The sequence below is a fragment of the Bubalus bubalis genome, chromosome 3 (genome assembly GCF_019923935.1).
Source record: "Bubalus bubalis isolate 160015118507 breed Murrah chromosome 3, NDDB_SH_1, whole genome shotgun sequence".
NCBI lineage: Eukaryota > Metazoa > Chordata > Mammalia > Artiodactyla > Bovidae > Bubalus > Bubalus bubalis.
Window position 1 is genome coordinate 129,027,285 of NC_059159.1, and position 144,179 is coordinate 129,171,463.

Here is a 144,179-nt window from a genome sequence, read left to right on the forward strand (position 1 = left end):
AGGAGCAAGCGTCTTTTAATTTCATAGCTGCAGTCACCATCTGCAGTGATTTTGGAGCCCATAAAAATAAAGTCTGTCACTGTCTCCACTGTTTCCCCATCTATTTCCCATGAAGTGATGGGACCAGATGCCATGATCTTAGTTTTCTGAATGTTAAGTTTTAAGCCAACTTTTTCACTCTCCTCTTTCACTTTCATCAAGAGCCTCTTTAGTTCTTCTTCACTTTCTACCATAAGGGTGGTGTCATCTGCATATCTGAGATTATTGATATTCCTCCCGGAAATCTTGATTGCAGCTTGTGCTTCATCCAGTCCAGCATTTCTCATGATGTACTCTGCACATAAGTTAAATAAGCAGGGTAACAATATACAGCCTTGACGTACTCCTTTCCTGATTTGGAACCAGTCTGTTGTTCCATGTCTAGTACTAACTGTTGCTTCTTGATGTGCATACAGATTTCTCAAGAGCCAGGTCACGTGGTCTGGTATTCCCATCTCTTTAAGGTCTAGTGGTTAAGACTCTGCAATCCCAATGCAGATCTGGGTTCAATCCCTGGTCCGGGAACTAGATCACACATGCAGAAAGTAAAGACCCTACAAGCCCTGAAGATCTAAGGTCCTGTATGCTGCAACTGAGACCTGGGGCAAAGTTAAAAAAAACTACCAAAAAAAAAGTCTTAAAAAAAAAAAAAAAAATACTTTGTGTATCCAGGGGAAGTTACACTGTACTGTGTCTTTTATGTGTCTGTTGAGATACTTTCCATTTTGTTATGGTCAGTACTGAGGCGAGATACTAAATGACTTGCCCGAGGTCACAGAGATGATATGATTCACTTGGCTATGACTCACAGCTTATTCTTCAAAGACTTTTTTTCGGGATATAAAGGTCATATCCAGGCCCTTAAGTCTTGTTATAGAAATGAGACCTCTAGCCATAAAGATGGGTCACGCAGAGACTTGGAAGAGCCCCATAGGGCTCCTGGAAATATTTGTTGTTGTTCAGTTGCTCAGTCATGTCCAGCTCTTTGTGACCCCATGGACTGCAGCATGCCAGGCTTCCCTGTCCTTCACTATCTCCCGGAGCTTACTCAAACTCATGTCTGTTGAGTCAGTGATGCCATCCAGCTATCTTACCCTCTGTCATCCCCTTCTCCTTCTGCCCTCAATTTTTCCCAGCATCAGGGTCTTTTTCACTGAGGCAGCCCTTCGCCTCAGGTAGCCAGTACTGGAGCTTCAGCTTCAGCATCAGTCCTTCCAATGAGTAGTCATGGTTGAGTTCCTTTAGGATTGACTGGTTTGATCTCCTTGCAGTCCAAGGGACTCTCGAGTCTTCTCCAACACCATAGTTCAAAAGCATCAGTTCTTCAGTGCTCAATCTTCTTTATGGTCCAACTCTCACATATCCATAAGCAAATCTGAGAGATGATGGGTTCAGAATTGCCATCTTTTCCAGAAAAGCAAAACAAAATAGCAAACCCTACTGAACCTGTACTGCCTTCTCTCCTTATCCACTATCACTGCTCCCAAATGGATCAGGAGAGAAGCCTCCAGAGGCCTGGTGCGAGGCTGGTCACCCGGCATCTGTGTGATCCCATCCTTCTTGCCCACGGGGAGTATGTCTCATTTCTGCTGTGTGGTATCCACCCAGGAGTGGATCTCAGAGGACAGGGTGGCCGTGATGAGGGAACCCTTGAAGCCTCAGGACAAGACAGGCTCCCGTGCTTCCAAGAAGGCATAACCCTGCATGCTGCGGAGTCTTAGTGGCACATCCCTGTCCTCTCCAAGAGAGGTTCCCTTGCCCAAGGCGAAGCTCAGGAAGACAACCTTGGCATCACCCCAGGCAGCAGCTGAGTGGAGAGAAGTGTCCTGAGACAGGCACATCTGAGAGCTGAAGCGCTCCTGAACTCAGTGCCCCAAAAGAGCAGAGGGCTTGCCTCTCCTCAGCCCAGCCTGACAAGTTTATTGAGATGTAATTGACATACAGGGCTTCCCTGGTGGCTCAGTGGTAAGGAATCCACCTGCCAGTGTAGGAGATGTAGGTTTCATCCCTGCATCAGGAGGATGCCCTGGAGAAGGGAATGGTAACCCACTTCAGTATTCTTGCCTGGAGAATCCCATGGACAAAGGAGCCTGGCTAGCTACAGTTCCACGGGGTGGCAAAAGAGACACCACTTTGCAACTGAGCAACAATTGACATATAACATTGTCCAAGTTTCAGTTCACCTCAGTCACTCAGTCATGTCCGACTCTGCAACCCCATGAATCACAGCCCGCCAGGCCTCCCTGTCCATCACTAACTCCCAGAGTTCACTCAAACTCAAGTCCATCGAGTTGGTGATGCCATCCAGCCATCTCATCCTCTGTCGTCCCCTTCTCCTCCTGCCCTCAATCCCTCCCAGCATCACGGTCTTTTCTAATGAGTCAGCTCTTCTCATGAAGTGGCCAAAGTATTGGAGTTTCAGCTTTAGCATCAGTCCCTCCAATGAACACCCAGGACTGATCTCCTTTAGGATGGACTGGTTTAAGGTATAACAAAGTAAGAATTTATGTATCTATTGTAAAAACATTGCCACAATAAAAGATCCTTCACGTCACAGGGTTATAACTTTTCTTCCTTGTGATGAGAGTTTTGAGAGTTACTCTTTAAGCAACTTTTTTTAAGCAACTTACAAATATGCTGCTGTTGACTACAGTCATTGTGTTGCACGTCAGCATGCCCAGGACTTACCCTGAATGGGAGCTCAGACCCTTGGATCGCCTTCCTCAATTCTCCCTCCCCACCCCTGCTTTTGGCAACCACCTTCTAGTCTCTTGCTTGTAAGAGTTCAGTTGTTTTTTTTTTCAATTCATGTATAAGTGAGATCATGAAGGAGGAAGCAGACAGAACAGGCTTCGTCTTGAAAGCAGGACCCCATCTCAGGCCAACTGTGGACTTAGAGCTATATGCCCAGTATCTATGGAAATAACATACCAACCGGAAAACCAGGCCACCTGGATGGAAGAACCCCAGGGCTCGTACCTAGACTCTCTGTTGCCTAAAAGAATACCCTAATTATCTGTGTAACCGAATAGAATCATAAATTCTATTATGCTTATTGGGGTATGACCACAGGCCTATTGATAATTGTCCACTGGTAACTACCTAGGCTTAAGGCATATAAATCATGGGTTAACTTTGATTGTATCTTTCTTTTCCTTTGTTCAGACTAGTTTCAGGGAATTTGGGGAGGTGGGTTTGGGCATGTACACTTAGGGTATATAATGTTTTCAGAAAAACTGGTCGTGGTCCTTGGCTAAGAGGAGACTCTGCCCTGGGCCCGCCGGTGTAATAAACTGCACTCCACTATCTGCATTGTCCTTCTGAGTGAGTTTGTTTCCCAAAACACGTGGCTACAACAGTCACACAATATTTGTCTCTTATTTCACTTAGCATAATGCCCTTCAACTCCATCTGCATTGTTGCCAAAAGAGCCTGGAATTTAATTCTGAGATAGCTGTCTGACAACATCATAGCATCCCCGAGCATTTTGTTGCCAAAAGAGCCTGGAATTTAATTCTGAGATAGCTGTCTGACAACATCATAGCATCCCCGAGCATGTGCATGCTGAGTTGCTTCAGTTGTGTCTGACTCATTGCGACCCCATGGATGGTAGCCTGCCAGGCCCTTCCATCCATGGAATTCTCCAGGCAAGAATATGGGAATGGGTTGTGATGCCCTCCTCCTGGGCATCTTCCTGACCCAGGGATCAAACTGGCATCTCTTATGTCTCCTGCACTGGCGGGCGGGTTCTTTACCACTAGTGCCACTTGGGAAGCCCATAGCACCGCAGGGAATACCAATTCCTTCACAGGTTTTCTAGAAAGGGTCAGATATATCCTTCTCAAGCTGTTCTCTCTTCTCCTGCTCTCTCCTCCCCTCCTGTCTCCTTTTCCCCAATCTACACACTCATGTCCTCAAACAGTTGAAGTGAGATGTCCGTTCTGACTCCACATTGGAACTGCTTCTTTGACTTGCTTTCCATTGCTTTTGTTACTACGATCATACATGATGGCCTGCCTCAGAGAATCCTGCCCCTCTGCATGACTGTTAAACTGCCTTTGTTCAGAACCCTGTCCACCTGTATGCACATGGCAGGAAGAAAGAAATTAACACATCTCCCGGCCCGAGGCTTGTCACTCTGGGAGGTATTTGCAAGAAGTAAATGGTCTTTTTACTTTCTTTCCTCACCTCCCCCCATCTCTGATCTATAAAACAACTTGGCATCCAGACCTTGACAAGATGGTTATTTTGAGACGTCTGCTCAAAATAGCCTGCAATCTTCTCAATCATCCCGCTTTCTGAATAAGGTCGTATTCCTTGCAGCAACACCTGGTCTCTCAGACTCATTGGTCTGTTGTGTGAGGCGAGCAGAGCAAGCTTGGACTCAGTAACAAAATTAACAGCTGTGACCCACACTGCAGGCTTGGGAGTGCCCGTTCAGCCAGGGTTTCTTACGCTAGTTGGAGGCATGAGGCAAGCAAAGTTCATATCAGGCAGGCAACTGAAACTTCTACTTTAGAAAACTCTCCAGAAAGCACTGACTCTTTTTTTCAAATATATACAGTATTATTATTTCTTAATCTTAGTTTGGCCACATTCCTTGGCATGTGGTATTTTAGTTCCCCAGCCAGGGATTGAACCTGCACGCTCTGCAGTAGAAGCAAGGAGTCTTAACCACTGGGCTGCCACAGAAATCTCAGGAAGCACTGACTTTTCTGAAGCCTGTTCTGGGGCTGGCCTGGCCTGGGATAGTAGGGAGAGGCTCCTCAGCTGCAAACCCATCAAGAAGCAGGACTTGAACTCCTCTGCACTTTGAGGTCCATGTAGGTCACTCAGCGAGTTAGTTGGGAAAACAGATTAGCCATATGCTATTAGAAGAGGTGTCTGTGAAGCGGTAAAGGTCCTCTAAATCCCGTTACAGGAAGAAAAGCAAACTGGAAAAAAAACAAAACCCTAGTGATTCTTGGTGCATTTCCAGTATCCACCACAGGGTGGCAGTGGGCTACAGGAAAATAAGGGGCTCTTAAGGGCTGGTGTGCTTCCCTTGTGGATCAGATGGTAAAGAATCCACCTGCAATGCAGGAGACCTGGGTTTGATCACTGGGTTGGGAAGATCCCCTGGAGAAGGGAAAGGCTACCCACTCCAGTACTCTGGCCTGGAGAATCCATGGACTGTATAGTTCATGGGGTCGCAAAGAGGTGGACACGACTGAGCGACTTTCACTTTCTCTTTAGGGGCAGGAATGCTCTGAGCCTATCAGTCTGGATGTTATTGAAGAGCCCTACTGGGCACTCATATCCTGCTCCCCTCCCCTCATGTCGGAGTCATCCTAGGCACCTCCTTCCCCTACCCTCATTCGACCCCTGGGCATCACCATAGTCCAACAACCCTACACCCCAAGCTCCCTTCTGTGTGTATGTTTTTTGTTTCTCGGTTTTTTATTTTTTGGGGGATTCATCTCCTCCCCTAGGACTGGGTAGCAGTAGCTGAAATTTATATATTTACTCTGTGTCAGGCAGAGATCTAAACATTTACCCAATTCATTTAATGATCACAACAACAGTATGATGCTGGCATGAGTCACCCTGTTAGACAGATGAAGTGGGTGAATGGAGATTAAGAGCGGCTTTCTTGATCACATGGATTAAAAGCCCTGGGTGATTTCCCTGGTCATCCAGTGGCTAAGACTCCATGCTCCCAATGCAGAGGGATCGATCCCTAGTCAGGGAACTAGATCCTACATGTTGCAACGAAAGACTCTGCATACTGCAGCTAAAATTGATGATCCTCATGCCACAACTAAACCCTGGAGCAGTCAAATAAATATATATTTTGTAAAAATGCCCTGAACCCAGGCTTTACCAGAAGCTGTTTCCCCAGAGGTGGAACCCCAGCCACAGAGTAATCCACATCTTCTTCCACAAACTCTAAAGTCTCTCACAGCAAAACTCCCAGGGGACTAACACAACATTGTAACGAACTATATGCATGCATGCATGCTAAGTCATTTCAGTCTTGTCCAGCTCTGTGCCACCCCATGGAGCATAACCTACAAGATTCCTCTGACCATGGGATTCTCCAGCCCAAGATACTGGAGTGGGTTGCCATGCCCTCCTCCAGGGGATCTTCCTGACCCAGGGACCGAACCCACATTTCTTATGTCTCCTGCATTGGCAGGCAGGTTCCTTACCTCCAGTGCCACCTGGGAAGCTGAAAAATAACTATACGCCAATAAAAATGATAAAACAAAACAAAACCCTCCCAGGAATTCTCAGTTACCATGTAACAAAACCGCAACACAGGCTGGCCTTCCATCCCTCCCCAAGTGGCAGACAGTGGACTTGAGGCAGTGAATTTTCTGGAGGCAGCTCCTTCCTACCTCCTAGGCCCTGGGGTCCCAAGCGTGCTTAGATTCCCTGCCTTTTCCCAAGTAGGATGCCTCTAGGCTCAGATCTTTATCTGGTCAAAATCCTATTCTACCCTCAAGTCCTATCATGGGATGAACAATGGCCTCTCAAGAATTCATATATTAAAATCCTAACTTCCAGAGCCTCAGAATGTGACCTTATTTGGGAAATGAGTTCATTGCAGATGTAATCAGTTAGATGAGATCATAGCGGAATGGGATGGGGGTCAGGGAGGCTGGACCTAATCTGATATGACTGGTTCTTACCAAACAAAGTGAAAGTGTTAGTCCCTCAGTCCTGTCCCAGTCTTTGCAACCTAGGCCCCTCTGTCCATAGAATTCTCCAGGCAAGAATACTGGAGTGGGTTGCCATGCCCTTCTCCAGGGGTTCTTCCTGACCCAGGGATCTATCCCAGGTCTCCCGCATTGCAAGCAGATTTTTTTTTTTTTTTTTACCATTTGAGCTACCTGGGAAACCCCTCTTACAAAATGAAGGCCATGTGAAAGCAGTGATGTAAAGAGAATGTCTTGTAATGATCATGATGATGTAGCTACAAGCCAAGGGATAGTGAGATGGCCATCAAGCCCCCAGGATCTGGGAGAGATATACAAAACAGATGCTCCCATACAGCCTTCAGAAAGAACCTACCCTGAAAATACCTTGATTTGGGGCATGACTTTAACATGTTGAATTTCAGACCCTCAGAAATGTGAGGCTGTACATATCTGTTCAGATGCACAGCTTGTGGTACTTTGTTATGGCAGCCTTAGGAAAAGAATACAAGATTCCAATACTTCCTCTTCAGAGCCTGCAGGCATGTCCCCTGCTGTGGATCAGGACTGTCCTCCTGGGGGGCCCGAAGGCAAGGGGCAGTTATCAGCTGTAGGAAGCCTTTAATCTGCAGGCTCCAGAGTCTTGGTGGCCCAGCCCTGTGCCCTCCCAAAAAGGTGCCCTCCAAGGAGTTGCCTTGGTAGCCTTGGTATCACCCCCAGGTCACAGCTGGGCATGCCCTCGAGGGGGAACCCCACATCCTGGCTCTGGCTGAGTTTTCAGACCACAGGCCAGCTCATGGCTTGGTCACCAGTGATGTCAAGTGTCCGAGGGCCTGTCTACCTTCGGGCTGAGCACAGTACAAGGACAGTGTCCTGTTAACCTCAGCCAAGATAGATCCAAACTGGGGACCTGAATGAAGCAGGGGACCTGGGAAGTGACTGGGGCTGAGAAGGGCAAATCAGTGGGATAGAAGGAGGAAGAAGGAAGGGATTCCATATATATGCATGGATATATGATACTTGTTTTTCTCTCTGACTTACTTCTCTCTGTGTAATAAGTTCTAGGTTCATCCACCTCATTAGAACCAACTCAAATATGTTCCTTTTTATGGCTGAATAATATTCCATTGTATATATGTACCACAACTTCTTTATCCATTCATCCTTTGATGGACATCTGGGTTAATTCATGTTGATAGGTCAGAAACCAACACAACCTTGTGAAACAATTATCTTCCAGTTAAAAATAAATAAAAATTTAAAAAGCCATAAAAGTGAAAAAGAAAAAAAAGAAGGAAGGGAACGATCAGATTTTACTTGGTCTCAGCACCAAGGATGGCCCTGAGGCTGCTGGGTCTGCAGTTCCAAGTTCCACACTGGCCTGCCTTCCCCAGGGATAGTGCTTTCTGAGGCCCCTTGGGTCCTAGTGGGGAAAGAACTTGTTTAAAAAAAAAAAACAACACTTAATATTTATTTTAAAAAAAAAGAAAATACTTAATATTTCTATAAAGAAAGCTGAGCGCTGAAGAATTGATGCTTTTGAACTGTGGTGTTAGCGAAGACTCTTGAGAGTCCCTTGGACTGCAAGGAGATCCAACCAGTCAATCCTAAAGGAAATCGACCCTGAATATTCATTGGAAAGACTGATGCTGAAGCTGAAGCTCCAATACTTTGGCCACCTGATGCAAAGAACTGACTAACTGGAAAAGACCGTGATGCTGGGAAAGACTGAAGGCAGGAGAAGGGGATGACCGAGGATGAGATGGTTGGATGGCATCGCCAACTCAATGGACATGAGTTTGAGTAAGCTCTGGGAGTTAGTGATGGACAGGGAAGCCTGGCATACTGCAGTCCATGGGGTCGCAAAGAGTTGGATACGACTGAGCTACTGAACTGAATATTTATTTTAAATTTTTATTTATTTATTTTTGGCTGCTCTGAGTCTTTGTTGCTGAGCATGGACTTTCTCTAGATGCAGAGAATGGGGCCTACTCGTCATGGCAGTGCGTGGGCTTCTTATTGCAGTGGCTTCTCTTGTTTCGGAGTATGGGCTCTAAGGCATACAGGTTCAGTAGTTGCAGTGCTCAGGCTTAGTTGCCCCACAGCATGTGGACTCTTCCCAGACCAGGATCAAAACCGTGTCCCCTGCATTGCGAGGCAGATTCTTTACCATTAGACCACCAAGGAAACTCCCTGTTAAGTGTTATTTATCTGAGATCTACACACACATTCTATGCCCGGCCCTAATGACTGATCCAGGGGGGTATTGTGATTCCCATTTTACAGATGAGAAAACTGAGACTTGCATTCCTTAACTTGACCACAGTCTCACGGAGGCTGGGTTGACAGTAGTCACCCTATCTGTTCTATGATTCCCAAGCCCTGGATTATGGAGCAGAACCCTCTCTCTCCGCATGTTGGCTGTAGGCTGTGGCCTTGGTTTTCTTTTTGTTTTTAGTTGCACTGAGTTTTCATTGCTGTAGTGGGCTTCCTCTAGTTGCAGTGCTCAGGCCTCTCATTACAGTGGCTTCTCTTGATGTGGAGCGCAGGCTCTAGGCACTCGGGCTTCAGCAGTTGCAGCAAGCAGGTTCAGGAGTTGCTACCCCTGAGCTCTAGAGCATCTGGGCTTTAGTTGTTGAGACACTTTGACTCAGTAGCTGTGGGTCCCAGGCTCTGAAGTACAGGCTTAGCAGTTGTGGTGCACGGGCTTAGTCAATCCACAGCACATGAGATCATCCGGGATTGGGGATCAAACTGGTGTCTCCTGCATTGGCAGGCAGATTCTTTACCACTGAGCCACCAGGGAAGCCCTGTGGCCCTGGGATTTGAGGTAGAGTCACACAGTGTCACTGGACAGCCAGGTGGGACCCCCCCTTCTGCCACCCCGGTGCTCTGGACCTCCTTATCACCAAGCTTGCCCAGGGCCGCCTGGAAGTCAGCTGCCTTGAAACAAAGGGCCGCCCCGTGCCCTTCCTCCCCTCCCCCATCACACACACACACACACACACACACACACACACACACACACACACACACACACACACACACACACACACACACACACACACACACACACACACACACACACACACACACACACACACACACACACACACACACACACACACACACACACACACACACACACACACACACACAGCCCCGCGGGGACAGCAGGTATCAAAGCAAATGGGTAATAGGACGGCAGCTGCCTCGGAGCCCAGGCAACACTCAGTTTTCTTAATTCCCTTTCCCGCTAAGTGGTGATTACGAGACAGCCTGGGGCCTGATCCTTCCAGCCACCTGACTTCAGCCAGAGGGGCTGTGGGAGCACTGGAGCAGCTGGCGGGGCGCATTTCCGGCGGCAGGGAGAGTGGCAGCAGCAGATGCCAGGCCCGCATTATCCCCGGAGGGGCCGCATTTGCACTTCAAAGGGGGTCAGGCCCCAGCGCCCCGTTCTAGGGAGCTGGGTCTATTCTGGGGAAAATCCAGTTGCTTTGAGTGAGTTCCCCACCCGGGCCCACCCTCTTTTTAACAGGAGGGCGGGTTTAAACAACCCAGGGAGTTACAGCCCACTCGCTGGGCCCTCTCAGGGACCCTCTGTCTGTCAGCTCTACTTCTGGTGGGGTCTATTCCAGGCTAAAGGGCTCTAGCATTTAGCCCCCACTGTTTGAATGGCCTTTCATCTCAGTCCTCCCAACATCCCTCTTTAGGGGATAAATCACCAGCCCCCTATCCCCCACCCCACCCCACCCCCGCAATGTTGACGTCCTCACCCTCAGTACCTGGGAACATGAATTTATTTGGAAATAAGCTCACAGCAGACATAATTAGTTAAGATGAGACAGACCTCTAATCCAAGATGTCTGGAGTCCTTGCGAGAAGAGGAGCGAGACACAGATGGGAATGGCAGGCAAAGACAGAGGCGCAGGGAGAACACGGCCAGGGGGAGATGCAGGCAGAGATGGGAGTGATGCTGCCGCCAGCCATGGGACACCAGGGAGGCAGAAGCTGGGAGAGGCGGAGAGCAGGTCCCCTAGTGCCTTCAGAGGGAGCATGGTCTTGACAAACCTCAATTTCAGAAACAGACAAGACATGAACTTGCCCAGTTCTATCCCCCACTGCTAAAAAGCCACTGTCCTGGTTAGCCTCTGGGCAATGGGGCTGTAACAGCCATACCAAGCTCAGGCGTGAGGGTCTTTGCCTGCGGTAAATGCTGTTATAAGCAGATAAGGATGCAGGCAGGGGTGGGGGAGGGGGGCGGTCCCTAGAGAAAGAGAATGAGACATGGCTCTCTGGACATAAGAAAGGCCATTTTGGGGCTGAGTCATTTTGTGATCCAAGCCTCCCACAGTGAATGTTGAACCGTTTCAGTCGTGTCTGACTCTTTGTAATCCCATGGACAGTAGCCCATCAGTCACCTCTGTCCATGGGATTTCCCAGGCAAGAAATCTGGAGTGGGTTGCCATTTCCTTCTCCGGGAGATCTTTCCGACCCAGGGATTGAACCTGCATCTCTTACATCTCCTGGGTTCTTTATGACTAGTGCTACCTCGGAAACCCTTAGGTCTCAGTAATGAGTGATTTTAAGGGAAGTAAGGGAATGGCAGAACAAAGGGAAAGTAGTCAAAAAGCAACAGTCCAGTGATAAAGCAGAGTCCTAGTTCCTCCTCAAAGAACATATGTATTTTTGAGTTCTGTAGGGACTAAGACCCACACCCAGGTAGAAGATGGAATGATGATGCTGACCCTCCAGACTCCCATCAGCTATAGCCTGGACTCTGTTCATCTTTGCCCCAGTTCTATGCTGAATTCTCTTCTGCTTAAGCCCCTTAGTGAATATGCATGTATCTTTAGCATAAGTGTTAATCACTCAGTTGTTCCTGATTCTTTGTGACCCCATGGACTGTAGCCCACCAGGCTCCTTTGTTCATGGGATTCTCCAGGCCAGAATACTGGAGTGGGTAGCCATTCCCTTCTCCAGGGGATCTTCCTGACCCAGGGATCAAAACCGGGTCTTCTGCATTGCAGGAGATGTGATTCTTTACCTTCTGAGCCACCAGGGAAGCAAAATCTCCCCAATTTTGCTGTTCAGGGAGGCGCTGCTTTGGGAAACATGCCCAGTGTTCTCCTGACTTGCTGTTAGAAATGGGGCCTTCCTTCTCCTGCTCCTTGCCTCGGTTGCCTTTGGGCTCCACACCCAGCAAGAGGCAAACCCTATTTTCAGGTAACACTGTGTCCTGTGAGACCCCAACCTACTCCCGGGAGTGGGTAACCTAACAGATGGGGTTGTGTCCCTACCCACAACCCAGCCCCCCACCCCCCCACCCACCGGCTATGGCAGAACTGCCCTCCTCCTGGTCGTCCCCCCTCCTGGTCCTCCCCTTCCAGAGATGCTGGCTATCAGCTTTCCAGGGCAGGGCTAGTCCAGCACTCAGACCTGCAGAGGTTGCTAACATATTTAAAATATATATATATTTATTTGTATTTATTTGGCTACATCTGTTACAGCATGTAGGATCTTCATTGCAACACATGGGCTTCTCATTGTGGTTCCCATGCTTGCCTGTGGCATGTGGGATCTTAGTTCTTGGACCAGGGATTGAACCCGCATCCTCTGAATAGGAGGGTGGACTCTTAACCACTGGACCACCAGGAAAGGCCCACTGCTAGCATCTTTGCAGGGTAGGGGGAGAGGCTGTAGAGCTAATATTTCTCAAAGTGTCTCTGCTGGCCTCAGAAGGTGCAGAAGGAGAGATGAGGGGGACCGACAGACAAGCAGGAACCAAAGGGAAGTGTTGTTCCAATAATCACTCACCGTCTGGGTGACTAGACCTCATCCAGGGCACCAATGAAGTGGGGACAGCATTCCTCACAGTGCAGGGTCACTGTGCATCCTGGGAGCTGTGGACCGGCAGCTGTACCACCAGCATACGTGCCCAGCAGAGTCTGCAGTCATCGGCCTCTCCCCACCAACAGAAAGGAGGGCCAGTTATTGTGCTTGCCCTCATGGGGACACAGAGCAGGAGGACCCTGTCCCAGCTTCTTTGCAGGATGCTGCGGCAGCCTTAATGACCTCTGCCTCATTAGGCTGCTGAATGGACATTCTCTGCCCTCCCCAGGCCGGCCTCCCCATTGTCTGGCCATTTGTCCCCTGGCCTTTTCCCTTTCCTCTATGAACAGCACAATAGCCTGGAAATGGCCACTTCCTCTGTCATTTACTGCCTGGGACAGCCTCACCAGGCAGTCTGAGGATGAGAGCTTCGCCAAGTACTCTCCAGATCACCAGGGCCAAGGGGGTGGGGGACCCAGACCCTTGGAGGTTAAGGGGTTTGATCAAGGTCATTGTGAATTGTGGTGCTGGAGAAGACTCTTAAGAGTCCCTTGGACAGAAAGAAGATCAAACTAGTTGATCCTAAAGGAAATCAAACCTGAATATTTATTGGAAGGACTGATGCTGAGGCTGAAGCTCCAATCTTTTGGTCACTTGATGCAAAGAGCCAACTCACTGGAAAAGACCCTGATGCTGGGGAAGATTGAGGGAAGGAGGAGAAGGGGGCAACAGAGGATGAGATGGTTAGATATATCACCTACCCAACAGACATGAATCTGAGCAAACTCTGGGAGATAGTGAAGAAGAGGGGAAACTGGTGTGCTGTAGTCCACAGGGTTGAAAAGAGTCAGACAAGCTTAGTGACTGAACAACAACAAGGTCATTTAGGGAAACAGGCAATTGAGACCTGTGGGAAGTCTGACCCCCATCCAGAGCCTCCCTCTGAGCATTTGCTGTGGCCAGAGAAGTGCCCAGCCAGTTTCAAAGGCCCCTGCTCAGAAGTCACCTACAGCTGAACTGGTGGGCTGGCTCTTGGGCAACCCTCAAAACACAGAACACAGCACTCCCCAAACCCGCTCCCTTGCCAGCCCCAATTCCTCCCCATTCCGAAAGTCCCAACCCTGGAGATTTGATTGGGACATCCCAGGGGTCCTTAAAAGTGCCCACCATCAGGTACATCAGACATATCCAACCAGTTTTCCTTTTCTTTGTAATTGACCCAAATTTGTAAAAAAGTATGGTTCTCGGCAGGCTTCCCAGGTGGCGCTAGTGGTAAAGAACCCATCTGCCAATATAGGAGATAAAAAGAGATGCAGGTTTTATCCCTGGGTTGGGAAGATCCCCTGGAAGAGGGTATCTCAACCCATTCCAGTGTTCTTGGCTAGAGAATCCCATGGACAGAGAAACCTGGTGGTGGGCTACACTACATGGGGTTGCAAAGAGCCAGACACGACTGAAAAGACTTAGCACACATGTATGGTTCTTAGCAGTGAGTGTTGCTAAGCATCTACATAGTTGTATTTTGGATGTGGAAAGAGCAGAGTTGTGGGTGTAACCTGCACTTGAGCTTTGCCAGCTCAGGACTGTTGGCTTGATCTTGGTGGCATCCATGAGGGCTTGGAGGCTGTGGTGGAATAAGCTGGGATGGAGGCCCCCATCCATGAAGCTTTAGTTGGTGGTACTGGTGTTGCAGAAAGGGAGACCCCTTCTAGGACCCAAAAGTGGCCTCTTGCCTGACACTTGGAAATAAATTGTCCAAGGAGACACACGTGCTGACAAAACAAGAGACTTTATTGGGAAGGGGCACCCAGAGGGAGAGCAGGAGGGTAAAAAAACCCAGGAAAACTGCTCTGCCACGTGGCCCACAGTCTCAGGTTTTATGGTGATGAGACTAGTTTTGGGGTTGTCTCTGGCTAATCACTGTGACCCAGGGTCCTTCCTGGCGGTGCACACATTGCTCAGCCAAGGTGGATTCCAGCGAGGAGGATTCTGGGAGAACGTCTATGGGGTCACACAGAGTCGGACACGACTGAAGTGACTTGCAGCAGCAGCAGCAGTAGGAAAGGTGGCCTCTCCTTTTGATCTTTCCTGAACTCTTCTGGTTGGTGGTGGCTAGTTAGTTCTGTGTTCCTTACCAGGACCTCCTGTAGTAAAGTAACACACACATGGTTACCGTGGTGCCCGGCCAGGGCGGGCTTTTTCCATCAGTGCTTTCTCTAACACAGGGTTCTGAGGTGAGGGCGGGCGGTGAAGATGCAGAAGGGGAGGGGGGAGGGGGGAGGGTGTGGTGATCTGGTAGCCCAGACCCCTCCCCCCATCCCCCACCACAGGAGGAGCCTCACCCCCGTCCTGTCCAGGGTGCAGTGGCTGCCACGCTCAGCCGAGTCCTTCCCTGAGTCTTGCCTTGTGTCCACAGCTGCAGTTCAGCCCAGGACTGGGAACAGGAGTAAAGGCCCAGCCCTCCTGCTCCACCACACACTAAGATTAGTGGAGGCTCACAGTGAAGTCTCCCTCCATGCCATCCTGCTGGCTTCCTTCTCTGCCATGCAGCCGGGAGAGATTCCTCCTCCAGGGAGACCTCCAGGGGAAACTCGTCTGTGTCAAAGGCACTTCTTGGAGGTTGATCTGTGCCCAGATGAGAGGTGAGGGTGAGAGAAGAGACCTGCAGGGCCTTTCCCCATTTAGAAGTGGCCTCCGTCTCAGCCTTTCCCCCACACACCTACATACTCACATCTCTCGAGCCTTAATTTTCTTTTCCTTCATTTTATTTTTGGCTGTGTGGCATGGGGGATCTTAGTTCCTCAACCAGGGATCGAACCTATGCTCCCTGCATTGGAAGCCCAGAGTCTTAACCACTGGACCACCAGGGAAGTCCTAGGTCTTAACTCGCTTTTTAAAAATATTTATTTATTTATTGGCTGTAGTGGGTCTTTGTTGCTGTGTTCGGGCTTTCTCCAGTCATGGCGAGCTGGGGCTACTCTTCACGTGGTTTCTCGTTGTGGTGTGTTGGTTTCTCATTGCGTTGGCTTCTTTCGTTGCCTCTAGGCACGCAGGCTTCAGTAGTCGCAGCTCTTGGGCTCTATAGCTTGGACTCTGTAACTGTGGCACATGGGCCACTGTGGGATCTTCCTGGACCAGGGATCAAACCAGTGTCCGTTGCATTGCAGGGTGGATTCTTAACCACTGGACCACCAGGGAAGCCTGTGGGGTCCCAATTGTCAACATCAACTTTAAAAACATCTAAAAACCAGAGAAAAGTAGCACTATTTTTTTGCTGCTTTAACCTTCTGCGTGTGTATTTGTGTGTGTAAGAAACGTAAATTAGCTTAGTAGGCATTTCCTTTTCTTTTTTGGGGGGGGGCAGTTATAATTAAATTTATTTATTTCTAATTGAAGGTAATTGCTCTACAATATTGTGTTGGTTTCTGCCATACGTCAACATGAATCAGCCATAGGAATACCTATGCCTTTTTCTTTTCTCATAGAGGTATGCCCTTTGGGAATCTGTAGAATTCCCTATGAAACAAAGATATTTGAAAGAAGATGGCAGTGTGAAATTGGGCCTGAGAACGTCTACTTTTCTCGGGTTCGGGAAGAAGGAGGAGGGAGGGAGTAACCAGATTGAGAAAGACAGGCTTTGGGCTGGGGTGGGGGTGGGGGTTGGTTTACTTCAGTTTTCCCGGAGCTGTGTCTCTTTGCAGTGCCAGCTCTCGTTTGGAGCTGGCCAGTTGGCATCGCCGTGGCCCCTCCCGCTTTCTAAGTATAGTCTTTGAGGCCCAGCCAGCTGGGAGGCAGAGCCAGAATTTCCCTGGAAAGCATTTGCTTTCACAGGCCTGGGTAGGGGAAGCTGGTACAGGAGGCTGGGGGTCTGGATGGTTGGCACAGGTGCTCAGACTCCTCCTGTTTCTTATTTTCTTGGGTGGGCCTGGTTTCCTTGGGCCCCCTGTCTGTACAAGAAGGGCTTGGAGGGATGGTCCTGGGGCTCCTTCCAGGCTGGACCTCTGGGTGGGCAGCCCTCTCCTTCCATCTGCATGCTTACTAAGTCACTTCAGCGACCATATAGACCTCTCCTCTGTCCATGGGATTCTCCAGGCAAGAGTACTGGAGTGGGTTGCCATGCCCTCCTCCAAGGGATCTTTCTGATCCAGGGATGGAACTCGTGTCTCTTATGTCTTCTGCATTGGCAGGGGGGTTCTTTAGCACTAGCGCCACCTGGGAAGCCCCTTCTCCCATCTGATGGTGACCAAAGCAGAGGCCAGGAATGGCCGTGCTCTGTGCTGCTCAGACAGGCATTTGCAGGGGCTGGGGGTCAGGTGGCCCCCAAGGGAGCCTGAGCCACTCAGATGGGAGTGGGGGAGAAAGACAAGGTAGCCTTGAGCTGCTGACCCCCTTGCTGAACCCCTGTCCCATCTGTCCCCCATCCCAACCCTGAAGCCCAGCAATCTCACATGACCTCACTCATCTCCAGTTTGGGAAATACTTCAGAAACCAGTTCACTTCCTCTGGGGTCCCTATCATAGGATATTGATACTTCTGAAAGCCCAGCCTAAGGACAGGCATTGCTAACAGTGGAATTTCAGGACTCTGTAAGGGACGAGCCTGATTGAGGGGAGGTGGGGAAGAGGAGCTCAGAACACAGCCTTTTATGGCGCTTCCAGATCTGCCTGCCAGTGGAAAGAAGGGTGAAAGGAAGAGACAGGCTCATGCCAGAGCGAGAGACTAGGCAGTAGCCACAGTCAGGCCTGATGCATTGGGGCAGAGGGCAGGGGGCTGGCTTCTCTGAAACGCAGCTTGTGTGTGTGTGTGCTCAGTCATACTCAACTCTTTACAATCCCATGGACTGTAGCCTGCCAGGCTCTTCTGTCCATGGGATTCTCCAGGCAAGAATACTGGAGTGGGTTGTCATTTCCTTCTCCAGGGGACCTTCCCAACCCAGGGATTGAACCCGTGTCTCCTATGACTCCTGCATTGGCAGGCAGATTCTTTACCACTGAGCCCCCTGGGAAGCCCAAACACAGCTTCTTCATGTATAAAATGCAGCCGCCAGTGAGGGGCAAACCTCAGGTGGATTTGTGAAGTCATCCAGCCCCGACCCAGGAACTGATAACTTCCCTTTTGGGAGTGGACTCACCCACTGGTCCCCACCCTACCGTCTGCTTGCTCCATTGTTCTCATCGTTCAGCCTGGAAGAACCAATTAAGCCAAGGGAACCCTGGGCCTTGAACCCTCCGGCTACATACTGCCTTGCACTTGGCCCTACAGCCCAGGAGGGTGCCACTGGGTGACGGATGCTGGCAGGCAAATTGTCCTGTTATTTTTGGTGCAAGGAATTTAATTTGCCTCACCTGTCACTGGTTACAAACGCTGTCGTGAGCCTACTTACCGCTCAATTAGCCATAATTAAGGCAGTGGAGTTGGGGGCATGGGGAGAGTGGAAGGGAGAATACGATGGGGACTGTGTGCGTGTGCATGGGGGCACATGTGCATCAGTGTGTGCAGGGTGGAAAGAGGGGAGGGGCTGTGAGAGCAGAGGGGCTGCACTGGGGGAGGTGGTGAACTGCCTTCTAACTGGCTGCCTCCAGGCGTGGGGTTTGGCCTTTGTCACAGTCTGGCCGGGGCTCAGGCCTGCTCCATCATTACCTCCTCCCCCATCATCACCCCCAACCCCCCGTGCCACCCCAGCAAATCCTTCTTTGTTCCTTTCTTCCCTCAGCTGTGCCCTCTGTCCCAGGAGCTTCTCCCCACAAGTCAGCCTTCTGGAGTTTAGAGCTGGGGAGACAAAGCTGCGGGGTGGTGGGGAGACAGCTGACCAGAGTAAAGTCAGCTGTTCTCCAAGGCAGGGAGCTTCGCTGGGGCTGCAGGAGCCTGGGCCACCACTGCAGTTTATCACAGCTTGAAGCAGTGACGTTATATTAACAAATAATAATAATTATGGTGGGCTTCCCAGATGGCGCCAGTAGTAAAGAACCTGCCTGCCAGTCCAGGAGATGAGTTGGGTTGGGTTGGGTAGATCCCCTGGAGAAGGAAATGACAACCCACTCCAATATTCTTGCTTGGAGAATCCCATGGACAGAGGAGCCTGGTCGGCTACAGTCCATAAGGTTGCACAGAGTCGGATATGACTGAAACGACTTTGCATGCACACACAAGCATGCAATAATTATGGTAACAATGAAGTATGATAGCAGTATAAAAATAATAGCAATGCTCGAGCTAACTTTTATTGGACATCATCTCACTGAATTGTCAAAACCACCCTCCAAAGCACAAGGAGGTTAAGTCACTTATCCAACATCACACAGCTCAGTAGCAGCAGAGTCTGGAGGTGAACTCAGCTAGCTCTGAGTCTGCATTTGACCCTTGCCATGCTGCCTCCCATTGAGGCTCCTTGGCGGGGTCTCAGGGCAGAACACAGGACTGGGCAGCAAAGTGTGTTTTATTTATACACTTATTTATGGCTGTGCTGGGTCTTTGGTTGCTGCATGGACTCTGTCTAGTTGCAGCGAGCAGGGCCTACTGTCTAATCGTGGTGCACAGGCTCCAAGTTGCAGTGGTTTCTCTTGTGGAACTCGGGCTCTAGGGCATGTGGGGTTCAGTAGTTGTGGCATGGGGGCTTAGTTGCCCTGAGGCACATAGGATCTTAGTTCCCTGACCAGGCATCGAACCCATGTCCCCTGCGTTGGCAGGCAGATTTTCAACCACTGGACCACCAGGGAAGTCCGAATGGTTTTTTTACTTTTCATAAAGATTGTGTCTGACAAGAAATGTCTTCACATTTGTTGAGCTTATGTTGATGGTAGTCGTGATGTTTTAGGACTCTGCGCTTTGACCTGTGGTTAGAGACAGGTTTGCTGAGATAGGTGTTGGAACCATAAAAGGCAGAGACTTAAAGCCAGCTAAGGGGGCTCAGCCTTATCCTGAGGTTTGAGGGGAGCCCCTGAAGGTTCTGAGCAAGTGGGGAACCTAGTGGGAGCAGCACTGGGGGTATAATCCCAAGTGTTGTGTGTCCCTGGACTTAATGGACCAGAGTTGGGAGAGAGAAACTGGTGGGGCTCTGAGAGTCATCAAGGTGACTATGCTCTGTCATTCACTAGCTGCGTGACCTTGAGAAAGCCCTCTCCCCTGTCTGGCTGGCCTCTCTTTTGCACATTTGTAAAAGTGAAGTGGTTGGAACTAGAAGACGTCTAAGATGTCTTGGGCATTCTGTGATTCTTTGGATGACCTCTGCTGGTTCAGTAGATGTTGGAAGAAAAGAGGACAGGAGGAAGGCTTTAAAGAGGGGACTCTAGAGGATGTGGGATCTAACTGGATAGACAGGATGACGGAAAAGTGGTGGTGGGGATCAGTGATGGCTCCAACCTGCAAGGATATATTAAGAGAATAGGGACATTGTGGGAAAGCAGTTTGGATTATACAATAGGCTGATAAACTTCTGCTTTCACACCCAGTAAGGCAGACCTCTCCCACCAAAACAAACAGACCAAAAAAATACATAAATACATAGAGAAAGAGATGGCTAAGTTAATTGGCTAAGTTAGTTAAAATTGACCATTTCTCTATCAAGTTACATGAAAAGATGCTCTTTTAGCATTTATGTAAGGATTAAGGATTATGCTATTTCACAAAATTTGGTTTTTAACTTTTACATGTGGAAGAACAGCGTTTAATGCTTCAGACTTCTCAAGGGTCTTCATGGGACGTGCTGGGCGGAGTTGTTTTTGAGTGAAAGGAAAGGGAGGTTCAGGGCTCCTCAGGACTGGGGATGTTTGGGGCCAGTTAACAAGTGGATGCTAAGGTTATGGGAGCATGGTGAGCCACCTACCAGGAAAAGGTCTGCTGAGACCCTGAGAGAAGGTGAAGTTCCCAAGGGAGAGAAATTGGGGTGAAGAGTCCATGTTAGGAAAGGACAATGGTTGGCACAGTCTCCCCAAATGTTGAAATGAGGGGATAATTTGGTTTTCTGATCTTCTTTTCCTGAGCCAATTCCCCCCACCCTTCCAGACACAGTACCACCTGGGTCCCACTGGCTCAATCACCCCGTTTACTTCCTTCATCTCATTTCTCAGAAAAATCACTTGATTTTATTAGTTTAGTTTTTTATTATTAGTTTAGTTCCAGAGTGTGAACTCCATCAGGAGAAAGAACCTTGACTATATTTGTTTGTGGCTGTATAATTCTTGGCCTTTAGAACAGGGCTGGGCATAGAGTTGGAGTTCGGTCAATATGTGTTGAATAGATACATGCATGCAGGCTTTCCAGGTGGTGCTGGTGGTAAAGAACCCACCTGTCAATGTAGGAGACATAAGGACGCGGGTTCGATCCCTGGGTCTGGAAGATCCCCTGGAGGAGGGCATGGCAACCCACTCTAGTATTCTTGCCCGGGGAATCCTGTGGACATAGGAACCTCGCGGGCTACGGTCCATGGGATCACAAAGAGTTGGACACAACTGAAGCAACTGAGCACAGCACAGCACAGCAGATACACGCATGCACACGTGAATAAATGCAATGGTGATATTTCAGGCCTTGAGAAGCCTGGGCTGGGAAGAAATTTAGGGCAGCATGACCTTCCTCATATAACTCAGAAAGCACCTGCTGCGGGGGCTGCTGGGGACCTTCTCTGGTCTGCCTCCCTCCTGATGGGCACAGCACACACAGTCTGTCTATGGCTCTGTGAGAAACTCTGAGAAGCTATATATATAGTTCCCCTTTTGTTCTATTTTTTTCCTAAAATAATAAGGAGGTTTGAGGTGTGTGTGTGGGTGCTCAAGGAAGGCTTACAGCCTTGACAGCACTCCAGAGGAAGTGGGGTGGGGAAAGCCTTTGCCCCCCACCCCTCACTTGGCTGCCCCAGCTGCAGCTGAAGCAGTTTCCCATGGCCCTGTCCCTTTCCAGACACCTGGCTTTTCTGTTAGCCCTTTGGGCTTCCCAGATGACTCAGTGGTAAAGAATCCACCTGCAATATATATAGGAGATGCAGGAGATACAGGTTCAATCCCTGGGTTGGGAAGATCTCCTATAGGAGGGTATGGCAACTCACTCCAGTATTCTTGTCTGGAAAATCCCATGGACAAAGGAGTCTGGCAGGCTACAGTCCAAAGGGTGGCAGAGTCAGACACGACTGAGCATGCACACAAGCCCTATGGATGGAGAGGGGGTTGCCACAAGGTGTTTCTGTGAAGTGAAAGTGTAATTTTCTTAGTCGTGTCCGACTCTTTGGGACCCCATGGACTGTAGACCACCAGGCTCCTCTGTCCATGGGATTTCCCAGGCAAGAATACTGGAGTGGATAGCCATGCCCTCCTCCAGGGGATCTTCCCAACCCAAGGATCGAACCTACATTCTCCTGTATTGCAGGTGAATTCTTTACCATCTGAACCACTAGGGAAGCCCACCCTTTTCTGTGCCACATGGTAAATCACCCCGGGTTTACTAAGAGGCTTAAAAACAGTGCCATTCCATGTGCTCTGGTAAAGATTCTAGAAGGGCTGAATGGGGGAAGTGAACCTCTGCTTCATGAGGGTTAGCTGGGTCCTGGTCACTCGCAGGACAATAGGACCTCTCTTGCTCCAGGGGGTCTCCCAGCAGACTTGAAGTTTTCTCACATGGCAGCTTGGGGGCCCCGAGTATATGTAAAAGTGGAAGCTGCCAAGCTAGGCCAGAACTGGTGGAGCATCACTTCTGCTGACTTGGATTAATTTAAGTGAGTCCCAGGATTTGCCTGGACTAGAGGGGAGAGGGCTACACAGGGTCATCAGTGGGGGCATATTCCCATGGGTGTCTCCAATGCAGCGGCCTGCAAGCCTTGGGCCAGGTCCAGGAGAAGGGGAGGGGTCACCCAGGCCTGACATGAAATGCCCCAATACTGGGGTTCTGGATTTAGATGTGGGCTCCTGTCCAGGCTTGGCCAGCTGCCTGACCTTTGCACTTTGATAGCTCACCCCCTACAACCCGCCCCCCAACCACCACTGACCCCCTGCCCCCTGGTGGGAAGGGACATTACCTTTCTTACTTCAAACGCAGGAGCTCCAGGGAGCTTCCAGGACACAGCCAGGAGAAGGAGGGTAGCTTGCTTGGGAGGGTGTGACTGCCTCCCCCGCGCCGACCCCCTGCACATCCCTATCGGCCTCATTGGCCACCTGTGCTCCTCACTGGCCTGTCACCTGTGCAGACAGGCAGGGAGACCACAGCTATGGGAAGGCCGCCCTAGGGTGCATTTCTTGTCTTCCCTCTCCTCTCCACTTCTCTAATGTTCCACTCATGCCACCAAAGCCCCCTCCGCCCATCACCTTCCCGGAGACCCTGATCTTTCCCACCCAGAGGCACTTACATCTACCCAACACATGCTCCACAGGCTGCCTCGTATTTTTAATTCCCTCTTTACAAGTCCCTTCTGTCTCCTGCCACCTGAGTAGAAAAGCCCTTTGAGTTTCAAATCTGGGCCCAGAGCGGTAGGGATTGTCAGTGAACAAGGCAGGCTGGCACGGAGAAGGCTGGACAGATGGCCATTGTGGTGACTGCACCTTCCTAGCTGGGAGGCCCGGGGATGGTGACAATAGCCACCCTGGTCTCCAGCCAATGAGGCCATATGTAATAGGCCAAGGAGCTGGCTGGCGAGGTGAGCGGCCGGAGAGAAGAGGCAGGGAGGTCTGAAGTTGGGGCTGGGGGAAGGGGGCTCTCTTTTGGAGAACCCTCTGCCTTTGCAGGGGACCACAGCCCTTGGTTTCCTTTCCACCTCCTCAGGTTCTCCCCAAGACCTGGTCACACAGATAAGGTCACAGGGTTGGTGAGGGGCAGGGACCAGCTGAAGGTCTATCTGATGCCAAGGCCCCTGCTTTCCTACCAGCCAATACAGCCACTATCAAAGTTGTCCCTACCCCTCCACGCCCCCCCCAACCCGCCCCCCAACCCGCTGCAAACCACCCCCACCACTGGTGGGAAGGGACATCACCTTCCTTACTCCAAATGCAGGAGCTCCAGGGAGCTGCCATGCCACAGCCAGGGGAAGGAGGGTAGCTTGGGAGGGCATGAGAAATGGCATTCTTTATTCATAAATAAAAACATAAAATTACCAGAAATAGTTTACATGGCCAAAAGGGGGCATCAAAAATAAATCAAAGCTGTCAAAAGCAGAGCAAACCAAACAAGACACAACCAAGAGAAAAATAACTCTGTACATAGTCTTCCAAATGCTTGTCCATCCATAGCCAGCCTGGGCCGGAGTTCCCGCTTAGCCTGCAGAGGAAGCGCAAGGGGGACCACAGATAAATGAGGAAGGCGGAGCATGAAAGCACACAGGTGCATACACAGGTGCGTGCCCTCCTGGCAGGGACAGCTGCGGCTCTGACCACCCAGCCTGCCTGACCCCTAGGATCTCTCTCCTAAGAAGTGGCCCAGGCTAGGCCGGGAGTCGAGCAGGGGCAGAGGCTCGGTGGGTGCTTCTCAGGGGAGAGGTACCCCCCAACGTAGTCCCCATGGAACTCGGTGTTCATGGGGACTGACTGTGCCCCCCAGGGGTTAATCCAAATGCAGAGACCAGAGGATAAATCCAGGGTGGGCGCCACATGAGAGTCTGGTCACTCCAAAGCCCAGAGGCAGAGCCCCCATCAGGGTGGCTGCCTCCTTGCTCACAGCAGAGAGCTTCACCATCCTTTGGCTAGCAGAGCCGCAGCTCTGATCCAGCGAGCATGCGTCCCAGCAGCCGCTCTCGGGGGAAGAGGCAGCGAGCTCCCACTGGCCCTGGGCCAGGCCGCCTGTTCCGAGGCCTGCGTGGCCGACTTCTCCAGTCCTGCTCAGCCTCTGCTGCTCAGAGGCTGCTTCCGGAGAGAGGCTGGGTTTGGCAAGGTCCAGGAATAGCACGGAGGTTTTAGCACAGAGAAGGGAAGAGAAACCACACCGCGGCGAGGTCGCTATGTTATAGGACACTTTCATTCTGGTGCAACTGGGCCACCCTGGAGCCTTGGGCTGGTGGCAACCCAGGGAGGGCTCCATGGGTTGGCCTGGGGCAGAGATGGGGACAGGGGTGCAGGGCACTGTCACACTGAGGTGGAGCTGCTGTGCCCCTGAGCGCCCTTCCCTGGGGCTTAGCACCCACCTCTTTGCAGCGAGGTCTTGAGGGCAGAGCAATGGGCTTTTGGCTGCCCTTTGGGAGGGGAGGTCTCCAGCCCGAGGAGGGGGCAGCAGCCTCTTTCTATCCGTCAGGACAGCCTCTGGGAGGAAAGGACTCAGACAAGGCACAGGCTGGTAGAGATGGAGCAACCAAGAGACAAGGGGGAAGTCTTTAACTTGGGAAGCAGGGGTGATCTGCCTGTGTCCTGTGGAGGGGACTGGCCTCCAAGCAGAGAGGGGGCTCTGGGCCTGTGGATTCCGGGTTTAAGTCTAGCCTATGACTAAGAGTAATGGCTTGAAATTCCAGAGAGGCTCCTCTGTCACGTGAAGGCAGGACAGGCACAGCCTAACTTGGGGAATGGAAGGCAGAGCCAGCATCCGGGAAGGCGGCCCTGCTCTCAGTCCAGGCTCAAGGAGGGACTGTGGGGGGACCCTGGCAGGATGGGAGTCTGGAGGAGAAGCAGCTCCCCACTACCACCTGGGGCCTGGAGGGGTCCACAGTCGGGGACAGAACTGGGGAGCAATGGCCTGGGGCTGCTACATACTCAGACATTCAGTTAACCCCCCTCAGCATGCGGGCGTGAGCCCAGGAATCCAGCCGGGGCTGGCTGTCCCAGGAACAGCAGCTGCAGCTCGAGGCAAAAATAGAACATGGAACAGCCTGGCTGCCTGCGAGATCTGGCTTGTGTCTGAAAAGACAAGAAAGGAAAAAGAAGAAGAAAATTCCCTGAACCAAGCAACTGAGAAACAATCTTTTCTCCGCACATCTTTGAAAGGGAAAGCCAGCCTTCTGCAGGCCAGGAGTCCTTGACTATGGGGCTCAGGTGGGGCTAATGCAAGTAGAGGCGGGTGCAGCCGGGGGCCCCAGGGCCATTCAGAGGCTGTGTTTGAGCCTCTTACTGTCTTTGGACACTGGCACTTTGGGGCCCCTCCCTAACCTGTAAAGGCTCTGTCTGTACTTAGCCCCGGAGGTGACAAGGGACATGACTGGCAGCAGGATGGAGCTGAAGGTGAAGGGGGAAGGCCTAACCCAGATGACCCTGGCCATCTCAGTGGACAAAGGTTATTCTGAGTTTAAGCAAAGACTTGGTTTTAGGAATCAAAACCAATGCAGGGTAACTGCTGAGCAACTTGAATAGGAGGGGAAATCCTATCTCTGGTCTCATGATGAAAAGATCTGGGGGCTCCCCTGGGGACAGCTTGGAGTCACACACTCCCTGCATCATCTTTCCTCCTCAGCACCCATCCCAGGGCCTTGGGGCTATGGCTTTAAGAAGAGATCAAAGGCCACCAGTCATCCCGAGGCTGCTCACGTCCAGTCAGCAGGGCTAGAGAGTCTGGCTGTCACCACCTAGCTTCTCCTTCAGACACCCTCTGGTCTTGCTGAGTCTCGACATCTGCCGGGTGGCCCCAGCTCTCCCCTCCTTTCTGAGACCTACAGTGTTGGGAAGCTCTTATTGCTGTTCAGCCAGGCTCTCCACTCCCACTCCAACCTCTGTCTCTCCATGGCTGGGGGGAATAGATTAGGTATGACCAGGTCAGATTCCAAAGCTTCTGGTCATAAATGCTTGTGTTCTGTTCCCAAGGGGCATCCCAGTGTGTTGGGAGCGGGGGTAGGGGGCAAGAAAAGTTGTAGGAAAAGAGGTGGAAGGGAGCTTCCGACAGTCACCACCCTCTCTGGGAGAGCATTTAGGGAACCCTCTAAATGCTTAGAGGGTTCAAAATCTCTAAGCATTTTGAACAAAGACCAAGTTTTAGGAAGCCCGTAACCAAATCTTGATGATCCCAAGACTCCTCTCTTGGCAAAGCTGGAGGTCTGGCCTGCTGCAGGGTTGCTAAGCGCTGGATCTTGGGAAAGGCCAGGAGAGGCCCTGTAGCAGCAACCGTTCCCCACCCCCACCCCGCAACCAATCTCCTCGCCTTGAAGTCTGTACTTCTCTCTGAGGCCTGAGCAGGGAAGCAGGGCAAGGGAGCCCCCATTGACAGACTCAGCACCCCTGCCTCCCAATGCCATGTCCCCGGCCCTCTCCCAGGAGGCCCCTCAGATCTCGGTGGCGATGATGTCCTCGTAGGGGATGTCAGCCCCCTCAAGGTCGATCTCAAAGGGCTCCCCTGCGCCGTCCCCGCGGGCCAGCTGCTGCAGTGCCTTCTCCAGGCGCTGGTTCCGTTGGTACATGGCCAGGTAGCTCTGCTGCAGCTGCTTCTGGTACTGGATCACTTTCTCCTTCTCCTCCTTCCACACCAGCCGCTCGTGCTGGAAACCAGAGGACATCTGGTCATGCCCCTGCCGCTCCTCCTTGAGCTCTGCGCGCAGCCTCTCCAGCTCGCGCTGAAGGGCGGGCACGTCGTCCGCGGAGGCGGGACCCAGGGCAGCCGCGTCCCTGCTCCGCTGCAGGGCGGCCTGGGCCCGCAGCTCCAGCAGCTCCTGCTCCAGCAGGTTCACCTTCTCCCGCAGGAGCTCCGCCTCGTTCTTCTTGCGCTGCAGCTCGTTTTCGCACACCTCCAGCTCCAGGCCCTTGGTGCGCAGCGCGCTCTCCAAGTCCTGCGTCTTCAGCTCCAAATTCTCCAGCCGGCCGCGCGTGTCCTTCAGCTGAGCCTTCAGGTTAAGGATCTCGCTGGCCTTGGCGTTGATCTCTGTTTGGGACTCCTTCAGCTGCTGCTTCAGGAGGGAGATCTCTCCGGACTTCTGGCACACCTGCCACGGGGCAGGGGAGGGCAGGGACAAGAGAGAGCCAAGGGGTGAGAGTCCGCACGTACGGGACACCTGATTGCTTAAAAGCACTTAATCCTATGTGATCCAGTGACTGGGACTCGTGGTTTTCACTGCCGAGGATGCGGGTTCCATCCCTGATTGGGGAACTAAGCTCCTGAAAGCCACCCAGCGCGGCCAAAAATAAAAAGAACTAAACTAGTCCTCACACGGTGCCTGGAAAGAGCCCCCAGCATGGTGGTCCGGGCGACCCACGAAGGCCAAGCCCCTCTGTGAGGCTCCTTTCATTCTGAATCTGGCTGGGTCTGTCCACAAGCCTGCCTCACCCCCAATTTAGTCTAAATCTCAGTCCATACCCAAACTCGTGTCCCTGTTGTTTGGTCGCTAAGTCCTGGCTTTGAGACCTCATGGACTGTAGCCCACCAGACTCCTCTGTCCATGGGATTCTCCAGGCAAGAATACTGGAGTGCCATTTCCTTTTCCAGGGGATCTTCCTGACCCAGGGATCGAATCTGTGTCTCATGTCTACTACTTTGGCAGGTAGATTTCTTTTTTTTTACCACTGGGGAAGTCCACCCAAACTTATAGCTATGTATAAATTAAGGGCCAGTGGTTTAATCTGCCCACAGCCAGTAGCTCCACTATCTACATTAACATCGATGATGTCAATTTTGGGTCTGTCTAACTTCTATCATCTGTGTATATGCTCACACCCTCTGGCCTCACCCCTGCACATACTCTCTTCTCTTTCCTCTTGGGATAAAGACAATATTCACACAATCATGGCTGCACCCCAGCAACCTATTGGGCTCAGAGACAGTGCCCAGCTGGCATCTGCCAAATGATGAGCCGCTGTTCTCCCCAGTGCCCTCCACCATTTCTGCTTCGGTCTCTGTCAAAAGTTGGCTAAGAGCAGCAAACAAAACTAATGACACTAATGAGACTGACTCAGACCCATGTGTCTATGGAGTCCTGGCCACTGGAGGTCACGTGTCCAAGGCCAGTCTGGCTGGCTGTGTCACAAGAGCATTTTCTGCCAGCCTGCAGGAAAGATGGCCAGAATGAAGGCCAGGGTCTGGGCCCCCACAGAATAGATTCTTTGAGCAAGACTGGAAGTATTAATATTTCCTCTTTTCTTCTTGGGGCAGAACCACCCCTTTTTCTCATGCACCACCTCTGAAGTGTGCACAGCCCCACCACCATGCTTGGCTGGGACTGAAACAGCCTTCCGATGGTGAGCCTGGATTTGCGTCATGCAGGTGGCAGCAGAGCCGTGGCTGAGGATGGGGCCTCGCTTTGAATCCTGGCTCTACCAGAGTGACCCGGCCAATTCTGCATCCATTAGCACAGTAGCATTATGAACATAAAACTCTGAACTCTGGGACCTAATTCAGGATCAGATCCTGCCTCTGATATCTGTTATGTGGTGACTTTGGCAAGTCATCTAACAACCTCTTTGCTATTATAATTGTTCTCTGTGCTTCAGTGTCTTTAACTCTAAATTGAGTTTCACAGGGCTGTTGTAAAGGTTAAATGAAAGGACCTGAGGCCTGGCATTAATAAACACTCTATGAATTATTGTTGTTATAAGTATGTTTGTAATATATTTCTATGTTTTTGTGAAAATTTACTTCATTTATTGTTTTACTAATAGTCTGACTGGACAACCTGGGAATGAGGTCACAGCCAGGTCCAGCTTAGTTCTGGATTAGACAAGCAAGAATGGATGCATAATGCTAGCGTTGGCTTATGTTCTGAGATGGGCCAAAGTGTTCCCAAATCCTGGCTGAGAAACCATGGCTGGGAAAGGGTCTCCTGAACCAACACTGATGAGAAGAAAGGCACTGGTCCCACGGCTGAGGTCCTTTACTCTTTGGGAAACCTGGCAAACAGAAAGTGACACTCCCTGCCCACCTGTCTAGTGCCTCTATCCATCACTTCCTCAGAAAGGATCTTTTTTCTCTACCCTTGGTAACACCTGTCGCTCTGATTTCCAGAATAAGTACAGGAGATCAGTTCAGACAGATGGCTGCATGGCTGATGATATGTCACCCCTACCTAGGGCTGATGCTGGTCTAACCAGACCCAGTGAGCCCTCAGCCCCTTCCCAGGGCAGGAGTCTTTGGGGTGACTGCCGTGCACACACCTCTTCTGATCCCTGCACCATCTTTAGAGGCCCATCAAGTGAGAAAAGTGAGCAGGATGTGGGGGTTAGGCTGTTCTCCAGTGAGACCAGGTGCAGCCACCTTATTTCCAGGTGTGCCTGAGGATGTGCATGTGTACATGAGTCCTCTTTCTTCCTGCTCTATGCTTCCATCTCAGCCCACCAGACAGAAGCTCCACTTGCACTTCTATGAGGACTGGCCAACTCTGTCCCTGAGACCTGCACAGATGTGACCACTCCCACCAGTGGGTCAAGTCCCTTTCCTCAAATGTCACAGATGAGGGACTTCCCTGGTGGTCCACTCGTTGAGACTCCATGCTCCCAACGCAGGAAGCTTGGGTTCGATTCTTGGTCAGGGAACTAAGACCCCACATGCTGTGTTGTAGCCAAAAAGTTAAAAAAAAAAAAAAAAAAATCCCGCAGCTTTGGAACTGTGATGTTTTCAGAGTGCACACAGAGCCTTCCATAAAGAAAACAACAACAAAAAGATGAAGAAAAAACATCGCAAATAGTGCTATGGTCTCTTGTGGCTTTGGGACCATCAGGAACCAGGGATGGTTTGCGGTCCTGCAGAGCCTCTGCGAGCAGATGCACAGAGGTGGCCCTCAGACAGCCTGGCTGGGACTTGGTTCTCTTGTTCTAGTTTCTCAGCCAACGACTCAATTAGTAAATTCAATTCTGGCCATGAGGCATGGGGTTGGGGAGATGAAGAAGCCCAGGCTAAGAAAATCTCCAACATGGTTTACCGGGAAGCCCTTTCTTTGGGTCAGGAAGCCATCACTCCAGCCCAGTTTTCCGGGGCAATTGTGTTCCCACCCCTGTTGCTCTGGTAGCTCAGCTGGTGAAGAATCTGCCTGTAATGCAGGAGACCCCGGTTTGATTCTTGGGTTGGGAAGATTCCCTGGAGAAAGGATAGGCTACCCACTCCAGTATTCTTGGGTTTCCCTGATGGCTCAGATGGTAAAGAATCTGCCTGCAATGCAGGAGACCTGGGTTCAATCCCTGGGTTGGAAGATCCCCTGGAGGAGAGCATGGCAGCCTGCTCCAGTATTCTTGCCTGGAGAAGCCTGGCGGGCTACAGTCCAAGGGATTGCAAAGAGTCAGACATGACTGAGTGACTTCACACTTCTCCCTGTTGCCTAGAGCCTGGAGGAGACCTGGAGAAAGTGGTGGGGAATGCAGGCACTGAACCCCTGCCCGCCCCCCTGCCCACGCCCTCATCCTCACCTCCCACTGCGTCTCCTCCAGTGCAGGGGCAAAGCTGGTCTTCTCTTTCTCATAAGACCTGAGTTTGGTCTCCAGCAGGTCCTGCTCCTTCATGAGGCTCTCGAGTTCCTGCCGGAGCTGCCGTTTCTCCTGCTGAAGCTGGAGCACCTGAAGATGCAGGACCTGCTGAGCGCGCTGGCTCTTCTGTGCGGCCACCTTCATCTTGCTCTTGGCCTCCAGCCCCTCCAGCTCGTCCTTGCAGCGCCGCGGCCGCTCCTCGTAAGGTTGGCTGGCGGCCAGCTCCTTCTCCTCGAAGCTGCGGTGCAGCCTCTGCAGCTCGCCCTCCCTCTCCAGCAGCTGCTTCTCCAGCTCCTGGATGGTGCACTGGTCCGTGGAGATGGGGGAGCGCACAGAGCCCTTGTCCTTGCTTGCGTGGGCCAGCTTGTTGCCCCCATCAGAGAAAGACAGGGCCTTTAGGCTCATCATGTTGCTGTCTTGGAGGACAATGCCCTGTGTGATGTTGTGGGCTGAGCCCCCAAACCGGCTGGCGGGCCCCACCGGAGTGACCAGCGGGTCCAGCTGGTAGCTGCTGCTGGTACTGTGGGTGGGCAGGCTGGACATGGAGTTCCGGCCGGAGTCGGAGAGTGCCCCGGAGCACAGGCTGGGCTTCAGCTCCTGCTCCTTGGGCTTGTCCAGAGGCGCGGGATGCAGCTGGTGGCCGGCGCTCTCAGGGGATGAGTGGAGGATGGCGCCTGACCGTGGCAGCACCGGCTTGAAGGCCGTGGGTCTCACAGCACCCTTCTCAGAACCCTGGGGAGGAAAACAGCCATACTGACCCTGTGTCTCCCTGTGATGAGCCCTGGGTCAAGTATGCAGGCCAGCCACATGGCACCTTCCTGGTCGGGGGCTGCAGGTGATCTCACCTGTTACTCTGAAGGGGCCAAAAGTGGTGAATCTCCCTCAAGGAGGAGGAATTCCTCCATGCCTGTCCTTAAATATCATCAGGCCCTTTCTTCTGCAAACTGCCAACCAGTTTGTCACCAGTTTCTCCGAGATGACAGCCCTTTTAGGTTCACTGGCTGAGACCCCTATGCCAGGGTTCTGGGGCTCCGTGTGCTGCAGGTAAGGATGCTGGACACACTTTCCTCAGGGAAGTTCATCCCTGCTTCTTCCCCATTACTTCCAGTTGGCCAGCAGCTGGAACTCTGGCCGTGACCTCCCCCAATGGTTGGGAGAACCGCTTGAAATAACAGTGTTTTCCCTAAAGCCATCATTTTCATTATTAGATTACTTCAAAGTTTACAAGCTCTTTACTTTGAAAAGCTTGAAACTCTATCCAACATGTGGGCTGTTTCCTAGCATATCAATGCATAGATTCATTCTCCCAGGTGAGGCCAGGGTGCTGAATCGGAACAATACTTCTAGCACCGACTGGCAGGACCCATGAGAACTTAAACTGGGACGTGGGCTGGATTTCTGAGCACCTGGGACTCTGCCCTCATCCTTGCTAGATTGGTGATGATAACAAACCCGAGGGACTTCCCTGGTGGTCCAGTGTTTAAGACTCTGTGCATCCACTTCAGGGGGTGCGAGTTCCATTCCTGGTCAGGGAACTAGGATCCCACAAGCCATGCAGCATGGCAAAAAAACTAACTACCAAACTCACAGCTCTTATCCCACCAAAGATGCTTTAGGGCTGGTTTGAGTGAGAGCTGCTGTCCCACCAGAGAAGCAAAGGAGGAGAAAGCCCACCTCTGTGAGTCCTCTAACAAGAGAGCCTGCCAGATCTCTTCAGGTGGGCTCTCCCCCTGCTTTTCCAGATGGTAAGTGAGCCCCTCCTGCTTCCCATGCACTTGAAAACACGGCTATGGGTCCTGCCTTGGCAATTCTGAGTTACAGCCCAGCAGAGTTCAGAAAGGCTTGCATTCTCCGATTGCTCTGTGCTAAAAAGCTCACCCAGGACTTTTGCATTATGAGACTGACCAATGTGTTCATTCCTTTGTCCAATCTTGCTCTCTGGTGTGGCTGAGTGAGTACTCCTGTCCTCTCTGCATCATTCAGTAATGTAAGCGTTCTCAGTGATGTAAGCATTTAAGACCTTCACCACCACTGCTCTCAGCCCCAGGCCTCTTCCCTGCCTTTCCAATCCAGCCACCCACACCAGAGACCCCTCCACTTACCATCTCTAGCTGATTGGAGAAGGGCATGAGCTTCGGTGGGGTGGATGGGTCAAAGTCCACCCCTGCCTGGCCCCCTAGGTCCCCACTGGACAGTGCTGTGTAATCAGGGCGGTGGGAGCCCCGGGCCTTCTGGCTGACCTTGATGTAGAAGAAGTCTTCGCTCTTGCCCATTTTGGAGCTGGACTTGCCATGCCCCGAGTCTTGGGAGAAGCCGAACCTCAGCAGCCCGTCTGAATAGCGGTTGAGCTTCTTGAGGTGGGAAGACTTGCGCAGCTTGTACTGCGAGGCCCGGCAGTGCTTGCTGTGGAAGCCGTGGCCGGAGATGAGGCTGCTGACACTGCCCATGGCGACACGAGGGCCGAGGACAGGTGGGGCAGAGCGGGGACCTGGCGTGGCAGGGGCGGCGAGGGCGGGCAGTCCTGGCTCCAGGAAGAGACTGCAGTCATAGCAGAAGCCTCACAGAGCCTGGGAGAGCTGAGACCTGGAAGGAGACATAAGCAGAAGTCATCCTGGATGGGGTGGTCATGGCATGTCCCCAGTGGTGACCAACCTCGAGATCTGGGCAGCAGAAAAATGTGTGTTTCCCTTAACAGAGGTTCAGCCCTGTCTCTGTCTCAATGGGCCCCCCTCTCATTCTTCCTTTGTTCTCTAATTCAGCAAACATCTGCTAGAAGCCTACTATGGGATGGCTGGCTTCTTCTTCTTCTTCTTTTTTTTTTAATTTTTATTCTTTTTTTAACACCAAAAACGTATTGTATTGGGGTACAGCTGATTAACAATGTTGTGATAGTTTCAGGTGAATAACAAAGGGACTCAGCCATACATATCCTTGTATCCATTCTCCCCTCAAACCCGCCTCCCATCCAGGCTGGCACATAACATTGAGTAGAGTTCCATGTGGTATACAAAGGTTTTTGTTGGTTATTCACTTTAAATATAGCAGTGTGTACATGACCTTCCAAAAGTCCGTAACTATCCCTTCCCCCCAGCAACTGTGAGTTTGTTTTCTAAGTCTGTTAGCTTTTTTCTGTTTTGTAGGTCAGCTCGTTTGTATCATTTCTTTTTAGATTCCACATAAAAGGGATGTCATGATATTTCTCCTTCTCTGTCTGACTTACTTCACTCAGTATGATACTCTCCAGGTTCATCCATGTTGCTGCAAATGGCCTTATTTCATTCTTTTTAATGGCTGAGTAGCATTCCATTGTATCTATGTACCACATCTTCTTTGAGATGGCTCACTTCTCAGCACTGGGATGCAGGGGTGAACAGTTACAGTCCCTGCACTCATGGGGCTTGTGTGTGGTGTAGTGTGGACTGGCCATAAACAGATCAACGTATGTGGCCTCAAGCGATCTGTGAAATAAAGTGATCAGGGGAAATAAAGCCAAGTGAATGGGATGGAATTCTGTTGTTGTACTTGATGCTCAGTCAGACTTCTTGTGACCCCACGGACTATAGCCCATAAGGCTTCTCTGTCCATAGACTTTTCCAGGCCAGAATACTGGAATGGGTAACCATTCCCTTCTCCAGGGGATCTTCCCAAGCCAGGAATTGAACCCAGGTCTCCCACACTGCAGGCAGACTCTTTACAGTCTGAGCCACCAGAAAGAGGAGGTGGTTGTTTTATGCAGGGAATACAAAGGAAGCCTCTCTGTTTGGTGTCATTTGAAGAGACCCCAAGAAAATGAAGGAGAAAGCTATGTGGAGACCTGTGGGGAGAAAAAGGAAGCTCAGGGGTAGACCCAAGTGCAAAGCCCTGAGTCCCTGAGTGGAATGTGTTGGGCATTTGTGAGACCAGCAAGGAGGCCAGTCTGGCTGGAGGGTAGTTAGCAGTGGGGGTTTGGAGGATGCAGACGTCAGAGAGCTAGTAGGTGCCAGGCAACAGAGAGCCTGACTGGCCATAAAGGTTTTGGCTTTAGTCTGAGATAAGAGGCCCCAAGATGGCTTTAAGCAGCTGACAACTTGATCTGACTTGAGTTGTGGAGGGTCACTCTGGCTGCTGTATGGAAAAGAGCCACTGAAGAGCTTGGGTGGAATTGCTGGGCCTGTTATAGCAGGTGAGTGACTAACATAGCTAGGCTAGGGTGGTAGCTGTGGATTCCATTTTTTTTTTCAATTTTATTTATTTTTATTTATTTATTCTTGACTGTGCTGGGTCTTCACTACTTTTCTCTAGTTGTGGAGAGAGGAGGCTATTCTCTAGTTGTGGTGCACAGGCTTCTCATTGCAGTGGCTTCTCTTGTAGAGCATGGGCTCTGGGTTGCACAGGCTTCAGGAGCTGTAGCACATGGGCTCAGTAGTTGCGGCTCCTGGGCTCTAGAGCACAGGCTCAATATTTGTGGCGCACGGGCTTAGTTGCTCTGCCGCATGTGGGATCTTTCCATACCAGGAATTGAACCCATCCATGTATCCTGCACTGGCAAGCGGATTCTTTACCACTGAGTGAGCAGGGAAGAATTCAATTTTAGATGTAATTTTAAGGTTGAGCTGATGGTACTAGTTAAAAGACTGAATGTAGGGAGGGAAAGAGCGGAATTTAGGATGACTTCAATGTTTTTTATCCAAGTATCCAGAAGAAGTAAGTTGCCATTTATTGAGATGCAAAAGACCACAAAAGGAACCAGTTTAGGATGAAGAGGGGGTGGAAATAGGACTTTGGCTTAAGACATTAAGATTGCAAAGCCCATTAGAGATCCAAGCAGTGATGTGGAGTAGGATGGGTGTGGAGCAGGGCAAGCTGCAGATTTTCCTGTGTGAGCTGTTTGTGCATAGTCTCGGAGCTAGGTCTGAGACTAGATGAAAAAGCAGGGGCAAGAAGGCAAGAGAAATGTGAGGACTCTTTCAAAGAGGCCAGGAAGAGGAGTGGGAATGAGGAAGAGACACTAAGGGGTCTCTGACAGACATGCAGGAGACCCATGAAAGGTAAGGATGAAGATGGTGTCAAGTGATGCTGAACTAAGACGGTGACTAAGAATTGGTCAATGGATTTGGCTATGTGGAGGCACCAGTGACCTTGACAAGAGTGGTTCTGGTGGAATGGTGCGAACAAAGGCCTGACTGGAGAAGGCGCACAGAAAGAAGAGAGAAACAACTGTACCCCTGAACAATAAATAGTAACTTGGCCGACTTGGTTTGGATTCCCAGTTATGCTCCCTGCCAGCTATGATGTGGGAGGTAAACCCTCTTACATCTTTACCTTCTGTGTCACAAACCAATTCTAAGATACACTTAAAGCTTTTTTTTTTTTTTAAATAATAGGACTGCATCTTATAATCAATGCTGAAAACAAGAACAATGGCCTTGCCAGTCACCAGACAGAGGAATGCAATAGAAGGCAATGTGGGCACCCTCGTGGATGTAGGCAAATCGCTCAAGCCTGGGTCACCTGATTGTCAGAGCTTGGAAATGCTGTGTGATTGTCATGCATTGAGAAGGAGTATTTCTCAGTCAGTCAAAAGACAGATGATTCAATTAAGAAGCCGGGGGAGGGGAGGGACAGGGCAAGTTTAATAAAATAGGAAATTCAGAAGGAACCCTGCATTCTTTATTCTGCTCTAAATTACCCTGTCAACTCAAAGGGGCAGAAGACATCCCAAGTGGGTGATAAGGAGGTATTATGACTGAGGGAGCCAGAAGACTCTTCAGACTTTGAAGATGAAGGCTCAGATTCAAACATGCATTGTCATCTTGAAGAATAAAGTAGCTATGACATGAATAAATATATCCTATATTCCAATCATAAGAGCAATCACACAACAAAACAGCATTCCACAAATGTAATATATGCTTTTCTATGAAAAGCTTTTATTAAATTGATGGTCTCTTAGAATCAGGGAAACATGATGATACCTCATGGGGCCATTACGAGCAGTTTATTGGATCTTGCCAGAAGCTAATAGGTCTGATACATTTATTTGAAGCCTAGTATATAGTAGGCACTCAATGAATAGGAGATATTTTCACTGGCATCTATGATTTATATTATCATTATTGTTCTCTCCAGGCATACATCAGCCCTGTGTTACCTTCAATGGCCACATCTCATTTTCCAGAACTAGTTCTCTCCTCTCCAAATGCAAGTTTCCTGCATCCCATTCCCTGACAGCAAAAATGTGTTTCTCATGCCCCAGGTCATCCATCTCTTGCTTAGTTGAGGCCCCAGGGGCCTATGAGGCAATATTTTACTGCTGTCCATATATTAGGAAGCTATTTTTGGCCAAAAGACTCTTGCACACTCTGCATGCTCTACCAGTTGGACAACTGGTGACTTACTTTTTGCTCATCCAGTTACACATTTGTGAACATCTGCATGGACAGTGTTGTAGAGAGAATACTGTAGGTTATGGCATCAGAGAGACTTGGATTTGAAAATTAACCTCTCTGAGGTTTCTTTGCCACAAAATGGAAATAATCAGAATTTCACAGGCTCAGTATGGGGATGAAGCAAACTCACAGAAGTCAAGTGCAATGACTCACCCATGGTGGGTGCTGTCCAGGGAGCCCATGATCAACTGAAAGACAGGATTAGGGTGCCTTCTAGAAGTGTAATAGCTGGAACAGAACTACAATACCAGGAAGACATGTGAAATGAATCTGTTTGCAGCTCATATAATTCAATAATAAAAAATGAACAAACTTAATTGAAGAATGGGCAGAAGATCTAAATAGACATTTTTCCAAAGAAGACATACAGATGGCCAACAGGCACACAAAATGATGCTCATCATTGCTAATAATCAGAGAAATGCAAATCAAAACTATAATGAGGTACCACCTCACACTGCTCAAAAGGACCATTATTAAAAAGTCTACAAATAACAAATGCTGTAGCGGGTATGGAGCAAAGGGAATCTTATACTGCTGATGGGAATGTAAACTGGTGCAGCCTCTATGGAAAACAGCATGGACGTTCCTCAAAAAATGAAAAATAGAGTTGCCATATGATCCAGCAATCCTGTTACAGGATGTCTATCTGAAGAAAACCGTAATTTAAAAAGATACATGCACCCTGGTGTTCACTGTGGCACTATTTACAATAGCCAGGGCGTGGAAGCAATCTGGATGTCCATCAACAGATAGGAATGGTTAAAGAAGAGGTGGTACATATACACAATAGAATATTACTCAGCCATGAAAAGGAATGGAATAACGTCATTTGCAGTAACATGGATGAACCTAGAGATTATCGTCCTAAATGAAGTAAGCCAGACAGAGAAAGACAAATGACATATGAATACCACTTATGTGTGGAATCTAAAACATGACACAAATGAACATATCTACAAACAGAAACAGACTCTCAGACATACAGAACAGACTTGTGCTTGCTAAGGAGGGGGGGTGAGGGAAGGATAGATTGGGAGTTTGGGATTAGCAGATTCAAACTTAGTATGTATAGGATGGATAAACAACAAGTTCCTACTGTATAGCACAGGGAACTATATTCAATATCCTATAAACCATAATGGAAAAGAAAATGAAAAGAAAATAAATACAGATAACTGAATCATTTTGCTCTACAGCAGAAATTAACATTGTAAATCAACTATACTTCAATAAAGTTAAAAAAAAAAAAAAAAGAATCTGTTTGCAGCTCTCCTGCTGCACCGGCATCTCCTTTTACTTGGACCCTGAGACAGCCTCCAAATTTATCTTTTCCCCATCTGCTCACCCTAAGCATCTGAAGTGTCGAAGTTCTCCTGCTCACAGGTGAAAACCTTTCAAGGCTTCCCATTACTCGTAGAGTGAAGCAGGCTCCTCATGAGTTCAGTGGGTTTGACTGATTTGCCCACCACTCCAGACTCCTCACCTCAGTGACAGCCACACTGTTGTTTTTCTGCTGGTGGAACACACCAAACCTCTTCTAATCAAGGAGCTTTCATGCCTGCTGTTGCCTCTGCTGACAACTCTCTTCCCTTAGCTCTTTCTCTTCACACAAATTTCCCTTTCTCATGCTTTTGTTTTGAATTCAAATATCACCTCCATGGCTTTCCTAGTTACTCATAGAAAAATCCATTTCTCCCTTTCCTCTCTGTTAGAACAAATCTGTTTATTTCCTTCACAACACTTGATTTAATCAGTCAATTCTAAAGAAAAATCAACCTTGAGTATTCATTGGAAGGACTGATGCTGAAGCTGAAGCTCCAGTATTTTTGTCACCTGATGCAAAGAACTGAATCATTGGAAAAGAACTTGATGCTTGGAAAGATTGAGGGCAGGAAGAGAAGGAGGTGGCAGAGGATGAGCTGGTTGGATGGCATCACTGAATCAATGGACATGGGTTTGAGTAAACTCTGAGAGATGGTGAAACACAGAGGAGCCTGGCATGCCAAAGTCTGTGGGGTCTCAAATAATTGGACACTGAGCAACAACAAAATCTTTTAAAACAAAACTTTTTATTATATATTGGAGTATAATTGACTAATAATGTTGTGTTAGTTTTCAGGTGTATAGCAAAGTGATTCAGTTATACATATACATGTATTTATTCTTTTTCAAATTCTTTGCCCATTTAGGTCATTATATAATATTGAGTAGAGTTCCCCATGTCATACAGTAAGTCACTGCTGCTAACCTATACTAATCTGCTGCTAACTTACAATAAAAACCACCAGAATTTCAGCTCTATGAGAGCAGAGACTTTGTCTCTAGACTCCTAGGGTGAAAATGAAGCAAAACACAGAGGGGTTAGATGACTTGGCCTTTGTCATTCAACTGGCCAGTGACCACGGTGGGATTTGAACCCAGACCCAAATTCCATGATATCCACACGTGAGCAGATTGCTGAGGACTATAGGTAGAGGCTCAGAGATAGGGTGCCTAGTCACTCAGTCGCTGACTCTTTGTGATCCCATGGACTGCAAACTGCCTGGCTCCTCTGTCCATGGGATTTTCTAGGCAAGAATACTGGAGTGGGTTGCCATTTCCTATTCCAGAGATCTTCCCAACCAAGGGATCGAACCTGCATCTCCAGCAGCTCCTGCATTGCAGGTGGATTCTTTACCGATGTGCCACCTGGGAAGCCCCCAGAGATGTTAGGGATCCTATCCTGGAAGGCAGGTCAGTTTCAAGGGTTGACAGAAAGAAAGTCAGGAGGGGAAATTAAGCTCATGGCCTCCAGCCATAGCTTCATTTCCCAACTGGGCAGGAAACAAGGTTCTAGGTATAGATGAGCTCCTTCACTGACCTGAACGGCAGCCTGGAAGATGTGCAAAGGGCAAGCACTGTGCTGGGCCCCAGGGGACCAAGAGGGAGAAGACAAATGATGCCAGGGAGCAAAGGCATGGAGTGGGTGAAGGATGCTGGCTCTGATCCTGAGAGCATTTCTGTCCCTTAGCCCTGGAGCCTCTGCTCTCCATTCCCCAGGTCTTAACACACAGAAGAGCTTTGAAGTTTGAGATTCTCCCCCAGATATATTTGAAGCTAACCTAATTACCTTTAAATGTCTAGACTTGTTTGGTTTTCAACTTGGAGAGAGCATCACAGAAAACCTGGCTGTGATCCACCCTAGTGCCCAAATCTTGGGTCTTCCCACCCACCCGCTACCAGACTCATTGTCTCTGCCCTCAGGCAGGCAAGGGGAAGGGCACATTTTTCTTCCTGGGAAAGAAATCCTCACTGGCCCAGAGTGTGGGATACGGGATGAAAGTGAGCAACCACACAGATCTTGGAGACTGCAGGAGGGGAAAGGAAGAGGCAAGAAGGACTGGAGAGGAAAAGGTAAAGAAGTCACAGCTCCTCAGGCTGGGCTCAATTACGTGAGCTCCATGATCTCCATGGATGTTACAAAAGAAATCCAACAAACATTAGACTTTATGAGAGTAAAGAGAAGGACAGAAAAGAATAGGTGGTGGTAAAGGAGCCCCTAGGATACACATCTCAGAATCTGGCCCTGGGGAACTGAGAGGACTTGCCTCTAGGAGTGCAAGCGCCTCCCCACCCTGCCACGTGACCTTCCCCACTGGGGATGGCTTCCCCACCAGGAACGCAAGGACCTGGAAGCCCTGGACTTTGAGCTGCTGCTACTCCCATGGCAGCTGCTCCCTCCCCATCCATCCTGTACTCTTTTAACCAGGGCTCACGCCAGGGTGACACATTCCTCCCTTTCTGGAATATGGAGCTAGAGACACAAACATGAAAAGGGGTCTGTCAGGACTCAGGAAGGTGAGAAGTATTACTGCATCCCCCCTCATCTCACACCAAGGGGAGAAGCAGCTATGGCCTTTTGTTGTTCAGCTACCATGTCGTGTGGACTCCTTGCGATCCCATGGTCAACAGCATGCCAGACTTCCCTGTCCTTCACTGTGCCCCAGAGCCTGCTCAAACTCATGTCCACTGAGCCAGTGATGCCATCCAACCATCTCATTCTCTGTCACCCCTTCTCCTCCTGCCTTCAATCTTTCTCAGCATCAGGGTCTTTTCCAAAGAGTCTATTCCTCACATCAGGTGGCCAAAGTATTGGAGCTTCAGTCCTTCCAATAAATATTCAGGATTGATTTCCTTTAGGATTGACTAGTTTGATCTCCTTGCTATCCAAAGAACTCTCAAGTCTTCTCCAAGACCATAGTTCAAAAGCATCGATTCTTCCACTATCAACCTTCTTTATGTTCCAACTCTCACATCCGTAAATGACTCAGGAAAAACTATAGCCTTGACTATGTGGATCTTTGTCCACACCAAACCCAGACTTCCTGCCTGGGGAAAGTGAGGATACACAGCTGCCCTCTTGTCTGCCCTCTTTGTCTGGAGAGACCACCTACAAGATCAGGATGCTAGCCTCCAGCCACCCTGCTCCTTCTCATGCCTCGCTCTTTCTCAGTCCAGGTCATTCCCTGACTTCTTTCCTTCCTTTATCCTCTCCCCATCACCACCCAGGCCAGGCTATGGGGCATCTCTATGTTTTTCTCAGCACTCTCCCACCAGGTGCCTCCATCCGGGGCATCCACTGGGCTGTGCTGCTGCTGATGGAGCAGGGGAAGCCCTCACTGAACCCTGAGGAATTCTCCTCCAGCACCCATGGGAGAGGGGGAGGGCGCCCACACCAGAACACACTCCATGGAGTGTGTCCTCAGTGAGCACCAAGTAATCTCACCTGTGGCCTGAGCTGATGGGGTTGCTGTCTAGGGGTTCATTGGGTCACTAATTCAAATATTTCTTCCTCATCTGACAAGGGCCAAGTACTATGCAAAGTGCAGGTGGAAGAGGGTGAGGAAGGAAGGAGAGGAGAAAATGCATAGAAGGAAAAAAAGAAAAGCCAGGGATAAGTGTCAGTCGTGTGCGTGTGTGTGCATGTGTGTGTGTGTGTGTGTTCTCCACTTTAGTTGCAGCGTCCAGGGAAGATCTTGGAGAAGATGGTATTCAGGAAGAGCCAGGCTGATGAAGGTTTTGGTAGAATGGTCCCTCGGCTCTGATGCAGGAATGGGCTTAGGGGTTTAGAGCAGAGGGGTCTCCAGGGTAGTGACCTGGCAATCTCTGAAGACAAGACTTCTTTGACTGTCATGACCAGGGGTACCATGGGCATCTGGTGGCCAGAGCACAGAACAACTCTCAGGACAAAGAATTATCTGACCTGAACCCTCAATAGTACCAAGGTTGAGAAATCTGGATTTAAAGGAAAGGAAAGAAAACATGAGATTTAGAGCCTCAGGTCTGCCACTCTTGCGGTGTGACTTTGAGTAAGTGGTTTAAGCTCCGTGCCTCTGTTTTCTCACTTGTAAAATGGAAGTAGCCACATTTGCCCTGTCACAGGGCTTTATCATGAAAGGAAGTGAGAGCTTAGAATATACCAGAAAAATCACCAATGCAGGTTATTGTATGATTTCTCACTGTCATCCGGGACAGTTCTATGAGATATTCTATTATACAATACGGTTTATTTGAGAAGCACCATGGAGCTGCACCCCCAGTACAGACCCTGGCCTGGGCACAGAAGTCTCAGCATGATGGCTTGTCTCGCACAGCACCCATGAACTGGGGTGTAGACAGAGACTGGGCTGCAAGATGTAACAATCCTCCCCTCAGTTGGTGCAAAGCTGGGCTCAGTTTCCAACCAGAACAGGAGGGGCTGGATTCAGTTCAGCTCTTCTCTGAGATCTGAGAATTTAATCTCCTAAAATCTCCTGAGAGCTATCCACACCCTCCTCACAAAAATGTCACCTCCCACCCCCACTCCCCCACACTCCAACATTTTGACTATCCCATCTTAAAATTCCTTGACCCCAAACACCTCTCCATGGACCTAGTTTAAAAACAGATGAATACATCCTGCTCTGGAGGATCAAACACGAGCTTTGGAGTTCCAGGTAAAGGGGCAATCGCTAAGTCATGGACAACTCTTTGTTACCCCGTGGACTATAACTCTCCAGGCTCTCTGTCCATGGAATTCTCCAGGCAAAAATAGTGGAGTGGGTTGCCATGCCCTTCTCCAGGGGATCTTCCTGACCCAGGGGTTGAACTCAGGTCTCCGGCATTGCAGGCAGATTCTTTACCATCTGAGCCACCAGGGAAGCCAGAATGAATACTTTGCCTTGGATCATTGACTTAACTAATGACTCCCTGCTTCTCTGTAGAAGCAGGGGAGGAAGTGAACTAAAAGGATTGTGTGTCATCTCAGGGCAGCCCCCCACCTCCTACACTCAGGATCCCATGACTTGGACATATCTCAGACCTACTGCAAAGGGAGTCATAAGGTAAAAGGCTAGTTGTAGTGGGCAGCTACCTACCTACCTACCAGGGGATGAACAACACTCCCCCAGGCAAGATTTTCACCAAAGCTTACCCTAGTTCCTGATGGGCCATTATTAAAACTTTCTTCTATTCAATTCTAATTTTAATTGATTTTTACAGTACTGAAATCCTATAAAAATCACCTAAGTAACTCATGCAGAACTGCAACTTTGAAAATGTTGTCATATCTGTTTCAGAAATAAAACATCTGCAAGTGGAAATCCCCTTTCCCTGCTCCTTTTTCCTGCCCCATCTCTCCCTCCCCAGGAGGAATCCTTATCATGACTTTTGTGGGTACATTTGTTTATCATTAAATGCATTCTTCACATAAGAGAATATGTCTATGTACTGCTTTGATTTTTGCTTTATAGAAATGTTATCCTGGGACTTAGCCGGTGGTCCAGTGGTTAAGAATCTGCCTTCCAATGCAGGGAGTGAGAGTTCAATCCCTGGTGGCAGAACTAAGATCCCACATGTCACGGAGCAATTAAACCCGTGCACCATGACTACTGAAGCCCAAGTGCTTGCTGCTGCTGCTGCTGCTAAGTCACTTCAGTTGTGTCTGACTCTGTGCGACCCCATAGACGGCAGCCCACCAGGCTCCCCCGTCCCTGGGATTCTTCAGGCAAGAACACTGGAGTGGGTTGCCATTTCCTTAGCGAAGCCAAAAGAAATCATCTCCTGTTGTGTGTATCACTCTGCAACCGTGGTTGCTTTATTCAGTGCTTTATACTTGGGATCCATTTGTATCTTTCCTTTGGGTTTCTAGGTGGCTCAGATGGTAAAGAATCTGCCTGCAGTGCAGGAGACCGGGTTCGATCTCTGGGTCAGGAAGATCCCCTGGAGAAGGGCATGGCAACCTGCTCTAACCTTGCCTGTGGGGGCAGTGATCCTCACATGTCCTTCACCAGTCCCTGCTCAGATGTTCGCATTTCATTACAAGAACCCTGTTAGGTGATTACTTCTCCACATGTGTGGGAATTTTTCTAAGGTTCATTTTTCTCTGAGTCTTGGAAGCGATTTAGTTTTTAAAGCCACTCCCCACCCCCTTAAGTTGAAATCCTGGAGGAGAGGAAGCATCTGAGACCCTTATGGGTCAAAATATCAGAGGAGGGCGCCAAGAGTGGGAGGAGCTGGGAGGAGCGCCTCCAAATCACACTTGGAGTGTTACCCTGGGGTGGGGGAGGGGCACACCCGCTGTTATTAACAAGAGAGTGTCAGCAGCACAGCTGAGGCGGGAGAGAGAGGGACCTGGAGGAGTCTTGGCCAAACAGACAGGTCCTCCGCTGCAGGTGATGAAGCTGCTCTTCCTCGCTCAAAGGCAGCCTGGATGCCAAGGGTAGCATCTTCCCTGATCAAATCCCAGACTCTGGAGCCACATGGGACATTTACCCCAATTCCTTCACCGCCCAAAGGTGACATGGAAGTCCCAGAGCAGGGAAGGGACTCGCCCAGGTCACGTCACAACTTCCGGACCTGAAACTAATATCCTTTCCATTCTATCCAGAGCACAGGACCAGTTGGAATCCATTTTCCAGATGAAGGGTGGGCAGTTCCTGCTTTATGTGGGCCACGTGTGTAAGGAGGAGGTATGGAGTGAGCGTGTGTGTGTGTGTGTGTGTGTATGTAAGGCTGCCTGATACAAATGAGCTTCTGTCCTGTGGGCGGGCGGCATGCTCCATTCAGAGATGCCCAGCCCGTGGGTTCGGTGCTGGAGAAGGCAGAGCCCCAGCCGTGGGTGGCAGGGCTGGCTGGCCTCCAGGAATAGCTGGAATAGCTGGTGGCTGCTGGGCTGGGACTGGAGCTCTGCCTGCATCACCAGCCCAGGACAATTGCTAATCTTGGGAACCACACCTTTGCGTTCTTATGTTCAGTTCCATCTGTGGGACTTAGCAAACTTCACACTCACTATTATTCATCCACATGGTCCTCAGGGTACACCACGTGCAAGCATTGGGTGCTAAGAAGGAGGGGACAAGTCCTCTCACAAAGAACTTAAATGTGGTTGTGAAACCTCAGCTTCCTTTTCTTTTTTCCTTTAATTTTTTTTTTAAGGCTGCAACATGCAGCATGCAGGATCTTAGTTCCCTAACCAGGGATCGAACCCATGCACTCTGCATTAGGAGCATGGAGTCTTCACCCCTGGGAAGTTCCAACCTCAGCTTCCTTTGAAAGGAAGACTTGGTTTCCAGACCTGGCTCTTTTCTCTCTACTGTGAGAAGCCCCACTGACCACCGGAAGCCCCCCACTCTGGGCCCAGAGCTGCTACTCAGCTCACTTGGCACTCAGCCTGCACAGCCTGCAGACAGCTCTTGCATTACTGAGTTTTTCAGAAGCGAAGGGTCTTTAAACTTCCTTAAAGGCTGGGATGGCACCCCAAAGCTTCCTTGTATCTCACATGGTATGGTGAACAGTGCTGAGAACACAATACATATTTTTAATGAAATCAGCTCACAGAGAGCTCAGACTTTACTGGCCAAGCTCTGCGGGGAGGATAGGTGACTTCAGCTGGGGTCCCATACCTGCAGACTGGAAGCCAAGTCTATAAAACTAGAATCCAAGTCTGGTTTCAACCCAAACTTCCATCACTTGGACTTCATTGGAGCCAACCGGTCACCTTGGGAAGAAGGAAATTTACCCTCTCTTTGACCTCCCAGTTCTGTTCAAACCTAGGGCCAAAACAAAGAAATACTGGGTTGCCCAAAAAGTTCATTCAGGCTCTTCTGCAATATGAACTTTTTGGCCAACCCAAGAAAAAGCAGAGTTATCTGTTTTCAACTGTTGAGTTGAAAGATAAGACAGAGACACTTAAAGAGAATTTAAAAGGTAGCACCAGTTTAACTAAAGATGCAAGACAAACCAGCAGGAGTTTGCTGGATTAAAGCCAGCTCTCTGACTCCAGCATATGATAAATTTAAAATTTTTTCTCTTATATAGGAGTGAGATAATTGTCTGCTGTGAATGCTTATGTGCATGCGTGCTAAGTCACTTCAGTCATGTCCAATTCTTTGTGACCCCATGGACTGCAGCCCACCAGGCTCCTCTGTCCATGGGATTTTCCAGGCAAGAATACAGGAGTGGGTTGCCATTTCCTTTTCCAGGGGATCTTCCTGACCCAGGGATCAAACCTGGGTCTCTTACATCTCTTGCATTGGCAGGTGGGTTCTTTACCACTAAAGCCACCTGGGAAGCCCTTATGAATGTCTGTGTCCCACTAAAATTCATGTTGAAGCCAAAAGTGATGGTGTTGGGAGGTAATTAGTTTTAGATGAACATGTGGGTGGGGTCTTTAAGATGGGATTAGTACCCTTATAAGAAAAGATGAGAGAGTACCTGTTTTTGTCTCTTTCCCATTCCCTTGTCCCCCACCACACCCAACGTGAGGATACAGTAAAAAGTCAGCCATCTAAAGAAAAAAAAGGAAAAAAAGCCATCTATAAACTAAGCAGAGAGGTCTCACCAGAGACAGAATCTGCCAATGCCTTGATCTGGGACTTTCCGGCCTCCAGAACTATGAGAAGTAAATGTCTATTGTTTAACTCCCCCAGGCTTTGGCTACTTTGTTCTAGCAGTCTAAACTAAGATGGGCTTCCCAGGTGGCACTAGTGGTAAACAACCCACTTGCCAATGCAGGAGACATAAGAGATGTGGGTTCAATCCCTTTGTGGCAAAGATCCCCTGGAAGAGGACAAGGCAGTCCACTCCAGTAGTTTTGCCTGGAAAATCCCATAGACAGAGGAGCCAGGAGGACTATAGTCTATAGTGTCACAAAGAGTCAGACATAACTGAAATGACTTAGCATCCATGCACAAGCTAAGCTACTGTCCCCTTCCCTACCCTCCAGACACCCTGGCAGAAGACGCTGTCTGGGCTGTCAGGTCACCCCGTTTCTGGCATTGTCCTTCCCTTATATTCTTCCCTCCTGCTTCGTGGTTCACATGGCTGGCAGCCTCACAGCCTGCAGACATGCCATGCTCTGTGGGGAGCTCCATAATGGACAGACACTTGCTGAGAAGTTCAGGTACTCGGAGCTCTAATCCTGGTTCTGCACTCCACACCCCTCCACCCCATCCCCAGCTCTCGGACACCAGCAACCAGGTCACTGTCTGGCCCCATCTGCTATGACTTGCCTGCCCCTTCAGGTTGTGGGTCCACAGGAGAGAACCTCATATATGATAATATATGATAAATACACATTTATCAGACCCCATCCATGGAGCCTGTTCTACTTGCATTATTGTGTTAGGCCCTCAACAGAGAATCACAGAGTGATGGGTCTGTTTTGTCATCTGGCAGAAGAGTGAACCTTTCAGCATCTCTATTTCCTTCTGTTAGATAAGCACAGCTGATTCCCACACCTCACAGAGCAACCGTCAGGATTAAATGAAACCACATTTATGAAAATGCTTGACCACAGTAAAAACAGTACACACAGGATGAATTTAAACCAAGTGCTTGTGGAATTATAAAGCAGTAAGGAAAGGTGCTAGAACTAGATCCTCCTGAATCTTTAAGTTAAAAGGGCGAATCTTTAGGGAAGGACTACAGCACCCCCACCTTCCACCTCCCACCCCCACCCCCATCTCCTGCTATCTCCTTGTGGCGACAGGCTGGTGTCCTGGGGACCTGGCAGCCGCCAGACCTGCCTCTCAGCCTCCAGAAGGGCAGCTGGGGCTTGCAAGGATGTTAGAGCATCTGCCAGCTGGGGCTGGGTGGTGGCGGGGGCAGGGAGGGGGTGGCGGGGTGGGGGGCGCGGTTGCAGGCTGCACCAGGCTGGTGGGAGGGCTCCCAGCCAGCTCCCCAGCAGAGGTCTCTCCGGGCTAAATGGGGCACGTGCCCAGGATTAATTGACTCCCCTTTTAAGATGCCTTTACCCCTGGCCCCTCTGCCCCTCCCCACAGCATGTTGCCTGATTCAGCTTTCCTTATCTGGAATTCCAGTGCTAGTATTCCTGTCCTTGACCTCTCCTCCCATTTGTCACTCCTAAAGGAAGGTCGGGCAGGGGCTGGGGCCAGGGCTGGGGCAGGGGTGAGCCAGGGAGCTGGTTAATCATCTCAGCCCAATCTGCAAACCTCCCAGCACTCACTTGGTTTCTTCTTGCCTGGAGGGCTCCATGTGCAAAGCACAGTACATCTTTTTTTTTTTTTTTTGAGTGAATGGATGAATGAAAGAGAGGCGAGGATGAAGGAGGGAGGGGGTGGCGAGCGTGGGCAGCGAGACGAGAGGTTGAGGGGGAGCAGGGGCCCACGCAGCTCTCAATTAAGTGTACTTGGGTTCCGTGGAAAGGCAGAGAGTGAAAGAAAAATCGCTGGCAGGCTGAGTCACACCATCGGGGTGAACAATCGGAAGCAATTCTCCTTCCCACTGCCGGGGAGGAATCAAAAGCCATTCTGCCCCGCCGCCTTTTGTGTGCAGGCTGGGGCACTGCAGCTGAGCCTTCCTCCGTCCTCGGTGCGCAGCTTGTGTCTTAGCAGTGCTGATTGACGGTTCTCCCCAGGAACCAGATTACCCACCAATCCCAACCTGCCCTTCTCCCTTCCAAAAATAAAGCCACAGTTACATGCAAAGCTCATGCAAATTTAACCCCACAGCTGCTAGTGCAGTGGCTGCTCCCACGTGAGGGAGCAGAAGGCGAGCCTCATGCACATTCATGACTCGGGTACCACCGAGCCCCAGGGCCCCGTGAGCTGGGCAGTGCAGGGGTGAGGGGAGCCGCTTTTCCTCTTGGTCAAGGGGGTGGCATGAAAAGAACCAGATCTTAAGTAGAGGAGACATGAGACATCCAGGAGGGCTGGGAATCTGGCTAGACTCCTTCCCGTCCTCTCTGGTCAGAGATTAAAAACCCAGGACCAGGTGGGCTTTGGAGGCCTGAACGCAAGGAACAGATGGGTCCCCCTGTCTGCCAAACCCTTGCCGGCCTAGAGTACAGACCAAGTGGGTACCTCCTAGAAGGGTAAATTTGAAGGTACTAGGTCTGTGTCAGAACCAACAGGGTCTTGGACAGGCATTCAAACTTAGGTTTGACCTATTTATCATCTCCAAAGTGTTAGTCAGTTGTGTCCGACTCTTTGGGACCCCATGGACTGTGTAGCCTGCCAGGCTCCTCTGTCCATGGGATTCTCCAGGCATGAATATTGGAGTGAGTTGCCATGCCCTCCTCCAGGGGATGTTCCCGACTCAGGGATCGAACCTGAGTCTCTTACGTCTCCTGCATTGCAGGTAGATTCTTTATCATCTGAGCCACCAGGGAAGCCCTACCTCCCATCTTGGTGGCTGTCTAAAGGATACTGAGGTCAGATTCAGGTTCAGTATGGACAGATCTGTGTTAAATCAGCCGCTTGGGTCATGGGCTTGGGAAAGGGCCGTGGGGACACATTGTTAGCTCCGTGACATCCCTGGTGCACGTGCCAAAGTTGGTACCTGGTTGCTGCTGCTGTTCTTTACTTGCTGACTTCTGTTCAGTGCTTTTGCAACCCCATGGATTGTAGCTTGCCAGGCTCCTTTTTCCATGGGGCTTCCCAGGCAAGAATACTGGAGTAGGTTGCCATTTCCCTCTCCTGGGAATCTTCCCGACTCAGGGATCAAAACTGAGTCTTCTTCATTGCAGGTAGTCTCCTGCATTACAGGTGAATTCTTTACCACTGAGCCACCTGGGAAGCCCTGGAACCTGGTTAGACTTTGGCAAATCAGGTGACCCAGCATCTTAAGTTGAGTGGGAGATGTCTCGAGTTCTCTCAGGATCTCTGACACTGTGGAATGCCTTTGTGGCTCCACCTCTCCAGAATCATGACCCTTCCTTCCCCTGGCCCAGCTGTACACTGTGGTCCTCCTTCACTCTCCAGACCAGGTTCCTGGATTCTGAGGAAATCAGCAAGGGAGTGACCTCACATTCCATTTCATCCCAGGAGCCAGGGAGAGGGAAATGCAGGGAGCCTCTCACTAGAGGTGCCATTTGAGCAGGAAGAGGGCTTCCGGGGCATCACAGATATACCTACATAATCACTCCACCTGTGCATGAGGTCTATCCTAAGACGGTGGGAGCCCCCAGGGAAATTGGTAGGATAAGAAACAAGTTGGTACCAGACCATGGAATGAAGAAAAGCTTTCAGAGACTAGAGGTGCTGCTTCAATGCTCCACAATAAGAGGCCAGAGAGGTGGGGTGACTTGTCCAAGGAAACACAGCAAGGCAAGTACAGAGCTGGGGCTCAAAGCCTGGCCTCCTAACTCCCCATATGGCTTACTTCCCACTTCCAGCTTTCTCTATCAAGAGAGAAGGAAGGGCAGGAGTGAAAATATCATTCTGTACTGAGAGGTACTGATTTAAAAATACTCAGATTAGGGACTTCCCTGGTGGTCCAGTGGTTAAGAAGCCACCTTCCAATGCAAGGGATGCAGGTTCAATCCCTGGTCAGAGAACTAGAATCCCACATGCTGCAGGGCAACTAAGCCCACCTCCCGCAACTAGAGAAAGCCTGTGGTGTCACAATGAAGACCCAGCACAAAACAAAAAACAACAAACTCAGATCAAAGGATCCAACCAAAGATGAGATGAAGTTCCCCACCCCACATCCCAGCAACCCATGATGTACCACCGTCAGCCATAAACAGGGGCTGAGGGCAGGTAATAAGTGGCATTTCTCCATGAAAAATCAATGGCAAACTGGAACTTGTAAGTTTGGCTGGTGCAGGGCTGTGACAAGGACTTCCCCGGGGGGCTCAGTGGTAAAGAATCTGCCCTGCCAATGCAGGAGACACAGGAGATGTGGGTTCAATCTCTGGGTTGGGGAGATCCTCTGGAGGAGGAAAAGGCAATCCACTCCAGTATTCCTGCTGGGAAAATCCATAGACAGAGGAGCCTGGTGGGCTGCAGTCCATGGAACTGCAAAAGAGTCAGACACAACTGATCACGTACATAGAGAGTAGAAAGCCCTTGACCACCTACAACACCCTAGGGAAAGCTCTGCCTCAGGAATAAAAGAGGGAGATCTTACAACAAAAGGCTCTGAGTCTTCCAGAAGGTTGGTAGGTGTGAGAGAAGGATGGAGGGTCAATGCAGGAGGAGAGTGCTTGATCTAAAGAAGCTCCCCTTCCCTCCTCACCTCTCCCCTCATCCCCACCACTGACTGGCTTTTATACCCATTGAGTGAATTCAGTACACGGGCTTCCCTAGGTGCCCCTAGTGTTAAAGAACCCACTTGCCAATGCAGGAGATGTAAGAGACGCAGGTTCAATCCCTGGGTTGGGAAAATCCCCTAGAGGAGGCATGGCCACCCACTCTAGCATTCTTGCCTGGAGAATCCCATGGGCAGAGGAGCCTGGTGGGTTACAGTCCATGGGGTTGCAAATAGTTGGACGTGACTGAAGTGACTTAGCATACACAGCACTGAGTGTATTCAGTATGTGTGAGTTTATGCATGGGGTGGGAGTCGGGGTGGGCATCTGGTAAGTTTCCGAACTCAGAAAGGAATTGGAATTGAGGAAGCCCTTGTTCTGGATGCTGGAAATGACCTAGAGGAGCTTGAAGAATTTAACCTGGTCCCTTAGGGAATGTACCCCTCAGTATTTGGAGTTGTCTGTGGGCATCTGACTGTTCTTTGTGGGCTCAAAGGAATGGCCTGTCTGTTGAGATTTCTGTGCATAGCAGGGGAACCTCCCCAAAACCCTGATCATTTCTGGCGACTCTTTACAGGTCCTGAGTTAATCCTTTCTTCAGAGCATCTGCTGTGTCTGGCTGGGGAGTTTTGACTTCTGCGTCAGTTCTGCCCTGATCTCTCAACCTTCTGCTTCTTCCACCTCCAGGGCATGTTCCTGGCAGTGAACTAGGAGCCAGAATAGGAGCCTCTGGTGAGCATGAAGCACCCCCATACCTTCTTGGAGCCCCTGGCCCACACTGGCCCTGACATTGAGATAGGTAATCTCTCTTCAAAGCCCAGGGATCCCACAGGGCTGGCCCATGGCTGCCCCCCAAGTCTTCATTACTGTCCCCCCCCACCACTGTGACACTGTACCTGGTAGACATTACCACCTGACAGCCACAGGTGTGCAGAGAGGCTCCAAAGTACCACGTGACGATGCTGAGCCTTGGGGGTCTCTTCCGCTGCGCTTACGACCCTCTTTGCCCTTTGTGCCCCAGAGATGCTGCAGAGTTCCTGGTTGTCCAACTTGCCCCTCAGGGCTTTCTAGCATGCTCCTCCCTCTGCCAGGAGGACCCCCCCCCCCACCACCACCCAACCTTGGCTGCTTTGAGGGGAAAGATGGACAAGCACCCTTCCTTCCCCACTGCCTTCCTCAAGTTGTCTGAAGGAAGCAAGGCCAGTTCTGTACCCTGCTAGGAAACCACATTCAAGGACACAAATACCCACCCCCTGCACTCTGGGAAGGAGGAGGGCTGGGTACCTGATTGCTGCTGGGGATGTCCTAGCAGATGCTGAGATCTGGGCTGGGGAAGGGGTTTAGACCAGGAGTTTAAGATTATTGCCCCTGCCCCAGGACTGTCATGAAGACTTCTCAGGCTGAGCTGTCTTCTCAAAATGCAAAACTGGGGCACAGGGTTCTGAATCCCATTTCCCGCCCACAGATTCCTTCCAGGGTATCCCTGAGTAGCCCGTGTATTGTAACGCACTGCACTGTACCCAGGTGGAAGAAAGCAGAGGGTATCCAGACTTCCCAGTCCTCACTGGGGCTTTGGGGCTCCTTCCCTGGGGCCTGTGGGCAGTGTCACTGAGAGATCAGAATGACTACACCCGAGGAGACTTGTATGCAGCAAACATGCCAACCAGACTTGGTTCTCTCTGTATCCAACTAAAGCCACTGACCTGCAAACGTAAGCTTTCCCAGGGACACGCAAACTTTGAACAGAGCACAGGCTCTAGAGAGGGTAGCCATATAATCTGGACACTTTCATAGTTAATGGTTGGGAGGGAGGCTCTAAAGGGAGGGGCTATATCTATACTTATAACTGATTCATTGTTGTACATCAGAAACCAACACAACATTCTAAAGCAATCATCCTTCAATTAAAAATAAAAAAATAAATAAACAAATAAAACAGATAACAATGACAAAAAAAGTTAACGGGATCATTAGAATTAAATAGACTACAACAACATAACTAAGATGTGTTTACCTATCAACCATATTTCTTCTTGTGAGGGCCAGATCAGGGGTAAGGATGTCAAGCAGGAAGTCTGACATCTCTTGACCTCCTGTCCCCTTGCCTTAGTCACTTGAAATTTTGTTGACTACATAAGGGACAAGGAAAGGGAAGCAGCTAGGAAGCAGAGTCCCAGCTAAATGGACCGCTTACCAGGCGCTTTGCATACAGTGGTCTGTAGGAAGCTATTGCCCCTGATACTTCAAGCTCCTTTGAATTGGGTCCTGATCTCATCTGTCCTTACAACAACCTTGGTGGCTCAGATGGCAAAGAATCTGCCCGCAGTGTGGGAGACCTGGGTTCAGTCCCTGGGTTGGGAAGATTCCCTGGAGAAGGAATGGCAACCCACTCCAGTATTCTTGCCTGGAGAATCCCATGGACCGGGAAGCCTGGCGGGAGACAGTCCATGGGGACTCAGAGTCGGACATAACTGAGTGACTAATACACTCCAGGGGTCTCAGCTAGAAGAACTGATTCTAGAAGCCAGGACTGCTGGTCATGGGCCAGAGCTCATCGACAGCCTCGGACAGCCTGGTCATGGAGCAGGCAAGGTGAAGGCAGGATGGATTCACCCGGTGGATGCACGACACCTCTCAGTACTTGGGTCAGCAGATGCTGCGACAGGGGTGAACTGCTGGGAGCACCCGTGTCTTTGTTCCACATTCCCAAGTATTTGGTGAGCACTTATTATGTGCAGCCATCATCAGGACCCTGTAGATACAGCGATGAGCAGACGGAGTCTTCCTTTACTGACATGTAGAATTGTGTCAGGAAGTGACAAATGTAGCTTGCCTTCAAGGCCCTGTACAATCTCCCTTCTCTCTTTACCTCCAGTTACAGCGCTTCCCAACTGGTAAGGCACAGGGTCGTTGACACTCAGGGGTGCATCTGACATTGAGAGTGACCTCCTCGTCAGCATGCCTGATGCCCTAGAAATTTTCCTGTCTCCATGCCTTTGGTCATGGGGCTTCTTCTTATCTGAAGTTCAGATACACACACACAGATACACACACACACACACACTCTCTCTCTCTCTCTTGGGTCCAGTCCTCCCTGGTTTCTCCTGTTCAGTAGACTTTGTACTTTGGGGCAGTACTTTTGTCAACGAGATAGTAAATGCCTTTTGAGCCCAGATTCTCAGGGACACACCAAAGAATCAAGATCTCCTAGCAAGCCTGGACTGTGACTACTGCCCTTTGAGCTTCTCAAGTTACATCTATTAAAGCTTCTGTACTCTAAGCCCTGTACCCACTTCTGCATCTTACTCCCTGCAGGCAGCTTCATCTCTACAAGCACTGGGAGGAAACTCCATCAAGTTCTTCAACTCCTAAACTTACATGCAATTGACATGATTCTTGCCTGTCTGTGTCTGTCACAGTGAACTTACATCAGGCTAATCCTTCCAGCCCTACTATGATTCCACCAACTCCAACCATCTCAGAGGTCCACCTCTAAGAATCATGTCCTTTTCTTCTATTTCTTCACATTCTTGCTTTCTGTTATTCTTAACAAAAAGCACTCAAATATGCAGAAGTCTGTCAAGTCCAAAGCAACATCTGAACTCCATTTTCCCTCCCCAAATCATCATCTTTCCTCCTGTGCACAGCCAGCTGCTGCTGCTTCTTTTGTGAAAACATTTATTTCTTTGGTTGCCCCAGGTCTTACTTGTAGCACACAGCACCTTCCATCTCCGATGCAACATGTAAGATCTTTTAGCTGTGGCATGTGGATTCTTTAGCTGTGGCACATGGGATCTAGTTCCCTGACCAGGGATTGAACCCAGGCCCCTTGCATTGGGAGTGCTGAGTCTTAGCCACTGGACCACCAAGGAGGTCCCCAGCCAAGATTCTTGAGAAAGAAGGTTATTCTCACTTTTTCCACTTGTTCCTTCCCACTTGGCTTTAGTCCACAAAAGCTTGGCTTCTGTCCCTCCCAATCCACTAGAATTTCTCTCCAGAGATGTTGCTCATCTAGCTGATACTTTTCAATAGTTATCAAACTTGACCTCCCAGTCACTCCATATTATTTTTTAACTCCATCCTTTTGGGAACACTCTTTCCTTTACTCGCTGTGCTCAGTCACTCACATGATATTGTATCTCTTGACTTTTCTCCTATCACCTTCGGCTACTCCCTCTGTCTGTCACTTTTATTTCTTTCATCCTGAAAAGCTGGTGGCTCTTAAGGGGTCCACAGTGGACCCTGTTCTCTGCTCCTGGTTGGCCTGTCTTTTACATGGTTTCAGCTGCCCCCACACCATGATTTTTGGATTCAGGTCTGCAGCCCAAACATCTCTCCCAAGCTCCTGACTTGGAACATCCAACTGCTCACCTTCACTGGGATGGGCCAATGCATCTGAAACTAACATGTCCACAATGGAACTCGCCACTCTCTCCTCCCTGCCGTTACCCACCTCCCCACAACAAATAGGTCACTCCTTCTGAGTTGCTAGGCTTGAAGAATGGTACAACCCAGCCAGACCTCTAATTCTGAGAAATCTGACCAAGACGGGAACCCTTGATCCCTTCTTCTCCTTTCTTCTTGTATCTGAGCAGTCACTATGTCTTACTTAATTTTTTTAAAACTTAAAAAAATTCATTGCACATCCAGGTGGGATCTTTAGTTGTGGCATGTTGGATCTAGCTCCCTGACCAGGGATTGAACCCGGGTCCCCTGCATTGGGAGCTCAGGGTCTTGCCATTGGACCACCAGGGAAGTCCCAATCCCATTTTTATTATTGATTTTCCTCAAAACCATCATTTCCCTCCAAATCCACAGCATTGTCTTAGTCTGTTTCCATTAGATTTCCCTTGGGATATTGGTAGGCCTGTATTTTGCGCTTTTCCAAGCTTTCCCAAGGATTCCCTATTGTCCAAAGTTTAAATAAAGTCCAAAGTAGCAGAGAAGACCTTTGTGATCAGAACTATTTATCTCGTATCTTCATATTATATAGCACCATGCCCTTCCTTCCCTCACCTCCATCCACTTTCTATGGATTTGTTTTGGAAATGTATAGTATTGTCCAACGATCTTCATCCAAGTTTTCCCACACTGATCCCTCTACCCAAGTACCGAGGACTTTGCTGAGCTAGGACTTCCAGTCTAAGGCCTTCATGCATGTCCTCAATGTGTCCATATTCCTATCACGGCTTCAATCACCCCACAATGCAGGTCCTCTTCATTCATGTCTCTTTCTCAACAGACTTTAAGACTATGTTTCATTCAATGCTGTATTCTTAACTCTTAGCATTGTGCCTGATCCAGAGCTTTATAAACATTTTCTGAATGGAGAAGCACATGTTTGAAAATAAAATTCTAGGCACTTCTCTGGTGGTCCAATGGCTAAGACTCTGTGCTTCCAAAGCAGGGGGCCAGGGTACAATCCCTGGTCGTGGAACTGGATCCTGCATGCCTCAGCTAGGAGCCTTCACGCCACGACTAAGACGTGGTGCAGACAAATACACAAATAAAATAAAAACCATATTCTATTTCAGTGCATGGATTCTGTGAGCTGCAACACCACAAAACATTTCACAGTGGTGTTTATAAACATTTTCATCCTAAGCCCGACCCTGGGGGGCTCCCTGGAACACACTAGAGCAGTCTGGAACACAGCTGTGACCATCCCCGCTTGGCCACACTCCAGAGAAGGCTCCTTTGGGTGGCACTAGTGTCTCAGTGGCACCACGTCTTGAGTGTCTGGTGGGTACATCAGAGTGTCTTGACCTGCTAGGCCTAAGTGTGTGCACTATATTCAATGCCCCTATTGGCGTCAGGTTTTTCTAAGTCATCTGCACTCTGAACTCCATTTGTGAAGACTGTGGGATTCACAGAGTGACCACCCATCCTGTTGTGCTTGGAACTTCCCTGGGAGGCGAGACTGCAGCACTAAAACCTGGAAAGTCCCAGTAAAACTGAGATAAGTTGGTGGTCTCATCTAGTCTGGAGGGTGGGATTAGTACAAGAGAAGACTGAATTAGTCCTGGCGACACCCTGAGTTGCCGCTTGGCCTCTCACTGAGTGGCTGCTGTCTGGGGTGATGTGACAGGAAACCAAGGAAGGACAGCTGCCTCAGTACCTCTCAGGGCTGCGATCTTGGGCTCCTGGAGGGAAGTGTCTATAGGGAGGGCTGAGTCATGAATTGGGGTGGGGATTGGCAAAGAAGAATGTACGTGGACAGGATGGGTGAATCGTTACGTTGGAGGGAGAAAGAAAGGGGAGAATTGAGCATATGGGTTAGCCCTCATGCCCAACATTCCAACAGACCTCAGAGAGAGGAAGAAAGGGCGATGAGGAGGAGGTCCGAGAGGATCTGAGATGGGGAGGGTCCAAAAGGCTGAGGGGAACTCTCGGAAGGGGAAAGAGCGTGGAAAGGAGACGATGGAGAGGGCGGGGGTAAGACGGGGAATGCCAGTTGGTCCAGTGTGCGGCAGCAGAAGGAAGGACCAGACAAAGATGCTGGGTGAGGGTGGGGCCTCATTGTGATGTAAATGCAGCGATGGGGAGGGGGAGGCAGCTGCGGAAGGAAGGGGGAGGGTCCACTGCAGAAACAGCGGTGGAGATGAATGCAGAGATTATATCAGAGCTGCTGCTTGTGGAGATCTGATTTCTTTTGTGCAGCTGTCACAGGCCGGGTGAGCTGTTATTAACGAAAAGAAGTCAGGGCTTAGCAGAAAGGAGGTGTGTGGTTGAGTGTATCTTAGCATGGCAGGAGAAATCATGAAGCCTGCAGAAACGAAGCTTTCAGGGACAGGGGCACATTTTAATAGCAAGAGACTTCTGAAAAGCTAGTAGCTACTTCTCTCTCCCCCACTGCCAAAACCCAAAACATTTAAGAGTAAAAAATAAAGAATAAAGTCAAAATGAATCTTCAAAACCCCCTAAATTGAAGCAATTTTTAAATTAAAAGATAAATTATAGAATCCTTGAAGATACTTGTTTGTTTTAAAACACAAAATGACTTAGACTTTTCCTTGGTAGTCCAGTGGTTAAGACTTCATGCTTCCAATGCAGGGGGTGCAGGTTTGATCCTTGGTCAGGGAAGCAAGATCCCACATGCCTCAAGTGGTGTGACCAAAAAGAAAAAAAAAAAAATACAATGACCTGATGAGTAGATAACTATTAAAGGTATTTCCAATACTGGACATCAGAAATGAAGGTAAGTATACAAAAGTGGTGTTGTAACAGGACAAAACCAAGAAAAGAATGGTTTAAGAACAAGGCTTTTACCTGGGGGTTTTCATTCTTGAAAGTCATTGGGTCAAAGGGAAGAGGGAAGAGCACTAGAAAAACCCCAGGAGCCTTGGAATGGCAAACTACTAAAAGCACCATTTTCCTCTTGGGCTTCCCTGGTGGCTCAGAGGGTAAAGCGTCTGCCTACAATGCAGGAGACCTGGGTTTGATCCCTGGGCTGGGAAGATCCCCTGGAGAAGGCAATGGCAACCCACTCCAGTACTCTTGCCTGGAAAATCCCATGGTCTGTGAAGCCTGGTAGGCTACAGTCCATGGGGTCGCAAAGAGTTGGACACGACTGAGCGACTTCACGTCACTTCACTTCTCCCCACTGAAGAGCCAAGAATCTCACGCAAGCTCCCAAGCCACAGGATGTGTCAGGGCCATCTGTGTGTCTGGGGCTGGAGGGAAGAGAGCAGTAAGAGGTTATGTGTGAGAGCCCTCGGTAAACCAGGCCGGTTCTGGTGCCTTAGCTAAGAAGGGTCGGAATAGCCCCACTGACTGCGAGTCCCTTGGAATGCGCCACCACTCTATCATTAAGCACAGTGCCTGGCACACAGGTGGAGCTCAATAAATGTTCAATGAATATATACATAAAACAGATAACCAACTAATACCTACTGTATAGCACAGGGAACTATACTCAGTATTTTGTAATAACCTATAGGGGAAAATAGTCTGAAAAAAGAATATATATACATATGACATGACTGAATCACTTTACTGTATACCTGAAACTGACACAACCTTATAAATCAAATATACTTCAATAAATTTTTAAAAAAAGTTTAAAATAACATGTTTTCAAAAAGTTCAATGAATGAATGAACTTCCTACCTTAGAACTCTTCTAGTGCAAATGGATCTTCCCCATTCTAGCAGCTTAAGTTTTATTTCTAAAACACAGACCTGATTGCTTCAGGGTGAGATTCTTCACAGCCTCTCCCCCTTGGCAACAACTGTCCTAATTTCCTTCCTCGGAGACTTGCACTCCCAGGGCACTCATGGTGCCACACGACCTACTCCCAGCCCCGCTTTCCAGCTCTGTTCCGCCCTTCACCCTCCACTGACTGCTCACCATTTCCTCCAGACACCTCTCAGTACATCCTACACCCAGGGCTTTGCTCAGGCTGTTGGCTCAACCTAGAATCTCTTTCACCACTTGCCCCTGTGACCCCAGCCTTCAGCCTGTGAGAACCGCCTCTTCAAGGTCCCACTCAAATATCACCTCCTCAGGAAGTGCTCCTGTGTCTCCCTTGCTACTTTGTCTGTCATTTCACAATGGGGGGGTGCCTGGAGGAAGATGAAGCCCTGCACTGGTTTCCTTCTTTCTCTTTAAATCCTTTATTCTTTACTTACATTCTACCCTAATCTTTGGGCTTCTTGAAGACTAACACTGTTGTCTTTGTCTCCATAGACTCAGCTATATGACTCTTAAGAAAGGAGGGAAAGAGAAAGTGTCAGTCACTCAGTCATGTCCGACTATTTGTTACCCCATAGACTGTAGCCCACCAGGCTCCTCTGTCCATGGAATTCTCCCAGCAAGAATACTGGAGTTTAGTTGCCATTCCCTTCTCCAAGGAATCTTCCAGACCCAGGAATCAAACCTGGGTCTCCTGCATTGTAGGCAGATTCTTTACCATCTGAGCCAACAGGGAAGGAGGGAGGGAGCCAAAGAGGCTCAAAGAGGTTGGAAGAAGAAATGTTAATGGGTTGGTGTATAAAATGGCAGATTTCCCAGACTTCTCTGATGGTCCAGAGAACAATAAGACTCTGCATTCCCAATGCAGGGCCCTGGGTTTGATCCTTGGTCAGGGAACTAGATCCCACATGCTGCAACTAAAGATTCCGCATGCCGTAACAAAGATCAAAGATGCCACATGCCACTCAGACCTGGTGCAGCCAAATAAGGAAATAAATATTTTGTTTTAGGGACTTCCCAGGTGGTCCAGTAGCTAAGACTCTGCCTTTCCAATGCAGGGGGCTGGGTTTTGATCCCTGGTTAGGGAACGAGATACCACATGCAGCAACTAAGAGTTGACATGCCACACTTAAAGATCCTGCATGCTGCAAAAAAATAAAACAAAAATAAACCTCAGGTACTTATTCACCTCTAAAATATATAAATATTAAAAAAATGGCTAACTCCCTAGCTTTTTGCCTCAGAAATTGCTGTCATCGGCACTGAACTTCCTTCTCCTGACACAGCTTCCATCCCAAGATGTACAATTACTACTGAGGGGAGCCAGAGGAGGCATGGACCACCCTCCTATCAGGGCAAGAGTGAAGATGCTCTCATTGCTTTAGGCACCCCACCTCCATTCTGAGTTTCATCAGAGAAAAGATGAGGGTGGATTTCCCTCCTTTTCTCAGTTCTTTCTTTGGAAGAATTGGCTGTGATCTTCTTAGAGCATCCTACAGCCGGCCTGTGCCCTTCTTCTTGCTTTAATCTAGCCAGTAATAGCACTAATTGGCAGGACTTGGGCTCTTTCTCCAGTCTTGTTTTGTCAGGCGTAAAAGTCCTCTCTAATTTTCTGGTTGTGGACACTGTTCCCGCTGGCACTCTTCCTTGGGAGCTCCATTGTCACTTGGGCCTCATGAAAGGCCCCTTCCAGCTCGCTCATTTACTGTACCTCATTGTCCACATTCCATTCATTGACATTCTTCAGGATAATTCCTCCTCCCTGCTGCCACAGGCAGGGCGGCACGTGCACATGTGTTCAGATCCCTGGTCCCATTAGCAGCGGGGACACTTGAAGCAAAGGACAGTGCTGCCTGAATGGGGAACAGCCCTCCCCCTCTAATAGCTGAGGAGTCCTTTGTGCTCATGTGATTTCAAAAAGTATCGGGAGGATTGGTATCCTCTGCAGAGCAGGCTGAGAGGAATGGGGCAGGGGGCTCCTAATCTCAAACACTGTCAGCTATATCAGTCTAGACAGATAGCTTTACCTTCCCATTCCTCCCAGAACCAGCTAGTTCTGTTAGGGGAAACATTGAAACCGTCCACCCTGGCCAGGCACCGTAGTAATTTCTCACCCGAGTTATCTTACAACAGGAGGTTTGGGTAAAGAACACGGAACTAAAAGCTACCACCAACTAGAAGAATTCGGCAAAAAAAAAGAGAGAGGAGATGCCAGTCCCTAAGTCCTACCAACCTCCCAGAATCCTCCTCACTGGAGTCTATCTTGCCTGAGAGATGCACGCACCACCAGGAAAGACCCTGAGTCAGAGTGATTGACCAGAGATGACCTGGAAACTAACCCCATCACTATAAAACCTGAGACTGTGAGCCACGTGGCAGAGCAGTTCTGGGTTCACTTACTCTGCTGCTCTCTGCCCGGGCGCCCTTTCCCAATAAAATCTCTTGCTTTGTCAGCACGTGTCTCCCTGGATAATTCATTTCTTAGTGTTAGACAAGAGCCCACTCTTGGGCCTTGGAAGGAGTCCCCCTTCCTGCAACAGTTCCAGAGACTCAATCTTCACCTCCCTCTTGGCTGTCAGCCTGGCATTCAAGGCTCCAGAAGACAGCTCTCAAGTGCCTTCCAGGCTTTTCCTCTGTTTCCTCCCTACACTGAATTCCATTCCAACCAGTCAAGTGTGCTTCTAGGATCTGTGGCTCATACTTGGCTTATGCATTCTCTGCAATCACTGCTTAGGGACCGGGTGGTTGTGATGGCAGAATGGCTGTTGTATCTCAGTAAGTAACTCAGCAAAAACAGTCTTTAACAGTTTTCAAGGTAATGGTTAACAAGATGGTTATTAGGACTGTGGAGAAAGTCATTAGAGGAAGCAGAGCAAAAGTAAGTCTCTTATATAGGAGATATAAGAGAAAATAATCAGTGGACCGGAAGGGCTTTCATTATGACCTAACTCTATCACCTGCCCATCAAACTATAGGCCCAGCCCCTCCTGACCTGAACTCAGAATCAGGCTTGTTTCTCCCTAATTAGGACAGCAATACTCCCCTGAGTACTGAAATCCCACCACCAGGACTTCCAGGACCTACTCTAGGCCTCCCCTTCCATGAAAGAACACACTGTTCTGTTCCCCACAAGGGCCTGCAGTCCTTCTGGTGACTGTGGGCTTCATGGCAGTGCCCTCACGCAGCACTCTGAAGGGTCCTGCTTGTGCTAACTGAGTAGGACCCTATGGGGCCTGCCCCAGACAGACCTTCCCGCTTATCCTCGGCTTTAGCTCCTCTGGGAAATACCTAGATAATAGTATTTGATGCACATTTCCTGAGTTGTTTTACAGATGTGACCTGCTCCCCTCCCCCCAAATGGAGGAACTGCTTGATGACCATGAGCACACAGCCCCAGGCGTCCTGGAGCCCAGGGACAGAAAATGCTAAGCCCCATGGCATCACCCTCGCCATCAGCCAATCAGAGAACTGTGCACAAGGTGATCAAGCACCCTGTGACTCCCCACCCCACCTCCACCTGGCTTTTAAAAATGCTTTGCTGAAACCTTTTGGAAGCTCAAGGCTTTTTAGGGCATGAGCCATTCATCTCCTTGCATGAGAGCATATCGAAATGCTTCAGTCGTGTCCAACTCTTTGCCACCCCATGGACTGTAGCCCACCAAGCCCAGAGGTCCATGGGTTTCTCCAGGCAAGATTACTGGAGTGGGTTGCCATTTCCTTCTACAGGGGATCTTCCCAACTCAGGAATCAAACCCGTATCTCCTGCATTGCACTCAGATTCTTTAATGCTGAGCCACCAGGGAAGCCTGTCTCCTTGCATGGCCTTGCAATAAACCTTTCTCTGCTCCAGACTCAACGTTTCAGGTTGTTTGGCTTCTCTGTGCGTCGGGTACATGAACTTGTGTTAACACATGTGCACACATAGCTATTCAGATGACAGCCCTGATGTCTGGAGGGAAGAAGCAGGGGCTCATAGCTCTGTGATTCCCTAGAGCACCCTGTGGGAAAAGTCTGCATCACAGCAGCTGCTCCCAGGCTCCCTGACTGGCGGCGCAGATCCGTGTTTGCTTGCCTAGAGAAATGATGACGTTTGTTCTGCCGGAGATAGGACCTGGTGGGTCACTGCTTTTGAATAGGGGCATTTTGTAGTCAAAAGATTACAGGCTTTCAGATCACACTGATGTGGACTGTACTGTCCCTGGCCATGGACTACTAGCTGTAAGGCCATGGGGAAGCTACTTAACTGCTTTGAACCCCCAGTCTTTCTGTTTTTGAAAATTGCAGTTGAATTTCTTGGGCTAGAGAATTCTTTATTATAAGCTGCAGTCCCATGTATTGCAGGAAGTTTAGCAACATCCCTAGCCTCCATTTACTAGATGCCAGTTGTCCTGGCTCTCTGCCCCACCTCCCCTGCCCAGGCATAACAATGAAAAATGTCTTAGGGACTTTCCTGATGATCCAGTGGTTGAGAATCCACCTTCCAATACAGGGGAGTAGGGTTCGACCCCTGATTGGGGAACTAAGATTCCACAAGCTTCGGGGTAACTAAACCTACATGCTGCAGCTAGAGAAGACTGTGTATCACAACAAAGACCTAGCACAGGAGAAAAAAAAAAAAAAGGCTTAGATAGTGCTAAATATTTCCCATGGGAGGAAAATGGATCCCAGTAGAAAAGCACTGATATATACAGCTAGGGTTGTTCTTAAGTTTGTGCTTAACTGCTCAGTCGTGCCCAGCTCTTTTCAAGCCTATGGACTGTAGCCCACCAGGCTGCTATCTCAATGGGATTCTCCAGGCAAGAATACTGGAGTGGGCTGTCACTCCCTTCCCTAGGGCATCTTCCTGGTTCTGAAGATTGGATGATGTGATAGTGAATGTAAAATAAAGTATCTGCATAGAATAGGTGCTCAATAAACTTTAGTTCCATTTGCCTTTGTAAGTAGAATTTGGCATTTCCCTTCCATCCTTTGGGGCTTCAGAAGTGGGTGCAGTGGGGATGGCTCAGCTTGGTGGAGGATGTTTGAGCCCAGGGACCTCCCCCAGAAGTTTCCTAGGTCTCAGAGGAGACCTTTCATGCATGCTCAGGTGTGTCTGCAAGTATCTGATGGGAAAGGGGCGGTAGACCCGGAGGTCCAGAGATGGATGTGGGTTCAACAGTTTTCTCTAGAAGACTTTTCCAAGGAGACAGCCTGTTTCAGCTTCAACTTCTCCTCTCCACCTGGTTGTTCTGGGGAGACACATGGTCAATTCTAGACAAAGGACCACAGCACACAAAGAGAAGCAGTTCATAGCAGGAAGGACTGTGGAAGTACCGCTGAGATGCTACATTGGGCGGGGCACAGGAAGGCAGGACTCGGAGCCTCCTGGCTGTACTGCAGACCCCAGAGGGCAGAGTGCCAGCCCGCCTTGGCCTCAGCGCATCTGGCCAGTGCAACTACCAAGTCCTGCCTGCCCAGCTCCAGGCCTTTCCATGGAGGCAGGAAGACAGAGGAAGGAGAGAACTCTCTAGAGGCTTCACTTCCTTCTGGGCCAGAATCCATGTAAATCTTTCAAGTTCACAGTTGGGTTCCCATGGCAGGCAACACTGACCCAATACAGGGAATTTCAGAGTGGCTCGTTATACATACCCCTACCACCCACCTCCCCCCAACTCCTGTGAGAGTTTTTTGGATCTTTTGTTGATGTTGTTTAATGGTGGAGTAGTAAATATTCATCAGAAGGACTGAAGCTGAAGCTCCAATACTTTGGCTATCTGATGCAAAGAGTGACTCACTGAAAAAGACCCTGATGCTGGGAAAGATTGAGGGCAGGAGGAACAGGGGGTGACACAGGATGAGATGGTTGGATGGCATCATTGACTCAATGGAGATGAGTTTGAGCAAATTCCTGGAGATGGTGAAGTCAGGGAAGCCTGGCGTGCTGCAGTCCATGGGGTTGCAAAGAGTCAGACAGGACTTAGCAACTGGACGACAATAGCAGCAAGTAATGACAATGGCCTAGAGGCTTAAACTTGCTCCCCTGGGCTGTTGACTAGTGAGGTCTTGCATGGTTCTGAGTGAGTAATTCTCTCCGAGGCTCCTCTCCATCCTCTGCTCTTGGGCATCAAGGTCAATAGTCTCTCTGATACAGACACTTTAAGAGAATCTGATGAGATCAGAAACCAAAGAGGCTTTCAGTGGAAAGACAGGACTGTTGATGTATACCCACTGCCAAGTTCAGCCTCATGCTGAGAACAACAGCCTGCAGCAGAGCCATTTAAAGAGAGTCCTGGGATGAAAGAACCAAGTTAAAAGAGTGAGCACAGACCACAGCTGGCCATCTCTGAGAGACCAGAGCAGACTGTCCTTGGAAGATTAACGAGGTCAGTGTGCTCAGAGGTGGGAGCCTGCAGCCTTCTGCTGGGAAAGGGGTCCAGCAGAGCAATGGGCAAGGTGGGGAGAATTTATTGTGTTTGGATTGGCTTTAATCATGAGAAGGGCTTTCCAGGTGGTGCAGTGGTAAAGAATCTGTCTGCCAGTGCAGGAGATACATGAGATGTGGGTTTGATCCCTGGGTGAGGAAGATCCCTTGGAGGAGAAAATGAGAACCCACTCCAGTATTCTTGCCTGGAGAATCCCATGGACAGAGGATTCTGGTGGGCTACAGTCCATGGGGCCACAAAGAGGCAGACATGACAGCACAAAACACAGCAACAACAAGAGAAAGGGTAAAAGAAAGGGACATTTCACAGGTTTTTTTAAAATGGGACACTGAGCTTCAAAAGCCCCAAAGGTACTTTCTTCAAGTGGATCTGTCCTACGCAGAGGGAGCTGTGGCTCTGACTGGGTGGGTAACTGACGCATCCTCGCTCTGTACCCACTCTACCCTCCCTGAGCATCTGCATCGTCTCTCCCTGGCATGTGGCATGACCTTTAAGAGGGCCTGCTCAGGGACTTCCCTGGGGGTCCAGCGGTTAAGATCTCATGCTCCTAGTCAAGGGGCTCAGGTTTGATCTCTGGTTGGGGAACTAAGATTCCACATGCCACATGGAAAGGCCAAAAAATAATAATAATAATAATAATAATTTTTAAAAAGACTTCCCTGGTGGCACAGTAGTTAAGACTCCACACTTCCACTGCAGAAGGTTCTGATTCAACCCCTGGTTGGGCATGTTCTGTATGCCATGTGGTGTGGTCGGGGGTAGGGGGAGGGGAGAAAGAGGATCTGTGTCTCTTTCCAATAACCCATCTGAACAAAGGTCTTCTAAACACAGATTTCAACACTCACATCTTATCTTCCTGATAACCTTTTCCTACTCCAAAGGCTTATCTCATCAAGACCCACAGCACCATCTGATAGTATCAGCAAACTTCTGCCTTAAGAGGGGAAATCAAGACTTGTGCTTGATGCCTATCTTCCCATTGACTTCCTCATGGACAGAGCTTGGCCAAGAGTCTTAACTCTCTGATCCCCTTTCTTATCTTTGAGAAGGACAGAAAGATCTTAGTCAGTCCAGTTCAGTCCCTCAGTCATGTCCGACTCTTTGTGGCCCCAAGAATCACAGCATGCCAGGCCTCTCTGTCCATCACCAACTCCCGGAGTTTACCCAAACTCATGTCCATCGAGTCAGTGATGGATCCAGCCATCTCATCCTCTGTTGTCCCCTTCTCCTCCTGCCCCCAATCCCTCCCAGCATCAGAGTCTTTTCCAATGAGTCAACTCTTCGCATGAGGTGGCCAAAGTACTGGAGTTTCAGCTTTAGCATCATTCCTTCCAAAGAACACCCAGGACCTGTCTCCTTTAGAATGGACTGGTTGGATCTCCTTGCAGTCCACAGTTCAAAACCATCAATTCTTCAGGGCTCAGATTTCTTCACAGTCCAACTCTCACATCCATACATGACCACTGGAAAAAACCATAGCCTTGACTAAATGGACCTTTGTTGGCAAAGTAATGTCTCTGCTTTTCAATATGCTATCTAGGATGGTCATAACTTTCCTTCCAAGGAGTAAGCATCTTTTAATTTCATGGCTGCAATCACCATCTGCAGTGATTTTGGAGCCCCCCAAAACAAAGTCTGACACTGTTTCCACTGTTTCCCCATCTATTTGTCATGAAGTGATGTCACCAGATGCCATGATCTTCATTTTCTGATTTAAGCCAACTTTTTCACTCTCCTCTTTCACTTTCATCAACAGGCTTTTTAGTTCCTCTTCATTTTCTGCCATAAGGGTGGTATCATCTGCATATCTGAGGTTATTGATACTTCTCCCGGCAATCTTGATTCCAGCTTGTGCTTATTCCAGCCCAGCGTTTCTCATGATGTACTCTGCATAGAAGTTAAATAAGCAGGGTGACAATATACAGCCGTGATGGACTCCTTTTCCTATTTGGAACCAGTCTGTTGTTCCATGTCCAGTTCTAACTGTTGCTTCCTGACCTGCATGTAGGTTTCTCAAGAGGCAGGTTAGGTGGTCTGGTAGTCCCATCTCTTTCAGAATTTCCCACAGTTTCTTGTGATCCACACAGTCAAAGGCTTTGGCATAGTCAATAAAGCAGAAATAGATGTTTTTCTGGAACTCTCTTGCTTTTTCGATGATCCAGCGGATGTTGCCAATTTGATCTCTGGTTCCTCTGCCTTTTCTAAATCCAGCTTGAACATCTGGAAGTTCACGGTTCACATATTGCTGAAGCCTGGCTTGGAGAATTTTGAGCTTTGAGATGAGTGTAATTGTGCGGTAGTTTGAGCATTCTTTGGCATTGCCTTTCTTTGGGATTGGAATGAAAACGGACCTTTTCCAGTCCTGTGGCCACTGCTGAGTTTTCCAAATTTGCTGGTATATTGAGTGCAGCACTTTCACAGCATCATCTTTCAGGATTTGAAAGAGCTCAATTGGAATTCCATCACCTCCACTAGCTTTGTTCGTAGTGATGCTTTTTAAGGCCCACTTGACTTCACATTCCAGGATGTCTGGCTCTAGGTGAGTGATCACACCATCATGATTATCTGGGTTGTGAAGATCTTTTTCGTACAATTCTTCTGTGTATTCTTGCCACCTCTTCTTAATATCTTCTGCTTCTGTTAGGTCCATACCGTTTCTGTCCTTTATCGAGCCCATCTTTGCATGAAATGTTCCCTGGTATCTCTACTTTTCTTGAAGAGATCTCTAGTCTTTCCCATTCTGTTATTTTCCTCTATTTCTTTGCATTGGTCGCTGAGGAAGGCTTTCTTATCTCTCCTTTCTACTCTTTGGAACTCTGCATTCAGATGTTTGTATCTTTCTTTTTCTCCTTTGCTTTTCAATTCTCTTCTTTTCACAGCTATTTGGAAGGCCTCCCCAGACAGCCATTTTGCTTTTTTGCATTTCTTTTCCATGGGGATGGTCTTGATCCCTGTCTCCTGTACAATGTCATGAACCTCCGTCCATAGTTCATCAGGCACTCTATCAGATCTTACATCCATGAAATTAAAAGACACTTGCTCCTTGGAAGAAAAGCTTTGACAAACCTCGACAGTATATTAAAAAGCAGAGACATCAGTTTGCCGACAGAGGTCCATATAATCAAATCTTTAGTTTTTCCCGTAGTCGCATATGGATGTGACAGTTGGACCATAAAGAAGTTTGAGCATCATAGAATTGATGCTTTGGAGCTGTGGTGTTGAAGAAGACTCTTGAGAGTCCCTTGGACTGCAAGCAGATCAAACCAGTCAATCCTAAAGGAAATCAATCTTGAATATTCATTGGAAGGACTGGTGCTGAAGCTGAAGCTCCAATACTTCCGCTACCTGATCAGAAGAGCTGTCTCATTGGAAAAGACCCTGATGCTGGGAAAGAGTGAAGGCAGGAGGAGAAGGGGGTGACAAAGGATGAAATGGTTGGATGGCATCACTGACTCAATGGACATGAGTTTGAGGAAACTCCAGGAGACTGTGAAGGACCAGGAAGTCTAGCATGTTGCAGTCTGTGGGGTCACAAAGAGTTGGACACAACTTAACAACTGAACAACAACAACATAGCTATGCAGTGAGGATCAGTTACTCAGTGGATAAAAACTGTAAAGGGCAGTACCAACATTACATCCTGTTCAGGTCTCTGGGACCTCTCTCAAGGTTGATTCAAGGTGGTGTTCTGGGCTCTTCTCGTGTCTCAGTGGCAGTGAATCCACCTAACAATGCAGGGGACTCAGTTTTGATCCCTGATCCGGGAAGAGCCCACATGCTGCAGAGCAACTAAGCCCATGCACCACAACTACCTCTAGAGATTGGGAGCCTCAGCTATTGAGCCCACATGCCACAACTGCTGAAGCCCGAATGCCTAAAACCTGTACTCTGCAACAAGAGAAGCCGTCACAATGAGAGGCCTGAGCACCTCCACTAGAGAATAGCCTCAGTTCACCACAACTAGAGAAAAGCTTGCCTGTAGTAACGAAGACGCAGCATAGCCAATAAATAAATAAATAAAATTACAAGGTAGTTTTCTTATGGCTCTTGTGTTGTTTCTCTCCATATGGATTCACCTTCCTTCAACTGGCCCAGCAAATCCTGCCCTCGAGAGCTCACTGACTTTCCCATCCTGAAGGCCTCATCCCCTTACTAAATGTACCCTTAGTAGCGAGTCCCTCACCCGCCTCATCTTCGGCACACAGATAGGAGTTGGCTAGCTCCGACAATGTGCTGGGGGTTTACCCATTATCTCATTTAACCCTTGCAATAAATTTAGAAAAGTCTCTGGATACAAAGCCAGTATATAAAAAACCATTGACTTCTGTATACTAACAATAAATAAAGAAAGAAAAATTTTAAACATTTTAAAAAATGTGTATGCCTGGAAACAACAGAAGGTATATATGACCTCCACGCCACAAACTGTTAAGTATTATTGTGATAAAGAAAATCTGAATGAATGCAGACATATGTCAAATTCGTGGATTAGAAGAGTCAATATCCCAAAGATTCGAATTCTTTCAAAACCGACTGATATGATCCCAGTCTAAACTCAGCAGTTATATATATCAGAATGCAAAAGACCAAAAATAACCAAGACTACCCTGAAAAAGAACAAAGCTGGAGGGTGCATGCAGCCAGATTTCAAGATTTAGGAAATAACAGTAATTAAGACAATGTAATTGACATAAAGGCAGGTAAATCAACAAATAGAATAGAGTGGAAACATTCTTGCACATGTACGATTGCGTGATTTATGACAAAGAGGACAATGCAGAGCAATTGAAAAATAAAGATCATTTTTAAAATTGCTGCTGGATCAGCTTGTATCCATCTATTTAAAAAGTGAATCTTGATTCCTACCTCATACTGCACACAAATAATTTCAGATGAACTGTAGATATAAATGCAAAATATCACACACTAAAGCATCTAGAAGGAAGCAGAATAATTTCTTGGCTTTGGATAGGCAAACATTTCTTTACCAGGGCAGAAAAAACAGTAACCATAAAGGAAAATTACTGAAAAATGCAGAATCCATCTTCATCAAAGGTCTCCTTTGACAGTGAAATGGCCAACCAGAGAGTGGAAGAAGGTATTTATAATACACTTAACTGACAAAGAAGTCCTATCAAAACACAGAAAAGAACTCGTACAAATCTCTAATAAAAAGACAGAAGCCAAGGGCTTCCCTGGTGGTCCAGTGGTTAAGACTATGCCTTCCAATGCAGGGGACACAGGTTCAATCCCTGGTCAGGGAGTAAGAACCCACATGGTGTGGAGCAACAAAGCCCATGCACTGCAACTACTGAGCCCACACACGATAGAGCCTGCACACCACAACTGCAGAGAAGCCTGATGCCGCAAACCAGGAGCCCACACCGCTATGAAGACCCAGCCCAGCCAAAAAAATAAAAAAACAGAAACCAAATTAAAAATTATCACCAAATTTGAATTAGGCACTTGATAAAATAAGATATGGAAATGGCCAAAATGTATACACAGGTGCCCACCATGACTGGTTCAGGAAAATGCAAATTAAAACCATAATTGTGTGTGTTTAGTCACTCAGTTGTGTCTGACTCTTTGTGACCCTTAAGACTGTAGCCCACAAGGCTTTTCTGTCCATGGAAATCTCCAGGCAAGAATACTGGAATGGGTTGCCATTTCTTCCTCCAGGGGAACTTCCCAATCCAGGGATTGACACCTATCCTGGTGTCTTCTGCATTGCAGATGGATTCTTTACCCATGCACTATAAGTGAAGTGAAGTCGCTCAGTTGTGTCTGACTCTTTGCGACCCCATGGACTATAGCCCACCAGGCTCCTCCATTCATGGAATTTTCCAGGCAAGGGTACTGGAGTGGGTTGCCATTTCCTTCTCCAGGGGATCTTCCTGACCCAGGGATCGAACCTGGGTCTCCCACATTGCAGGCAGACACTTTACCATCTGAGCCACCAGGGAAGCCTATAAAGGCAAATGAAAAAGTCCTCTGGACAACATCAAGCATTCAGTTCAGTTCAGTTCAGTTGCTCAGTCATGTCCGACTCTTTGAGACCCCATGAATCACAGCATGCCAGGCCTCCCTGTCCATCACCAACTCCCAGAGTTCACCCAGACTCACATCCATCGAGTCAGTGATGCCATCCAGCAATCTCATCCTCTGTCGTCCCCTTCTCCTCCTGCCCCCAATCCCTCCCAGCATCAAGCAAGTGACATCTCCTATACCACTGGTAAAAGTGCAGATACGTTTAGCCACACTTGAAAAATACTTGGCAAGGTCTATTCAAGTTGGACATATGCACGCCTAATGACCCAGAAATCTCACTTCTAGATGCACACCCAGCAGACATGATCACATGTGTTTCCTAAAAAGTCCTAGCAGCATTGTAAGAGTCCCGAACTGGAAATATCTGGAAACCTACATTCTATCCAAAGTAGAATAAATGAGCCATGACCTATTCTTACAGTAGAATGTTATGGAGCAATGAGAATGATGGAATTACTGCTATATGGACCTGTCTCTCAGAAATGAATGCATACTATTTGATTCTATTAATAAGAAGTTTAAAAAGAGGTACCAATTATGGTGCCATGGTGAGTGACTGGTAGGGGGACCAGAGGAGTTTCTAGAATACTTCTAATGCTCTATCTTTTAACTTGGGTTATATTTGTATGAAGTTTTTGAAGTTCACCTAGTTGTTCATCCATGGTTTGTGTACACTTCTATATATAAATTATACTTCAATAAAATTTTCACTTAAAATTATTCTCATAATAACTTCTCCAAGATGGTTCTTTCTAACTCACCAATGAGGAAATGAGACTTGGAGAAAACAAAGAACTGGTCCAATGTCACATGGGGATGAGAGGCAGATGAGAATTCAAATTCACCCTGTGTGCATTCCTAAACACCGTGTCCTGACTTTACATGCAGTGCTGTTCTCTCCCAAGTGTTCCTCACTGGGGCTTTGTGCCCTCAGAGGCAGGAACCCTCATTTCTACTGGTCTTGTGCTCCAAAGGCTGGACACTACAGCCCAACATATGCTCAGTGCTATGGACTGAATGTTTCCGTCCCCCAAATTCATGGGTCAAAGCCATAACCTCACATGCGATGGTATTTGGAGGTGGGCCTTTGGAGATGATCAGATTTAGATGAGCTCGTGAGGGTGGGGCCCCCATGATGGAATTAGTGCCCTAATAAAGAATAGAAAGATATTAGAGCTACTTCTCCCTCTACCACTTGAGGACACAGCAAGAAGGTAACCATCTGCAAACCAGGAAGTGAGCCCTCACCAGACACCAGATCTATAGGCAACTTGATCTTTGACTTCCTGGCCCCCAGAACTATGAGAAATGAACGGTCATTTTTTAAGCCATCTACACTATGGTATTTACACTATGGTATTTTGTTATAGCAGCCCCAGGTGACTGAGGCACTCCGTGAGAAAGACAGGAAGGCCAGAAGCTAAATCTATAAACCTGGCCACCTACTCTTTTTCTCTCCCTCCCTTGTACTCTCCTTTACTTCCTGGTTCCCCAAAGTGCTCCCGAGCTTGCCTGGTTCTTGACTTGGCCTCCCTACTTGGCAGAGCGATGTCACCTTTAGGACATGAGAGGCAGGGTGACCTCAGCAGAGCTCCAGAGTTGGAGTGGTGGGGGAGAAGGGGGAGGAAGAATGCAGTCCTGGCTGCCTGCCTCTCCCTCAGGCCACCTGCACCTGAGCCACCACCAGGCAGGATAGGGTCTTTTCCACTCAGCTGCTCCTGGTGAGGTCCTCAGGGTGAGGGGAGGGGGCTGGACTGACCTGCTCAGCTCCCCTCTCTGGGCCTCCAGCACGTGGCCCTGCCTCCTCCACCTCCAAGTCAGCTTTTCTCTTCTGTCCAGAGAGGAGAGGGAGTGAAGCTGCTGTCTGTGATGGCAGATTACCAGAGCAGGAATTCCTTCCCTCCAGCTCCCTCCCTCCCCTGCACAGTTGGGGGGTGTTTGAGTTTCTGCCTCGCTGAAGAATCAGGACCTGGATACAGTCAGGAGCCTCCTCTGAACAGGCTGATCACCAGCCTCCCACAGCTTAGGAAGGGGGTTGCTGCCAGGAAAGGCTGGAGGTGGGGGACAGCCGGCTTCTCCTTCCATTTCCTCTGGCCAGAGGAGAGCGCTCAGCTGAACTGCAGAATCTGAGGATGTCCAGCAGGAGGACTGGTTTCTTCTCAAGCTCCCACTGCTGTCTCCTCAGGTCTTGGGCTAAGCACTATACATACACGATGGGCTGCAAGCTGCACCCCAAGGTGCCCTGAGAGGGCACCATTATTATCCCCGTCTGACAGAGGCAGAAAATGAGGCCTTGGGTTTGAAACCTACCAAGTGGCCATGCCTGACTTTGAACCTGGCTGAGGCCAACAGAACACTAGTTCTTTACCTCCAACGGCGTCAGGGTCGGGCATGCAGGGCCTGGCTCAGGGCAGACCTCACCGCCAGTCAGGGAAGCCAGCTCCCACCCAGGCTTGCAGGCTCCTCTAGACTTCATCTTAACTATGTTTGCTCTTTCACCAACCCCTGTACCCCGGGTTAGTCTGTAATCTCCTTTAACCCCTTTCATCCCTAGTCTTGGGACCTTGCTCTAAGCTTCTGTTCCTTGCTTGTAAACTGGGGCTGACCTTAGTACCTACTCCATAAGGTTTCTGTATGTACTGACTGACTTTTTTTTTTAAAGATCAAATGAGAGTTTGTTACAATGAAATTGACAAGAAAATTCAGTTACTTCTGTTTCACACAACATTATAGGATAATAAGAATTACAGTAACATTATACCAAGACATATCATATTTTCTTAAATTTCATGTAATTTCTAAAATACTTATATTAATAACGTTCACCCATACAATATAACCTAAGACTTTTTCCAGGTAATATAAAGTACCAGATAAGCCTAATTAACGTAATATGTCTCTTTCTCTTGTGATGTTTTATTTGCAAATTAGTCAGGATATAATTAAAAGCTTAGTAAATGGCAGCTAGTTTTTGTTTTTGTTTATTCAACATACAGGATTTGGTAAATCAAGATACTTTTGGGGGTCTAACCCTAGGCTCAAACTCTTGATATATTTTTCTCCAACTTTCCCTGGGCTCTATTTCTTTTCCTTCATTATCTAAGGAACTGGAGACACTTCCATTTTGGACCTTTAGAGACTGTGTGTGCTGTGTTCAGTTGTGTCTGACTCTTTGCAACCCTGTAGACTGTGGCCCACCAGGCTCCTTTGTCCATGGGATTCTTTGGTAAGAGTACTGGACTGAGTTACCATTTCCTCCTCCAGGGGATGTTCCTGACTTAGCAATCCAACCCACAAATCCTGTGTCTTCTGCATTGCAGGCAGATACTTTACCTCTGAGCTATTAGATTTTTTTTTTTTTAAGGTGAGTAATCAGTATCCATTGTTAGTCAATATTGTTCTTAAAGTGCTTAGAAATCACGGATCTGACCAATAGATAGTAAGCTCCCAAGGACACTGATATCCCTGGGGACTTAAGAGTCTGCCAGGCAGGAAGAACTCAGCATATTCAAGGAGAGGAGGAGAGTCAAAACATGGTTCAGTATGTCCAGCATCTTGTTAGGGTGATACAGAAGGTCAGAGGTTGGGGTGCGGCTGGAGCCACCTCCTTGTGCCCCGTAAGCCCCCTGGGTCCCAGCCAGCTAACACCTGCTCAGGGCCAGGTATGGATGAGCCTTGTCTGTCTCCCCTGGAGGCATTTCTGGGGTCTCTGGCTTTAATGCTCCTTTGGGCCACCCCTTATCTTTTGCCTCCATGTTCAGCTCAGGCTGTTTTCGTCACCACCTCCTTGTTGTTGTTTAGCACTAAGTTGTGTCTGACTCTTTGCGACCCCATGGACTGCAGCACAGCAGGCTTCCCGGTCCTTCACCACCTCCTGGAGCTTGCTCAAACTCATGTCCATTGAGTCAGTGATGCCATCCAACTATCTCATCCTTTATCTCCCCTTCTCCTTTTGCCCTCAATGTTTCCCAGCATCAGGGTCTTTTCTAATGAGTTGGCTCTTGGCATCAGGTGGCCAAAGTATTGGAGCATCAGTTTCAGCATCAGTCCTTCCAATAAATATTCAGGGTTGATTTCCTTTAGGATTGACTGGTTTGATCTCCTTGCTAACAAGAACCCTTGTGGGTTTCTTTTTCACCTGAGTCCAGGGAGGGGAGAGGGGAGGACAGAGCTGAGGAATCCAGGGTACCACCTCCACTTAGCGGCTGAGGGCACGGAGAGTGACATGGAGCAGTGCCAAGGCTGGTATGCACCTAGCAGCAATGCTCAGTTTCCCAAGGGATCTGGTACATGCTGAACACCCTGAGATGAGATTTTTTGGCCAAAGAAACCTTTACAGTTACCACTCTTAGAAACCAGACTCTCCCTCATGGTGGCAACATATCTGTCGCAAAGATTGAGATCTTGAAAGGCCTTTCTGGTCCTCAGAAGCGGCTGATCACTGGAGTCCCTTTGCTCCTGTGGCCTCAAAAAATGCTGAGCAGCCTGGACAGGCCTGTGCAAGGCAGGAAAGACAGTGCTGTTGCTCCCAGAAACTGCCATGGCCTCCTTATCCCTATCATTCAGCCATTCCTGCGCCAGGCAATAGAGCACGGTCCTTGCTGCTGGTGGAAGGATGGCAGGGAAGAAAGCGAGGGAAGAAGGGTTCTGGGCTACTGTTGTCATCTCTTCATCTTAACTTCCTGTCTTAGGACACATTTCCCTGCGGCCCTGCTGGGTGGAGAATCTTAACATACACCACTATATCCGACTCTTGGCAGACTTCCCTAAAATCACATCATGCCAATGAGACAAGACCTAATTTTGGGTTGCCTCATGTGGCTTTCACAAGCTCTACATCTCAGCTTCTGAATCCAAGAAGCAAGGTCAAGTGGGAGTTTAATAGCTGCCGGCCTGGGATGGTGCAGAGGGCAGTCCTTTGAACTACGTCTCCAAGGTTCAAGGGAGGTTCCCACCATCCCTTAATTTAAAGGAGGAGACAGAGACAGCCTGGAGGCAAGTCCCATGGCTTCCTTTGTTCTGGGCAGCTCACTGAGGTCTCTTCATGTTCTCTTAGTCTTAGCACTTGCTGGCCCCTCAGCTGAGTTAGCATCCCCTCTCCCAAAAGCTCCTAAAAGCCAGGTGCTCTGTCCTCAACAGATCCCAACATGCTAGAATGGAGAAATTGCTGGACTCTGAAGATAAGACCTAATGTCAGATCAGGTAGAGGAAGTCACCTCAATTTTCTGGGTCATGCCATTACCACGGGAAAGCTTTCTTCACTAAACACACACACAGGGACTTTCCTGGTGGTCCAGTGGTTAGGAATCTGCCTTTCAATGCAGGGGACCAGGGTTTGATCCCTGGTCGGGGAACTAAGATCCTACAAGCCTCAGAGCTACTAAGCCTGCACCATAACTAGAGGGCCCAGGCACTACAAGGAAAGATCCACAGGGCACAGAAAAATCTTCATGACAAAACTAAGACCCAATGCAGCTTAAAAAAATGAATATTTACACACAAACACACACACACAACCACAGAGGAGGAGGAGAAAGAAGGCAATATTGAGCTCTCCTGGAAGGAGCATGAAACACCAGTTTGCTTGTTTCACTAGAGGGGACTCAGGTATGGGATCCTGAAACTGACTCTGTCCCAAAAAGGAGCCATTTTTCCTGGGTCCCCTCAGGCTGCCTGCTCCCATCTTAAGTACCATTTGTGTGCATGCGTGCATGTTCAGACACTTCAGTCATGTCCAACTCTTTGCAACTGCATGGACTGTAGCCCACCAGGCTTCTCTATCCATGAATTCTCCAGGTAAGAATATTGAAGTGAGTTGCCACGCCCTTCTCCAGGGGATCTTCCCGACCCAGGGATGGAAACTGCATTTCCTGCATTGGCAGGCAGTTTCTTTACCTCTGAGCCACCTGGGAAGACCTAAGTGCCACTGCTGCTGCTGCTGCTGCTAAGTCGCTTCAGTCATGTCCGACTCTGTGCGACCCCAGAGACAGCAGCCCACCAGGTTCCGCCGTTCCCGGGATTCTCCAGGCAAGAACACTGGAGTGGGTTGCCATTTGAATAAATGTTCCTCAGATTCTCCAATGTGGAATTCAACCCCCTCAGCCTTTTGCATCCTCTTATGGGAGTCTCTGCCAGACCTGGACCGTCTTGCAGCTGTGCATCTCCCACGGACAGAGTACAGAGACAGAAGTTTCATTTTATTTGTTTTCTTTCTTCCCCCTTTCCTGACCATACGTGCTACCTAATCCAGAAAACATCCAGATCGTAACGACATTGCCTTTGAAGCCAGAGGCAGGAGAAAGAAAGGGATGCAATTTAAACCACTTCTCTCCAGCCATTCACCCTGGGAAGAAATCTTCCTCTCCTAAACTCTGCCCCACACACGTGCACAAGATGGCTTTGTGGGGTCTTCCTGAGGCAGCAGAAAACCCCAAGGTCTCTGAGTACCCCCCTCTCCGCTCATCCTCCTCTGCACACACATTTGGTACAAGCCAATGTGAGCATCAGGGCTTACCTGGTGGCTCACAAGGAAAAGAATCTGCTTGCAATACAGAAGAACGGGGTTTGATCCCTGGGTGGGGAAGATCCCCTGGAGAAGGGCATGGCAACTCACTCCAGTATTCTTGCTTGGGAAATTCCATGGACAGAGGTGCCTGAGGGTTATAGTCCATGGGGTCTCAAAGAGCCAGACACTATTAAAGCGATTTAGCACAATGTGAGCAAGAGATTCACTTTCAGTGCTGAGCCTTGGTGTCAGAGCAGTCAAAGATGTCCTGTTCATCTGTTCTATATAATTTTATAAGTCAATTTTAATGTAGTCAATTTGACAATGGCGATGGAGATCCAGAGTAACAGAGGTGGTAGGGATTCCCTCCCATCTGTTTTCAGTTACAATTACCCGCTTTCGCCAGAGTGAGCAGACAAGAGGGAAGCTGTCAGAGGCATCATTGCCTGACCCCTTGGCCATGTACCTGGACCAAGGGTTCATGACCCTTCTGCATGGACAACTCAGCCTCCTGCTGGGTTTCTGCCCTTGGAGCTGATGGAAAGGGGATAAGACTGACATAAACTGAGCTCCTACTATGTTTCACATGCTTTGACTTATACTCACTCTTGCAATTTTCATAAAAATTCTATGTGGGACACAAAAAATCTTACAGATGAGACAACTAAGGCTCAGAGAGGCTAAGTGACTTGCCCAATATCACACACAACTCTTATGTAGCAGAGCTGAGATGTGAACACTGGTCTGATTCCCAAACATACATTCTTTCTGCTGTCCCCTCCCAGACTCATCCATAGTACTGGCAAGCATGAAAAAAATCTATGCTTTACCTCTATTAGGATTTCCCTACTCTCTCTACTAGAGCTGAAGGTTGCCATCCAGGTGAGAAAGAACTTCTCTGGGAGTCTAAGAGCATGTGGCAGGGGCTAGAGTGTTTTGGGAGAAAGAATCTGTCTCCAGGTAACACCTCACTGGAGACTTCACAGGACACTGCCACAGCCTTGCCCCTCCCTTGGCTAGCCAGGTTTTAGCAGGTAAGAGGTAGCTAGCTCTTGGGTAGATATCTTGCTTGAGGAACCTTCCAGAGGAAGATGGGGAATGGTGTTCCAAGAGCTTCAGAGGTAAGGGCAGGGGACCCCTGGCACCCTGTCCTTCTGAAACTGAAGGAGGTCCCTGATTGATGAGACCGGCCCCTCCAGGCCCTGGAATGCACACCTGCCTCCTGTCCAGGAGTCTCTCCAGATGTGGCATCAAACATGCTGGGTGGCTACAGTGACTGCTGGCACCTGCAATCTTCCCATTTCAATGTCCCAAGCTGAAACTGAGCTCCAATCCTTTGGACACCTAATTCGAAGAGCTGACTCATTGGAAAAGACCCTGATGCTGGGAAAGACTGAAGGCAAAAGAAGAAGGAGGCAACAGAGAATGAGATGGTTGGATGGCATCACCAACTCAATGCACATGAATCTGAGGAAACTCTGGGAGATAGCAAAGGATGGAGGAGCCTGGCACGCTGCAGTCCATGGGTTGCAGAGTCAGACACATCTTAGCAACTGAATAGCAACAACAAACCTTCTCATTTAAACTGAGCACATGTGAGACAGAGGCAGAGACCTCATTCCTCATTTTTGAAAGACGGCAACTGGTAACTACGGCCAATGGCCTCGTAAACCTCACTCTCATGTTAGCCAGGAGCCCCTCAGAACTTTTAAGACAAAGGAACCATCAGAGGAAGAGAAGGAAATAAAGCATCTGAAGCACTCAGAGAAACAAGACAAGAGAGAAAAATGGAGACTGTGGGTATCAGCTGTCTCTGGCATACAAGGAGAATGCCTCAAAGACCGAGAGCATCCCACTACTGACAAGCTCTCAGACGTGCCCTTGGGCAAACCTTCCTGATGCCCCAGGTTGGAGGACCTGATGCATCTTACTAGCCCCCAGTCTTTGTCTACAATTAGCAGTGGGTGAATGAAAGGAGTCTGAAGTGGGAGCACCAGTCCTGGTTCTACACAAACTAGCTGTGGGACCCTGAGCAAGTAAGTCCCTTTCCTGCCTAAGTCTCTGTCTCCATCCATTAAAAAACAACAACAACAAAAAGCCCTGGGCTTCCCTGGTGGTCCTATGGTTAAGAATTCATCTTGCAATGCAAGGGACACTGGTTCGATTCCTGGTCTGGGAAGATACCACATACTGCGGAGAAACCAAGCCTAAGGGTCGCAACTACTGAAGCCCATGCATAGAGCCTGTGCACTGAAAGAAGAGAAGCCACTGCAATGAGAAGTTCGCACACTGCAATGAAGAGCAGTCTCTGCTCGTGCAACGAGAGAAAGCCCTCATGTAGCAATGAAGACCCATCACAGCCAAAAGATCCCTCCCCCTGCCCCACCCACTCCCTCATCCTCCTTGATTTCTTCCAGGTCCAAAGCTATGAGGTGTTCCCTGTATCTTCTGTCATAAATAAGGCCTAGACCCTGCACACTGACCTCTGACCTTTGAACCTGGACTAGGAACTCCTCTCTCCTTGAAGCCTCGGCCACACTATGTTTCCAGACTGCGTGGGATCTCTGGGAACATGTGCCATCAACTGGGACATGGGAGGAGACTAGAAAAGCATTCTAATAAATGTTATTTCTAGAAAGAAGCCTCTCTACCTCAAATCCATCCTACACTCTGCTGCTAGATGAACTTCTCAAAACCAAGGTCTGTTCAATGTCACTCTTCTCCCTAGGACTTCCGTGGCTCCACGCTGCCTGCCAAACTCTGAGCCAGGAGCACAAGACCATTCTTGATCTAACTCAACTTGCTTTTGTCTCCCTGCCATTTCGGGTCCCTATCTGTGCCACCCACTCCCCCATCTCTTTGAATCACACCCAACCCACAGGGTCCTTCTCAAATCTTCCAAGACAATTTTAGACCAGCTGGGCTTTGTACTGTGGTTTTGTAAAATGTGTCTGTCTCCTGTCCCAATACAGGATGCTCCAGGATTCAGCAGAGTATTTGACACAAACCTAGCATTCTGTGACTTTAAAAGAATGAAACTAAAAGAGAATGAATTGTGTTCCTGGATTCTGATACAGCAGCTCTTAGGGGTAAGTAGAAAAAAGACTTGAGGAAGATTTTGATGTGGATAGATTGGGATTTAAGGAGATTCCCTAGCAGTCCATTGGTTAGAACTCTGTGCTTTCACTGCCAAGGGCACAGGTTTGATCCCTGGTCAGGGAACTAAGATCCCTGTAAGCCCTGTGGTGTGGTAAAAAAAAAAAAGATATTTAAGGGGCCTTTCCACCCAGAGACTTTGTGTTTTATGCAGAGTAGGTTGCACTTCTTCAAAGAAGGCTCTTTCGTTTCCTAATAAATCTTGGAACCCTGGCCACGATGGTCCTGGGACAGCTCTACCATAGAAGTGAGTCTATCATCTAGAGAAGGTTCTAAGTCAGCAGATGGCTGAGGCACTGCTAGGAGGCCTGGGGACTCTGACAGCGCTGCACTCCTGGTTATCCTTGTAGATGAGACATCGGCTCGGGAAAAGCCAAGCATCCTGTCCTTGCCCGACTGCAGCTGGCCCAGAGCCTTTGAGCAGGGCAGCTGCAGGCCCTCTGAGGGGAGGGGCGCCGGCAGCTGGGGTGCCTTCCTGGGTCCCTGGGCTGGGGCCCTCCCTTCTCTGTGCAGGTGGAGGGCTGGGGGCTCTGCCCACTGGCTCTTGTTTTCCCCACCTGCCTGCAGTGCGGTTTGCCTGCCGGCGCCGACAAGGCGTAGGGGCTGGGGGAATTTGATCAGCAAGGAGGGGGAGGTTGTCTCCCTGAGATATGAGCACAGTCTAATCCCTCCCTCCCTCCTCCAGGGCAGGCAGGCTTGCTGCTGAGATGCTGGGCAGGCGGGGGAGCAGACAGGAGCTGAGGCTGAGTTAGCTGAAGGTTGCCGTGGGTCAAGAGGTGCCCTGGTTGCCTAACTGTCCTTCTGAACCTCTGCTGCCCTGACCTCTTGACTGCTAAGGTGCTGAGGCAGATGTGGCCCAGGCATCCTCCAGGCGCTGTCTCTGAGCTATTGGTGGAAGGTCAAGGGCAGATTCAGGGCTCCTTCACCCAGACTTATGCCCTTTGATATTCTCAGCATGGTTCCCTGGTGTCCCTACCTCCCTAGCTGTGCAGAGGCTTCTGTTCACAGGGTTCTCCCATTTTCTTCCTTGAGAAAAGGGTGGGAGGGAAAGGAGGCCAGGTCATGGGCCCACCAGGTTTTAAGCCAGCTGGGGTTGGCACTGAGTTCTTCCAACCTCTCCCAAGAGACCAAACAAATGTTATCAGTGACTCAGAGAGCCTCCTGTCAAGGTCACTCTGCTCTGCCTGATGCTGTCTCTGCTGTTTGACGAGAACTGACTCTGCTGTCCACCTCCCACCAGCCCCACTGCACTGCCCAGGCACTGGGTGACCTCTCTCCATGACAGTCTTGACCCCTGGCTGGAGATCACGGGACCTTCCATGCCAGGACGGAGGGCCTCCAGGTTTCTGCTTCCTTAGCTGTTCTGTTCTTTTGTGGTATTAACCCTTTCCCTCCCTGAAACTTCCTCACCCAGATAGGAGACCAAGCCCTGAAAGCTCCCTTGGGATTCCTCCTCTTCTCATGTGCCTGAGATCCCAGACCCTATGGTCCTAGGGCAGCAGGTAAGGAAGTGTTAGTCTCTCATTAGCCCCCCATACTCCTCTGTCCATGGAATTCTTCAGATAAGAATACCTGAGTGGGTAGTCATTCCCTTCTCCAGGAGATCTTCTCCACCCAGGGATCAAATCTGGATCTCCTGAATTGCAGGTGGATTCTTTACTGTCTGAGCCACCAGGGAGGGAGACCTGAAATGGCTGGCTAGGAAGGACCACCATAGCCCTCACTACCCTCAATCTCGACTATGTGGGGCTCAGCCCTGAGTATGTCCAGGGCCTGGTGCTAGGCACAGGGGGCATGACACACTTTCCTTTTTAATAAGTTTATCTCTGAGAATTCCTGGGCAGTTCAGTGGTTAGGACTCCAGGCTCTCACTGCTGAGGGTCTGGGTTCAATCCCTGGATGGGGAACTAAGATCCCACCCTTGCAATATTGCTAAAAATAAAATTTTAAAAGTTTATCAACTAGGCAGGGAGGAAGGATATATAAGTTACATTTTAATTCATGGGAACAGATGTTCAAGGGAGAAATAAAGGACCAGACTGGTCAGGGCAGCCCCAGTAGTGAGCGTACCCCTCTCACCCTGGAAGGCCTGGGTCTCCTAATAGTCCAGCACCCACTCACCTATGGCCCATTGCCCCACCACCCAGGGTGGCTGGGGTCACAGGGACAGGTGCCGGCAAGCCTGAGCTTTGTTCTCCTGCCTCCTTTGCTTTCTCTTACCTCCTTCCCTCTCCCCTTTCCTTGCATGCCTATGCTCAATTCTCTCTCTCTTCAGCAGGAATATAATGTTCGGCTGCTTTCCACCCACTCTCTGAATGCTGCCAGCGAATAATGACTAAGGTGGTGGGTGGAAGTACAGCAAGTTGAGACCAATTTAGCAGTCCGGGGTGCCAGGAGGAGGGTGATTTAGCAGCAAATAGCTTTGCAAACAGCAAGGAGAGTGAAGATGCCCCCAAAGCCAACAGACCAGTGAGCCAAGTGCACAGCCCTGCCCAGGTGCCTAGGGCAGGGACTGCCTCAGCTGCCTGGCAGCCTGTGCAGGGAGGTTAGGTCATGTGAGGGGCAGGACTTGTCCTGAAATGCCAATTCATTTTCAGAGTCATGCCCACCCCCAATCTCAGCTCTATTTTGGATGTCTTTGAGGGGCCCATGTTCCTGTACACCCCTGGGGCTGGCAGTTTCACTAGTTAGGTCCTTCTTCTAATGGATGCTGGGGCCTCAGAGGATCTATAGCCCTGAGGGGCTGACAGGAACTGGACAGACTGCTCTGGGCATGGAAGAAACAGAGGTCCTGTGGTTTTGGGGGAAGGGGCTGCCCCCAGTATGCTGTGGACCACGCCCCAGAGAGAGGCCAACTCAGGTGGACACTGGTGTGGGGCTTGCAGGGCAGGCCAGCCAGGAGTCTTGAGGACTGGTATTATGGGATGTGACTGCAAGTGTGGTGGGTATCAGAGGAGAGCTTACCTGAGATGAAGAGATGATGAGAATGCATGGGATGTGTGTGTGTGTGTGTGTGTGTGTGTGTGCGCACATGTCTGCCCACAGCCATCTTAAAGGCAGTTCTCTTCTTCCACAGTGATTAGCTGACATGGAAGCAAATCTGTGGGTGATCTGGGGAGGGCGGCTCTTTCCTGCCTTTGTTCCAGACGCTGGACGAAACCCACATCACATCTGTTTAGACACCAATTTGGCCTGTCACTTACGAAGAAAAATCACCTCTCTGCTGGACTGATTAGGACAATTAGTTTTAGCTGTTAGGGCACGTATGCACCCGCACATAAACACACACACTCACTCTCTCCTCTGTCTCTTTCACCCTCTCCCCATTCCTCCCACTCCCCTGCCTCCCCTACTTGGAGCCCCACCGCACTCTCTTGCCACCAACCCTCCATCCAATTCTGTCATCTGGGAGGCAGGCTCCGTATGTGACCACCCCTGAAGTCTGGTTTCCACACGCTGCTCACATTACCAACGAAGAGACCGCTAATCCCATTTTAGTTTAGGACTTTGTTGCATATGGAAAAGGTGGGAACACTGAATTAGATTATAGATGAAAACTCGGTATTCCAATGAAACATCGTTAATTCAGACTCTGTGAAGACAAAATCTGCATAATTTCAACACGGCATGGACTAAACCTTATGAGCTGACTAGCTATAAAGAGAAAGAACCGACATAAAATACATTTCATTCCTTAAAGTGCATCTCAAGTAGAGATGCCATTATGCCAGATACTTCTTATTTCTTGTTTATTGAGCTTAAGCTATATGCATAACAAGTGCTTGGGGATAAGAAGGGGGTGAACAGAAAAAGGGGAGAAAAGTCTAAGACTTTCATCAAGCTTGAATTATAATAAATATGGAAGTAAACAAGTTCTTATAATTTTAAAAATCTTTCTTCTTTCTGTACGTTAAACACTTGACAACAATTCACTGAACCTAAATCTATTTACTTAATTCGGCTGCATGGTTACTGCTCGGATTGGGAGTCAAGATGGCCCAGTTCAACCCTGAGCATTCCACTTAAAGTCTTGGGTAAAACTCCTTTACTTCTCATCTAATTTTCTCATCTGTCAAATTGCAGAAGAAATCTCAGAGTTGTAAATAATAATAATAATCCTTTTGAAGTTAAAAAGTGATATTAAAATCATTACAATAGGAAACCCAGGGATGGTCAGGCTGTCTGGTGGGAGCCTATCATCTGGCAGGAAGTAAGAAAGAGAAGTAGGATGGAGATTGCAGATACACAGGCAACTATGCAAAGCAGCAGCAGCTAGAAGCCCAACTCACCCCACTTGACTCTGGCTGACAGTCAGCAGGCCGACTTTTCCAGACCCCTGGAAGAGCCCATCCGTGGCTAAGCTATACACTGGCTTTGCTGGAGGCAGTTGTAAAGAGCAGAGTTACCTCCCCAACCGCCATTGCCCAGTTTTGTCTGGTCTGCGTGGCTGGTCAAGCCAGTTAAAAGGAGGTAACAGGCTCCCTCAGGGGCTCCCCTTGGAGAGAGAGACTCATCTCCTGGACTCTGAGCTTGCATCTGGGAGCTATGACCTTGTTGCTGCTATGCTTCCTCTCTATAGGGAAGGTATAAATTTCTTCCTTAGGTTCAACTTCAAAGTCTCGTTCACAGCCACCTCCACCCTAGAGTCTTCTAGCTTACCTCCCTCCTGGGGAACAGCTGCCATGTTCAAAGTTGTCCCGATCTAGTTTTCAACGTACTTGTCACTGACTCATGGGGGCTGGCTCCTCTTCAATCCTCATCACAAGTTTTATTTAGCCAGACCATTATTTAGTCATTTTGTTTATCCCCCATCACCCTGGCACCTTGCATGGATAAGACCTTTAATAATGAAGCAACTTAGGACACATGCACCTCCATATAAGGTGCCAGGGAGATGAGGGATAAACTGGGCTTCCCTGGTGGCACAGTGGTAAACAATCTGCCTGGTAATACAGGAGATGCAAGTTTGATTCCTGAGTTGGGAAGATCCCCTGGAAAAGAAAATGGCAACCCATTACAGTATTCTTGCCTGGAAAATTCCATGGACAGAGGAGCCTGGTGGGTTATAATCCATGGGGTCATAAAACAGGCAGACACGACTGAGCACAAGCATGAAAGAATGCGACACATGAGATTTTCAAACTTGGGTGAAGATCTTTGAAAGGAAAATGAAAATCATCAAGGATCCCTGAGAAAGCATGTGAAATCCTGACACGAGGAATAACAGGGTGGGGCAAAGAGCATGGGAAAGGAGTCACCGGACTCTGAACGGTGTGACCTTGGGCAAATCACAGCCTGATGACCTCCCCAAGCATGGGAGCAACTCATACTCCCAGCAGAACTGTGAGAGTGTCCATTCCAGAACAATGTTTTTTAAACTGCAGCAGCACAAAAATCTATTCAAAAGCCAGCTCAGCGACCCACCATGTAAATCGTCTAAAGATTTCCCAGGCAGTTGGAAAGATTTCCCAGGTTTGTTGGCCAGACCCCAGAAACACCTCATCACTGCCCTGGAACCACTGCCCCCTGGGGGTTCCAACTGCAGGATTTTGAAACCTCAAATCTAGATCACACCTATCACCTCCTACTTGTATAATTATACTTCTCGGTCGAAGGACCTGGAGATATAGTGCGTAGGCTGGCAGGGTGGGTGGAGGCTGGGTTTTCTTTAGGCTCCCAAACTACCGCAGGCAGGAATCAGGATGGAGGAGCTCCAGTTAGGCAGAAGCCCTGAAACAGCTGGCCCAGTAATACAGACAGGAAAATCAGAGGTCATGCCAGTCAAGTGTCCTTCAGCAGAAACCTGATGCTGGGAAAAGTGCTCCCACCAAGTCTCTGATACCTCTTTTCTGTCCAGTTATTTTATTAAACACGCATTTCCTAAGGACTTCCTCCTAGAAGCCAAACACTACTCTGAACTGGGAATTGATGACACAATCTCTGCCTGTAGGAACTTTGGAGGCTCTTCAGGAGCCTGTGGGTAAATGCCAGGAGAGCAAGGAATGACGGGAAGGCAGGTGACCCAGACTTAAAGACAGAAGGGACAAGTTGTTGGAGGAGTTGATCCTGTATGGTTAAAACCTGAAGTGCAAACAGGGGCTAGTTGGGTAGAGGTAGAGAAAGAGGGCAAAAATATTTTGCACAGAAGAAACATGTTCAAAAGTAACAGAAGAATGTGCAAAGAGCCAGGGTCAGCGCTAAGCTGAGCTGAAACCCTTGCTTCTCTATTTCCTATCCTGGCAATGGGATTGAAGTCTCCTCCTCTAATAATCATACATACCCTGTGGGGCTGTGCTGAGATTTAAAGGAGATAATGAGCCAAAAGTACTGGGCACACAGGGTACTTAGTGAAGGGTATTAAATGTTGCTAAATATTTCCCACTACACTAGTCTGTAAGCTGTGTAACCACTGGCTTGCCATCACCGGTTTATTCATCCTTGTAGACTCACTTTCAGGCCCAGGGCCTTGCCTTTTGTAGACACCGAATGAATATTTTTAAAATGAATGTTGAAAAAGTGCAAAGGAGTATACCTGTGTTTTTGGGATCAGAAAGCCATTTTTCCATAGCTAGAGCCCATCTATCTCTGTGGCCATATAGGCAGATGCATGGTTTCTCAAAATAGCTCAGCAAACTTTTCCCTCACATGGTCCCAATGCACTGGCTCTCCCCAAGCCATACTACCCAGCCACCCCCCTTCAACAGCAACTATCCTGACACATATCCACAGGGACGCATGGGCAGACAAGGGGCTCTTCCTATAGACAGACAGGAGCAGAAGCTGAACTATTAAAACAGGTTCTACCTTGTGAAGCACGGAGGCTGCCATCAACATTCAAAAACCCCACCATCTCAAATGTCCCATCCTCCCTCTTGCTCACATGCTGGAACCTTCAAAGAGACACCCTTCTTTTCCAACCTGAGTTTCTTCTCATCACCAACAGATGAGTGTCCCTGGCTCACATCCACCCAGCCCTGATCCCTTCTGCTTGGACTCCTATTCGTTATGCCTGACTTTGCTCCCATGAACTGTGGACCTCAGGAAAGTCCTGCCGCTCTGTGGCCTCACTTTTTTCACTGTCAGAACACAGAGAGTCAGCGATGCTCCATGCTCACCTGGTAGTTATGTCTCAAGGGTAAGGGAGATAACAAATGAGATAACGTCTATGATGCACAGAAAATACCTCAAGAAGAAAGGCTCTGGATAAATACAAGGTGTAAATGCCACACCTGATTAGTGTGTATGCCTCTGTCCACAGACTTCAACCATAGATTCCTCTCTCCTCCACCCCTGAACATAAACATGCTTCCTGCCTGTAATCACTGTCTCTGCTACACATCTTCACGTGCATACATATACCCACAGACTTTCAGCACCTATATTTCCCCCAACATGCCCAGGGAAAATTGTTTTTGAACTCAGAGGAAGCTCAGGTTACAAACGCTCCCTTGCCCCTACACACAGGCTCTTTTTCAGGACGCAGGAAGAAGTGCCAAGCAGATAGCTTATCTCTCAAGCAGGGCATTTCAGCTCCCACCATGTGGCTTCAGGAGATCCTTATCTGGCACAGCTCCTGCCAAGGGCTTTCCAGGACGAGGTAACTCCTTACTAGTTTGCCAGTACCCAAGACCAGAACAGAACAGCTGATGGCAGCGAGAGGATGTGGCTGGAAGGCCAGAGCAAGGACCCAGACACTTCAGATGCTCAGCGCCCTAAGTACTGCTCATTCCTGGGAAATTAGGGCCCCGAAATCAATGAATAAGGAGTACTTTCCTAGGCACGACACAATCGTGGGCAAGCAGACCGCTCAGGTCCTCCCCAGTTTAGTCCTTTCCACTTGGAGCAGCAACCGGAAAGCCTGTAGTGGTTGGTGCCTGTTGCTGCTAAGTTCTGTGCCCTAAAGGCTGGAGTTAAGCGTGTGGAAGGGTGAGTGTGTGTGTGTAGGGGAGTGGGGAGAGAGTGAGGGGCTGGCTGCCTGTGGTGGGTGAGGGAAAGAAATGAATGTGATATGTGTGTAGGTGGGAGACTGTGTGTGTGTTGCTTTGGCTGAATGAGTCCAGGCAGTGCTAATTTGCTTCACTCGTGTCCGACTCTGTGAGACCCCGTGGACTGTAGTCCTCCAGGCTCCTCTGTCCATAGGATACTGGAGTGGGTTGCCATGCCTTCCTCCAGGGGATCTTCCTAAGCCAGGGACCGAACCGGTGTCTCTTACCTCTAACCTGCATTGGCAGGGAGGTTCTTTACCACCAGCGCCATCTGGGTAGCCCCAAGCAGGCAGGGGGCCACTTAAATACCCAGGTTCATCACCCACCTTCTCTATCGATCTCAGCCCCTGTGACCTATTCCTTCAGTGGGACAATCTAAACCTCCAACTGCACCCGTGTCCCCGCCACCAGTGCAGACACACACAGCCCATCTCCAAAGTTCCAGACAGCAAAGTTCAGTGGCCCGACCGCGGCTGTCAGACCCTGCCTGCACATCTCCCGCTTCCTCATTTCTGGACTTCAGTGTCACCCAACACCTCTGCCCTCGTAGATCAGACTCAGGACGGGGAGTAGATAAACCCGGTCTGTAGGAGACAAAGCCGGAAGGACGGGCGCACCCTCCTTTCTTCCAGGCGGGGACCAGACTCGCCGCACGAGCCCGGGCAGAGGGGAGACCCTGACAGTTACATGCGGAGACAAAGACACCTGGACAGACGCCGGCACAGACAGACAAAGACCCACTGACGCGCTGGCACGCCGCGGGGAGCGCAGTTTCCCGGGAGCCCGGCTCCCTCCTTGCGGACTGAGCGAGACCCCTGTCCACCTCACCTTATCTGTCCCTGCGCCTGGGGCTGACTTCAGGTTTTTTTTCTTTTCTTTTCCAGTGTGTTTGGCGATGTGCTCCCGTCTCTCTTCTCGCGCTGGCCGGGCGGGTCCCGAGATTGCTCTCGGCTCCGGCTCGCTAGATGAGGCGAGCAGAGAAACTTTCTACCTCGCCTCCCGCCAGGCGCCGCCCGGCCGCCCTCCCGGCCGCCCGCCCGCTAGCTGGCTCCCTGAGCGCCAGCCCCAGCGCGGGTCTGGGAGCCTCGGGCGGGCGGGAGGGCAGGGCGGGGCGGGCGGACCGGGGCGGGGTTGGGGCCGCTCATTGGCCGGGGCGGGGCGGGGCGGGGCGGGGCGGGGCCGGCGCCGACGCCGCTCGTTGGCTAGGGCTGCCGGCGGCTCTTCCCAGCGGCTCGGCGGCCTTTGTTCCCAGCTGACAGCTAGGGTTGCCCTCCACCTCCCGCTCGCCTGCATCCGCCTACCGCGCGGTGTCCCGACTCCCCCAACTCTCCGATCTCACTTTCAGCAGATCCCTCCGGGTAGCCCCGTCTGCTCGATCTTTTTCTCCCCCCTCTCTTTCTCCCCCCATTCCTTTTTTGTCTTTTTCTTATTTCCCCCTTCTTTTCACCGCCTTCTTCTTACATGTTTCATTTTCCCCAGCACCATCTCCCCACTTCAGTCCCCTGGATTTCTAGGTTCAAAGAAGGCACCAGCAGCCTGGTAAGAGGCATTGGCTCGCCAGGATTGCAGGTTGGAGCCTAGACCACTGGCACTCCCACTCCGAAAAGTTTCAGGTGAAAGTTGAGGACTGTTTATAGCTAGTAATCTTACCCAGTACCTTTCTAACACTATCATTTTCTCCACCACCCACTTTCAACTTCTAGCATTTGAGGTAGAAGAGGACCCAAGTTTACAAGATTTGGTTGGACAAAGGGCCAATTTATTGGGTTTCCAGGGGTTGAATGAGGCTGGGGTCCTGAGGATGCATGGAATCTAATTCATTAAAACCAGGCATGACCCTGCCCAGGGAGTGTCGGGGTGGCGGGGGCGGTGTGGGGAGATTGAAGTGCCTGGCTTCTGATTATAAGTAGAATGATGAGGGAAGATGGCCTGAAGGGAACCACACCATATTGTTTCTGCCATTTCTCCACCTGAAACCCTGTAGAGGATCCTCACTGTCTCCAGTTCTTGACCCTAAAGACTCCATCTTTCAATCCTTGGCTTCCTGGGAGGCAGCGAGGCATGAGGTTTAAGGGGTCAGTCAGACAAGCTCTGCTACTTATCAACTCTATGACCCTAAGTCACTGCCTTAAATTCTTTATATCCCAGTTCCTTCCTTTATAAAACTGGGATAACAATTCCCAGAATGTAAATTCCCTGAGAGCAGGGACTTTTTTGTTCATGAATGAACAACGTGATTCCTTTTGTTCACATATATCCCCAACACTCAGAACTTGATATATAGTAGGTACTCAATAAATGATTGTTGAATGAATTAATTTCTTATTTATGGATTTGTTGTGAGGATTAAATAAGAATCCCAGTATGTGGTAAGTATGGGCTTCCCAGGTGGTACTAGTGGTAAAGAACACACCTGCCAATGCAGGAGACGTAAGAGATGTGGGTTGATCCCTGGGTTGGGAAGATCCCCTCGAGGAGGAAATGGCAACCCGCCCCAGTATTCTTTTCATACTATCATGAGGTTCTCAAGGCAAGAATACTGAAGTGGCTTGCCATTGACTTCTCCAGTGGACCACGTTTTGTCAGAACTCTCCATTATGACCCGTCCTTCTTGGGTGGCCCTACATGGCATGGCTCATAGTTTCACTGGGCTGTGGTCCATGTGCTCAGTTTGATTAGTTTTCTGTGATTGTGGTTTTCATTCTGTCTGCCCTCTGATAAGGATAAAAGGCTAATGGAAGCTTCCTGATGAGAGGGACTGACTTCGGGGGAAACTGGGTCTTGTTCAAGTATTCTTGCCTGGGGAATTCCAAGGACAGAGGAGCCTTGTGGGCTACAGTCCCTAGGGTCACAAAGAATCAGACACCACTGAACTCACTTAGCACGCATGCAAGCATGTGGAAAGCACATATGTGTGCATGCTAAGTCGCTTCAGTTGTGTCTGACTCTTTGCGACCCTATGGACTTTAGCCTACCAGGCTCCTCTGTCCATGGAATTCTCCAGGCAAGAATACTTGAACAGGTTGCCATTCTCTTCTCCAGGGGATCTTCCTGACCCAGGGATTGAACCCTCATCTCTTATGTCTCCTGCATTGGCAAGGGGGTTCTTTACCACTAGCACCATCTGGGAAGCCCTGAAAGTGCATATACATGGCAGCAATTATAAATCTTGGGGTTGACACAAAGAAATTGTAGCATTGTTTATAATAGCTGCTATGAAAGTACATATACAGAACAGCTATTATAAGTAATACTACAATTTCTTTGTGTCAACCCCAAGACTGGTTACTCAGCTTTCTCAGACAATACTTCCTACCCACCTTTGTATGTACTCATCCCTCATTGGAAAAGTCATTCTCTATTTGTCAAAATTTAAGACCTAAAATGCATTCTAGGGCTTGATGTACAGCCCACTTAGAAGGACTGAGTTAGGCAAAGGGTCTGGGCAAAGCAGTAATGTGTGTGAGAGGTGAAATCCAGAAACAGTATGGAAGAATAGAAACACCCTGTGCAGGGAAGCTTCAGAGATAAAGAGGGGTGTATGGAGAATGGGGGCAGAGTAAGGATGAAGAATGAGAGAGGAGAGCCATGATGGTACAGTGTGTGTGCATGTGTGTGGTCATAAAAGCCTCAGGAATGTGGTCTCCTGAAGTTCGAGGCCATAATTAGCTTCCTGATTCAGCTGTTGGGTATGGAAATGCAATGCCTGGGTGTGTCTGCCTCTGAGACCTCTGGTGGGAGTCTCACTGTGGCTCCTCTCCCGTTGTCTAGTGACGGTGTGTTATCCTTCTAGGTCCTGGCTATCCCCCTGCCTCTCTCAGGCTCTCCCTTGCTTGAGGTGAGTCTAGAAAACTGGGTCACAAACTATGCTCTTATAAAATATTCCGTGCCATCCTCATCAACTCATTATCTGAGGTTCAAATGGCTTACTGTTGTAGGTTATTCTGTTACTTATTCTGTTACTCAGCTCTAGGACCTCAGATTGGCCACGGAGGACCAAGCACGTGGCCCAGTAACCCGACAGCTGGTCTGAGCTAGAAGCACCTCTGCTTTTTTCGATGTACTTTCTCCTATCAATGTAAATAACCGCCTGACTTCTTGTTTGTCTTCAACTCTCCTGTGAGTTTCTTATTCAAAGCCCAACATCTTTCTTATTTGACATTGAATCCCCAGCACATTGTTAGTATGTAGCAAGCACTCAAAAAGTACTTAAATAAATTATATGGTAGAAGGCAGGATGATGTTGCAGAGAGAGGAATGAACTCCTATACAAAAGATTCACATCTATTCCCGCTTTTTCAAACTTGTAACCTTGTAGTCACCGTATTGAGACTCAGTTTGCTCATCAGTAAAATGGGCCTAGTAATATTTGCCCTGTCTGTGGCACTGATGCAAATATGAAAATATGAAATCAAAGTGGTAAGAAAAGTAAAAAATGTTAAATAACAGTTTAATGTTATTTTGAGTCTAAAAATTCAGGGCTTTGTGTTGGAAGGTAAGAAAGGATGACTGTATTTAACTGAGGCTGGGTAATCTCTGAAAGCAGGTGAGAAAATATTATTATGCTAGAGCATGTGGCGCTAGTGGTAAAGAACTCACCTGTCAGTGCAGGAGACATGAGACATGGGTTCAATCTCTGGGTTGGGAAGATCCCCTAGAGAAGGGCATGGCAACCCACTCCAGTATTCTTGCCTGGAGAATTCCATAGACAGAGGAGCCTGGCAGGCTACAGTCCATGAGGTTGCAAAGAGTTGGATAAGACTGAAGTGAGTTAGCATGCAGCAGAGCATTGAGAAAAGTTTTAACGGATCAACAGGCTTCCACTACTCCATCAATCTTCCAGCTAGCCTAGGGAAGTGGGGGTAGGTTGATTTTCCTTCAGGCAAAGCCAATGCCTCCTGATCTTAGAAGATGCCCAACCAATGTCCTGTCTCCCTCCATGATGTGAAGCTCTTAGAACCAGAATTTACATTTCTTACTTGAACATCTCTGGGCACCTTACATCTCTTATCTCTGGGTATCACTAAACTCCTGTGCTTTGAAAGGGCCATCTCTTCCCTTGACTTCTCTACCTGTTAAGAAAACAAGTTAGATAAAATGCAAATAGTCTTTCTCCTTTCCTAGAAAGTACTACACAACTTCCAGAAATTGTTTAGCATTATTGTTATCACCACCATTATCATCGGTGACATTATTATCTGACATTATTATATTATTACTCTGAATTCTTAACCTACATTCCCATTCAGTAGACCAGGGAAGTTGTGGAGGGAACAAACACACCTCCAGGCCCTGGGGAGAACGTGCTGACCTCAAAATTTCTATCCTGGGATGACTCATCTCCATTAAGATGTTCAAGTCACCTTAGGAGATATATCCACCCCATTCTTTCATCTAAAGGAAAACTGAGTCAAAGAGCAAGATAAGAAATTGGCCCAGCTTCACTGGGACGCCAGGGTCTTAAGGTATGGCTCCTGTGCCTACCTCAGCAACCGTGTGACTGATCCAGTGCCTGATGTGCTTTGGTTTGAGCAGTGGAGACCACAGAAAGGCCGCCTTCCCCTGAGCAGAGAATAGTAAAGCAGTCACCTTAGCTAAAGCAAAGGGTTCAAATGGTGATCATGCATTTTAAGTTGCTTCAGTCGTGTCCAACTTTTTGTGACCCTATGACTGTAGCCTGCAAGTCTCCTCTGTCCACAGGATTCTCCAAGAAAGAATACTGGAGTGGGTTGCCATGCCCTCTTACAGGGGATCTTACTGACCCAGGGTCCAAATCCACAGCTCTAGCATGGCAGGATTCTTTACCGCGGAGCCACCGGGGAAGCCTGCTCAAATGGTGCTAACTAGCTTTAGTGTGAAGAGGTTTTGTCCAGCCACCAGCCAGCAAAACTCAAAAGATAACTGTTTAGCAAAAGCTTCAATGTAAATGCAAGGTTAAACTAGATTATGGAAAAACTGAGAAGAAAATATTCTGACTTGATTCCTCGTATCCCAACACCATTGTCAATAGGAGGTGGTTGGTTATTTCTCATTCAGCATCCTTGCTTTGAAAGGTTCTGGGCTATATCACCTGTTAGGGAATCTGTCTCTTCCAGGGTTTGGACTAGTTTGTCTAAAAGTCTGAAGCAGGCAGATGTTTCCATTTTGTTTCTACTTACAGTATCAGAAAAGCTTGAATCAAACTGGGTTAAACAAAAGGAAGAAAACCACTCATGAATGAATAAGTGAAGAGATCAGCTCCCAGGTTAGTGCATACCATGGATTCACAATATCATCAGAGATCAGGTCTCCATTTCCTGGTTTGGTATCTTCAGAGTAAGTGCTTTGCCCTCACAATGATTGTTTAGGACTATAGGCTGGATCTTTCTGTCCCATTGGTACACTCAAAATCCAGCAATGGTCTGAGAATTAAAGTACTTTTGTTTCTGTATCTCTTTCCTAGGATCAAGAAAACCTTTCCTGAAAGGTGAGAAAAATCTTTCCTGCTGACACTGAACAAGCTTAGCCACATCAGCAAGCAGGCATTGGCAAATCCAGTGAGATTATTTTGATTGGCTTTTACCAAGGGATTGAAAGTGGAATAGATATTGGGACATACCTGTATCTATTGTCTTCAAGTGAGAAGGGGGAACCTGTGGCGAGAATTGACAATCATTGCTTGTCTATTTCATCCCTCTACTTTGCTGGGCATTTTATCTACATTATCTTACTTAGTTATAGAAATCATTATTATTTCTATTTTCCAAGTGAAGAAACTGCAGCTAAGTAATTTGCCCCAAAGTGTAAGTGAAAGTGAAGGTGTTAGTCACTCAGTAGTGTCCAACTCTTTGCGACCTCATGGACTGTAGCCTGCCAGGCTCCTCTGTCCATGGGATTTTCCAAGCAAGAATCCTGGAGTGGGTAGCCATTTCCTTCTCCAGGGGATCTTCCCAACCCAGGGATTGAATCTGGGTCTCCTGCATTGCAGGTGGATTATGTACCACGGAGCCACCAAGGAAGCCCTCCACCATCAGGATTAAACTTCTTTCTTAGCATCTCTGCTGTGTGCCTCTTTCTTACCTGTGCATTCCTTTGCCTCCCTCCTCCCAACAGATATGTCTTTTTACTTCCACACAACTTCCCCACCTCCATCAAGGCCATCACCATGCCCTTGCCTTCCTTCAGGGCAGAATGGAAGTGTCTTTCAAGGCCCTCCCCAAGCCCTGACCCCGCCCTCCTGCATCCCCTACTCCCACTCCATGACTGGAAGTCCTAGCAAATGTGTCATGTCCGTGTCCTGCTCTTCTTTCCTTCTTGCACACTTTGTGACTTGCGCTTTCTTGTTTTAGGTGAATGCACCTTATTTTCCTACTAGATTTTTCAGTGGCCAGCTCCATGCTTGGTCCATGAGAGGGCCTTCCACAAATACTTAATGACTAAGCGAGAGCAGCGACCACCTCTTACTTCCCTATCTCTCTCGTAACCCTCAGTCTGCTGCTGCCCGTGGATGGTGACTAATGGGCTAATTAGCTTTGGGCTGATTCCTTCCCGTGGCTGAGGAACGACAGGCAGACAAAGAAGCTGGCATGACCTTTGTCAGTACTGAGAGAGGCCTTGGGTAAATGGGCCCCATCAAGCCCACATTTGCTTGTAGCCCTCAACTCATTTAAGCAAATAGAGCATATGAGACCGTGACTTCTGGGAAATCATTTAGTTCCCCTATGGAGCATGTTGGCAGGCTCATTTCCCGCGCCCAGGGGGGAGAAAAAAAAAAAATAGCAGAGAGGCTTTTGAGACCCTTTGTGCTGAAATAGAATTTACACATTTACTCAGCTCTTTCTGAAGAAGCAGTTCAGGGAACCCTAGACTGAAAGGCTGATACTGTCCCCTAAGAGTTGGTGACATCAAGACCGGTCGCCTGGGACCTGCCCTGGACTTGAGCTCCCGCTGGCCTGCCTGGCTTTCTTTTTTTTTAGAGGGGGGGAGGTATGTACTGGATCTTCATTTATTGCTGTGTGTGGGTTTTTCATTGTGGCATGTGGGCTTCTCTAGTTGTGGCACTTAGCTGCCCTGTGGCATGTGGGATCTTAGTTCCTCAACCAGGGATCAAACCCAGGCCCCTGCATTGGAAGATGGAGTTTTAGCCACTGGACCACCAGGGAAGTCCCCTGCCTGGGTTTCTAACTGAATCCTCCAGGTCACTCCCCTCCTCAAGTAGCATTGCCATTCTTCCCTCCCATCTTCTGGGACTAACTTCACTGCCTTTACTTTGTGTATCGAATTCTCTAGGTGTTCACCCTGTATTTTGCCTTTATTCCCCGACTCACTGTATTTGCTCCATGCTGACCATTTCTTTTGCTTTCATTCCCAGAATGATTGAGAAGGCCTCCATCTCACCAGCTCCAAAAATAGAGGGCAGAAAGGGGGCAGAGAAGGGAAGGCGGTGGGTGGCTGTACCAGGTGATCTCTGAGGTCACTTCTGGCATTTTCTGACTCTTTTACCTAAGGTGGCTGCTGCTGCTGCTAAGTTGCTTCAGTCATTGGGAGCAGCAAAAAAGGACAGCTGCAGGTGCCACTTGAGCACTTTGGCAAGAAGAGGCTCTTGGTGATCTTGAACTAATTTTTCCTGTGAAAGAGCCTCAGTTTGCTTGAAGTTCCCTATTACACCTGCCTTGCAGAGTTGCCTTGAGTGTTTAATGCATCAACACTTGTGAAAAGCTGAGCCCAGCATTCAACCTATAGGAAAACCCTTCAGCTGTTCTTGTTCTCTGTGCAACCTCTCCTCCCCCCATCAGAAACCCAGGGCCTTTTCTGCCCTATTTCTTCCAATTAAAAACATCCTCACGATTTGGCCCCAAACCCATTCAGCACGGTGAAGTGGAAAAGAGAACAACATTTTTAAAAATTCATTATTTATTTATTGTTTTTGGCTGTGTTGGATCTTTGTTGCTGCATGCTGGCTTTCTCTAATTGCAGAGACCCAGGGCTATTCTTCATGGTGGACTTGGGCTTCTCATTGCAGTGGTTTCTCTTGTTGCAGAGCACAGGCTCCAGGGTAAGCGGGCTTCAGTAGTTCTGGTGCACAGGCTTAGCTGCTCTGAGGCATTTGGGATCTTCCTGGTTCAGGGATTGAACCTGTGTCCCCTGCATTGGCTGGTGAATTCTTATCCACTGCACCATCAGGGAAGTTCTGAGAACAGCATTTTGAGTCTATCGATTGCAACTGGAGCCTTGAGTTTGAATCAGACTCTGCCCTCAGTCCCTATGTGATCTCGGCCAAATCTCTTGCTTCCATATCCTCTGCTTCTGGCACTTTTGAGTGATTTTAACACTATAATTTCACAGAGAGGGATGCAAGAAAAAATTACAGGTGATTAAAATAATATCTACAGAACTTCCCTGGCGGGCCAATGATTAAGATCTGCTTTGGGGTGGGGCGGGTTCGATCCTTGGTCAGGGAAGTTCCATACACCTCAAGGTGCGGCCAAAACAAACAGCTACAATTCTGTTGGTACTGTGATTGTTATTATTATTTTTTTTTAATTTTATTTTTTTGGTCTTAGTTGCAGCACACAAGGGGCTTCCCAGCTTGGCACTAGTGGTAAAGAATCCACCTGCCAATGGAGAAAATGTAAGAGAGAGGGTTTGGTCCCTGTGTCAGGAAGATCCTCTGGAGGAGGGCATAGCAACACACTCCAGTATTCTTGCCTGGAGAATCCCATGGACAGAGGAGACTGGCGGGCTACAGTCCATGTGGGTCACAAAGACTTGGACAAGACTGAAGCGACTGAGCACGCAGCACACAAGATCTTCCCCATGTCATGTAGGATCTTTCCTTGTGGCACATGGCCTTTCTAGTTGCCAAATCTGGGCTCCAGAGCCTGCAGGCTCAGTTCTACTTCAAGTGGGATCTTAGCTTCCCAACCAGGGATGAAACCCCTATCCCCTGCATTGCAAGGTGGATTCTCAACCACTGGACCACCAGGGAAGTCCCCCATGATATGAAAGAGCCCTTCACACCAGAGTGAATATGACTCGTCCTCTACAGCTTAGGGCTGCTCCCTTCCTGCTCCACTGCGTGCCCACCCACTGCCCTAAGGTCTGAATTTTATCACAGAAGATAATCAGTCTCAGTGAACACAGCAGAGGGCACTTCCTGGCACAAGCAGTGGGTGGACGATACTCATCTGTCCTTGAGCTCCTAGCGAGGTTCTGAGCAGAGAGCTGTAAGCCCAGTGGGAAAGAAGTAGCTGGAAGTTAGGAGGGCAGCCCGGGGAATGAGTCCAAAATTGCAGCTTGAGAGGAAGTAGCCGGCTGCTGGTTCTGGAACCTCGCAGAGCAGTGTTTAGAATGTTCTCTCTCATTAATCCTATTTAAAGCCTGGCTGCTGAGAGGGGAGGGGGGAATCCTGTTTCAACTAGCAGTGCTGAGGTTCCCCGCCACCCCCGCACCACCGCCCCTCAGTGGGAGGGGAAAGGGGTTCAATGGGGCCACCCTGCCGGCTCTCACAGCCTCTCAGAAGAGCGTCTCCAACTTCCCCTCCCCCGAGACCTGCATTTATTGGCCTGCCCCTGGACCTAATCTGTGTGGAGGGAGCAGCTGCTTGCTAAGAAGGCGGGAGGTGTGGACTGGCAGGCTGCCGCGCTGGTGATGAAGGGGTGCTGGAGAAGGTAAGGAACCCTGCACTGAGGTGCAGAGGGAGGGACAAAAAGTGGGGGCTCTTGTACAAGAGGGATTTCTGGGAAAGTCCCGCTCCCTCTGACATCGGGAAGTCTCTCACTGGTTTAAAAGCTAAGAACAAACATTCCCAGCTTGTCTCTTCGAGATTCTCATGGAAAAGCCAGGTCTAGGGAAAGGGGGCCTCCCTGGCCTTGAAAGGAAAAGTGTGAGTGAACCTACCGTTTATAATACAGGATCAGTGGCAGCCTGGATGGGAGGGGAGTTTGGGGGAGAATAGATACACGTATGCTGTCCTGTGCTCAGTCACTCAGTCTGTCTGACTCTTTAAGACCCCATGGACTATAGTCCACCAGGCTCCTCTGTCCATGGAATTCTCCAGGCAAGAATACTGGAGTGAGTAGCCATTCCCTTCTTCAGGGGATCTTCCCAACCCAGGGATCGAACCTAGATCTCCTATACTTCAAGTACATGCTTTACTGTCTGAGCCACCAGGGAAGCCCCAGATACATGTATATATATGACTAATACATAATATGACTAATATTAATACATAGAACGTATGTTGCTCCTACCCAGTCACAACACTGTTAATCAGCTATCCTCCAATATAAAACAAAAAATTAAAAAAAAAAAATAGTGCAGAGTCACCCTTTTGCAGAGAGAGAGAATAATGGACATTGTTTACCTCTGTGGTATTATTCCTGAGAGACCAAAAAGAGCCTTTCCAAATAAATCCCTGTAAATGTGAGTCAATCCTTGGGATTTATTTGTGAACAAAACAGCATCTTCTAGTGTTGTTTTCCAAAGGCCAGAGTTCATGAGTATCTCTATCGAGCTGCATGACCACTAATATCATTTAACCTCAGCTGATTAGCTGTAAAGTGGAGAGATTCCCCCTCCTCCCGGTCAGCCCCGCCCCCCCACCCCCATCTGACACACATCTCACTGAGTTATTACCAAGACCAAATCAGGTGACAGTGTGAAAGTGCTTTTGAGTTGAAAGTCACTGTCTACACTTGAAGGGCGCATCTTTTTAACTCAGAGTTTCCTCCTGTCTCAGGCAGACTTTAAGCCCCTCGCTGGTGCTTGTTGCCCAGTATTCTGATCAGCTATAAGAACCAACACTGACATTTCACAAAAGAGACAAGTCTGCTCTCCTGGTTACTTTCTCTTGTTCTGAGACACTTTCTTTGCTTGGGCCTCTCTTGGGTTGTCTGAGAAGGTGCCATGAAAACAGTCAGAGCCTTTCCTAGCAAGACTGGTCAGGATTGAAAAGTCTGCATGCCATGATCCTAAGAGTGGGTTGGAAGTACAGTCAACCGATGGGAAAGGAAGAGTCATTGAAATGTGTCTGAAGATATAGGAATAAGAGAACTGGGCCAATAGGAAGCCAGATTTGTAGGTTTAGGTCCAGCCTTGCTAGGATCAAGGTACTGTATTGTTGTTTAATCTCTAAGTCAGGTTCAGCTCTTGTGCAACTCCATGGGCTGTAGCCCGCCAGGCTCCTCTGTCCATGGTATTCTCCAGGCCAAAAGACTGGAGTGGGTTGCCATTTCCTTCTCCAGGGGATCTTCTCAGCCCAGGGACCAAACCTGGGTCTCCTTCATTACAGGTGGATTCTTTACCACTGAGCCACCAGGGAAGCCCATTAATTGTTTGGTACCTCAATTTTCCCTCTCAATTTAATAGGAATAATAAAACCTATCTTGTGCATGAAGGTTACAGGGAATTGTGAATGAAAGGCTGCAAATGTATGGTTATTTGGGATTGTCAGGCTGCCCTTGATAAATGCCCATATGGCAGTGCTGCTGCTATCTTGAAGAACAGTCAACTTCACTACGATTTGTTAAACTCCCACCACGGCAGGCACTATTCTCATTGCCTTGAAAGCAGTAAAGCGGTGGGGTAGAATATGCTATTTTTAGCACTTAAAACTGAAAAGCAAAAAAAAGAAAAAAATCAATGTGTGCATAAAGGGATAATTTAACAGGATTGTGCTCATGAGGGAAGGGAAGACATTATGTATTAACTTCTACCCAAGTGGAACTTGACATTTATGTAGCAAGTGAAATCACCACAACTAAAAAAACAAATTAACAGCCCTGTTATCACCAGGCAGGGAGACAGAGAGAAGTGCAAACTATCTCTGACATGTCTAGGGGGATTTGAGGAAAAACACCCTTGTTTTAGATTGACAGAATCTTGGCCCAGGCATCAGATGTGGGACTTTAAGATTTCCTTTTCCTCAACAGAGCAGAGACTTCATCTATTTGTAGAGCACTTCATACTTTTGAACTTCAAACATTCTCTTGTTTGATCTTTGCCAACCTTGTAATGTAGGAAGGGTAGGTATTATTTTTTAAAAACATATTGAAGTAGAGTTGACTTACAGTCTCATGTTAATTTCTGCTGCTGCTGCTGTTGTTGCTCAGTCACCCAGTTGTGTCCGACTCTTTTCGACCCTACGGACTGCAGCACGCCAGGCTTCCCTTTTCCTTCACCTTCACCCAAAGTTTGCCCAAGTTCATGTCTATTGTATTGGTGATGCTACCCAACCATCTCATCCTCTTGATGCCCCTTTCTCCTTCCGCCCTCAATCAGGGACTTTTCCCAGCAGCAGGGACTTTTTCCAATGAGTCAGTTGTTCACATCAGGTGACCAAAATACTGGTGTTTCAACTTCAGCATCACTCCTTCTGCTATACAGCATAGTAATTCATTTGTACATATATATATATATATTCTTTTCATATTCTCTTCTGTTCATATTCTTTTCCATTATGGTTTATCACAGGATATCAAATATAGTTGCCTGTGCTATATAGTAAAACTTTGTTGTTTATCCATCTTATATATATGAGTTTGTATATGCTAATCTCAACTCTCAGTCCATCCCTCTCCCACCTCCACCCTCCTTGGCAGCCATAAGTCTGTTCTCTATGTTTGTGAGTCTGTTTCTGTTTCCTAGTATGTTCATTTCTGTTGTATTTTAGATCCCACATATAAGTGATATCATATAATATTTGTCTTTCTCTTTCTGACTTCCTTCACTTAGTATGATAATCTCTGCATCCATCCATGTTGCTTCACATGGCATTATTTCATTGTTTTTTATGTCAAGTCAGTCATTTCAACAAGGATCCCTGAATCCTTTTATTGGAGAGTAGTAAACCAGCATTTGCTCTAATCTGCTCTTTGTTTTGAAATTGGAATGTCATTGCCTTTAGGCCCTGTCAGTGCTAGAAAGTAAAAAAGAAAAAAAAAAAAATTAAGTCATTCAGTTGTGTCCAGCTCTTTGCCACCCCATGGACTGTAGCCCACCAGGCTCCTCTGTCCATGGAATTCTCCAGGCAAGAAAACAGGAGTGGGTAACCATTCCCTTCTCTAGGTGATCTTCTCCACCCAGGGATCGGATCCAGGTCTCCTACATTGCAGGCAGATTCTTTACTGTCTGAGCTAGAGAGTAAAGGTATGTATTAATATGTTAAACTGTGTATCCATACAAGTCTATGTTATTTCTACTATTACTCATCAGTTCCTAAGTTAAGCTAAATAAGAATTTCCACTGATGTCACCTACTCTAGTTCAGAACTACATGGTTCATTTTAGTCTTTGCCCCTTATCTGTAACCTCCTACTCCAACTATGAGAAATGTAGCTTCTACCATTCTCTATGCTTTTATTTATTTTTTCAATCCCAGTGTTCAGAACTCAGGGTTCTGACTACTAGTCCAGTACTCTAGTCCCTACCATGCTCATTCTGCTCATTGAGCAACCCAAGTAAACAAATTCCCTTTTCCCACTTGAAAATCTTACAGATTTTTAAAAATCAGAATCTGGTCCATTTTGAACTACTCATTTCCAAATTTAATGTTCCCATTTTTTCCCCCACCATTTTACTCATGTAGTATGATTTTCTTATTTATTCAACAAATATTTCAAGAGAACCAGTCATGCTTTTCACTGTGCTAGGAACAGGGCAGTGAACAAGACAGATACGTCCTTGTCTTCATGAAACTTACAGTCTTGGTAGGGAATATGGTCATTGAGTAAGTAAAAGAGGGTGCAGTAAATGTGATGCTGTAGGAGGTACAGGGAATCCAGGAACTATGTTGAGGAGGCTGCCTAATCTATGCCATCACTAGTCTTCCTTATATCTGTGTGCCACACCTGTCTAATTAGGGTCATCATAAAGTGTGCGGCCCTGAAGAGGTCACATTAATTCAAATATTTTTTTATTGGAGTATAATTGCTCTACAATGTTGTGCTAGTTTCTGCTATACAATGAAGTGAATCAGCTGTATGCACACATATATGCCCTCCCTCTTGGATCTCCCTCCCACCCCCTTCCCATCCCACCCATCTAGGTCATCGCAGAGCCCTGAGCTGAGCTCCCTGTGCTATATAGTAGGTTGTCATACATGTGGCAGGACACATACATCAATCCCAATTTTCCAATTTACCCCCCATATCCATGACCACATATCTGTTCTATATGTCTGTGACTCTATTCCTGCCCTGCAAATAGGTTCATTGGTACCATTTTTCTACGTTACACATATATGTGTTAATATACGGTATTTGTTTTACTCTTTCTGAATTACTTTACTGTGTATGACACTCTCGGTCCATTCATGTCTCTACAAATGACCCAATATTGCTCCTTTTTATCACCGAGTAATAATCTGTTTTGTATATGTAGCACATCTTCTTTATCCATTCATCTGTTGATGGACACTTAGGTTGCTTCCATATTTTGGTAATTGTAAGTAATGCTGCTGTGAACATTATGGTGCATATTAGTGTTTTTGTATTTTATTTTATTTTTTCAGATATATACCCAGGAATGAAATTGCTGGGTTTTATGGTAGTTCGAGTTTTAGTTTTTTGAGAAACCTCCATACTGTTTTCCAGTTTTCCACACTGGTTGTACCAATTTACATTTCCACCAACAGTGTACAAGTGTTCCCTGTTCTCCACATCCTTGCCGACACTTCTTACTTATGTTTTTTTTTGATGATAGCCATTCTGACAGGTGTGAAATGATACCTTACTGTGGTTTTGATTTGCATCTTCCTGATGATTAGTGATGTTGAGCATCTTTTCATGTACTTATTAGCTATCTGCATTCTCTCTTTGAAAAAATGTCCATTCAGTTTTCCTGCCCATTTTACAACTGGGTCTTTTTTTGATTGTTGAATTATATGAGCTGTTTGTATGTGATAGATATTAACCACTTATCAGAACTGATATATTTTTATTTTTTATTTTATTTACCTATTTTTTCAGTTGTAGCATGTGGGATCAGGTCCTTGAGCAAGGATCAAACCCTGGCCCCTTGCATTGGGAGCACAGAGTCTTAGCCACTGGACCAACAGGCAAGTCCCCAGACCTGATTAATTTTTAAATGGAAATTAAACCATTTACTGTTTTCCTGCATATTTTTGGTTTGGGCCCAAGATTCTAGTCTGTAACAATTTCTTATTGTCTCTGTTTCTGTTAACAAAGATATCTTTGAAAAAAACTAGAAACCTGATCAGGTTATGTCAACTTATGGGAGCTTACTGTAAAGACAAAAAAAGCTTCTCCAGACCTCAGTCAGGGTTCTCAGAGGAGGAGAGGGAGGGGCCACAGCAGCTGTATAAGGTGAACAGCCCTGGGGCCCGCCGGCCACTTATGCATCCTCACTCCTCCACCTCTTCTTCCTTCTCTACTTCCTATTCTTTTCCTATTTCTGCCTGTGGTTTCTTTTGATTCTTGTTGGTTTTTTTCCTGTTGCCTTTTCTCTGTGCCTTTCTACTTCTACACTGTTCTGTCAGCTGCACTGGCTGCCTTTGAACATCCAGAAGATAAATCAGCCCCGTCTCTCCAGAATCAAGTGCCCACACGGGCCTGGCTATTTGGATCAGGCAGTCCTCCTGATCTAATCAGCTATGGGAAGGACTGTGGCCTTCTGTGGGAGCACATAAGGAATGTCTCAGAAGAGGTGTGTGGATGCTCCAGCTCCAGAGCACAGATTCTTAAAGACCCTAAAAGTGACTGAGTGCTTCATAATTGTCTCCTCACCTGCATAAGGATTCCTGTTTTTTGAGCTTCATCAATTCGTGTCTCAGTTTCAGACCTGGTACCTCTTTATAAAATGAGTACTTTCAGGGACTTCCCTGGTGGTCTAGTGGCTAAGATTCTGAGTTCCCATCACAAGGGGCCCGGGTTCAATCCTTGGTCAGGGAACTAGATCCCACATGCTGCAACTAAGAGTTCACGTGCTGCAGCGATGATCAAAGATCCTGTGTGTGGCAACTAAGATCTGGCACAGCCAAGTAAAAAAATACAGATAAAATATTTTTTTAAAAAGAACACTTTCACTTTGCCTTCTCATGTGTGTGCTGACAGCCAGACATGATCCCAACCATTTGTCAATTGAACAAGAGATCTTTTTTTTCTTCTAAATGGTGCCTGTTATAACAGGAATGTCTTAGGCATCAACAAAAATATTATCCAAACTTTCGGTGGAATTGGCAGCCATTCCATTTCTCTTCTTGTCACTACATCCAGCCTTTGAAGGACAACAGGGAAATGAGACTCAGAGGCTGATTTTCTGAAGGGATGAATGCATCTGTGGCCCAACACTGTCTGTAGAACTTGAAGCTGCCATTTAAAATGATACCTGGCCAAGTATTCATTGGCTGTTGCCTACCTCAAACATGGGATATGATTCCTCCTTCAGTTGAATGAAGGTGAAGTAGACCACAGGCTGGCCTTCTTAAATGCTGAGCTTGGTTATAAGACTTTTTGCTGCTGCTGCTAAGTCGCTTCAGTCAAGTCCGACTCTGTGCGACCCCATAGACAGCAGCCCACCAGGCTCCCCAATCCCTGGGATTCTCCAGGCAAGAACACTGGAGTGGGTTGCCATTTCCTTCTCCAATGCATGAAAGTGAAAAGTGAAAGTGAAGTCACTCAGTCGTGTCCAACTCTGTGAGACCCCATGGACTGCAGCCTACCAGGCTCCTCCGTCCATGGGATTTTCCAGGCAAGAGTACTGGAGTGGGTTGCCATTGCCTTCTCCAGTAAGACTTTATAATATATGTTAAAGATTGATAGGGAGAGAGAGGTCCTTTAAGTATGAAATCAAAGTGTTATCCAAGGATAGATGTATCTGTGGGATCAAAATGCTCATCTTTTGTCCTGTCATTTTCTAAGTGTGGGACCTCATTCAAGATGCAGATTATTAGGCACCACCCTCATCTATTGGATCAGAAACTCTGGGGGTGGAGGCCACTAATTTGTGTTTAACAAGTGGTTTTGATTCACACTCAAGTATGAGAACCACTGGTTTCAGTCTGAGAACTGGAGTCATTTTTACTTTTGCAAATAATACTAACCAAGGTAAGAATCAAAATAGATGGACATTCTAAACATTTATAATGGTGAATAATGAAACTGTATGTGTGCGTGTATATATGTATTATAGTGTATATATATATTTAAAATATGTTACATATTATATTTATATATATCATATGTTGGAGAAGGAAACGGCAATCTACTCCAGTATTCTTGCATGGGAAATCTCATGGACAGCCTAGCGAGCTGCACTCCATGGGGTCCCAAACAATCAAGCACAACTTAGCAGCTGAATACATCATATGTATTTCTTATGTGTGTTTCATGTATGCCAATATTTACTTTCATATTTTATGAAATTATTTTGCATAATATATGGAACCATATGAAAAATATAAAATACATTTTATTGATAATATTTATAAAATTCATATTGTATAGTACACACGTGTGTGTGTGAATACAAATATGAAATAAGTCTTGTAAACTGCTATGCAATTTGAAGATGATGTTCTTTTGGGGATTTGAATAGCATCATTCTTTTTTACTTCACACAACCAGTTGTCAATAGGACAAAAAGAAAGTGAATGTGGTTGAGAAATCGACGTACTACCTTTATGCCTAACAAAGAATAGGTTGGAAAATGATGATTTAGTCAGTGGGCAAAGAACCTCTTAGTATACCAAGAAACCTTCCTATGTAGAGATAGAACACTTCACGTTTAAGGAAATATCAAGAATGGGGACAAATAGGGAAGGATCAATTGTTGAGACTGGGATTACATATGCATACTACTAGGCTGCGGCCAGCACAGCAGGTAGGGATCGAAAGTGGTCAACACACAGTTTGGGAAAAAGAAACTAGAGACAGAATTAAAGTTTTAAAGATGGGACCAGGGGACTCAAGACCTCTTGGGTCAAGAACCTTGTTCCTCGGAGTCCCATCATTTTGTTTAGTGTTTTGGCAAGCAGAAAGTATCTGTTGTGTTATGATGAAGTCAGCCTCCTGTGTCCCTGGTCACATCTCCCATTTTATTGATTACTTTAAACTATCTTTCTTATTTTCTTGTACAAGGGCTATCACCTAGCTGGAGATCATAGACCCGCATATGCTTTGGGAAAACATCTTAGTGTGTGCACAAGCAGTGTTCTGCACTGGTGCTTACCTGGTATTAAAAGGTCCACACTATGTTTTTCCTTAGCTTAGCAGGGCATGACAATCCCAACTGAGCAACCTGATGTACTTGTATTTGGGTTATGCTGTATTGCTATATTTTGTTTTTATTCTTTTCCCAAGGTGATTTTCTCATGGCTTAGCCAGAGCAAGGTGGCTGACTATTAACCCATGCACTACTATATATACAATAGAGAACTAATAAGGACCTAGGAATCAGCGAACTGAAATGGACTGGAATGAGTGAATTTAACTCAGATGACCATTATATCTACTACTGTGGGCAGGAATCCCTCAGAAGAAATGGAGTAGCCATCATGGTCAACAAAAGAGTCTGAAATACAGTACTTGGATGCAATCTCAAAAACGACAGAATGATCTCTGTTTGTTTCCAAGGCAAACCATTCAATATCACAGTAATCCAAGTCTAAGCCCCAACCAGTAACGCTGAAGAAGCTGAAGTTGAACGATTCTATGAAGACCTATAAGACCTTTTAGAACTAACACCCAAGAAAGATGTCCTTTTCATTATAGGGGACTGGAATGAAAAAGTAGGAAGTCAAGAAACACCTGGGGTAACAGGCAAATTTGGCCTTGGAATATGGAATGAAGCAGGGCAAAGACTAATAGAGTTTTGCCAAGAAAATGCACTGGTCATAACAAACACCCTCTTCCAACAACACAAGAGAAGACTCTACACATGGACATCACCAGATGGTCAACACTGAAATCAGATTGATTATATTCTTTGCAGCCAAAGATGGAGAAGCTCTATACAGTCAACAAAAACAAGACCAGGAGCTGACTGTGGCTCAGACCGTGAACTCCTTATTGCCAAATTCAGACTTAAATTGAAGAAAGTAGGGAAAACCACTAGACCATTCAGGTATGACCTAAATCAAATCCCTTATGATTATACAGTGGAAGTGAGAAACAGATTTCATGGCCTAGATCTGATAGAGTGCCTGATGAACTCTGGAATGAGGTTCGTGACATTGTACAGGAGACAGGGATCAAGATCATCCCCATGGAAAAGAAATGCAAAAAAGCAAAATGGCTGTCTGGGGAGGCCTTACAAATAGCTGTGAAAAGAAGAGATGCGAAAAGCAAAGGAGAAAAGGAAAGATATAAACATCTGAATGCACAGTTCCAAAGAATAGCAAGAAGAGATAAGAAAGCCTTCTTCAGTGATCAATGCAAAGAAATAGAGGAAACCAACAGAATGGGAAAGACTAGGGATCTCTTCAAGAAAATCAGAGATACCAAAGGAACATTTCATGCAAAGATGGGCTCGATAAAGGACAGAAATGGTATGGACCTAACAGAAGCAGAAGATATTAAGAAGACGTGGCAAGAATACACAGAAGAACTGTACAAAAAAGAGCTTCACGACCCAGATAATCACAATGGTGTGATCACTGACCTGGAGCCAGACATCCTGGAATGTGAAGTCAAGTGGGCCTTAGAAAGCATCACTAAGAACAAAGCTAGTGGAGGTGATAGAATTCCAGTTGAGCTATTCCAAATCCTGAAAAATGATGCTGTGAAAGTGCTGCACTCAATATGCCAGCAAATTTGGAAAACTCAGCAGTGGCCACAGGACTGGAAAAGGTCCGTTTTCATTCCAATCCCAAAGAAAGGCAATGCCAAAGAATGCTCAAACTACCGCACAATTGCACTCATCTCACACGCTAGTAAAGTAATGCTCAAAATTCTCCAAGCCAGGCTTCGGCAATATGTGAACCGTGAACTTCCAGATGTTCAAACTGGTTTTAGAAAAGGCAGAGGAACCAGAGATCAAATTGCCAACATCCACTGGATCATGGAAAAAGCAAGAGAGTTCCAGAAAAACATCTATTTCTGCTTTATTGACTATGCCAAAGCCTTTGACTGTGTGGATCACAATAAACTGTGGAAAATTCTGAAAGAGACGGGAATACCAGATCACCTGATCTGCCTCTTGAGAAATTTGTATGCAGGTCAGGAAGCAACAGTTAGAAGTGGACATGGAACAACAGACTGGTTCCAAATAGGAAAAGGAGTACATCAAGGCTGGATATTGTCACCCTGCTTATTTAACTTATATGCAGAGTACATCATGAGAAACGCTGGACTGGAAGAAACACAAGCTGGAATCAAGATTGCCGGGAGAAATATCAATAACCTCAGATATGCAGATGACACCACCCTTATGGCAGAAAGTGAAGAGGAACTAAAAAGCCTCTTGAAAGTGAAAGTGGAGAGTGAAAAAGTTGGCTTAAAGCTCAACATTCAGAAAACTAAGATCATGGCATCTGGTCCCATCACTTCATGGGAAATAGATGGGGAAACAGTGTCAGACTTTATTTTTTGGGGTTCCAAAATCACTGCAGATGGTGACTGCAGCCATGAAATTAAAAGACGCTTACTCCTTGGAAGGAAAGTTATGACCAACCTAGATAACATATTCAAAAGCAGAGACATTACTTTGCCAACAAAGGTCCGTCTAGTCAAGGCTATGGTTTTTCCTGTGGTCATGTATGGATGTGAGAGTTGGACTGTGAAGAAGGCTGAGTGCTGAAGAATTGATGCTTTTGAAGTGTGGTGTTGGAGAAGACTCTTGAGAGTCCCTTGGACTACAAGGAGATCCAACCAGTCCATTCTGAAGGAGATCAGCCCTGGGATTTCTTTGGAAGGAATGATGCTAAAGCTGAAACTCCAGTACTTTGGCCACCTCATGCAAAGAGTTGACTCATTGGAAAAGACTCTAATGCTGGGAGGGATTGGGGGCAAGAGGAGAAGGGGACGACAGAGGATGAGATGGCTGGATGGCATCACTGACTCGATGGACCTGAGTCTGAGTGAACCCCGGGAGTTGGTGATGGACAGGGAGGCCTGGCGTGCTGTGATTCATAGGGTGGCAAAGAGTCAGACACAACTGAGCGACTGATCTGATCTGATCTAATCTGAAGGACCTTCTGTATAGCACAGGAAACTCTATTCAATACTCAGTAATAACCCATATTGGAAAATAGTCTAAAAAAAGAGTAGATGTATGTGTGTGTGTGTATGTATATATATATATATATATATATATATATATATATAACAACTTTTTCACTTTGCTATATAGCAGAAACTAACAAAACATTTAAATAAACAATTTGTTGTTTGTTTATTGTTTAGCCACTGTGTCTCTTTGCAACTGCATTGACTGTAGCCCGCCAGACTCTTCTGTCCATGGAATTCTCTAGGCGAGAATCCTGGAGTGGGTTGCCATTTCCTTCTCTACAGGATCTTCCCCACCCAGGGATCAAATCTGTGTCTCCTGCATTAGCAGGTGAATTCTTAACCACTGAGCCAATTATCAGTTCAGTTCAGTTGCTCTATCATGTCTGACTCTTTGCGACCCCTGGACTGTAGCATGCCAGGCTTCCCTGTCCATCTCCAACTCCCAGAGTTGGAATCAAACTCATGTCCATCAAGTCAGTTATGCCATCCAACCATCCTCTGTCATTGCATTCTCCTCCTGCCTTCAATCTTTTCCAGCTTCAGGGTCTTTTCCAATGAGTCAGTTCTTAGCATCAGGTGGCCAAACATTGGAGTTTTAGCTTCAGCATCAGTCCTTCCAATGACTATTCAGGACTGATTTCCTTTAGGATGGACTGGTTGGATGTCCTTGCAGTCCAAGGGACTCTCAAGAGTCTTCTCCAACACCACAGTTCAAAAGCATCAATTCTTCAGCGCTCAGCTTTCTTTATAGTCCAACACTCATATCCATACATGAGTACTGGAAAAACCATAACTTTGATTGGACAGACCTTTGTTGGCAAAGTAATGTCTCTGCTTTTGAATATGCAATCTAGGTTGGTCATACCTTTTCTTCCGAGGAGCAAGTGTCTTTTAATTTCATGGCTGCAGTCACCATCTGCAGTGATTTTGGAGCCCCCCAAAATAAAGTCTGTCACTGTTTCCACTGTTTCCCCATCTATTTGCCATGAAGTGATGGGACCGGATGCCATGATCTTAATTTTCTGAATGTTGAGCTTTAAGCCAACTTTTTCACTGTCCTCTTTCACTTTCATCAGAGGCTCTTTAGTTACTCTTCACTTTCTGCCATAAGGGTGGTGTCATCTGCATATCTGAGGTTATTGATATTTCTCCCGGCAGTCTTGATTCCAGCTTGTGCTTCATCCAACCCTGTGTTTCTCATGATGTACTCTGCATATAAGTTAGATAAGCACTGTGACAATATACAGCCTCCTTTTCCTATTTGGAACCAGTCTGTTGTTCCATGTTCAGTTCTAACTATTGCTTCCTGACCTGCATACAGATTTCTCAAGAGGCAGATCAGGTGGTCTGGTATTCTTATCTCTTTAAAAATTTTCCACAGTTTGTTGTGATCCACACAGTCAAAGGCTTTGGCATAGTCAATAAAGCAGATGTTTTTCTGGAACTTTCTTGCTTTTTCAATGATCCAGTGGATGTTGGCAATTTGATCTCTGGTTCCTCTGCCTTTTCTAAATCCAGCTTGAACATCTGGAAGTTCACCATTCACATACTGTTGAATCCTGGCTTGGAGAATTTTGAGCATTACTTTACTAGTGTGTAAGATGAATGCAATTGTGCGGTAGTTTGAGCATTCTTTGTCATTGTTTTTCTTAGGGACTGAAATGAGAGCTGACCTTTTCAAGTCCTGTGGCCACTGCTGAGTTTTCCAAATTTGCTGGCATATTGGGTGCATCACTTTCACAGCATCATCTTTTGGGATTTGAAATAATTCAACTGGAATTCCATCACCTCCACTAGCTTTGTTCATGGTGATTCTTCCTAAGGCCCACTTGACTTTGCACTCCAGGATGTCTGAGTCTAGGTGAGTGATCACACCATCATGGTTATCTGGGTCATGAAGATCTTTTTTTGGATAGTTTTTCTGTGTATTCTTACTACCTCTTCTTAATATCTTCTGCTTCTATTAGGTCCATACCATTTTTGTCCTTTATCGAACCCATCTTTGCATGAAATGTTCCTTTAGTATCTCTAATTTTCTTGAAGAGTTCTTTAGTCTTTCCTATTCTATTGTTTTCCTCTATTTCTTTGCACTGATCACTGAGGAAGGCTTTCTTATCTCTCCTTGCTATTCTTTGGAACTCTGCATTCAAATAAGTATATCTTTCCTTTTCCCCTTTGCCTTTAGCTTCTCTTCTTGTCCCAGCTATTTGTAAGGCCTCCTCAGACAACTATTTTGCCTTTTTGCATTTTTTTTTCCTTGGGGATGGTCTTGATCCCTGTCTCTTGTACACGTCATGAACCTCCATCCATAGTTCTTCAGGCACTCTGTCTGTCAGACCTAATCCCTTGAATCTATTTGTCACTTCCACTGTATAATTGTAAGGGATTTGATTTAGGTCATACCTGAATGGTCTAGTGGTTTTCCCTACTTTCTTCAATTTAAGTCTGAATTTGGCCATAAGGAGTTCATCTACTCCAATAAAAAGAAAATAAAATGAACAACCCTATATTGCAATGAAAAGAATGGGGACAAGTATTTCCCTCCAGTAACCCTAGATATTTAACCATGGTGCTTAACCATTAAGCCAAGAGTCAACCAAGAATATGGTTCTACCCACCAAGGCTGGGAATCAGCACTAAATTAGGTCAGTGGTGCTTCCTCTCTTCAGTCTCTACTTCCCAGGGACCAGCTATGGCTTCTTTGAGAACCTTGCTGGGACTTCTGGGCAGTTTAAAATTTATCCTCAAAAGCTCTGAAATGGATCAGAACAATCCCCTTGTTGTATAAGCACAAGACTCCTCTGTATCTCTGGTTGACAGACAACTCCCTTTCCCATCCCAAATTATGTCTGACCATATTTTCTAACAAAGCATATCAGAGGTTCTTTAATAAAATTACATGACCCACTAAGACCTTCCAATTATAAGTTATGTAAAGACAATTCAATAATAAAATGTCAACAATTTAGGAATGCCTCAGATTTGAATATAAATGTCCTTCTTTATCGAATTCCCAGGGAGAATTTAAAGTTCAAAAACTAAATTTCCTCGCCAAGTCAAAGTTCAAAGAAGCTGATCTCCATAATCAAATTCTCTTGCTTTTATAAGTTACAGTTCACAGAAATTAGACTCATCTTCTTCTAGCTCTTGCTCTGCCTAGACTCAGCTAGAGGATGGTTGTGTAAATGAGGATTCCTTCAGTGGCTGCACCCTGGACTCTCCCTGGATGGTGGAATTCCTTCAGAGCCTCAGGAGTTTTATTAATCCAATGCCAAGCCACAACGATCTCACTTTTAAAAAGCTTGTTTGCTTAATAAAGCACATAGGTTGTCACAGTGGAAGCTCCATGTATCCCACACCACTGACAAAGGTTGTCTCCTGGTTTTTTTTTTTTTTTTTTTTTTTTTTTGATTGTTTACTTATTTGACTGCCTCGGGCCTTAGCTGTGGCACGTGGGACCTTTGTTGTGTCATCACCGACAGGTTTCAGCAGTTACTGCATGCAGGCTTAGATGCTACGGGGCATGTGGGATGTTTGTTCCCTAACCAGGGATCAAACCAGCATTCCCTGCATCACAAGACAGATTCTTAACTGTTGGACCACCAGGGAAATCCTCAAAGATTCACTTCTTGACCAGACTTTAATCAGTCTCCTCTGAGCTCTTTCTCAACTAAACCTGGTCCCTGGCCATGTTCTCAAGAGCCCAATTTTAGCATGAATCTTTCTGAGTCAGTTTAGCCGGAATCCCCCATCCTTAATATATGATCACCCTAGCCAGCCTTCAGCAAGAATCCTCTTAGGATAATTTAATGAAAATCTCCCCTTCCTCCTGACATTTCCTTTTAGTAATTTTCCATTCACTGACACCCTGACCCTCTACCCCTAGTCCTGCTCTTTGGCTATAAATTACCACTTTTTCTTCTTGTATTCAGAGTTGAGCCCAGTCTCTCCCTTACTGCAGTAATTCCTATAACCTATTGTGAAAGTTCCTCCAAACAAAGTCTGCCTTACCATTCTTTAACAACCAATCTGAATATTTTTGTCTTTCAGATCAGATCAGATCAGATCAGTCACTCAGTTGTGTCCGGCTCTTTGCAAACCCATGAATCACAGCACGCCAGGCCTCCCTGTCCATCACCAACTCCCGGAGTTCACTGAGACTCAGGTCCATCGAGTCAGTGATGCCATCCAGCCATCTCATCCTCTGTCGTCCCCTTCTCCTCTTGCCCCCAATCCCTCCCAGCATCAGAGTCTTTTCCAATGAGTCAACTCTTCGCATGAGGTGGCCAAAGTACTGCAGTTTCAGCCTCAGCATCATTCCTTCCAAAGAAATCCCAGGGCTGATCTCCTTCAGAATGGACTGGTTGGATCTCCTTGCAGTCCAAGGAACTCTCAAGAGTCTTCTCCAACACCACACTTCAAAAGCATCAATTCTTCAGCACTCAGCCTTCTTCACAGTCCAACTCTCACATCCATACATGACCACAGGAAAAACCATAGCCTTGACTAGACGGACCTTTGTTGGCAAAGTAATGTCTCTGCTTATATCTCCGATTAAGAAAACCAGTCAAGGGACTTCCCCGGCAGTCCAGTAGTTAAGACTCTGTGCTTCACTGCAGAAGAGTTCAATCCCCGGTTAGGGAAATATGATCTCATATGTCTCCTACATTGCAGGCCGATTGTTTACCCATTGAGCCACCTGGGAATGAATCTCAATAAAGCTGTTAAAGTGCAAACTTGTGTGCTTCAAGAAAGCAGAGGCTCATGCTTCTTTGTACAGTGAGTATGAACGAAGGAGTGGGCGTCCTTGATTTTGCCTTTGGTTGCACTCCTACCTGACAAGGCTTGATAGCGTTGAAAACAGTGAAAAGATTCCATTTCTTTTTTTTGCTTGGCCTTGCTCAGTTGCTACAGTCATGTCTGATCCTTTGTGACCCCATGGACTGAAGCCTGCCTGGCTCCTCTGTCCATGGGATTTTCCAGGGAAGAATACTGAAGTGGGTTGTCATTTCCTCCTCCAGGGGATCTTCCAAACCCAGGGATTGAGCTCCAGTCTTCTGCATCTCCTGCATTGCAGGTAATACACCTGCAATATTCTGCCTTACCATTCAGCATATAGGATTTTAGTTCCCCAACCAGGGATCAAACCCATGTTCCCTGCACTTGAAATAAGGAGTCTTAACCACTGGACTGCCAGAGAAGTCCCCCAAAAGGTTTCATTTCTTAATGACAGTTCTGAAGACAGCTTATCGAAGTGGAGTTCCCTACCCAGCCTCATCTTTCTTTTGCAGATTTTTTAATAAAGATTTTTTTTGATGTGGATCATTTTTAAAGTCTATTGAATTTGTTATAATATTGCTTCTGTTGTTTCTGTTCTGGATTTTTGACCCCAAGGCATTTGGGATCTTAGCTGCTAGGCCAGGGATCGAACCTGCATCCTCCAGAATTGGAAGGCAAAGTCCTAACTACTGGACCACCAGGGAAATCTCCTCTTAGGAGTTTAATTAAGGAGTCTGAGGGAGGCTGGGTCCAGAAATACCAGGAACAAGCACTGGAAGGCCGGCCCCCTCCTGTGTGTGCCCACGGCTGTTGCACAGTCCATTGCAGTTGAATTGGACCTAGCCCTGACCACGTTGGTCACTGTCATTCACAGTACAGGGGTGCATGATCAGTGCCTCAATTCTGTCTAGACAAGTGAGGGACTCTCCATGCAGCCCTGAAGCATGAGCTCTCACAGGGTCTGCTGGTGGTCCTCCATTCCTGGAGAACCTCTGCCCTCAGACTCGTCCACAGACATTCCCATATCTCCTTGTACTGAGCACTGACCCTAATGCCACCTCCAGAAAACCAAGCCCGAGGCTCTTACCATGTTGAACCCAGAGCATCAGTTCCTTCTTCTGGCTGCTTCCACCATCATCCTCTTCTCTTCTCCACCCTCTTCCTAGAGTTTCCAGCTTCTTTTTTGCCAAGTGGGATCAGGTATGACTTCACAGAATTTGAAGTCAGAGAAACCCTAATCAGCACCTACCCTCCTCCTGTTATCTATGTAAACTCAGTAAAGTTACTTAACCACTCTGAGCCTTTATTTTAATTATTCTTAAGTAGTGATAATTATAGCTTCCTGGGGTAGGGGGGACTGAGTGATGATGGTGTGATGATTAAGTAAGATAATGTAACTAAGGCATTTAGCATAGAGTCTGGCCCCTGGGAGGTGGTCCAAAATTGGTAGCAGCTGTTATTATTTCTGCCTTGGACTTGGGCTGGAAACTCACTCCAGATAGTGGGTGTGGAGGCACCCTAGGGTGCTCTCAGCCCCACAAACCTCTTTGTCTGTATTGTTCCCAGGGGACTGGGCTTGGAGGATCTTCCTTCCCTTTCTTTTTCTTTTAATACTTATTTATTTGGCTGAGGCATACAGAATCTTTAGTTGCAGCATGCGAATTCTTAGTTGTGGCATGTGGGATCTTGGTCCCTGACCAGGGATCAAACCCAGACCTCCTGAGTTGGGAGTCTGGAATCTTAACCACTGGACCACCAGGGAAATCCCTTCCTTCCCTTTCTTTATGAATTAGCACCCCCTGAGTACTTTGAGGAGAGGCAGTTTGCCCAAGCCCCACATACAAAACAGTGCTTTCCCAAGTTTGGCATTTCTAGGTTATTCCTGGGATGGGAGCTGGAACAGAGCAGAAAGGGCTCACAGCTGTCACCCCATATTTCCACTGCCCTGCCTCAGGACACTCATCTATACCCTTCAAATCATTCAAAGTTGGAGAAAGCCAGCTGTTCTTAGGACATGTTTGCATATGCAGGGACTTCTCTGGTGGTCCAGGGCTAAGGCTATGCTCCCAAAGAAGGGGGCCTGAGTTCAATCCTTGGTCAGGGAACTAGATCCCATTCCACAACTAAGACTTTGCATGCCACAACTAAAGATCTCGCGTGCTGCAATGAAGATTGGAGATCCTGAGTGTGGCAACTAAGACCTGGCACAATCAAATAAATAAATATTTTCAGAAAATGCATTCATGCACTGAGACCCTTTGGTACTAGGCACTTTCTAGCAACTTCCCATCCCAAGCCTCTCTCCAGCCCCACACCCTCCAATTGGGCCAAAAGTGTTCTTTCCCAGGGCTAATGGGGTCCTTGCAAAGTCCCCAAGCAGCTCTGAAGCCCTGGACTTGAGATATTCCTTCTTGTTTCCTCCTACTACACAGTCCTTGGGCTGTGCTCAGTAAATATTTCTGGACTGATTAGTCAGCGTGGGCTACTTTCCTTCCCTTTCCTCCTCTGAGAGCCCAGCTGAGTATGGAATGAAAGGGAAATGAAATAAACATCTCAGGCCCTGCAGCCCACTGGGGTCAGGATATTCACAGTGCTGCTGTGAGTCAGAGCTGACCCTTCTTTTTCATCTACTGAGTCACCAGAACTGAGAGCATAAACAGAGGCAGAAGAGGAGGAGGGTTTCAGAACAGGGGGATTCATCCCTGGGTAACACTCTATCAAAACCCACAGCTTTCAACAATAAACTTCTAGGAGAAACGCTTTTTAGGCCAGACCAGTTGGCCAGTGAGCTTTTGTACACAGCATCCCATGAAATCTTCATAATGCCTTTGCAAGGGGCAGTTTTTGACAATAATTCAGTCAGAGCCATGATTGCGTTTTGTGCTAAGTTGCTTCAGCTTTGTCTGACTCTTTGCGACCCTATGGACTGTAGCCTGCCAGGCTCCCCTGTCCATGGGATTCTCCATGCAAGAATACTGGAGTGGGTTCTTCTCCAGGGGATCTTCCCGACCCAGGGATCGAACCTATGTCTCTTTCATCTCCTGTGATGGCTGGCAAGTTCTTTAACACTAGGGCCACCTGGGAAGCCCAGAGCCTATGATCAAGTCCCTCAGATGACTTTCTCCTTTACCTTATTGTCAAACAGTTTCACTGCATTAGAGAGGGAGTTATGCGCTCTGTTTAGTCAGGTATGTGGCCAGGACTTGGGAAAGGGGAACAGATGCTTCACCATTAATTGTTCCTCATTGTCTGGGGGTTCATGATTCAAAGTTAGGCTTTCAGTTTTGTCCACAGGCATTTAATGGAGGCAATTTAGGGCCATTTCCTTGGGGACTTGTAATAAATGTTGTTGAACTGAAAGCTTTTCTTGAATTGAAACCTTTTCTTACACTTTTTGGTTTACAGATGCCTGTCAGCTAGAGTTAGAAGCATTTAAGCGACTTGCTCAAAACACTACAATAAGTTGTGATGTGATGAAGTACTAAGTTGCTTCCATCGTGCCCGACTCTTTGTGACACTATGGACCATAGCCCGCCAGGCTCCTCTGTCCATGGGATTTTCCAGGCAAGAATACTGGAATGGGTTGCCATTTCCTTCTCCAGGGCATCTTCCTAACCCAGGGATTGAATCCATGTCTCTTATGTCTCCTGCACTTGCAGGTAAGTTTTTTGTTGTTGTTTTTTTTTAACCGCTAGTGCCAACAGAGAATTACAATAAATTAGTGTCAGTAGTAAGACCAGAACCAAAATTTTCTGGTTCTCAGAAAATGACTCTTTTCATTTCATCTTCATCTTCATGACTCTTTTCAATTCATCAAGCTGGTTGCTCCAGAAGTCTGTGCCTTATTTCCCCTTCAAAGACTGTGAGCAGAGACTTGGAATGCTTGCTGGCCTCTCCTTCAAACCTTAGACTCAACTAACTGGGTTTAAGGGGGTGGATGAACATAAAAGAGAAGAGTTTAAATCTCCTGCCAAGGTCAGCTTTGAAGAACACAGATTGTGGCAAATGGCTCAGAAATGCAGGGTTCTGTTGATCTGGCTATTGCCAAGTTTCTATAACAAATAATCCCATGCAATAAGCGATTCTCTTGGCCCATGTCTATGTAGTCTTACAGTGAAATAACATATATGTGAACACTTGCATCTGATGAGAGATATGTTTGTAGTTAGTCACTAACCTGGTATGGTTAATATCATCTATAGATGATATTTCCCAATTAGATCATAACTTTCTTAACAGTAAGGACTATTCCTTACGTTCCTTTGTAATTTCACAATATCTAGCAATGCTGAATGTTATGATCATCATATTGTTAAGTGCTAGAGTATGTTGCAGGCTTCCCAGGTGGCATAAGTGAGTGGTAAAGAATCCACCTGCCAATGCAGGAGACGTAAGAGATGTGGGTTTGATCCCTGGGCTGGGAAGATCCCTTGGAGGAGGGCATGGCAACCCATTCCAGCATTCTTGCCTGGAGAATTACATGGAGAATCCCAGGCTCAGAGGAACCTGGCAAACTACAGACCATAGTGTTGCAAAGAGTCTGAGCGACTGAGCACACATGCAGAGTGTGTTGTAGAGTGGATGCTGAACAAACATGAATTAAATGGGAGTATAAACAGAGCTGAGATGAGCTCTCCTGGGTCCACTATCAATTTGTGCCAGTGCTTCTACTTGCTTAATCTCTCACCTCTTCAAACATTGCAAACAGTAGACTGGCCACTTACAGATCAATTTTAGAAACCATGAGCTAGGTTGGAGGAGAAAAAAGAAAGTTCTAGACTGCATATGGAGATTTAATAACTGATAAGATGTTAAAGGTATGAAGACACCATAGGGGTGAACTAGCTTGAAGCTTCTCATTATTTTTCTTCTGAAGCCAAAGCAGAATAAATATCTCCCCAAGAATGGTACATACACATTTCTTTGAATTGATGTGCTTTTTATTTTAAAAATCATGTATCTATGCCTGCTGACTTTCTGCACCCTCTGGGCTATAAGGCCTGCCTCCAAGCAAAGTGAATGAAAGTCACTCAGTCATGTCTGACTCTTTTGAGTCCCCATAGACTATACAGTCCATCGAATTCTCCAGGCCAGAATGCTGGAGTGGGCAGCCTTTCCCTTCTCCAGGAGATCTTCCCAACCCAGAGAAGATGAACCCAGGTCTCTCGCATTGCAGGCGGATTCTTTACCAGCTGAACCTCAAGGGAAGCTCAAGAATACTGGTGTGCGTAGCCCATCCCTTTGCAAGCAAATCTTGCCGACCCAGGAATCAAATCGGGGTCTCCTGCACTGCAGGCGGATTCTTTACCTACTGAGCCATCAGGGAAGCCTCCAAGCAAATTTTTCACTTAACTAATGCATTGGCAGACCCCTTGTCCAGGGTATTCAGATTCAGTCTATTGGGGAATTTAGAATTTAAACCAAGACAGACTAGGAGTCTAGAAGGACTTCTGCCGCTGAGGTTTTCATATTTGCCCTGGCTTCTACCCTTACCAATGCCACAGTGTTCAGACAATGAGATTCTCCAATATCCTATCAATACTTCCCTTTTGTTCTTAAGCTAGTTTGATTTGAGTGGACATCTGTTCATTTGCAAGTACAAGCTCTTTAACAAATGTATGTCTGTTTTATACTCATTACTGTTCTCACAAACAATTATTTCTGACATTTTAATTTAATTAATGAAATCTTTTCCCCCTGATTTAGATAATCAATGATTTTTACTAGTGTAACACACTTTGCTAAATAGCAGTTCACAAATAAATGGAGGAGAACGTGTATCGGACTGAATCATATTAAATTGCTGATATGTGACTATTTTTGAATCTCTAGCAATTCCAGATAGTTACAACTAATATATCTTAAATTAACTGGAAAGAATAACACGGGATGTATGAAAGCACCCAAACAGTCATTCATCCTCTCAATAAACATTCACTGAGCATCCTTCTATGCAGTTCAGTCCATTAGAAGCTTAAGGATCACAAAAAGGAATGATATATGGACTCTACGCTCAAGGTGTTTATAGAAGGTAGACAGTGATATATATGATAAGTGAGGTTTAGATTAAGTACTTGAGAGAGGAGAGGAGGATTTTTTGAAGAATATTGAAGTTTTCATGAATGTGATTGTGTCAGAATTGGGCTTTTAAAGATAGGTAATACTTCTGAAAGTGAAAGTGTTAATTGCTCAGTTGTGTCTGATTTTTTGCGACCCCACAGACTGTAGCCTGCCACCAGGCTTGCCTGGGATTCTCCAGGCAAGAATACTAGAGTGGGTTGCCATTCCCTTCTCCAGGGGATCTTCCTAACACAAGGATCATACCCAGGTCTCCTGCATTCCAAGCAGATTCTTTATCATCTGAGCCACTAGGGAAGCCCAGGTAATAATTTCACATTTAAATATTTTGGATAAGAAAAGTATTCCAGAGACAGGAAAGAAAGTATGAGCTGGGAGAGAAAGAAGAAAACTGTGAAATTATGGTTTGTACCCAAGAGCCAGAAATAAATGTCTTGGATAGAACACAGGAAAGGAAAATCATGGTGCAAAACATCATAAGAGAAGATTGTAGCCAAATCATGGAGAACTTTGTAGCAATGAGGAATTATAAAGGTTTTTCAATGACAGCATGCTGTAATTAAAGTTGAATTACAGTAAGTTCCCTACATACAGCAAATTTCTTTCTGAGAGTACATTAATTTGTAAGTCCAAGTTAAGTCCAACAAAGTTAGCCTAACTAACTAGCCCAACTAACATTATCAGCTATGGAGTACTCTACTGTAATAGGTTTATAATACTTTCCACACAAATAATACATGTGAAACAAACACAAAAGATAAAACATTTTTAATTTTACACTACAGTACCTTGAAAAGTACAGTAGTACAGTACAAGAGCTGGCATGTAGGGGCTGGCCTTAGGTGAACAGGGAAGAGTTACTGACTGGAGGAGGGAGAGGAGATGGGAGGTGGTGGTGCGAGGGATCGTCAGCAATAGGGGATGGAGGGCAAGCTGCAATTTCACTCACACCTGACATTGATGGAACACATGTTTGCATTTTGAAAGTTCACAACTTGGAGATTCATATATGGGGACTTACTTCATAGGAAATATTACCAGAAAGCATGAGGAGGTTGGAGTGGAGATGACCCATGACAATAGTCCAGGAGCAAGACGATAGGGAAGAGCTAAGGCCACAGCTCTAAGATACACTCTTGAGACTTTGCCTGGTCTCACTAGACCAAAGGGACCATGCACAGTGTTGATTCTCTTTGATGCTTCAGAAATGAAGATCAGTCATATGGCCTCCAATCTACGAGATTCTTAGAGAAGGGACTTGCCTCCAACAGGCTTCTTGCGTTAACCTGAAGTAAGCTGACAGTCAAAAGGACTTGTGTTAAACAAGAAAAAAATACCAGTTTGGAACTCATTTATTATAACTTTAACTACATATTTAAATATGTATATATATATATTTTTATATCTAGAAAAATAAAAGTTTGAACTCACAGGGTGCGTGTGAGCTCATTTGTTGCAGTTGTGGCTGATGCTTTTCGACCCCATGCCCTGTAGCCTGTCAGTCTCCTCAGTCCACGGGATTCTGCAGGCAAGAATACTGGAGTGGGTTGCTATTTCCTTCTCTAGGGGTGAACTCACTAGTGAGGCCTCAATTCACTTCTTTTATTTGCTCTTAGGCGATTGCAATCCAGTGTTTCTCAGACCTATGAAAACCAATGTACAAAGAATTCTGAAGTTATAGCCAAGAAAAGCTCTCCAGGTGAAATAGGCTGACAATAAAAATAGCTCTGAATGTTCCTCCTGTATTTAATCTTCTTGGAGGTCTCCCACATGTAGCCCTGCTGGCAGAGCCACACTGGATGTTTGGATACTGTTCTGGAGCTCTCTGTTGCTCACACCAAGGAAGGTTTGGTGGCTATAGACAATTAGAAAACTAGAAAAAAAGAATCTGAGACCATAGTTTTTTTAAATTGCACAATAGGTAGTACAGGTCTGCGGTCCAAGAGAAAGAAAAAAAAAAAAATGGTGAGCACTAAGATTGTTCTAGCTTCCTGACTAAAGGCACTTTCTGGATGTCATCACAGGGAAATAATCCCAGATGGAACACAGTAGCCTTTCTGAGTGGAGCAAATAGAGAACACAATTTGGGAAAGCTAAGTAAGTCAGAATTTCTGGAACTATGTGCCAGAAATGAGTAAACTGCTTGTCAAAAGAGACCCAGAAGTCTGTATACTAGTCCCTTAAATCTATATCTTAGTATTAGACTACACATGCATAGGTTGAAACAAAGACAGGCTAGTCAAAGGATAATTCAGGAAATCGCTGACCTTAACACAGTCTGGAGGTGTTAGAGTTTGACCATGTGGAGAGGAGAGTCCTCACTGAGCACTCAGGGCTTCCTGTGGAAACTCCAGAGATGTCCTGCCTCAATAGTGAGGCTAAACTAGTGATAATGTAAGGGTTGCTCTAAACCTGCTCTACTACTGCTGCTAAGTCGCTTCAGTCGTGTCCGACTCTGTGCGACCCCATAGACGGCAGCCCACCAGGCTCCCCCATCCCTGGGATTCTCCAGGCAAGAACACTGGAGTGGGTTGCCATTTCCCTCTCCAATGCAGGAAAGTGAAAAGTGAAAGTGAAGTCGCTTAGTCGTGTCCGACTCTGTGAGACCCCATGGACTCTTCCAGGCAAGAGTATTGGAGTGGGGTGCCATGGCCTTCTCCGAATAAAGTTTAAAAACAAGCTTTGAAGGAATCAAACTGACCCACAGTGAACTTAACTGTCTGCCAGAATAAAGTCCAATACTCCCAATACTTTTACAAAAATCCAACACATAAAATATAAAACATGATTTCTAGCATCCAGTTAGAGATTATTAGATATGTGAAGACGTAGAAATATGTAACCCATAATCAGGAGAAGAATCAACCAATAGAAATAGACACAGGAATGATGGAAAAATTGGGGTTAGCTGACAAGGACTTTTCAAACAACTAACACAAATATGCTCAGGAATTCAAAGGAGTACATAAGTAAAAGAAATCTATCAGAAAGGAAACAAAAGGAATTTCTAGGAATAAAAAACAAAAACATGACTGTAAAGATCCACTCAATGGAATGGACAGAAGTTTAGATTCTCAGGGACAGGGAAGCCTGGCAAGTTGCAGTCCACGGCGTTGCCAAGAGTCAGACATGACGTGGCAACTGAACACCAACCAAATAGAGATGGCAAAAGAAAAGATCAGTGAACCTGAAGATATGACAATAGCAACTTAGTCAAATAAGCTGGACTTCTACTTAAAAAATATGGGGGGGGGGGGGGTGAATGAGCAAATCAAACCTAAACTAAATGCCTAGAAGGGAAAATAAAGAACAGAAAGAAGTGAAATATGTAATCAGCAAAAATAAATGAGATTTTTTAAAAAGCACAGAACCAAAGCTTATTCTTTAAAAAGACAAATAAAATGTATTAATCTCTATTTAGACTTATCTCAAATAAAAAGAAGACATCAATTAATATCAGGAACAAAAAAGAATACGTCACACAGACACTGACAGAACTGGCATATTTCTTTGATGTGTGGGCAAGACAATATTTGCCCTCATGAAGAAGCAGATTGAGATGAGAAAGAGGGGACAACAGTGAGAAAGCGTTAGCTATATTTTGGATAACCCTTGCAGAAATCTTAACATAGTTTAGTCACAGAGCTATGTTACATTTAAAGAGGAACAAGGAGGACATCAGCTTCTCACTGGTATCTCCCACAGTTGTTCAAAGGAGGGTAAGTACAGTCTGTTTCGCTTAGTCACTAAGTTGTGTCTGACTCTTTGTTACCCCATGAACTGTAGCCTCTGCCAGGCTCCTCTGTCCATGGGATTCTCCAGGCAAGAATACTGGCGTGGGTTGCTGTTTCCTTCTCCAGGGGGTCTTCCTGACCCAGGGATAGAACCTGCATCTCCTGCATTACAGGTAGATTCTTTACTGCTGAGCCACCAGGGAAGCCCACAGTCTGTAGAGTCTCCTGTTATGTAACATCCTCTGTCCTCACGTATTCTCTAGCATTTAGAAATTCTGGGAAGCCTCTAATTCACCTATCCTAGAAAATAATCTTACTCTCCAGGCTTTCCTGTCTTTACAATATTGCTTTCTTCAACCATCTTTCTTGATCTGTCCAAGTTTTACAGAAATATGTGCTTCAAATACTTCATCCCTCTATCCTGCTATGTAAAACTCCCTAGGGAGTGTGTTTCATCTTCTTTTTGACTACTTTTTATTTTTGGAATGAAAATTCTTTGGATTTTGTCCATGTCTTGCTCTTAAAATAGAGGAAAAGATGAAGCTCATGGTGTTGGTGCTGATAGTGGGATAAATTTTTGAATTCCCACACAAACATTTTTAATTGACATACTTGTAAAGCTTGGTTACTTAGTTCAGTGTTATTTTAGGCATTTATTTTCCCTTTTTATTCTTAAACTTTCAGAAATATTTTGTTGGAAGTTTTATCATTTGTGCTATGAGAAAAAAAATAAAATTTGTAGATAAAAATTAGCATAGTATATCCCAAACCTTAAGAATATGCTTTTCTAAGAAAAAAAAAAACTTAATGAAATCATTATGAAGTTGTGCAAATAAACTATCTACAAGAATATTTCTATAATAATGTTTATAAAAAGTAATGTATTAGAAAAAACCCTGGGACTTCCCTGGTGGTCCAGTGGTTAAGAATCTGCCTTCTATCTCTAGTTGGGGAAATAAGATCTCACATACCTCAATGCAAAACTAAGCCCTTGTGCAGCAACTATTGAGCTCATGGGCTCCAGAGCCTGTGCTCTGCCACAAGAAGGGCCCATGTGTCTCAAACGAAGACCTAGCACAACCCCAAAAAAAGTCTAAAAAGAAAGAAACTGATGTGAAAATAGTGGAAACCAAGTGGAAAAGGTTAATAAAATAAGTTCTGATAGGCATTATCTAAAATTATGCTATGGAGTACTTCTTGATGGCAAGGTTTTAAAATGATCATAGAATGTATTATTAAATAACCATGGAAAAGAATAAAACATCTCACCCTTTTATTGAAGAATGTAGTTTATCTTTATTCAGAAAAAAATTGTCATGTGCAACAAAACATCATAGTAGTTGGGTAACAGATGATTTTTCACCTTTGTGCTTTTCTCTGTCTTTGACAATGTACATGTATGTATATCAGTTAGGAATATTCTTGGATTCCTATAAATTATAGATACCTGACTTTAGTGGCCTACTTAAGTAGATTCTCCTCTCTTTTATTAGAAGGCTGAAATGGATGGCTGCCAGTCCAGGTTCTTGACAGCTGGAGAGGACAATCTTTGAGATTCTTGTGACCTTTTCTTCATATTTGCCACCTGAACCATAAAATGGCTGCTGAAGCTCCAGTGGTCACGCCTGCATTCCAGCTAGAAAGAAAGAAAAAGGGGAACGTGGCTACACAACAGATCATCACTTCAGATTAATTGGCCAGAACTGGAACGTGTGTCCTCTGCTCCTCCTTAGCTCCACTTCAAAGTGAAAGTTGCTCAGTTGTGTCTGACTCTTTGCCACCCCATGGATTGTAGCCCACCAGGCTCCACTGTGCATGGAATTCTTTAGGCCAGAATACTGGAGTGGGTAGCCGTTCCCTTCTCTAGGAGATCTTCTCAACCCAGGGATCAAACCCAGGTCTCCTGCACTGTAGGCAGATTCGAATTGCAGGCACTTTCTTTACTGTCTGAGCTACCAGGGTAGCACTCAGCATCAAGGGATGCTGGCAAATTGAATGTTTTAGCTTCTCCAACCTCATAACTACAGACAAGAGGCAATTGTTCAAGAATGTCTGGTTAAGCCAACTTCTGGTGTTTGTACTATTTTTCATGTGATATGTAAGTCTGTTAGTATGTATTACTTTGATAAAGAGATTAACTTTTAAAGAGTATACTAAAAATCAAATGGTCATTTTAAATGGAGACAAATAAATAATGTAGAATACAGAATGTGATATCTTTCAATGAGTTGTTTTATTTATAACATTTGTTATATACACAGCATTGTGCAAAATGGTGTGAAGGAAAAGGACACAGTGGGAAATTGAAGAAAGACTTATAATCTAGCCTAGGAGATATGTCCTACACTCAGAAAATAATCTAGTATAGATATTAATAATCTAGTATAGATATAGATAGCTAAAACACTCAATTTGCCAGCATCCCTTGATTCTGAGTGCTACCTTGGTAGCTCAGACAGAAAAAATGTGTCAAGCCAATGGTAAAAGCAAGTACCTGAACCTGAATTGTCAGCAAAAAAATGTTAGGTATGACCGCTGGAGGAGAGACCACCTGAGCTGGGTTTTAAAGCATGTGAGAATTCAGAAATATGGGTATAAAGAAGCAGTCCTTTTTTAAAAAAACTATGACCTGACTTGTGGGGATTAAGCAGGTGTATTTTAATAAATGTTTTTATTTATTTGTCTTAGCACCAGATCTTGGTTGTGGCAGGCAGGATCTTTGATCTGTGTTGAGGCATGTGAATCTCAGGTGTGGCATATGGTATCTAGTTCCCCAGCCAGGGATAGAACCAGGGCTCCTTGCATTGGTAGCTCAGACTTTTAGTCACTGGACCACCAAGGAAGTCCCAGGAAGACTTCAAGCAGCCCCGAGGAAGACTGGAGATGTCAATGGAAATGCCACATATGAGTCTGCGTGGGAGTTGGGTGAATTTGAAGAGTAAGGGGTGCTATGAGGGACTTGAAAAAGTTTTCAAACACATATTAGAATATTTTCATTCCAAGGTGATGGGAAGGCCAGTTTGTGCTCAAGGGAGCCCTGACTGCATTCCTGGGACATCTGTCTTGCTGACTCAGCATCTCTGCAGGTCTTTTCCTGTTGTTTCCAAGGGGCCTGGATGCCAAGAGCTAACACTTGCCATCAGGCACCTGCCCGCACTTTCTGTCTCCCCGGGGTTGGCCCAGCTTTGGCCTATGGCTCCTGGCCTCATGCACCTGCTTTGTTAACTCGGCCAACTCTGGTTTTCTACCACCCACCAGGAAGAGACCAGGCCAAGACTCTGTGAGGCTGCTTCAAGCGCCAGCATCTGGGGTTTGTGCTTTATGCTGTATCACTGGGATCCTTGACAAGATGCTTGAAGAAGGTGATTTTATGCCCCATTGGAAATAAGAGATGAATGATAAGTGTAGTATTGATCAGAGAAGTATTCATGGACGTGTGTGCTCAGTCGCTCTGTTGTGTCCAACTCTTTGTGACCCTATGGACTGTAGCCTGCCAGGCTCCTCTGTCCATGGAATTTTCCAGGCAAGAATACTGGAGTGGGATGCCATTTTCTATTCCAGGGTATCTTCCCAATTCAGGGATTGAACTCGCATCTCTTGTTTCTCCTGCATTGGCAGGTGGATTCTTTACCACTGAGCTACCTGGGAAGCCCTCTATTGGTTGTAGTGGTAGTGGGATTGTAATAAATGTGACTACCCTGAAAAGTGAAAATTGCTAAGTTGTGTCTGACTCTTTGTGACCCCATGGACTATACAGTCCATGGAATTCTCCAGGCCAGGATACTGGAGTGGGTAGCATGTCCCTTCTCCAGGGGATCTTCCCAACCCAGGAATCGAACCCAGGTCTCCTGCATTTCAGGCGGATTCTTTACCAGCTGAGCCACCAGGGAAGCCCAAGAATATTGGAGTGGGTAGCCTATCCCTTCTCCAGGGGATCTTTCCGACCGAGGAATTGAGCTGGGGTCTCATGCATTGCAGGCTAAGACTCTGAGCTCTTGCTGCAGGGGGCCCAGATTCGATCCCTGGTCAGGGAATAGATCCCACAAGCCGCAACTAAGAGTTCACATGCTGCAACTAAAAGAACCTGCTTATCACAACAAAGATGGGAGATTGCTCATGCCACAACTTAGACTGAGTGTGGCAGTCTTAGTATTATAAATAAAAAATAGGTACTAAAAAAAAATATTGCACCTCAAGTTGCTTCCAACCTGAGGAGGCAGACACATAAAGTTAATACTGAAACATAGTGAGGTTTCAGAGGGTTAAGTCAGGGAACTGAGAGCTCGGTGATTCAGGAGAGGTTCCATAGCAGAGAAGATGTCTGAGCTTAGCCTATTGTGAGGAGTAAGTGTTGAAAAATAGAGCGGTGATCAAATGTAAGAGACAGTTATTACCTAATAAAGCTGCCAGGGACACGGATCATTGACCATTAGCTCCTGGAGACTGGCTCTACTCTGCTTCTGTTTTACTAGTTGCTTCTTTCACACATAGGTGAGCAGGAAGAAGATGAGACATGGAATTCTCAGCTACTAGTAAGTGATGGTGTGACCTGGGCATGTGCTCCGTCCGTCTGCATCACAGTTGCCTCTGCTATGAAATGGGGCTGGGGGGTGGGGGGCAGGGGGGTTGATGGATGTTGCCATTGAATCTCTTCCTTGGTTGGGAAATCCCCCACCCAAAGACTCTTGGTCAGAATGGAAGCCCACATCTCACTAAAGACAGTAAAAATGTACTTGTTTCCTGTCCTCCTCTGCAGCCGTGGTGGAGACTGGTGACCGAGGCTCTCCTGGTCAGATGTGCACTGGTCAGAGTCTGATCCAAAGGAATAGAGGACAGAGGAGGATCCTCCTGGCAGCAGTAGTTTCGCAAACAGGACTGCTTCACCTGGCAGCAGCAGCCACAGTGAAAGCTGAGAAGTTCTGGGCCCAGGGAGTAGTTGAGGTTTTCTCATCTGATCCGGATGTTGGGCTTTGCTCCAGGCCTGGGTCTCCAGCTCTCCCAGTCTCTGTCTTTTTTGTCTTGTTTTTAGTATTTATTTATTAGGCTGTGCCAGGTCTTAGCTGCGGCACTCAGGGTCTTTTAGTTGCAGTGTGCAGGGTCTTTGGGTCTTCCCAGGTGGCGCTAGTGGTAAAGAAATTGCCTGCCAGTGCAGGAGACGAGAGAGAACATGGGTTCAATTCCTGGATCAGGAAGAGCCCCTGGAGGAGGGTATGGCAACCCACTCCAGTATTCTTGCCTGGAAAAATCCCACAGACATGAGCCTGGTGGACTACAGTCCATAGGGTTAGTTTCAGCCTGTGGGATCTAGTTCTCTGACCTGGGATTGAACCCTTGCATTGGGAGCTCAGAGTCTTAGCCACTGAACCACTACGGAAGTTTCTATCCGTTTTATGATAGGTAAGAAGTAGATTTATTACTATCCTTTTCAAAGAGGTTACAGCAAAATCAGTCAGTCAGTTCAGTCGCTCAGTCATGTCTGACTTTTTGCGGCCCCATAGACCATAGCTTCTTTTGTGACTTCCCTGGTGGCTCAGACAGTAAAAGCATCTACCTACAATGCGGAAGACCCGGGTTCGATCCCTGGGTTGGGAGGATCCCCTGGAGAAGGAAATGGCAACCCACTCCAGTTTTCTTGCCTGGAAAATCCCATGGACAGAGGAGCCTGGCAGGCTACAGTCCATGGGGTCCCAAAGAGTCGGACACGACTGAGCGACTTCACTTCACTTCATAGACTGTAGCATGCCAGGCTTCCCTGTCCATCACCAGATCCAGGAACTTGCTCAAACTCATGTCCATTGAGTTGGTGATGCCATCCAACCATCTCATCCTCTGTCATCCCATTATCCTCCTGTCTTCAATCTTTCCCAGCATCAGGGTCTTTTCCAATGAGTCAGTTCTTTGCATCATGTAGCCAAAGTATTGGAGTTTCAGCTTCAGCATCAGTCCTTCCAAAGAATATTCAGGACTGATTTTCTTTAGGACTGACTGGTTTAATCTCCTTGCAGTCCAAGGGACTCTCACGAGTCTTCTCCAACACCACAGTTCAAAAGCATAAATTCTTCAGCGCTCAACTTTCTTTAGAGTCAAACTCTCACGTCCATACAGAAGATGTTGACGTTTCAGGTCTTGGGAGAGTTCCTGGGACGAGCCACCAAGAGAAAGGTCCTTGGCTTGGAGCAGGAAAAACTTCAAGAGCGAGCCATAGTAAAGTGAAAGCTGGTTTATTGAGAGAGATACACATTCCATAGGCAGAATGCAGTCTGTCTCAAAAAGTGAGTGCAGACCTGGGAGATACATATTACTTAGACAGACTGTCTCCTTTTTTCAAAGGATTTTTTTCTTTTTTTGATGTCGACCATTTTAAAAGTCTTTATTGAATTTGTTACAATATTGCTTCTGTTTTATGTTTTGTTTTGTTTTGGCTGTAAGGCATGTAGGACCTTAGATCACCTGGGTTTGGATCAAGTACTCTCCAAGGTTCCTTCCAGCTCAGTGTTCTGTGATGCTAGAATTTGTCTTCAGACCGGCAGATGCAGTGCTGGCCCCTTAGTGAATACTTATTGAACAAGGGACTAAATGGGCACAGGATCTCAGCCATAGACTTTCCCTTCCTCATGCTTTTCACTATCTCATTCAGTGATCTAAATGGTACCCACATGTAGGCAGCAGGAGTCACATCAGCAAGAAAGAGAAATGCTGAACCGCAAAGCCTTGTAATATTAAATTTTTTTTTTTTTTGGAAAATCAGTCAACACAGAAACACTGTCTCCTTGCATGGTGCTCATCAGGAGGATGCAGAAAAGGTGGGAGACATGTGGTCTGTTCCCAAAGAGCTAATAATTAGAGAGATGTGTGCATGTTCAGTCAATCAGTCATGTCTGACTCTTTCTTACCCTGAGGACTGTAGCTCACCAGGCTCCTCTGTCCATGGGATTCTGCAGGCAAGAATACCAGAGTGGGTTGCCATACCCTCCTCCAGGGTCTCTTCTCTACTCAGGGATTGAATCCATGTCCCCTGCTTCGCAGGTGGATTCTTCACTGCTGAGCCACCCTGGAAGCCCATTAGGGAGATGAAACTGGCACATTTTAAACTTTTCATGCTGGACAATGTGAAAGAGACATAAAGACTCAGAGTGGAGAAATCAGTGAATGGATAGAGGTAGGGAGGAAAGGTCAGAGTAGAGAATGTGCAAGTTTGAGTAGGATTTAGATCAGCAAAATGGAGATGTTTGTTTGGTAAGGAACAGCACCAACTGGGGTGTGTGACCCCCAGAGGCAAGAATGAGTCAGAAAATTATGCAGTTTGCATAATTGTGGGCAGAGGGTTCACAATGCAAGGTGGGAGGGATAGAGGTGAAGTCTCCTGTATTCTTGCTTGGGAAATCCCATGGACGGAGGAGCCTGGATTGCTACAGTCCATGGGGCCGCAAAGAGTCAGACACAACTGAATGCTGTACTGTGCTTTCAAGTGCCTTGATCGCGCAATGATTGGGGGAAAAAACACTGTTTACATATTTTCCTTCCTTCCTTCCTTTATTCTCCTTCTTTCTCTCTTTTTCTTTCTTTTTTTTCTCCCTCCCTCCTTTCCTCCCCACTTTCTTTTTAAATTGAAGTATAGTTGACTTACAATATTATGTTAGTTTCAGGTGTACAGCAAAGTGATTCAGTTATACATATACATATGCATTTCAGATTATTTTCCATTATAGGTTATTTCAAAATATTGAATATTGTTCCCCATGTTTTACAGTAAATCCTTGTAATTTATTTTATATGTCTTGATGTGTCTATTAATCTCATACTCCTAATTTATCCCCTCTCCCTTTCTGCTTTGTTAACCATAAGTTTATTTTCTATATCTGTGGGTCTGTTTCTGTTTTGTAAAGAAGTTCATCTGTATTATTTTTAGGATTCCACATATAAGTGATAGCATATAATATTTGTCTTTCTCTGTCTGATTCACACAGCCTGATAATCTCTCAGTCCATCCATGTTGCTGAAAATGGCAATATGTCATTATTTTTTAAGGCTTAAAAAATTGTGTATGTGTATGTACATATATACACATACACACAGATATATATCACACCTTGTTTATCCATTCATCTATTGATGGACACTTAGGTTGCTTCTGTGTCTTAGTTATTCCAAATAGTGCTGCTATGAACACTGGGGTACAGGTTTCTTTTCAAATTTGAGTTTTCAGCTTTCCTAGGTATATGCTCACATATTGGATTGCTGGGTTATATGGTAATTCAATTTTCAGTTTTTTAAGGAAACTTCATACTGTTTTTCATAGTGGCTGCACCAGTTGACATTCCCACCAATAGTGCAGGAGTATTCCCTTTACTTTAGCCACCTGATGCGAAGAACTGACTCATTGGAAAAGACCCTGCTGTTGGGAAAGATTGAAGGCAGGAGGAGAATGGGGCGACAGAGGATGAGATGGTCGGATGGCATCACCAACTCGATAGACAAGAGTTTGAGTAAGCTCCGGGAGTTGGTGATGGACAGGGAAGCCTGGCGTGCTGCCTTCCATGGGGTCACAAAGAGTTGAACACAACTGAGCAACTAAACTGAACTGACTAACTGATTCCTTTTCTCCACATTCTCTCCAGCATTTATTATTTATAGATTTTTTGATGATGGTCATTCTGAGCAGTGTGAGGTGATACTTCATTGTGGTTCTGATTTGCATTTCTCTAATAATTAGCAATGTTGAGTACCTTTTCATGGAGTACATTTTATTTATGGGTTCAGAAAGCAAATAAACAAATAAAAACATCAACAACAAATAGGAAATCACTAGACCTAGTTCAGAAGAAAGTTATTCAGAGACTAAGGAGGAGAATTCACTTCAATTCTATAAGTATTTTTCATGCCTACTATGGGTCAGATACTGTTCCAAGCACAGGGGTACAGCCACAAATAAAATGAGCCTATTTGGGGGGAGCTTGTGTTCTATCAGGATCAGATAGATTTCTCTCTCACATACACACACATATTAGGAAGCCATGAGTGTCTGAAGAAATTAAAGCCATTCTAAGGGTATACTAAGAGTGCCACTGTGAGAAGAAGGTGACTTGCATGTGTGGTGGTGACTTGTATATGGATTATGTGGATAACTTGTCTATTCTAGACAGTGGAAACAACTGCAAAGGCCCTGAGGCAGGAGCATGCTTGTGTGTTCAAGGAACAGGTAGGAGGCTGGTGGGGCTGAAGCAAAATGAGCCAGGGCTGAGTGCCGGGAGAAAGGCAGAGAAGTAGTGGGGTGGTGGTTGGTGGGGTGAGGGGTTGATCCTAATGGACTGTAGGAAAGCACACTTGAGGAAAGTAGCCCAGGCGATGCACCAGGGTGACCCTATCTGCATTCTGGTGATTCCCATCATTGTGTGAGGTCTTCCTCAGAACGTCCCACTTCTTTTGCTCTTTCACACCATCAGCAAATCTCAAACCATCAGGCAGGAAGCTGACTTGAGCTTATGCTATCTCTGGGCCTCTCCTTGTCTTTGACAACAGGAGATGGGAGCTGATTTTCTGCAGGTAACTACAGAACCAACAACTGGTGAAGGTTTCCTCAGGAGTTATGCTCTGGGAATCCATTTAGGCAGTGTCAGCAGTCTCTACCTGGCTGGGGCCCCGTATCTGGTCCACTTCATGCTTCACTGCTCAGCCATAACTGATAGCAGTGACTTCACTCTGCATCAGGGCACAACCCCAGCTGCACTTTCGACAGACCTCTGAGTTTCTCTCCACCTCCCTCTCTCTTTGTAACATATTTGTTTTTATTTGACTGCACTGAGTCTTAGTTGCAGCACACAGGATCTTCATTCCACCATGTGGGATTTTTCATTGCAGCCTGTAGACCGTCTAGCTGTGGGACGCAGGTTCCAGAGCATAGGCACTCAGTAGTTAAGGTTGCATGGGTTTCGTTGCTCCAGGGCATGTGAAATTTTAGTTCCCCAACCGGGGATCAAACTTGCATCCCCTGCATTGCAAGGCAGATTCCTAACCACTTCCTTGGAGGCTTCCTTGGTGGCTCAGATGGTAAAGAATCTGCCTGCAATGGAGGATACCGGGGTTCAATCCCTTGGTGGGGAAGATCCCCTGGAGAAAGAAACGGCACCCTATTCTAGTATTCTTGCCTGGAAAATTCCATGGACAGAGGAGGCTGGTGGGCGGGTCAGTCCAAGGGGTTGCAAAGAGTTGGACACGAATGAGTAACTAACACTTTGACTTTCTTTCCTAACCACTGGACCACCAGGGAAGTCCCTCCTCCCCCTCTTGAAGGGGACCCACCAAGGCCTTGGTTCCCTACTGCCCGAGGGGTGGTGGTTCTTTTCCTGCAACCCCAGTCTCCTCAACAATTAATGCTAAGAGGGGCCACCCTTTCCTAGCACCTTCTGAAGATCTCTCCTATCCTCACTAGACTCCCCCCTTTTCTTTTCCACCACTTACTCACAGGACAGAAGAGACAGATTGTGTGGTTGTCACCAGGTGATTTGAAGGTTAGGAGGGAGGTGCCTTTGGGACTTTAATAGCAACACAGCAGAGTGGAATTGCACAGAAACTTAAAGTGGGGGGAGTCGGGGTTGGAGCTGTTAGGGTTTTCTGTTTTGGGAGCCTGGCTAATCTCAGGCAGGCAGGAAAACCAGACTGCCTCTCAGAAGTTCGGTATCAGCTGACTCTGAGAGCTCGAAGGAGGGGGTCGGGATATCCTTATAAGGAGAGGGATCCCAGGAGTGGGAGTGGTGGCTCTGACTGAAGTGCCTGGCACTCTTCAACCACTCCCCCTCACCTGGGCTCTGCAGTCTCTCAGTGACGTCATGCCCTTCCCTCAGTCCTTCCACCCTCAGGTACCCTGTGACCCTGACCTGAGATGCAGTACAGAGAGTGGAATGCTTAAACGCACAGATGGCCTGGCTTCTATCTGATTCTGTAGCTTACTAGCGTGAGACCTTGGGGAAAGACTTACCTCTATGCCTCAGTTGTATTATCTACAAAGTGGGCATAATGACAGCCCCTGCTTCAAAAGACAGTTCATGTTGGCAAATACAGGCAAAACTCAGAATCACTGACACATGGAAAGAATCCAGTACTTATTATTGTTGTTGTTCACTGTTGCTCAGTCGCCAAGTATGTCTGACTCTTTGTGACTCCATGAACTGCAATATGTCAGGCTTGCCTGTCCTTCACTATCTCCAGTTTGCTCAAACTCATGTCCATTGAGTCAGTGATGCCATCCAACTATGTTATCCTCTTATCCTCTATCTTCCAGCATCAAAAGGGTCTTTTCCAATGAGTCGGCTCTTCCCATCAGGTGGCCAAAGTATTGGAGCTTCAGCATCAGTCCTTCCAATGAATATTCAAGGTTAATTTCCTTTAGGATTGACTGGTTTGATGTCCTTGCTGTCCAAGGGACTCTCAGGAGTCTTCTCCAGCACCATAATTTGAAAGCATCAATTTATTAGCACTGAGCCTTCTTTTACTGATATAAATGACTCCACAGCACTTGTTGGTTCCATCTCAAGGTCTGGGGACACCAGGGTTGTGCTCATCTCTGGCCAGAGCTCCCCCAGCAGGAACTATGCTCACAGATACAAGTACTCAGCTTTCCTTAATGAACAAAAAGATAAAGAACATGGAAAGCCTCAGATCTCCAAGCAAATGGATAAATTTTCCTTGGAGCTACAGGTTCATTTTGCCTTTAACAGGAGAATCAGGGTGAGGGAGAGTTCAGGAAAGTGGTCTTGTGCAAAATAAGACCTTTCAGTTTTTATACTTGGCATTGGACTAGGCCACCATAGAGAAGATTTAAAAACAAACCAGGGGCATCCCTGGTGGTGAAGTGGTAAAGAATCACCTGCCAGTGCAGGAGACATGGGTTCGATCCCTGCTGGGAAGATCTCACATGCCATGGAGCAACTAAGCGCATATGCTGCAACTACTGAGCCTGTGCTCTAGAGCCTGGAAACCACAAATATTGAGCCCACATGCTCTAGAGCCTGTGCTCCAAAACAAGAGAAGCCACAGCAATGAAAAGCCCACATGCTGCAGTGAAGAGTAGCCACTGCTCGCTGCAACTAGAGAAAAGCCCGTGCAGCAACAATAATCTAGCATGGCCATAAATAAATAAAATTATAAAAAATGAAAACAAACAGGTAAGATTTCTGCCCTCTAAGAACTTATAGTCTTGTTAAAGGATAAGATGAAAGAAAATTAACTATTGAATCACAGAGAGATTTAGAGATGAATATCTATGAGGATTAGAGTCATCTGGGAGAGGATCTTCACGGCCAACATGGAAACATCAGGGATGAGGACGGAGACATTTGAACAGATAGAAGAGAGATCATTTCATGGGTAGAGCAGGCACTAAGTCAAGAATGAACATATATTTATTCATGAAGAGAACCAGGAAAGCAATTTTACCTTCCAAGGATGGCGCCAAACTATAGGCATATACATCGTTTACATTCCTCTCCAGGCCTTCCTCTTAGTTTGGGGTAGACCAGAAGTCTGGATTCTCGCAGAGAACTTTTAACATCCTCAGATTATAAACATAGTCTGAAGAATAGATTCAACTCATAGCTGTCGGGGCAGTCTTTTAAAGTTGACATCTGTAATACTCTTTCACAGTGATGCTGAAGTTGATTTTTCTGTATATGTGTATTTTACAGGTGGCATCAGGAGACAAAGGTATACATCCAGCCTGCAGAGCTGGTGAATGGCAGAACTGAGGTTTGAACCCAGGACTCTGCTGATGTGTTCTTCCTACAGCACCTCACTGCCTTAAATACCCAAGGCCTCTGACTTGTTTCAAAGTAAGGTGAGCAGACCTTTATGGTTGCTCTCTCTCCCCCAAATGGTGAGTCCACAAACAGTCATCTCTGGACCACCTCCCACACTTCCCTGATCCTCTTAGCTGCCCTTCTCCTCTTTGCAGCAGAATGTTTCATGCTCCCAGAACCTGGGGCCGGGAACTACAGGGGTAATCAACTCAGGGTGAACAAGTTTGGCAGTGAATGTCAGCAGAAAATGAAGGAGGGGAACTTCCCTGGTGGTCCAGTGGCCAAGACTCTGCACTCCCAAAGTAGGGGACCCAGGTTCAATTCCTGATCAGGGAACTAGATCCCACATGTCTCTCATCCTGCAACTAAAGATCCTGCATGCTGCAATTAAGACCCAGTGTAGCCAAATAAATAAATATTTGTTTAAAAAAAAAAGAAAAAAAAATGAGGAAGGAAAGCACAGGCCTGGGAATCAGGATGGTTGCTTGTTCTGGATCTGCCATGAGCTGTGACTATGTCACCCTCATTGATGAGGTTCAGTTTTTTTTACCTTTAAAATAAAAGGTTTGGACCAATGGAGCATGTGACTTATTACTATTATTATTTTTTGCTCTAGAATTTTAAGGCTGGTGAAGCTGTGTGGATGAAATTGCAGGATTCCTCTTTGCTTTATGCTCTCACTATGGGCTGGTAACACTTTCATTCAAGTTGGGGACTGGAGGCTTCCTCTTGGTTTCTGTTCCTTGTCCTTTTTGCCAGCTCTCTTATAGGCAGCCTGGGAGCTTCCCAGGTGGTGTTAGTGGTAAACAACAAGCCTGTCAATGCACAAGAGAAGCGGGTCCCATCCCTTGGTCTGAATGATACCGTGGAGGAGGGCGCAGCAACCCACTCCAGTATTCTTGCCTGGAGAAGCCCACGGACAGAGGAGCCTGGTAGACTACAGTCCATGAGGTTGCACAGAGTCAGACATGACTGAAGTGACTTAGCATCAGCAGCCTGAACTGTCTGAATCCCCCAGGAGCTGTAGAATCAGGAGCAAAAGATGCCTTTCTTATCCTAGTGCAGATGCATTTCCCTGGGGTGAGGTGCAGGAAATTGGATTGGCTTGACGCTGGCTCTCTGGTTCAGGCAGGTGGGGGAAGGCAGAGAATTGCTGGTTATATTCAGTGTCAGGGGATTTAGGGAGGGGGGACCCGGGGGCCTGACAGAATTTCCTCACAGCTTGGAGGCCCCTGGGACTGGGGGCACTGCCTGCTCAATTCCTAGCACTCAGGCACAGATGGCTGCTGTCAGCCCTTGAATGGGGGCTGGTTCTCACTCTGGTGAGTCTAGGGGGAGGGGTCTCCAGAGGCCTCTGGCCAGCTGGCTATCTCCTGCCTGAAACTGTTTAGTGTAGAAGGAGGAGGGAGCAGGACCAGATGGGCCAAAGGCTTTGGGCCTCAAGGTGCAAACTCTATCCCAATCTCCATCCTATTGAGGAGAGAAGGGCAAACACCTCATTGTTAGGCAGCTGTTTGTTTGGCAATTAACCTGGGGGTTTGGAGGGCACTCAGGATTAACACCAGAGTGTAGCAAAGATCTTAGTGGGGTGAGGTGGGGGTAAAGAAGAGTCCTTACAAGCTGGCTGGCCCATGCTGGGTGCCTGGGCACTGCCCAGTGAGATTTCTGTTGCAGGTGGGAGGGCCATTTGGAGGGGATGCTTTGGGGAGGAAGACAGTGCTCAGGGAGAATGAGGAAGCACTTTTCCAGACTCTGTTCTGGCTCAAGGTTTCAGGGGAGCTAGTCCTCCAAAGCAAATGGTCCAAGAGAAATTTCTTGGGCTTGTTAGTTGCTCAGTCATGTTCAACTTTTTGAGACCCCATGGACTGTAGCCCGCCAGGCTCTTCTGTGTATGGAATTCTCCAGGCAACAATACTGGAGTGGGTTGCCATTCCCTTCTCCAGGGGATTTTCCCAACCGAGGGAAGGAACAAAGGTGTCCTGTATTGCAGGCAGATTTTCTACTGTCTGAGCCACCACGGAAGCCCAAAGTAAGTTGTGAGCCTTAGTTTAGGGCTGAGATTAAAGCCCTGGAGGTGCTGGGAGTTGAACTTTGGGCTTAATTGGGTAGAAAGTCCTTGACAGTCATTTTCCTCCAAGGTTGCTGCTGTGATGTTTTGCTGCCTAAAGCCATTATTTTTTCTGCACAGAGGCTGATCCTGTGTCTCCTGAAGGCTCTTGGGACAGAACTGTCCCTACCACCAAGAGGGTTGTCCTTTCATGCTGGCGTGGGGCCTTAGAAACCAGAGGGCTGGAGAGAGTCTGTGCCACCAAACCCGGGCACCTGCTTCGAGCTGTCCAGGAATTCCCCATTGCCATGCCTGTAAGGGAGGTGATGGACACGGGTGGGGGTGCGCTCTGGGGAGCTAATGAGGCACATCGAGGGTTTTGCGTCTTTCTTTCCCACCTGGTGTGCAGTGGTAAAGAATTCGTCAGTCAATGCAGGAGATGCAAGAGACCCGGGTTCAATCCATTTCCCCCTGGAGGAGGAAATGGCAACCCACTCCACTATTCTTCTCTGGAGAATCCCATGGACAGAGGAGCCTGGCAGGCTACAGTCTGGAGATAAGGGGTCAAAAAGAGTCGGACATGATTGAGCACGCATATACACACAGAGCTAAGGAAACCTGAGCAAGTTGCTTAAATCTCTCTGAGCCTCAGTTTTTTGAGAAAAAAATGACAGTAATAATATTCAGTGGGTAGATCTGAGGATGAAATGAGTCAATATAGATATATATGCTGCATAGACTGTCAGATACTAGAAAAATGTTGTTTAGTGTTGTATCATTTTTTACTAAGTAAAGAAGAGATGGTGAGAATAACTTTGGGTGTGAGGACCAGGAGAATGTTGGGCAGTGCTGACTATGCTGGGGGTGCAATTCTAGCTTGTAGTAAACAAGAAAAGAAGAAAAGCAAAATACACCTTGCAAGTGCCGATTGCTCTGCTGGTTCAGCAGGTTAGGAGAGATTATGGGATGGAGATCAGGGTCCTTAGCTAGTCCAAACCCCTGAGGACTTCAAGGTAAATTATTTCAAGGGATTTTCTAATTCAGAGGCACAGGGAATATTTTAGTCAGTGTGAATAAATAATGTTTCCCTGTAAAACTGTTTTTCCAAAGTGCATAGCTACTGTTGTGATGATTAAAATATAGATTCATTTAAAAGCATCATGGAACTCATGGTGGCTTTTGGTTTGATGAATGCTCTTAAGTAAGAGAGAGCCTATTTGGTGGGGATAATGGAAGATATGGTAACTCGAAAGGATGGCTGGGAAAAGACAAACAAAAAGGGTGGATGGGGACCACTGTTGCAGGTGTCCTCATGGAGATAAGAGAAGATGCATCTGGGGCTTCCCTGGGCGCTCAGTGGTAAAGAATCCACCTGCCAAAGCAGGAGACACGGGTTCAATCCCTGTTCTGGGAAGATCCCACATGCTGTGGAACAACTAAGTCCATGAGTCACAACGATTAAGCCTGTGCTCCAGAGCCCAGAAGCGGCAGCTACTGAGCCCACATACTGCAACTACTGCCGATTTCGAGCCCTAAAATCTGTGCTCAGCAACAAGAGAAGCCGTGCACAGCAAGTAGAGAGTAGACCCCACTCTCTGCAACTAGAGAAAAGCCCAAGGAGCAGTGAAGACCCAGCACATCCATAAATAAATAAAATTATAAAAAGAGAGAGAGAAGATGCACCTAAAGAGAGAGGGGCAAAGGACCCAGGGCCTGGATGAGGGGTGAGGGTGGAGGCTGGGTGATAGATAACAGACTTGTGCAGTCACACCCTGGGAAAAGTCTGAGCCCAGAGGCTCAACCAGGACTGGCTTCAAATCCCAATTCTGCCCCTCCCCCACCCTCATATTGGCCTTGGATAACCCACTCCAGTACTCTTGCCTGGAAAATCCCATGGACGGAGGGGCCTGGTAGGCTGCAGTCCATGGGGTCGCTAGGAGTCGGACACGACTGAGCGACTTCATTTTCACTTTTCACTTTCATGCATTGGAGAAGGAAATGGCAACCCACTCCAGCGTTCTTGCCTGGAGAATCCCAGGGACGGGGAGCCTGGTGGGCTGCCGTCTATGGGGTGGCACAGAGTCGGATACAACTGAAGTGACTTAGCAGAGTAAACAAACATATGCTGTAATCTTCAGCCTTCATAGAATTTATAAGGATCAAATGGAAGACTATTTTAAAACCATACTAAAGCCTTGAAAGTGTGAGTTGAATAACAAAAAGATGGCATTCTCTCTTTGACAGAATACTTCTCTTATATTTTCTCTAGTTCTCTGTTCCCTAGATTAGGAGCTCAAAGAAGCAGCTCTAAACTTAGAGAGTTTAATTAAGAAGAAAAACAACCTATGGTGTTTATTTTCTCTCTAAGAAGCAAGCAAGGGGAGGAAGTCCATTATTTAGCCCTTGTTTCCTTGAAGGAAGGAGCTGCACAATTTTCAGTGGGTTTTCTGGCTGCATCTCAGTCGTCTGGTCAACAATGCTGGTTGTAGGGGTTCAAGGCCTGGATTAAACAT

The 144,179-nt window shown here is 47.2% G+C and overlaps 1 protein-coding gene across 2 annotated transcripts; it reads right to left on the reverse strand.

The window, feature by feature from the left end:
* Positions 1 to 23,568: 23,568 nt before the first annotated feature.
* Positions 23,569 to 91,163, reverse strand: LZTS1 (leucine zipper tumor suppressor 1). Of its 2 annotated transcripts, XM_025281817.2 has the most exons (5): positions 90,901 to 91,163; positions 37,399 to 37,484; positions 32,920 to 33,400; positions 30,761 to 31,549; positions 23,569 to 27,354 (listed from the first exon to the last, which is right to left on the reverse strand). In XM_025281817.2, exons 3-5 carry the CDS (start codon positions 33,262 to 33,264, stop codon positions 26,701 to 26,703), a joined length of 1,788 nt encoding a protein of 595 aa, XP_025137602.1. In that variant the 5' UTR covers positions 33,265 to 33,400; positions 37,399 to 37,484; positions 90,901 to 91,163; the 3' UTR covers positions 23,569 to 26,700. The 2 variants fall into 2 exon arrangements, with proteins under 2 accessions (XP_025137602.1, XP_006054071.2); XM_006054009.3 differs by lacking the exon at positions 37,399 to 37,484.
* Positions 91,164 to 144,179: the final 53,016 nt, after the last annotated feature.

Excerpts from the sequence above, each read along its gene's own strand:
- LZTS1 (XM_006054009.3), bottom strand. The coding sequence starts at position 33,264 with ATGGGCAGTGTCAGCAGCCTCATCTCCGGCCACGGCTTCCACAGCAAG. Across the intron at positions 31,550-32,919 it reads TCTCCAATCAGCTAGAGATG|GGTTCTGAGAAGGGTGCTGT; the intron begins GTAAGTGGAGGG and ends TTTCCTCCCCAG. Across the intron at positions 27,355-30,760 it reads TGGAGGAGACGCAGTGGGAG|GTGTGCCAGAAGTCCGGAGA; the intron begins GTGAGGATGAGG and ends GCCCCGTGGCAG.